At 35.0% G+C, this 144,179-nt stretch overlaps 1 protein-coding gene across 1 annotated transcript; it reads left to right on the top strand.

The window, feature by feature from the left end:
- Positions 1-81,823: 81,823 nt before the first annotated feature.
- On the top strand, positions 81,824-137,944 carry LOC149575933 (methyltransferase). The gene is made up of 10 exons (XM_089816011.1): positions 81,824-82,060; positions 82,157-82,248; positions 88,073-88,195; positions 104,765-104,869; positions 105,070-105,174; positions 135,840-135,978; positions 136,192-136,307; positions 136,507-136,563; positions 137,016-137,143; positions 137,342-137,944. Exons 1-9 carry the CDS (start codon positions 81,913-81,915, stop codon positions 137,139-137,141), a joined length of 1,011 nt encoding a protein of 336 aa, XP_089672137.1. The 5' UTR covers positions 81,824-81,912; the 3' UTR covers positions 137,142-137,143; positions 137,342-137,944.
- The last annotated feature ends 6,235 nt before the right edge of the window (positions 137,945-144,179 follow it).

The following is a 144,179-nucleotide window of genomic DNA, read 5'->3' as shown; positions in this document are numbered from 1 at the left end:
TCATGAGAAAGTGATGACTTCCAAATGATGTCACTTGTATTTTTAGAAGTTATTGTAAGGTAATGATCTTACAATAACTTGTAGCATGAGATCTAAATTTTAGTAAATGGTGAATGTCTTGCATCTCAACATTCTGGGAGGCCATTACTAAAAGAGTATTTGGTGAATATCACTGATATTTTGGAAGGCCAATATTCTTGATATCAAATGTGATATCCCAACACTCTTTATATCATATGTGATATCAAACCTTATTTGGGTACTATGTATTTGAAAATGAGGCCTCGATTCTTTCACCTACACTTCAACATGGTCATTGTATGTGGATTCATCCTAGAATAAACATGGAAGGGTTCATCCAAGAGGTCCCACAATGCAACCTGTTTCCTTCTAACTAGAAGGATTTTTCCTATGTGCTCTCAAAATGAGATGCAGGCAACTAGACCTTGCTAGAATGAAGGATTTATGCAAAGTATGAATATGCAGGTAATCTATATGATATGTAATCTATTCTAGTAAACAATAAAGGAAACCAAGCTAGATGTATGCATTGTTAAGCTAAATTATATTAAGATATTAAGAAAAAGAACATGTAAGAACTATGAAAGTGAGTATTCAATTCGACAAAAATTCAACAGCATCAAAATCCAACCTTCATAATGAGGGATTGGGAGCCCCTTAAATAGAATCCAAGAATGGATCAACGGTCAAGATCAATCTTGATGAACGGTTAAGATTAGATAGAAGATTCGGTTAAGATGGAAAGTTCCTTGTGTAGGTGAAGTTAACTATTTCAGATCTGAGTGTGAAAAGTAGTTAACTAAACTTTTCATAAGTTAACTAGATTGATTCTAATTTCAAGAGGTAGTTCACTCAAAGTTTCCATTTTAGAACTGAAGAGAGGATTTTAAAGATATTATTTAATTTAATAAAGTGAGACATGACCTCATAAATGCCTTTTCCATTTAATTGAATAATCTCATTCAATTAATTAAAGTGGGCATAATTATTAAATTAAATATTTTAATTCCTTAGTATCTTAGTCTTAGGACATATTTTAATTTAATTAAAGTATAAATACTTCAAATTAAATTAAATCTCAATCAAATAGGCTTAATGTGACTAATTCAAGTCAAAGCTTAGGAATTAAATAGATAGTCTAATTAATGCAAATTTAGGGTTTTCTGTATTTGACACTTAGGTCAAGTTACGAAAATCAAAACTAGAATTGCCTAGTGACATAGGACTTTAGAATTAATCAGAATAGAGTAGAATTGGTGATCATGGCAATGAGCCAATTTTGGGGTATTACAAGTACTTGATGAATATCATTGATATTCTAGGAGGCCAATACTCATGATATCAGATGTGATATCAAAACATTTTGAGCACTTGGTGGATATCAAATATTGATATTCTACGAGGCCAAGACTCATGATATCAAATGTGATATCAAAATAATGAATATCTTGTGATCAAAGATATCTTTAAATTTGGCATACCTAATATTACTAATGGTGTAATATATGTCTTGTGTTTATCCTCCATAGCTAAGAGGGAGTGTTAATGTTTGATAGCTTTAGTCAGATAAGCCTATAAATATATAAATTTATATCAAAGATATAATTTATATTTTTTATTTTGTTGAGATATGATTTTATTATTATGTGTTATATATATACATATATATACATACATACATATACATATATATATATATATATATATATATATATATATATATATGTATGTATATATATGTATATATATATATATATATGTATATGTATATATATGTATGTATATATATGTATATATATGTATGTATATATATGTATATATATATATGTATGTATATATATGTATATATATATGTATGTATGTATATATATGTATATATATATATATATGTATATGTATGTATGTATATATATGTATATATATGTATGTATATATATGTATATATATGTATGTATATGTATGTATATATATATATATATACATATACATATATATATATACATATACATATATATATATATACATATACATATATATATATATATATACATATACATATATATATATATATACATATATATACATACATATATATACATATATATATATATAGATACATATATATACATACATATATATACATATGTATGTACATATATATACATATGTATATATGTATATATACATATGTATATAAGTATATATACATATATGTATATATGTATATATATATATACATATATACATATATATATGTATGTATGTATATATACATACATACATATATATGTATATATGTATGTATATATACATACATATGTATGTATATATGTATATATGTATATATACATATATACATATATATGTATATATGTATATATACATACATATATATATATATACATATATACATATATATATATATAATGTGAGAAATTATATATTGTTATTATATTAGAGAATTTTATTAATGATATATATAATAATTATTATAGTAATGAATGGGCATGTGCCTTCATGGGACATGTTGAGTCTTGATCCTTTCTCTATTATAAATATAAGATCATTGTCTTTGAAAAGAATATACCAAGAAGGCAATTCAATTGCATCTGCAATGATCTATTAAACTTAATGAAAACAAAATCATAATCATGAAATTTTGGAGATTGCATATGTCCTAATCTATTAGAGTTTGATGAAATAAAGGAATGCAACACTGAAAAGACGATGTGGAAAAAGTTGGCAAAGATCCATGGAAGAGATAAGAATGTACTAAGAGTCAAATTAGAAAGCTTGAGAGGATATTTTGATGATATGGAGATGGTAGAAGGTGAGAAAAATGCTCAATATGTTGGAAGAATAAAAGTTGTGAATGTTATCAGAGGATTTCATGGAAAGATTAGCAATGAGACTGTGATCAACAAGGTATTGAGAACCTTACTTCATATTTATGCTATTATAGTTTCTATAGTATAAGAATGGAGATGTGCCCCTAGTAATGATCTAACCTTAGATAGTCTGGTTGGTAGACTTGTTACTTTTGAATTGTCAAATTTTGATAATTTTGCTACCCCTGGTATTGAATCTGCTTTCAAGTCACAATTGGTTTTACATAAGTCTAAGAAGAAGAAAGGAAATTATGAGGTTAGTGAGAGTGAATCTTTTGGTGATGATCTTGAGGATCTTGAAGCATTAATTTCTAGGAGACTACCAAGAGGTAAAGGAAACTTCAAAGGTAAAATTCCCATAATCTATTTTTCATGCAATAAAGTTGGTCATATTGTTGCAAGATTTCATGACAAGGCAAACAAGGATGAAAGGAAAGGAAAAAAGTTCAAAGGAAGAAGAGATGGAAGAGACAACAAAGGATAGAAAGACTATAAGGAAAAAGGTAAGAAGTCTTGTTAAATTTTTTAAGAAGAGACTAATTATGATTATAATAGTCATGATGAAGAAGTTGTCTAAGTTTCTATGAAAGATGATTCTGATGAAGATGAGAAAATTGCACTTATTTCATATGTGAGTAAAGGTGATGGATGGATAACTTGGTTGCTCACATCACATGATTGGTGATAAAAGTAAGTTTGAAACCTTAGAACAATATAAAGGAGGTAGTGTTAAGTGTGGTAACAATGCACAATGTCTTTTGAAAGGTAAAGGATCAATAATTTTGGCTTATAAGATCATATGTGATAATGCTTATTGGGTTGAAGGGCTTAATTACAATTTTTTGAGTGTGGAATAGTTGAATAGTTCAAGTTGCAAAGTTAAATTTTAGCATAAGAAAGCTAAGATCTACAATGGTTTTGGTGAATTGATTAGAAATGGAGACTGAACAAGAGGTGACTTATTTTATCTAGACCTATCTGATGATACATGCTTGTTTTCACAATGTGATGATAGATGGTTATAGCATAAGAGGCTATGTCAAGTGAATTTTGATAATTTGGTGAGCATTAGCGAGATGAAGAAAGTAAGAGGATTACCAAGATTGAAGAAACCTAATAATATGATGTGTAAACAATGTCAATTGGGGAAAATGTCAAAGTCTAGTTACAAGAGATATCCCTATACTTCTGATGTTATTTTAGATTTGGTCCATACTATCCTTTGTGGACCTATTGGAGTACAACACTACTGTGGTGATAAATACTTTATTCTATTTTTTGATGACTACTCTAGAATGATGATGCGATGTTTCTTAAAGAAAAAAACTGATGCATTTCAAATGTTTAAGTGGTATTTGGCTAGAGTTGAAAAGGAAATAGGTAAAATCTTGAAGTGTCTAAGATATGATAAAAGAGGTGAATTCATATATGAGGAATTCAACACATCTTGCAATGATAGAGGAATCAAGAGACATATGTATGCATCGAGGACCCCTTCACAAAATGGTATAGCTGAAAGGAGGAATAGATCAATATCATGGACTTTGATAGGACATTAATGATGGAGAATAATGTTGCACCTAAGTATTGGAGAGAAGCTATAAGTACAATAGGTTATACCTTGAACATAGTAAAAATAAAAAAAGTTGCAAATATCACACCTTTTGAGTTATGGTATGGATATGTACCTAATGTGAAATATTTCAAAGTTTTTGGAAGAAAATGTTATATACTAAAAGAAATTAGACATGGAAAACTTGATGCAAAGAGTGAAGAAGTTATAATCCTAGGATATTCCACTAAGAGAAAAGCATACAAGTGTTTGAACTCTAAAACTAACAAAGTTGTGGAAAGTGCAAATGTGAAAATTGATGAATATGTGATCCATGTGGATCTAGAAAACCTAAAATTTTCATTATCGTAGAATCTCTCAAATTCAACATCATTCCAAAGATCTCAGAAAAATTAGGCCCAAACATAACTTGGACAGGGTCAAAAGAATCTCATATGTAAAAGTTATGCTAAGTCAAAGGTTTGGTGAAATTGACAAATCAGAGGGCTCAAAAAAAGGTTAAAAAATAAATTCATCAAAAAGGGTCAATATCAGTATCATTGTGAAGAGTTTTTTAATAGCTTTCCAACAGTGTCTATTTCGTCAAAATCTGAGATAAAATGTGGAAGATATTGCAAAATTACTTTTACCTCAAAAAAAGGAGCTCCATATTTTCAAGCACCCCTATTTTTGTGGGTCTATATTTCCTCAAAAATTAGTCACAAACTTCTTCTTTTTTTAAATGTTGCTTACCATCCCTAGTTTAAAGGGTTGGATTATGAACCCCTATAAAATAGCAAGCTCTATTCTCCGCTATAATTAAGGAGACAAATCCTTAAAATATTAAAGCTATTTCTAAGGGGAGACAAACAAATATTTAAATGATTTATAAAAAAATTAGATAAATTTTGAGAAGGATTTTAGGATCAACTTATAAATCACTCATTCCTTGGAAAGTATATTTTTTTGTAAGATATTATTTTAATGGAGAGATTATTATATAAAAATGGGAGATTTGTAACTATTATGGTTTTCACCATAATAGGAAAATAAACTTGTATAAAAGGGGGATTATTTTCCCTTAGAAGGGAAATTAGTTTGTGGCAAGAAATTAGACTTTGGGAATTAGTCCTTGGGAAAAATAATAGTCTTGGAAAAATTCTGGAGAGAGCATTTTTATAAAGGAATAACTTTTCCTTTTGAGAGGATTTGTAAGCACGAAGGAATTGTGTTTTTTCTTCAAGTGTTTAGGAGAGACTATGAAGGCTGGAAGCTTGGATTTTATAATAAAGTGTTTTGCTTAGTAGAATTATTAAAGTGGTCCCCTGATTGAGAAGCAGACCCAAAGACATAGTCCTGCCCAAACGAACTATGTATCAAATTGTTTGTGTCTCCTTATTCTCTTTCTTATTCTCTCATCCATTATTGTTCTCTTTTATATGCATTAAAAACATAGCCATGCAATTACTGCCTAGATTGGGAATTAAATCTATAATTTGGATTAAGTTGTAAAATTATAAATCCTAGTTTATAAATCAATATGCAGAAAAGAATGAAGTTTAATGTTAGAAGGAACCTAAAGGTTATATAAATTTCACATAAATTGATTAAGTTGAGCCCAACACCTTACCCAAACTTGAGAAGAAAGTTATCGAGCAGTATCACTTAGTACATACCAAGTTACAACAGTAGTGTGTCGAGCATCAAGTAATTGTGCCAAGCATTAGAAAGAACATGTTGAGCATTAGCAACTAATTGCTGAACAACTAGATGAACAAGTTGAGATGCATGAAGTTCTATTTGAAGATAATCTACAAGATGAACCTGAAGAAGAAGTGAGAAGACCTTAGCCTATACTACAAAAATATGCGAGAAGACATCATACACCTAATCAAATCATTGGAGACAAAGATTTATGAGTTATAACAAGAAAAAGACTAAGAAGTGATACATGCTTACTATGTGGATTTTGTTAGAGTAAATAATTAATTACTAATTATTTATTCTATTGCTTAAGCTTACTTAGGTCATGCATTTATTTAATATTTTATATTTAATGCATGTAGTGGTTAGTTGGTGACAACACGGGAGTTTGTTCCCTTCTAGTTGTCACACTTATCTTCCAGCTTGTTCTACAAGCTTCCAAGAGCTCTTTATATTCGGGCTCTCTCTCATTGTAACATGGAACATCATCATAATAACATCATTTCTTATTGTAAATACATTTCTGCTTGTGTTTGCATTATGATGGCTCTCATGTCCGTTTAGGGTTTTTGCCCGTGCTCCATGCTCCTCCCCTTCTATGGCTTCTCTTTGACAGGTTCGCATGCAGGTGATCTTGGCGTCTTCGGAGTTGGCTTTCCTCAACTCCAACATGGTATCAGAGCCTTCCTGCTGCAGCTTCGTTGAAGAAATTTTGAAGCCGTGATTTGAAGTCACAAACCCTAGTTTGTTTGTGCAATTTTTCTTCAAATTAGGGGATCAGCATATTTTCAGAGCACTTTCAGCCCAAACGGACATCACCATTGGATCCGAAAGGCCGTTTGCAGTCAGGATTCATATAAAGCTTTTCGTTTTCGGAGACAGGGCATTTTTAGCGATTTTTTGAGGCCTCTAGGAGTCTGCCATACGGTCGTACGGACGCAGCGCGGATTTTTTTTTTAAAAAAAATACATTTCCGACAGCGCCGCCACCGCCGGGCCACTGCCACGCCACCTGCGCGCCGCCCGCAGCAGCCGCAGCAGGCAGCGCCGCCCGCTCCCCGGCCTCCTCCCGGCCGCCGCCTGTCCGCCGCCCTCCGCCGGTGGCTCCTCTGCCTCCGCCGCCCCTGCGGCCACCTCCACCGGCTCCGCCGCCCTTGCGGCCGCCTCCGCCCGCCTCTGCTCCGCTCAGACAACTCTGCAACACCATCAGCCGAGTCAGCCACTGCGGGGGTGACACGTGGCATGGGCACCACGTGGCACATTGCCACTTGGACCTGCCACGTCACCCCTGCCACGTCAGCTGCCACGTGGCACTCTTTTTTTGCTGCGACGGCCATCAAACCATCAAATTTAATCGCATGACTTGCTGACGTCAGCGCGATGTCATCAACCTGCCTTGCACCTCTCCTGATTCACTTTTGGACCTACTTGTGGTTTTTTGGCCATAACTTTTGCATACGGAGGTATTTTTCCAATCTGAAAGAAGCACCGAAAAGCTGGTTCCGAGACGGAGATTTTGGTGTAGGTATTTTTAGATTTTGATGCATTTTTATTGTCTGTTTTTTCTGTTGAAGTCCGAAGTCCTATTTTTGACTCCGGCATGCATATCTTTTGCGTCCCGTGTCTATTTTTGGAAAACTTTATATTTCTGGAAAGCTGGTTCTGTGTACTTTTCAGAACTGTCATCTTTTTTCTTCTTTTTTGGCCTCTTCTCTTTCTATCATAGTTTTGGCATTTTTGCGGCTATGATGGATATTTTGAGTGTTTTAGGCCCGAGGATCGTTTTCCTGGCATGGTTTGCTTTCTTTTCGGCTGTACTTTCTTTTGGTTTAGCTCTTTTTCAGTTCTGATCATTGTAGCTATCCTTTTGAAGAACTTTTCTATTTCTCACTGAGATAAATTGTCACTTTTGTATTTCGGGGATCATGAACGTTGTTTTCAGTCAGGTGTACTTGCACTATTTCATAAAGCACCATGGGGGGGATTATTTGTTTGCTATTTTAGGCATTATCCCTTTGTCAAGTGAGTGTCCCTTCCACGACATTAGCCCCATGCAGAGTCAGTTAGACCGTGTCTTTATCGGTGTCTATACCTCTTTCCTTCTCTCCTCGTTCTTGGTTCGTTTGCAGGAGATTTTGGCTCACCTTCTCAGTTGCCTGTCATCACACCCCGTCTGCATTAAGGGGGGGTTATGCTGTGTTCTAATGCATCCGTGGTTTGATGGTTCGATAGTGTGAACTATGTATTTAGTGGTTGATCCTATATACAAGGCGATTGCAGTGGCTGGCTACCTATGCATTTCGGTGAGATGGATCATCTACCATATAGACATGCTCAGCTCGTGCCTTCTTCTTCCATGGAGGTTTCTTCAGATCAGCAGTTTGGCAGATTTGCGACTTCTTCATGCTTCAGTGATGCTGCTTCTTCATGATCACTTATTGTTCCTGTTTTAGGGGACATTTTCCCTAGTTGGAGACTTCTTCAGCTCTTCACTGGGTTCTTACCTCTTTTTGGGGGAGGGTTTTTCCCATGTGGTTTTCTCTCTTTCCTCGCTTACAGGGGTTGCATTCTTCTTGCATTGTACTTGGGTACCTAACATGGCCTCGTTGCCGGGACCCATTATGCATTTCATCTTAGTTTTGTGAGCTTAAGGCATTTCCCTAAGTTGCACTTAAGGGGGGGTGTTAGAGTAAATAATTAATTACTAATTATTTATTCTATTGCTTAAGCTTACTTAGGTCATGCATTTATTTAATATTTTATATTTAATGCATGTAGTGGTTAGTTGGTGACAACACGGGAGTTTGTTCCCTTCTAGTTGTCACACTTATCTTCCAGCTTGTTCTACAAGCTTCCAAGAGCTCTTTATATTCGGGCTCTCTCTCATTGTAACATGGAACATCATCATAATAACATCATTTCTTATTGTAAATACATTTCTGCTTGTGTTTGCATTATGATGGCTCTCATGTCCGTTTAGGGTTTTTGCCCGTGCTCCATGCTCCTCCCCTTCTATGGCTTCTCTTTGACAGGTTCGCATGCAGGTGATCTTTGACAGTAGTGTGTCGAGCATCAAGTAATTGTGCCAAGCATTAGAAAGAACATGTTGAGCATTAGCAACTAATTGCTGAACAACTAGATGAACAAGTTGAGATGCATGAAGTTCTATTTGAAGATAATCTACAAGATGAACCTGAAGAAGAAGTGAGAAGACCTTAGCCTATACTACAAAAATATGCGAGAAGACATCATACACCTAATCAAATCATTGGAGACAAAGATTTATGAGTTATAACAAGAAAAAGACTAAGAAGTGATACATGCTTACTATGTGGATTTGAGCTCAAATTAGTAAAGGATGCCTTGGATAATGAACACTAGATTCAACCCATAAATGAAGAGATTGAGAAGATAGAAAAGAACAAAACTTGGGTACTGGTACCTAGACCAAAATTCAAGAATGTTATTGGTACAAAGTGGGTATTTCGAAACAAGTTGAATGAGAAAGGTGAAGTCACAAGAAACAAAAAAAGACTAGTTTATAGGGGATATGCACAAGAAGAAGGTTTTGACTATGGAGAGACATTTTCCCATGCTGCAATATTAAGAGTGAGAACTCTACTTGCATGTTCTGCTTATAAAGGATTCAAAGTGTACCGAATGGTTGTCAAGTTTGCATTTTTTAATAGAATTCTAGAAGAGGGGGTCTATGTTGAATAACATGAAGAATTTGTTGAACCAAGAAAAAGAGATATGGTTGTAAATTGCACAAAGCATTGTATGGATTAAAACAAGCCCTTAGAGTATGGTATGAAAGGTTGCACACTTATTTGGTGAAACTTGATTTTCTAAAGACAAATGATAATGGAAAATTATAGTTGAAGACTGAATCTAAGAAAGGAATGTTGCTAGCAGAGACATTTGTGGATAATATCATATTTGGAGGAAAAGATGCACTGTGTAAGTCATTTGTAGATGAAATGAGCCAATATTTTGAGATGTCTATGTTTGGAGCTATCAAATTCTTTATTGTCATGCAAGTGTATCAAATGAAGAAAGGTATCTATATTACACAATCAAAGTATATCAAAGAGATTCTCAAAACTTTTGGAATGAAAGACTCAAGACCAATTGGAACACCCATGGCTATTGGACATAAACTTTTAGAGAATGATGACTTTGATAATGTGAATCAAACCTTATACAAATCAATGATTGGAAAATTGTAATATGTTGTTCATAGAAGACCACATATTGCATTACCAGTTGGGATATTTGCTAGATTTTCTACAAATCCTAAGGAGAATTATATGATGGTTGAGAAAAGAATACTAAGATGTCTAAAAGGACCAAAGGATTATGGATTGTATTAAAAAAAGAATGACAAGTTTGAATTGAGAGTCTATACTGATGCAGATTAGGTAGTAAATGTTGATGACAGAAAGAGAACAAGTGCTAGAGATTTCTTTCTAGGAAAGAGACTAGTTTCATGGAAAAGAAAGAAGCACAATTTCATCTCCTAATCTACAGTTGAATTTGAATATGGTTTAGTATCATGAATAGTTAATTTCTCTAACATAGTATGGATCAAACAATTGTTAAAAGGAATAAAGGAAGAGATCATTGAACCTACTATTGTATTCTGTGATAAGACAAGTGTTATAAACATATCTAAAAATATTTTGATCTATACCAAGACCAAGCATATTTCTATCATGTATCATTACTTGAGAGAGTTGGTACAAGACAAAGAAGTGAGACTGGAATATATGAATACAAATGAATTGATAGTTGATATTTTCACAAAATCTTTACCTAAGGATGCTCATGAATATCCAAGAGGTAAATTGGGAGTGATTCCCCTAACTGAGGCTACTTAAGCTAAGATGGAGCTTTGCATCAAATTTTTTTATCAGAATCTTACAAATTTATGCTAAAGGTCACACTTTAGGACCTACCTAAAGTTGTGAAGGGAGAAGCATAAGATGTTGAATCAATCTTAAGCAAGATGACAGAGGGAGAATCTAGTTCATAGAAATGAAAAAGAGGTATCTACATGTTGAAGATGTATCAGATAGATTTAACTTATTATGTTGAAGTATATTTGGCATTGTTGACAAAGAGGGGGAGTTTATACAATTATCATGAGAAGCATGAGTAAAGATGAGAAGAGTCATACATGAAAGAGGGAGAGTATGTTAGTAATGAGGAAGAGTATGTACAGTTAGCTTACAACATGAAGGAGATTGTGTATTCAATCACCAAGCAAGTAGTTAAAGAGTGAGAGATTATAGATGGGAGAAGCCATACAACATTAAGGAGATCATGAAGCAATTATCATATAAGAGTGAGAAGTTGCATATCAGACTTGCATGAAATGAGAATCATAATGAAACTAAAAAGATGAGATCAAAGATATTGTTAGACACTGAAATGAGAATCAAAATGAAACTAAGGATATTAATAAATATTTTTAATTGAACATATAGGGAGTTAATTAAGAAACACAAGAGCTTTGGATTGCATGGTAACTTGAAATGAGATGTTTCCATCAATGCCAAAGAGGGAGATTGTTGGAAACCACAATTGAAACAATTATTATGTTGTCATTGATGTCAAACCTTATTGGTGAGATAATTCCTACCTAAGTAGAGTGCCATATCATTTGATTGATGAAGAGGATTTGAGAAGAAGAGATAACAAGAAGGCCTAGTTGAAAGGTTGAGTTATGTGGAACTACAATGGGCACTTGATCAATTGGACTTTGATAAGATTATGTGTTGTTTAATCATAACACTAAGTGGAGAAGATAGTTTAGGTGAATCCTAGAAGATATTCCATGATCAATGAAGGACCAAATGAATAGGTTAAACTAAGCATCAAAGCAGAAGATCAAGGAACTTATAGTTGAAGTCGAGTTGTGCTAATATTGACCAAGTAAATAGTAGAAGCCAAGAAAATATAGTGTTGACCAAGCACTAGTAAAGACTAAGTATCCAAAAAGTTGGACTAAGTGAAGATAGTGTAAGTCAAGAAAGACAACTAATGGTGACCAAGTTATCTAGTGATGACCGAGGCTAAGGAACACAGCATTGGCTGAGTGTCAGTATTTGTTATTTTATGAAGGAATTGAGATGCCTAGCTGACACAGTTGAAATTTTAGATTGGTCAAAGTATGTGAAGGATAAGTATTGATGAGTTGGAGCATTTAATGCAAGAGAAATCATGTTTGAGAATTTCTCGGTATGGATTCAAAGAGAAGTTTTGAGAAGTATCTAGAAGAAGAAGGGAGAAACAAAATGATGGGAGGATTTGATGAATTTGACCTAACCCTAAGGTCAACGGTTATGTTTAAGTGGAAAAAGATAAAAGTTACCTATTTAAGGAGACATTGGGTTTAACCTAAAGGGTTACTACTAGATAATTTTGTTGACTAGAAACCTTGAGCAATAGGTTGTCAAGATGGAGTAGAGAAGAGGTGAATAGTGATTGCTTGAATTATTTTCCATGTAGACCAGAGATAGTAATGGAGACATGAATGGAGTTTAGTCAATGACTTAGAAAATGAGGTACATTGTGATCTATATTTTCAAAGTGAGTTGTACTTATTAGATCAACCTATTGTTACTTTCTAACCATTGTATCAGTTAAAATCCTTCAATCAAGGTTGACTTAACAATCATTTATATAAATCCTTTAATGGTGACATTCTAATGGAATGTTCTTAAGTCCTCTAACAAGGCCACTCCTAATAGGGTGATTAAATCTTTTAATAGGATTACACCTAATAGTGTGTATTGTAACCTTTAACAAGGTTGGCTCCTAGCAGAGCTCACTTCATAAGAGTGAAAAATTAGTAGCATGTTACTAGTATTTTTTCTCAAGTTGGTTTTCCATGTTAAATCCTGGTGTATTACTTGTGTCGATGTTATTTGAGATGTTTTACTATTTAATGTTTAACATTCTGCAAGTTAGTTATTATTGGGATAGTGGACTACAAGTTTATGTTACTGATAAGTTATTATAGAGACTAGGATACTTAATTAATATATCTAAGTTGTTTAGAGTATTCAAAAGTTGAATTGGTACATCTAGACCTGAGGATAACTAATTCAACCCCCCTCCCCTCTCAATTATTATAAATCATTCTAACTATTTATGCTTCTCCCTTTCCCTAGTAGTAAAACTATTAAAATAACTCCAAAACCCTAAAAAAATAACATAATAAGATAACATTCTGCTTCTAATATCTAATTTGTACAATTGCACTAAGGTTTACCTTCATCAAAGAAGGGGTGTAAGGAACATCCCTTCCTATGTCATGTGATGGATTCATGTTGTCCTATGAAAAAGATTAAATATAAAGACATCAGTGAAATTAAAGAAATAGACTTAACAAAAAAAATTATTAATAAAATGGTATATGGTACATTGGAGTCATTAATTGAAGGTTGGTTTAAATGTTATATAGTACTTACTAGTAGCATGATAGTATCTTTGTGTTTATCTATGTGATTCAAATTGTAATCTATTAGCAACTCTTCCCCTGTACTTATTGTTTTTTCACATACAAAAATACAATTGCTATCACGCGCCTTGAATATGCAATTAGGTCACCTAGTTGACCCAAGTCGCATACTATTTATAAAACCTACAATATTCCCTATTTCTTTTGGTCGTCCATCAATGTACATAGTGAGTCTTTTACTTTGATTACTTTCTTTCCATTGTATATAATTTGTTGTTAGTGCATACCTACAAATACTTTTTTTATATTAAACAATCTACATCCAATTATTGTAATTGTGGCAAGGTCCTACATACTCCATCAATTCAAAAACTTTTTATAATTTACCTTTATATCATCCATGGAAAATAGGCACAAACCATTTAATGATGATGAGCTATGTGATATATCCTCTTGTTACCACAAAAATTAGTGTTAATTAGAGGCAGTTCCTTGGGTACCCAGTCTTTGTGAAGATGTGTGTACCTCAAGGGAACCCTGATGCTTCCTTTGGTCTCATCATTATAAGAACATGACCCCCTTCAACAAGGATAACTTTCATGCATTTATTGAATTTTATTCTAATGTTTTGACCTTTAGTTGATCTCCCTATTTTAGACATACTACATGTCTCACTTTCATCTTCTATTCCTATATTTCTCTCATTTGAGAAAGACAAATATGAAAAATACCTATTTGGTAGTACCTACAATCCATCAAATGAGAGACATAGTTGGAAAGGAGTGATATATTTTGCTAAATGAGGGTAATGTTGATGAAGTTGGCCTAAAGTTGATGTTGAGGGTGGTACTGCTAATGATGAAGAAGTTAATATGTTATTATTAAACCACTTAATGAAGATGCACATAAAGAGAAAGCAAGTAAATAATAAACTATTTCTATAGTGTATTGACTTATACTTGTTGATCCATGTCAATGTGGCACATGATCCTTGTGAAAGGGGTTAAATTTACTACATATGTAAATCATTTATCTTAAGTTAGCTAAAAGTTACATGATACATATGCTACAGATTACATAGAAGACAACATGAATGATAGGTATTCATCATAATCATTGTGTATTTTTTAATTTGTTACCTCTACTTTATGGGTGCTAGCTATTCAAGATCGTCAACTAAAGGGGTGACAATGTTTGTAGTCATTTGTATGTTTCCACAAAAGGTGACAATCACACAAAATATATACTGCATGTAATCAACACCAACAACTGAGCATCATAACCAATACATTGGTAATTTGTTAAATAATATATACATTAAATATACAAGTAATATTTGAAACATGTGTATCATAAATCACCTATGGTGTAATAATTAGAATTGAACATAATGGATTGATTATTCCATGTCATTAGAGTTCAATTCACATAACAAATTAATTATGAAAATATATAAGTCAAAAAATAATCTATGAATAAATCAATATTAAATATATTTAAATATACTAATTACATAACTCATACATTTCATTCATGTAATTGATTATCTTCTTCATCCATCTTTGATCTGTAAACTAGGATTTAAAAGTTTTTAACTTAATCCAAATTACAGATTTAATTCCCGATCTAGGCAGTAATTATGTGGCTATGTTTTAACCATTGAAATTACAAGAATATTTATGCTTGTAAGAATTTTCTTAAGGTAAAAATTCACCCAGGAACTAAGAACTCAAACACAAGCATGCAGTAGACCAAAGAGAGAGAGAGAGTTTGATCAAAATGACAATTTATTCAATATGTCATGATTAAGAGTACACTAGGAGTGCCTGTATATAAAGGCCTCTCAGGAAGCACCTAAAATGTCTCTAGAAACAACCAGAAGATAGGACAACTAAGCACCTTATCCAACATTCTAGATGAATGGATAAGAATGGAAAAGTGTCATATGTGTGTAGAAGATTCCTGTGTTGTAGGCAACATGTGCTTAAAAGAGGTGTGGACCCCAATGATGTCATCAAGACAACTCACAAGACTGCACAAACTCCTAAGTGTCTCACAAATAAAATAATGCAAAATAATTAAATAATGCATAAACCTAAGTAAACTTAAGTAAGTGTAATAAGTAAATACTTATTTACACCAACAATGCTTAAAGCACTTAATTAAATAATGTGTTTAATGCATATAAAAGAGAACAATAATGGATGAGAGAATAAGAAAGGGAATAAAGAAACACAAACAATTTGATACGAAGTTCGTCTGGGTAAGACTACGTCTCCAGGTTCGTTTCTCAATCGAGGGACCGTTCTATTAAATCTGCCAAACAAAATTGCTTTCTTACAAATTCCAAGCTCCAAGCCTTCACAATCTCTTTCTTCTTTTACAATTTTTGGGGTAGAATAACACCTTGTAAAACCTCTCTTAAGAATTCAATAATTCCCTCCTATTAATCTCTCACAACATTTTTTTTCTCCCAAGGACTAATTTCCCACAAGAAGTTCTTCTCCCAAGTCTAATTGCCCTTACAAAAGAAAATAACCCCTTTTATACAAAAATATTTTCCTTATTTAATTCAAAACCAAATAACCAAATAATAATTACATAACCTCCAAAATAACTCCTTTAACAAATTTTATAACAAAATATCCTTTAAGAATTTGGAGTATTTGTTTCCACATATTACAGTAAAGGTTTGTTTTATAAATATAAACCTTATTATAAACAAACCACTCGACTCAATAATCTTTTAACCAACCTTTATCTTTTTACTAATTTGCACATATCCTTAACCCAAAATTTGTGGGTGACTTTATGAATGAGTGGATTATAAGGGGATATGGCAAATGTTTGTTGTTTTGGAGGATGGTAAGGGATGTTATTATTAAATAACATGTTTCCCAATATAATCTTAAGTTAGGTGCTTGGGTTGTTGGTGGCACAATTGAATGGTATTAAGGAGGTTTAGTGTTCAAACCTCTTTACACTAGTCTTTTGTTTTTTCAAAATGCCATCACATGTGCCATGTGTCACTTTTCAATTTTTTGAACATGTGTTAATGTGTAATTGGTATAAAAATGCTGATAGGTTGCTTAGTCATCATGCTGGCATCATAATTATTACCTTTTGCCTCTAAAGTTCAAATTGTCATAACTTCTTCATACGAGCTTCGTTTTTAATGAAACGAACATCATTGGAAAGCTTTCATCAGGCTCTTCATTTTGAAATCCATTGTTGACCACTTTCAAGATGGTCTAAATTTTCCCCTTATCTAGTCCTCTAGTCTACCTGTTGACCTAAACTTTGACCGAGTGTAACTTTTGCATATGAGCTCCTTTTTAACTCGTTCAAGTTGCATCAGGTTCCATTCTCTGAGCTCTTTGCAGTGATGTTGAATTTGAGAGATTATGAGACTGTTGAATTTTTGGCCTTCTAGATCCACCTAGATCAATCTTATCATCATGACCAACATCATCATCGTTGTCATTACCTTTTTTTTGTCGTCGTCATTATTGTCATCAGCATCATCATCACCACCACCACCACCACCACCGTCACCGTCACCACCATCATCACCAGCATCACCAACATGATCATAATCTTCTTCTTCTTCATCATCATTGAAAAACTACCATTCATGACCATCATCTACTTCATTTGTACTTCTTTGGTATCTTCTTCTTCTATCTCGTTATACTTTACCAACCTTCCTCTTGGTTCATGTCTAATCACAAATGACCAACCCAATTTGTGTGAAAAGTCAAAGTAAAACACTTTCTCACATTGGCTTGGAAAAACATAGGGGTCATCTCAAACTAGCTCAAATGACCTTATATTAATCATTATAAATTTATTTTTATGTTCAATAATAGTTCTATCAAGCTCATTTTGATTTAGTTGTAGCTTGTACCATTTGATGAAGAAGACCACTAATTTGAAGGAATTAAAGTCATACTCAAATATATTTTCCAAAATGCCAGAATATCAATTTTTAGATTGTTGAGCATGTATTCCATTTCCAGATGAAATATTAGTGACCTAGCAGAGTGTTGTTGTCCTAGAATCACAAGTGTTCTTTGTGTCATCCAATTGTTTTATGCAAAATTTATGGCCATGGCAGTACATAGATATGTGGTGTTTGAGCTGCAACTTTTCAAACATGTGAAACTTATTTGTATCATGAGTTGGTATTAAACATATGGGTCATGAGAGATCAATTACCATTGGTGTAACATTGGAATCTCCATTACGATGAGCTTCTTTAACCAATGAAGCAATACCTTCCCATATTATGTAAGAATGTTTAGAATAACTAAGAGGGGGGTATATCAGTTATTCAAGGTCTAGATGTACCTATTTCATGAGCAAACAAACACTTCAACTACTTCAAATCTTAACATCCATTAGCTTGGCCTCTATTGCAAACCTTCAATAAAATAAACTACTAGTCCACTTTCCTAAATATAACATACTTTTAGATTGTAAATATTAATAGTAAATCATCACAAATAAATATTAATAGTAAATCATCACAAATAACATTGACACAATTTTGACACTAGGATTTAATATGGAAACCCAATTTGGGAAAAACTACCAACAACATGTCACCAATCTTTTCACTCTTCTAAAGTGAGTTTTGTTAGAAACCAACCCTATTAAAGGTTACAAAACACACTGTTAAATATGACCTTGTTAAAGGATTTAATCACCCTATTAGGAGTGGCCTTGTTAGAGGACTTTAGAACATTCCATTAGAATGCCACCTTCATTAAAGGATTTTAATACTAATACAATGTTTAGAAAGTAACAACAGGTTTTGATCTGAATAAGTACAACTCACTTTGCAAATGCAGATCACAATTCTATTCATAAGTTGATCCACTAACTGGGCTTCATGTTGATCTCTATCTTTAATTCACTTGTCAATCCTTCAAGCAATAACTCTTCACAACTTTTTTCAGCCTCTTGCTTAAGTTCACCAATCAACAACATCAACAACCACTCCAACCTTGCTAGTTATTCACACCCACTTGGACACACATGATCTTGGCTCTTATACCTCATTAAATAGGTAATTTTGATCTTTTTCTTCTTAAACACCACTGTAGATTTTAGGGTTTGGTCAAATTCGTTGAATCTTTCTAATATTTCATTTCCTCCTTTATGTTCTAGAAACTTCTCCAAACTTGTTTGTGAATCCTTGCATAGAAATGTGGAAACACATTTTTCCTTGATTTAAATGTTCTAGGTCATCCATCCTTATCTTCAACAGACTTTACATATTCTAAGAAATCAACTCTATCACCTGGAAACCATAATTTTCTCATAAACTATCAAAATTTTGTCTCTTGGCCAACACTATGTTTTGACACTTGGTCATCACTTTATTTCTTGGTTGCTACCAATATTTTGTTTCACACATATACTGACACTCAGCCAATACTGATACTCAATCAACACTACTTCTACTCGGCACATATTGTGGCTTGGTCAATACTAGTATCACTTAGTATTTATTGTAAGTTCATTAATCTTCTTCTCTTTTGTTCAGTCAAGCCTATGCATTTAGTCAATCTTTGATCACTTCTACAAGGCTTGAGTATAATTATCTTCTTCACTTGTAGTATGATTAAACAATTATTTTATCTTTTCAAAGTTTAACTAATCAAGTGTCCATTTTAGTTTCTTCTCATGCTTTAACCTTTCCACTAGGTGCTTTTGTTATGACCAACTTGTTGGAATTACAATAGGAAAGGTAAACTCTTGGGGGAGGGGGGAGGGAATCAGTGCTTCAAAATTTTATCAAAAATATTCACCATACATCCATCTCTTGATTTAACAAGTAAATTAAAATACCATATAAAGCATATACATCTAAAGTATGTAAACAATTAAGCATTCACACATGTGTGACACAAGATATGATTACTTAAAAACCCTCCAATGAGAATGTAAAACTGGGGTGGGGATGACACCCACAAATCTTCACTACTATAGTAATAAAGTGTATCCAATAAAGGTTACAATGTTTGATCATGAAACATGATCTACCCTATGAAAGGTATGCCCTATTAAAAGCTTTCACAGATAGTTAGGTCTTACCCTACTAAAGGGTTTCAACACCCTATTAGAAGTGTGTCTAGTAAAAGGACTTCAACTCACAATTAAGTAAGCACCTTGTTAAAGGATTTTGATACAACCTATTAGGACTACTATGTTGCTTGATGTCAGATCACCTCTATACTGATGTGTACTTGATCTTTTCTAATCAAATTTCTCTTTTTTGTCCATTGTTTCCTTCCTCTATTATCCTTTTAATTGATTTTGCAATGTAGCTCAAATCATAATACCTTGGTCACCATGAATGTCTTATTTCCACATGCAAACTCCTTCAATTCTCCTTGATCATTCATAAAAAAATTTCTAGTTTTTCCTCCTTAAGAAGACTTAGGTGACTTAGGGTTAGGCATGAATCAATGGTTGTGATTCACCCATATTGCTACTTAAACCTTCTATTTTCATAATTGGATGCATGTAATACATAGGGATTCCCACATAAGATTCATCCTTAACAAACAAAAGATCATAAATTAATCCTTAAGTAGGCTCAAAAATAGTTTACATAGTAGTTTGTGCCAATACAAACAACTATGTCAAAACTATGTTACTGAGCATCTGAAGTCCCTAGTGCTCGGCACTAACTATGACTTCAATATTGTCACTCGACATCTGAATGACTTAGCATGCACTGCTGCCTTGGCTCCTAAATCACTCAGCGCTGTTGGAATATTCAAATGGGAATAATGCTTCTAAGAGAGGGGTGAATCAGAAGTATTACACTTTAACCATTAAAACTTTTAACTGAAAGTAAATTGCATGCATGTAAACATATCAAACAAGCATGAAGTAAACACATGTATCAAAACACATAACACTAGAACTTGGTAACCCAAAAACCCTCCAAGGATAAGAAGGTAAAACTGGGGTGGGGATGATACTCACAAAATCACTACAGCAATAATGTTTAACCACTTCTGATGGTCTGCCATGTTAAAGGCTTTACACTGTGTCAATAGTAGCCTAGTTAAAGGATTTACAAACACTTTACATGAAATGTTACCCTGTTAAAGGATTTAATCACCTTTTCAAAGGATAAAATAGTTGTTAAGCTAACCTATCAACATAGGGTTTCCTTTTTAATACAATGGCTAGAGAGTATTAGGTATAATAAACCTAATAGCTTATAATCCTTGATTGTTGAATACAGGCACTTGATCTATTTTCTCTGATCTTGATCCTCTGAGTTCTGATATTTGTTCATATCCCTTGCTTTGTTCTGATCAACTGAATGTCTAACTGTTGCTCTCTTCCTCTAAGTCTTTTTAATCTTCACTCTGAACTCCACTATAGTTTCCCCATACACTCCTTCATCCATTCATAATACAATGAGATTTTGTCTTCCTTATAAAGACATTCGAAGACTTAGGGTTAGGTGTGGATCTACAATCCATATTGAATCTCTATTTCTCGCTCATTCCTTGCACTTTTCTTATTGGTTGCATGCCTTCTTCATTTTTTTTAATTGGCTGCATGTAGTTTGCATAGGAAAAATAAAAGATTCGATCTTATCTGTTTGATCCTTCTAGATCCTTCAATGTCGGCCATAAAAATGGTTTACATCTGAATTAGTGACATTAAAAACTCATATGTGCATTCAGTGTTACTCGGCACTTACTAATTTTTTATACTCGACACATGTAACAAAACTATCTCACTCAGCTCCTGTTGCGTTTCTATTTTGCTTGGCATCATCTTGACTCGGCACTTAAATATCACTTGGCTTCTATATCATGCTCGAAACCTAAAGTCACTCAGCACTTGATCTTCACTTAGCATCTAAAGATCACTCGACACCTATTGGATTTTCTGACTCGGCACATGTTGTGGCTTGGTATGCATAGTGTGCTTGGCTTCAATGTAGAAAGTGGTTAAGTGTGTTGGCACTCAAATGTCAAAACCATTATGAGACTAACAATCTCCCCCTTTGACATGAGTGTCAAAAACACTTAACTAAGCATTATCTATTTGACCTTATGAGTACATTCACTAATCTTCTCGGTATATATACAGAAGTTCAAAAAACTTGATCAAAATTTTGTAAGAAACAATATATACTGCAAAATTATTGTAACTCCCCTTGAGTTGATTGTGCCATTATCTGTTCTATCTTGGTAACCAAAAAAAATTTGTGTTGAATATGTTTCATGTTGAATGCTTATATAACATTATATCTCCCCCTTTATCTCATCTCCCCCATTCTCTTTAGCTCCCCCTTTTTCGACACTTATGTCAAAAGGTTCTAAGGGTTAAGACCATATTTTGCCAAAAATCTACTATTTACCTCCATAATCATCCTGAGAGAAGCATCCCAATTACTCAAAGCAATTTCAAGAGATTTGTACTGGGTGGCAGTCTCTGCAGCAAGATGAACAAGACCATCTAAAGTAGACAAATTAAGGTCTTTCTTTAGAACATTTTTTGCATAAGCTTGTTCCTTATGGAGGATTTCCAAGTGTGGGGTGATGGAAGATTGAAGCTGTAGCAATTTGGCTTTGATGGTGCTCTCTTATGTTGTCAATTTAGTCAATTCCTTCTGAGTACGAAGCGTTTGAGAAAAATGCTTCTCACTTTGAGCTGGATCCTTAGGTAGTTGCATGCTTGAAATATTCAGATTCCTCTCCAAGCTCATTATCCTCTAGCTGGTCTCTTGTGTGAAATATGAGAAGTCACACAACTTTTTGTACAATGAGAATATATTCTCAAGTACCTATTTGACCTTTTCAATTTTTTTGGCTAGTTCAACTTGTGATAGTTCTATTTCACTTGCAATTTTCTTGTTTACTTTCCCTTGAAATTTCTTTTCAGACCATTCCATTAGTTTTGCATTGGTCTCTTGGTCTTCATTTTGTACCTGGTCCACTATATTGGCTAGTTACTCCATTATGGGCTTTGTTTCATCAGGTACCTGTAAATTAAAAAGCATCTAAAAATATATCCTTAATTTATACTAATGCTTGCCTCTGTTTGTATTCATTCCTAAGTATCTCTTGCTTCTTCTTCCTTTCAAGTGCCTCTTTCACTTTAGTCATTTGGTCAATGTTCATGGTGTCAAAGTCATACCTGGGAATGACTATCTCTTCATCAAGAGTAGGGTCTCCATAGTGAAGTACCCTTGCAACCTTGGTAGAACTTGAGCCTGGTACAGATATCTGTAATGGTACTACAAAGCTCGACTATTGTGAAGTTTCAGTGGGAGTCCCTATTCTAGGAAAGTTGGCCAATGTTTGAATTGCCTACTGTTCCTTCTCCTTAGGGCTCTCCCCTTCCTTGTCCTATTCTTTTCTACCTTGATCAATGACAGTTATCTTAGGCAATGCACCTTGTGTTTGTGTTGTAGATATAGAGGCATCTTTCCATCTAGTTTTCTCTTTTGTTGTCTCCCCTGCAGGTGTACTTACTAAAGTGTCAACCTTAGCAGTTGTATCTTTGACTTCTTGCTCTTTAGGTTGAGTACTAGTAGTTGTAGGAAGTTGTGAAGGTGGTTCTTGTGGATTCACCTTTTCCTTGGTAATTTCAACTACTGCCCTCTGCAATTCCTCTACACTCACCAAAACAGGGCTAGTGCACAACTGTGATTGCAATGTTGTTTGGTAAAGAATCTTCTTGAGATCCTCTGTAGTGAGTGGATTGATGTTCTAACAAGAGGTGTCAGGAACATCCTTTATTGTTATAGATTCTGCAGGTGTAGTTGCAATATGTGGAGGACTAGGTGGTGGCAATTGGGTGTCTTGGACACTCTGTTCTTGTTGTTGCTCCTCAATTGTTTCCTGTTCACCTTCTTGGGCATCTTTTTCCACATCTTCCTTTTTTGCACTTTCATCAATATCTTCTTCTTCATTTCTCCCTTCAAAAGGGTCCTCTTCTCCCTCCTTTCTTATAGTCAATCCATAGATTACCTTCCATATTTGTGTTCACTTTTTTACAACATCTTCAATTTGATTCTACAGGATACTAAAGGCACATGTATCAAAACACATAACACTAGAACTTGGTAACCCAGAAACCATCCAAGGATAAGAAGGTAAAACTGGGGTGGGGATGATACTCACAAAATCATTGCAGCAATAATGTTTAACCACTTCTAATGGTTTTCCCTGTTAAAGACTTTACACTGTGTCAATAGTGACCTAGTTAAAGGATTTACAAACACTTTACATGAAATGTTACCCTGTTAAAGGATTTAATCACCTTTTCAAAGGATATACAAAATAGCTATTAAGCTAACCTATCAACATAAGGTTTCCTTTCTAATACAATGGCTAGAGAGTATTAGGTATAATAAACCTGATAGCTTATAATCCTTGATTTTTGAATACAGGCACTTGATCTACTTTCTTTGATCTTGATCCTTTGAGATCTGATATGTGTTCGTATCCCTTGCTTCGTTCTGATCAACTGAATGTCTAACTGCTACTCTCTTCCTCTAAGTATTTTTACTCTTCACTATGAACTCCACTATAGTTTCCCTATACACTCCTTCATCCATTCATAATACAATGAGATTTTGTCTTCCTTATAAAGATATTCGAAGACTTAGGGTTAGGTGTGGATCTATGATCCATATTGAATCTCTATTTCCCACTCATTCCTTTCACTTTTGTTATTGGTTGCATGCTTTCTTCATTTTTTTTTAATTGGCTACATGTAGTTTGCATAGGAAAAATAAAAGATTCGATCTTATCTATTTGATCCTTCTAGATCCTTCAATGTTGGCCATAAAAATGGTTTACATCTGAATCAGTGATGTTACAAACTCATATGTGCATTCTGTGTTACTTGGCACATACTAATTTCTTATGCTCGACAGATGTAATGAAACTATCTCACTCGGCTCCTATTGCATTTTGTTTTGCTTGGCATCGTCTATGACTCAGCACTTAAATATCACTCAGCTCCTATATCATGCTCGGCACCTGAAGTCACTCGACACTTGATCTTCACTCGGCACCTGAAGATCACTCGGCACCTGTTGGATTTTTTGACTCAGCACATGTTGTGGCTTGGCATCAATAGTGTGCTCGGCTTCAATGTAGAAAGTGGTTAAGTGTGTTGGCACTCAAATGTCAAAACCATTCTGAGACTAACATGCACATACTATCTAGTTGGCACTTGAATGACTTGGCACATGAGTGACTCGACACTCACTATTTACTCAGTATGCTCTAACTTACATGTTGTGCTTGGCATATGTTACTTTTTTAGCATGAACTAAGTAAATGAATTAAGTGTATAGACACTCACTTGTCAAAACCAATCTAAGATTAACAATCATCCCCTTTGACATGAGTATAAAAAACACTTGGTCATGCATTAATGATCTTATCATTACGATCATAACATAGATATTTATTCAACTTCTATACAAATTTTCAAATTTTCAAAATTTTGCAATACATGACTTATACATCAAATTTCATAACTCCCCCTAAGTTGAATGTTTAGGTTTGTTTTGTATGTTGTATCAACTAATACTCTTTCTCTATTCCTGTCTAAACTAATGTTTTCATTTTGTTTTTCTCTTACTCCTCCTTGAGTATACATATCTTCTTTGCTTAGCTTGCTTGCTCCCCCATTGCTCTTACTCCCCCTTTTTGACATTGATTTTAATGGGTTTATACACTAATAGTGTATTTGTCCAAAAAAGATTTATGGACCTCAAGTATAATCTTAAGAGTGGCATCCCAATCACCACAAAGCTACCTTCAAAGACTTGATTTGGATGGTCAGCTTGGCAGCAAGGTGTACTAGGTCGTCCAATGTAGAAAGATTTGGGTCTTTCTTCATAAGTGTTTCTGTATAACCTAGTTCCTTGTGTAAGATCTCCATGTGAGGAGTTAGTGTCAACTAGATGTTGATTAGTTTAGCCCTTAAATTGGCTTCATCTACTTGTAATTATGCTAATTTACTTTGGGATTACAATAGGTATCTAAAATGTTTCTCACTTTGAGCTAGAGACTTGGGCAAAGTAACACCGGAGGACTGCATATGGATCTCCAAACTCATAATGTGATTCCTTACTTCTTGTGTGAAGAGTGTAAGAATACATAATTTGGTGTACAAAGAGTAAATATTCTCTAGTACCTTCTTTACACTATCTATCTTGATTGCTAGCTCAACCTATGTCAGTGAAATATCACTTGATATCTTCTCATTTACCTTATTCTGAAACTTCCTTTTAGACCATTCTAGTAATTTGACATTAGTATCTAGGTATGTGTCACTGACCCTTTCCACTATATTGGTTAATTGTTCAATGATGGGCTTGGTTTCATCTAGAGTTGATAAATTGAATGCATCTACCTAAAAATCTCTTTGATATTAATCAAAGCTTGCTTCTGCCTATGCTTCCTTCTAAGTAGTTCTTGATTTTTCTTCTTTTCTAGGGCCTCTTGTAATATGCCCATCTACTCAATTATGATTGATGCATAATCAAAGTTAGGCAATACAATCTATTCATTTAGGCTAACATCTCAACAAGTAGTTACCTCTTCTACCTTAGATGAGCTAGGAATTAGCTTTGAGAATTGCAATGGTGTAGCATATGTGCTTGGCCTCTGAAGAGCTTGATTGGAAGGAGTATCGTATTCTAGTAATGTCACCAGTGCTTGAATAGCTAGTAGCTCCTTTGGCTTGGGTGTCAAACTTGTCTATTCAGTCTTGTCCTTTTTTGCCTCTGTAGTTCCAATTGCACCTTGATCTTGTGTTGGAGGTGTAGGTGTATCTACCTGACCTGTTTGGCCTTGAGTTCCATCATTTTCAGGTGTTTCTATCTTGTCTTCTCCAACTATCTCATCCTTTTCTTTTTCAATTTTTGGTACATTCACTAAGATTGGAGTGTCTTGCATAAGTATACTAATAGTGAAACTTGTTGTCTCCTTCCTTTGGTATACCACTAAAGGTTGTAAAGGTTGCACACTTGTGACTTGAGGAGTGATTATAGATGTTTCTTATGTTTTCACTTCCTCCTCTGTAGTTATTGTTTCTTTCTCCTGAATTTCATTTACTCACACTAGTACAGAGTTGTCACATAGTTTGTGATGTAATGCAAGGTAGGAGAAAACCCAAAGGAGATGTCCTAGCCCCCAAAAAATAGCCAAACAATGGAAGATAAAAAAAATGCAAGATTTGAAGCCAAGTCATAAAAATGTATTCATAGATATAACGAATTACATGCAATGTGTTAGGTTGTAAGGCCTTCTCGATTATGGCCAAATACAAAACAAGTAATAGTTCTACAAGATCTCTCAAGATCCAATCCAAACCCTAGCTAGTCTAGATATGCACTCTAGTAGAAACCTCCAAGGAAGATCCAATGGGTACTCACAAACCCACAAAGCAATCTCCTTGTTTCCCAAGCCTCAACTACTAGCCTTCTCAAAAAAATTCTCCTCTACCACCTCCTCTTCTCTAAGATGGATGAATAATGATTAAAGACTTCACCACAACCCCTACTTATACCAATCTAAGCCACAAGTCAACCTCCAATAGAAATTAAATGTCAAATGCCTTTAAAGGTTTACAATACTTATTAAATACATCAAAATTAACCACCCAAGACCCAAATAGGTCCACTCAATCCTACTATATCCCTTAATAATGAAGGATAGCCCAACTACCCAAGGATGATCATGCATCAAACTCCCTAAGTGTGAAAAAAATGTTCTTAGTAGTTGGAAGAACATCTTCTAGGATTCAACACACAAATCCCAAATTGGTTCTTCACATACATGTCCTCAAAGTCTTCAATTTGTACACTCTTTTCCTTTCCCTTCTTCTATTTCTTCACCTCCATCCTTGATGTTCCATAAGTTTTCTATCTACGGTGATCACTAACCCTTTCAAAACTTTCCAACTTAACTCGACTACCAATACTCAGGTTCCTTCTACCAACCTCTTCATTTTATAAAGGAATCAAGGAATTCTTCATGCCACCTTTCTCACTAGTAAACGCATTCTTGACACAATCATGCACAATCTTGCAATCATACTTCCAAGTTCTACCAAGAAACACATGACAGTTGTTCATGTCCATAATATCACATAACACTTGATCCTTATACTGCCCAATCTAGAAATCAATAAGGCACTGCTCCTCACTTCCAAAGCATGCTCATCTCGCAACCAGCCAATCCTATAAGGATAAGGATGTCTCACTCTCTTCAAACCAAATTTCTAAACCATCTCCTCAGCAACAAGGTTATCAATACTACCACCATCCACAATCACATTGCAAACTTTACCACCAGGCTTACAATGAGTCTTGAACAAACTAGTCCTCTAACAAGAATCTAGTGTCCTCTAACCAACCAATACTTGTTGAGCCAGTAAGCTCTCCCCTTGCTTAGGTTCATGGTCTTCAACCTCATTCGCAACAATAGTTCTTTTGTCACCAGCCTTCTATGAACATTCATAAGATCTATGTCCTTCTTCATGACATCTAAAACAAGTACCCTTAAACTCATCTCTACCTATCCCTCTCTTCTGATCAATAGGTTTTGGTTCATCTTCTATACTCGGTTTAGCCTTTGTCGAGTAGTCCTTCTTTTCCTTCCCTTAAGAACTTCCTTGATTCTTCCTCTTCAACTTCTCCTCTACTCTCATAGCATACTAATAAGCATCCTCAACTAAATAAATATTTAGCATACCAACCTCATCCTCAATATTGAATATTGAACCATTAATGTACCGTGCTATGTTCTCCTTTGACAATTCTCTATGCCCAGACTAAATAGTCAACTTGTAGAACTCCTCAGTATTATCTTTCATAGTCATATCCTTCTACTTCAGATTCTACAACCTCTTAAACAACTCAAGTTCATAATCAGTAGGAATGAACTTAGCCTTCAACTTAGTCACCATCAATCTCCATATAGTGATCCTTATTTCACCTTCCTTATCTCTATCTCTTTGCAATTCTTTCCACCAAAAAGAAGAATGTCCCTTAATATTAGTTTGTGCCAACCTTACTCTGAGTGGATCCTTAATATCCTCAAGCTCAAAGTAGTCTTCCAACTCACCAATCCAATCAATCAAGTCTTCAGGATTCAAAGTACCTAAGAAATTAGAAACCTCTATCTTATGCTTCAACTTCAAATGAGATCTAGGTCTAGCAAACTGACCAACCCTATTTCCCATAGGTCTCTCCACATGATCAATTCTAGTCTCACCACTCGATCTAGAAAATTCAACATCTTCAACAGGTTTCTCATAACCATCTTTAGTACTCATATATTGAGGTACACCACCTATAGCACTTATGATCTCAGTGATCATATCACTCTTCACCAACACCATCTCAAATCTAAAAGTGGCTTTAACCTCCTCTATTTCATATCTAAAACCTACCTTAACCCTCTCTAAGATCCTTTATTCCATAACATCACTAAGATCATCAATCGCCCTAGGGTCCAATATTCATGGAGGTATCTTCCAATATTTTTGCAAATTCTAATAAATCCACTTCAAAAAACCCTGGTGCAAACTACCTCAACTTCGGCACTCAGTCTACACACTCAGGGTCAACCTTCACTCTAATACCACTTGATACAATGCAAGGTAGGAGAATCCCTAAATGAGATTTCCTACCCCCTAGTAAATAACCACACAATGGAAGATAAACAAAAATGCAAGATTTGAAGCCAAGTCATAAAAATATATTCATAGATATAACTGATTACATGTAATGTGTCAGGTTGTAAGGCCTTCTCAGTTATGACCAAATACAAAACAAGTAATAATTCTATAAGATCCATCAATATTTAATCCAAACCCTAGCTAGTCCATATCCACACTCTGGTAGAAACCTCCAAGAAAGATCCAATGGGTATTCACAAACCCACCAAGCAATCTCCTTGTTTCCCAAGCCTTAGCTACTAGCCTTCTCAAAAAAATTCTCCTCTACCACCTCCTCTTCTCCAAGATGGATGAATAATGACTAAATACTTCACCACAACCCCTAATTATACCAATATAAGCCACAAGTTGGCCCAGAATGCTAAAAACTAAATAAACCTAACATTAAATACTTGAAGAGCCACAAATCGGCCTCCAATAGAAATTAAATGGCAAATGCCTTTAAAGGCTTATAATACTTATTAAATACATCAAAATTAACTACCCAAGAGCCAAATAGGTCCACTCAATCCTACTAAATCCCTTAATCATGTAGGATAGCCAACTACCCCAAGATGCTTTTGCATCAGTTTGGCTTGGAAAGTGGACTAGACAAGTATCCCTTTCAAATCATCCTATATAAGGGGATTGATGTTCTGAGCAATAGTCTCATAAAAATCATTTACTTTGATAATTTTATTATTTACACTTGTCTCCTATGGAGGGCTGGCGCTCAGCATTTGTGTAGCTAGCACTCAGCATTTGTGTATCTTGTACACTCTATTTTGTTTATTGTTCTTCCTCAGCTACTGCCTAATTGTCTATATTCATATTTGTGTCTCCCTCAACTATGCCTTGTTTATTATTATCTTCTTCATCCTCTCCTACCTCAATAAGTGTCTGGTTAGCTTCTCTTTATGTTGACAATCCATATGTTAACTTCCACATTTGTTTGGACTTCTTTGTCCACTTCTTCTACAAATAATATTGTGATTGTTGCAAATGCCTCATCAACATTTATTTCATATCCTAATGGCCTTAGCCATCTCACCTTGGGAATTGTTGCTTGTACATATGTGAAATTAGTATCAACTAGGAAGTAAACATCATTAAAATGTTTCTCCACTAGTGAGACTATTATCTTTAATCTTTTCTTCATTATTTGTTTGAAATATTCAAAATAACATGTCATTATACATTCAAAGTTATCACCTAATTGCTCAATAAATTCACCTATTTGAACTGAAATAGGTCTATTCACCTTCCATGCAACCTTACCAAATGTAGGAAATGTATTCTGCACATAAAAGAAAATACATACAATAGATCTGAATTTACGTTGTGCACTCTTGGTCTTCCTTATAGTTCCAAAATCCTTAATCAATTGTTGCAACTGCAACTTGGCAAGATCATAAGTATGATCCTTTTTCACAATTTTGTAACCCATATCAACTGCAATGTAGGGTACATTGTTTTATTTTCTAGATTGATAAAAATTGTGTGTTATAACCCTTACTTCAAAAGCTATCAAAGGATCTGTGATTGTATCAATTTTAATTCCTCTTTTATTCCACACAGCTCCTGTTCTCTGTTCAATTATTTCCTTTGATTCACTTCTCATGGTCTTTGACCGATCTAGGGTTGGATACCCTATTACTTTGTGAACAATCTTCTTAGTGATTTTTACTAGCCCATTTTTTAACCATACAAAGTTATCATGAACTCTACTGAAAAATAATTTTAATCCACTCTCTCTTGAATACTTTGGGGAAACCTAGGGCATGAGTTAACCCTTTCTTCTCAACAACTTTAAAATCTTCCTTCAATGCTCTATTTTTACATAGTTTTTCATATGTTTCCCTGAGTTCCATATCACCTATGCTTGCAATTTTTCATGTGTAACAATTCCAAACATCTTGAACCATTAAAATTTGCAGTGGTATCATGGATAATCCACCGAAGGGATCCTATTTATAAGTTATATCTAGGATACCCCTAAAAGCAGGTTGTTTGATTTCATTACTTATTAATTAAACATTTAAAACCTCTTTTCCTTCTATGCCTATGGTTACTGAAGAACTAGACGCCATTACGTGAAACTAGGGCTTGTAAAATTCAAAACTGTGTAGCTCGGCACATGATAAATAACTGGTGAATCTTGTTGGAATGATTTTGAATAGCCTTTTAAATCTCCTACAAACACTCAGACCATATTATTCAAATCACCTTTAGCTCTTCGTGCTCTTCTTCAAATTTGAATGATGTTAAATGAGCAAAAATTGATCAAATAGCCCTTAAAACATTGTATTTAATGCTAACCGCTTACACAGTTGTAAGCTTGGCTTCAATTGAATTTTTGGCTCACTCAAAATCCATGTATTTTCCACATGCTCAAAAACCACTACAAGCTTGACCTTTACTAACGAATTTTTTTAGCTCAACATCTACTAACATTTCACTCGGCAACCATATGAAACTTATCACGCTCAACATTAACATGAAAACTAACAAAACTTAAAGATTTATTCTTGATTCCTAACAACACCTTGCATATTTCTTCATGCATAAGTAGTCTTTTCAAAACTAAATTCTTTGGAATTAATGTATGGTATATCCTTTTAAATATTAGTCCCACATACCTCTTGATTGCTTAATTTGATGAGGTGTGATAACCTGACCCATTGGGTGAAGTGATCTCATCTACACTTGGTGTGTTTCAATCTTCCTTTATTTTTCATTTCTTGTTCATCTCATCTCTGACATTCTCAACATTTGCCTTGCCTTTATTGAACTCACAACTTGGTGCCTTTGACCTTGTTGGACAACATTTGCTTATGTGACTAGTCTTTAAACAACTAAAATATGTGGTTTGACTCAACCACCTTTTGTAATCACTTCTGAAATGAGTTCTAATACAATTTTCAAGAACATGTCCATATTCTTGATAGTAGTGACAACTATACCTTGTATTATAATCCTAGTCATAAGAGTTTTCATTGTTCTTTACCTTTGTTTACTTGTTTGATGACCACTTGGGTTTGGATTTACATTCAAAAGCTCTATGTCCATACTTTTGACAGTTATAATAGTATCCTTCAAATCTTTGAGTATGCATGGTCTTGGTTCTACATTCATGTGCCTGATGACCTTGTTTGTTGCACTTATGGTAGTGACCCATGTTCTTCTTCTTAACATTTTGATTTATAGTCTTGCTCCTGCAAATATTAGTAGTATGTCCTTTCTTACCACAATTATGACAAGTAGGTTGGGATTTCTTACCTTTGTTACTTCTTTCTTTAGCACTTTTGGATGATTCTCCTTCTCCAATACTAGTGTATCCCAATCTAAATGTATCATTGTTAGATCTATGGGATCGCATCAATTTTTCAAACTACTTGATGGATTCACTAGGTTTATCGAAACTTTTAGAAAACTCCTTTTCCCTTTTCAGATTATTGCTCATCAACTATTGATTCTATAACTTTAGTGTTGTGATCTCAATGTCTTTACTATTTATTTCATGATTAGCAATCATGACTTGATTCATTATTTCCAATTGCATGTGAGTAATCCTATTTATTTTTGATGATTTCTCTTCCAGTCTATTGGTTAAAACTCTTTTTTCATCTTCAATCATGAATTTTTCTTCCATAGCTTTCTTTTATTTTTTGGTCACCTCACATAGTAATATGACTTGTGATTCTTGCTCTATATTAAGAATTCTAATCTCTTCAACTAGGGTTTTATTCATTTCCATTAGATTTGCAACTGTTGCATCAAATTCATCGGAGTTTCCATTTTAAAATAGCTTAGTAGTGTCCACCTCTTTGTATTGTGTGGCATTCTCCTCAATAGCAATTTCCTTCCTTTTTCTCAATGATTTCTTTAGATCTTCTCTTGCTTCATTCAACTGATGTAGAATGAGTTGCATTTCAATCTCTTGGTTCTCAATGATCTTTCCCAACTTGTAGACTTTAATTTTCAAGATCTTTCCTCAAAGTTGTGATGATTTACTTTCAGAGGACAAAGCTCTAATACCAATTATTGGAATTACAATAGGAAAGGTAAACTCTGAGAGGGGGGTGTGAATCAACGCTTCAAAATTTTATTAAAAAAATTCACAATACATCCATCTCTTGATTTAACAAGTAAACTGAAATACCATATAAAGCATATACATCTAAAGTATGTAAACAAGTAAGCATTCACACATGTATGACACAAGATATGATTACCCAAAAACCCTCTAATGAGAAGGTAAATATGGGGTGGGGATGACACCCACAAATCTTCACTATTCTAATAATAAAGTATATACAATGAAGGTTACAATGTTTGATCATGAAACATGATCTACCTTATGAAAGGTTTTCCCTATTAAAATCTTACAAAGACTGTTAGGTCTTACCCTATTAAAGATTTTAACACCCTGTTAGAAGTGTGCCTGGTAAAAGGACTTCAACTCACAATTAATTAAGAATCTTGTTAGAGGATTCCAGTACAACCTATTAGGACTACTCTTTAAGAGATTTAATTGATTCACCTATCAAAATGTCTTAGCAATGATCATGTGATTAGAACTCTATTTATTGATGTCAGATCACATCTATACTAATGTGTACTTGATCCTTTCTGATCAGATTTCTCTCTGTTGTACATTGTTTCCTTCCTCTATTCTCCTTTTATAAATTCTACAATGTAGCTCAAATTTGAATACATTGGTCACCGTGAATATCATGTTTGCGTATGCAAAGTCCTTCAATTCATCTTGATCATTCATAAAAAGTTTAGGTTTTTTCCTCCTTAAGAAGACTTACGTGACTTAGGTTTAGGTATGAATCAATGGCTATGATTCACCCATATTGTCACTTAAACCTTCCCTTTCCCTGATAGGATGCATGTAATACATAGGTATTCTCATTTAAGATTCATCCTTAACAAATAAAAGATCGTAAGTCAATCCTTAAGTTGGCTCAAAAATGGTTTACATAGTAGTTTTTGCCAATACAAACAACTATGTCAAAATTGTTGGTGAAGGGTGCTCCCCTTAATACCATAAACTCATAACAGAAACAAAGAAACAATAGCAAATGCGAGGAAAAAAATATGGACTTCATATTTGCACCACAAATGTAGAATTACAAAATTCATAAGCACAATATGCTAACCCACATGGGCATTTTCATTACAATAATTTGCAAGACAAGCTGTGAACTATCACCTCAAGTTGTCCTAGACAATGTTTGGGCTTTTCTTAAATAGGAAATTCTATGTCACTCGGGAAGGTTCTAGATGCTCAAACTTAATACCTAGGGCTGACAAACCCTAACAATACGTATAGAGTCATCCAAATAGATATTTGACATTTATTTTAGATATTTCAAGTAGCCCAACTTCGGAAGGCCATAACTCTCAAACCATTGCTCTGATTAGCTATTATAACCACTTTTTGGAAATACCAACTCTTGAGCTACAAACTTAGAATGGCACAAATGCCCTTCTGTCAAGTTTTTGGACCTCATCTAACACTCTAAGGCCTCCAACAATGAGCCTAAATATTCTTTTACAAATTTTTCCACCGAAAATTTGTAGTAACTTCTCTGATACTTAAGCTAGAGAAATGCAATTTTTATGTTAAGCTTATAACTCTAAAATGAACCTTCTCGTAGAAAATGAAAATATTTTGAGCTCGTATGAAAAAGTTACTAAAAATAGCAAGCTCCCATAAATAGGAACCACCCTATCTACTAGTCCTTATTAAAAAAGAAAATATTTTTGGGTGATGCAAGATTGCTCTTACACCCATGATGCTCCTGCATCAGACCCCCGGGGTAATTTGAGAAGTGACTTTGTCATGTCTTAGGTGTTCAGAGGAAAACCAAGATAGTTAACCTCCTCCCTTGCTAGCCATGATGAATCCTCTATTGGCCTCCCTATCCATTTGACTAGGTATTCCTCATAAGTTATGTTCCTTGTGCTTTTACCAACACGACTGTCCAGTATCTCCTTAATCTCCTTTGTAGCCAAATTAGTTGCTGGAATAATCCACTGTGCTTCTACAACTTCATCTCCATCACCTCCTTCATAATACTCTACCAAATCTAAAATGTTAAATATTGGTGAAATATTCAATTTAGTAGGCCACTCCACTTCATAAGCATTTCCAAAACCATGCCTTTTCACTATCTTGCATGGTTCAAACTTCTTCATCTTCAGCTTGTTATATGTAGCCACTGGAAAATGCTCATTTCTCAAATGAACCATGACTTTGTCTCTAATATTAAATTCCTTATACCTCTTTTTCACATATTCCTTAGCCTTATACTATGTATTCATCTTCATGATGTGCTTCCTCACCTTCTCATAGATGTTTTTCAAATGTTCAACAAAATATTCTACTTTAGCTCTACTTATCTCTCCTTTATCCAACTACCTCAATTCAGAAGCATTTTTGGGAGTACTCCCATATACAATCTGGAATGGTGATTTACCAGTACTCATATTGATAGAATTATTATATGCAAATTCTACCTTTGGTAAAATCATATCCCATCCTTTTGGCTTGTCTCCAACCATATCTCAGCAAGTTTCCCAAACTATGATTCGTATCTTTTGTCTGTCCATCAGTTTGTAGATGATGTGATGAACTAAAGTTCAAATTTGTCTTCAACTGCTTCCATAATGTATGCCAAAAATACCAAACAAATTTTTTATCTTGATCTAAAACTATACTTTTTGGCAGACCATGTAGTCTCACCACTTCTTTGAAAAACAACTCTGCCACATGAACATCATCACTAGTCTTCTTGCAAGGAATAAAATGTGTCATCTTTGAAAACTTGTCAACCGCCACAAAAAGAGAATCATGCCCATGTTGCATCCTCAATAATCCAAGAACAAAATCCATGCTAACATCCTCCCACAGCTTATCTGTCATAAGTAATCACTGATACAACCCTGCATTCTACTTTAGTCCTTTCACCATCTGACATACTCTGCAACTCTATACACACTTTTTCACATCTTGCTATAACTATGGCCAATAATAATTCTTAGCAACCAAAGCAGTGGTCTTATCTCTACCAAAATGTTCAACCAATCCTCCACTATGCTTCTCCTTGATTATATTCTCTCTCATTGAACTTCTAGGAATGGACAACTGGCTTTCTTTGAACAACATACTATCCTGGATTATAAAATCCAATCACTTTGTCTTGTCAAGTGTAACAAGTTTTGTACAAGCCTTCCACACTTCACTAAAATTAGGATCATCTCAATACAAAGTACTGAATTCATTGAACCCAACCACCTCTATCGATATTTCTATCAGCAAAAGTTGTCTTCTACTAAGAGCATCTGCAACTCAGTTAGACTTCCCACTCTTATATTTCAAAACAAATGTATAACTCTGCAAAAACTCAACCCACTTCAAATGTCTTTGGTTCAATTTTCCTTGACTATTCAAATATTGCAATGCTTGATAATTAGTATACAAAACAAACTCCTTAGGAAGAATATGGTGTCTCCGCTTCTTCAATGGTTGAACTATGGAATAAAATTCATGATCATAAATAAAATATTTTCTTTTTGCATCATTCAATTTCTCACTAAAATAAGCAACATGTCTACCTCCTTAGCTCAAAATAGCTCCTATTGCAGTACCACTAGCATCACAGTCTACTTGAAACACCTTGTTAAAATCAAGAAACTCTAAAATAGGTTGCTCAATAACTTTATGTTTTAACAAATTAAAACTCTTATCTTCTCCCACAGTCCATTTAAATTTTTTCCTATCCTCTCTAATTGTTTCAATCAGGGGTCCACAGATACTACTAAAACCTCTTATGAACTTTTTGTAAAAACTAGCCATCCCATGAAAAGATCAAAAATAGTGAAAAGAAAATATTTTTGGGTGATGCAAGATTGCTCTTACACCCAGGATATTGTGTTACTTAGCATCTAAAGTCCTTGGTACTTAGCACTAACTATGACTTCAATACTATCACTCAACATCTGAATGACTTGGCATGCACTACTTGCTCAGCTCCTAAATCAATCAACACATACTATTTGCTCAGCACTTGAATGACTTGGTACTTGTTGTTTACTCAGCATGCTCTAACTTACATGTTGTGCTCAACATATGTTACTTGTTCAGCATGAACTAAGTAAATGACTTAAGTGTATAGACACTCACTTGTCAAAATCAATATTAGATTAATACAACTTCTCAAATCATCTTCATCAATCATATAGATATGACACTCAAATCAAATAAAAAACTGTCTTACCAATAAGGTTTGACATTAATGATAACATAACAATTATTCCAATTATAGTTTCCAACAATATCCCTCTTTGACATTGACAGAAACACCTCTAGTTACCATGCAATCCAAAAAATGTACTGCATTGAGAAAACTCCCTCTATGAATAGTATCAAAAACTTCAATAATATCCTTAGTTTCATTCTGATTCTCATCCATGCAACTCTAATATGTAATATGTATGATCCTTCTATCATATCAGCTAATGAAAGTAATTAGATTATTTTGTATTGTTGGTAGCACCTCTTATAAGTTAAATGAACTCTCTCTTGGTGATCACTGCATAGGTAATTGCTTCAATATTCTCTCTCTTCTTAATTTCGAGCCATGGTAATTGAATTGCATCTTCTCCCTCTTTAACAAAAATGCCAAAGACACTTTTTCTATCTCATGCATCTTGATCATGTAGATATCTTCATGTTAGTACTAAATTTTCCTCTATCATTTGTGTATGACTGTTACAACACTCTTTCCTTCTTCCTTCATTACTACTTTAGTCAACTCCTAAAGTAGGAATGTCTGCATCAATTTGTAAAATGTTTTGATCAACAAATTTGATGTAGAGCTCTATCTAGGCTTAAGTAGCCTTGTCTAGGGGAATCACTATTGGAAATATAGAGAGGGGTAACTGAGAGGGGAGGGGTGAACCAGTTACTACAAAAATAAATCCCAGATCCCTTAGATGCCAATACAAATCAAAACTCTGATTAAATTGTATTATGTTGTAACTCAGCAAACACACATGCACTCAATTTAGACTAGCTAATACTATAACTTGGCAATAACTTAATATATTGATCTTAATGAGATTAACCTTAAGTTTAAATTAGTTGCATATACATATAAGAAATAGCATAAATACAAGTGACACCAAGATTTAACGTGGAAACCCAATTTGGGATAAACCACCAATTGCAACTAGTTATTGATTTTCACTCTTTTGAAGTGAGCCCTCTTAGGAGCCAACCCTGTTAAAGGTTACAAAATACACGGTTAGGTGTGACCTTGTTAAAGGATTTAATCACCCTTTTAGGAGTGACCTTGTTAAAGGTCTTTAGACACTTCAATCTAGAAATGCCACCTTGTTAGAGGATTTACAAATAGTTGTTAAGCCACATCTATTAAGAGATTTTGATCACTACTATAATGGTTAGAGAGTAAAAATGAAATGATCTAATTTCTAATACAATTGAATTGCGAATTACAGATTTCAATTATGGCTTGTATACTTGATCCTTCTTGATCGAATGAATCTTTGCAGCTCAACAAGGATATTCTACTTATCCTTCTAATTCGCTTTCTATAAGCATCATCAAATATTTTGTTATGTTTCACACCTTTGATCCTCAAATTGACCTTATATTTGTATCTTACACATTGTCAAGTCAGCTTGAATACAACTTATAATACTTAATATTCATCTCCTCAATCAGCTAGAACTAACAATTAAATCAATTAAACTCAAAATGCCAATACAAGAAAATCCTTCGTTAGTTGACCCTTCTCGGTAGACACCAACTCATAAATAATTTTCCTATGTTGCAAGTGAACTCAGTTCACACTGAATATTCATAAAGTTCCTTTGGTAATCAAGTGAGTTTGGTTAACACTGGTTCCATCCAACATTTTCTTCATTAACCAATTGAGCTTAGTTAGCACTCAACTTCTACAAACTTTCCTTTGACAACCGAGTGAACTCAATAGATACTATCATTTGAACTTGGCAAACTTTAGAATGCTTAGTAGACATAGGAAACTATCTTCATTGCCTAAGTGAGCTCAACATACACTAACTAGCAATGATATGACATTTTGTGTAACATCAAAGACAATGCACAATTAATCAATTATTTTCAACAATCCCCCTCTTTAGCATCAATGACAACACAACATTTCATAATACATGAAATTTTAGAGCAAGAATAAAGTAAGAAAAATATCCTTAGTTTCATTATGATTCCCATCCATGAGAACTCCCTCTATCAGTATGAACTCCCTCTGCCTTTAGTTTCTCCCTCTATCTTCAACATCTTCTTCTGATAGCAAACTTTCCTTTTTTGATATTAGACCAAGTTCTCCTTTTCTTGACTTCGCAAGAAGTAATCAAATTTCTATGAGATATGAAAGAAAACTTCTCCCTCTTTAACATCTTATGCCAAAGACAATACTCATTGAATATAAATGTACCTCATGTACTGATTTAGTTGCAATGTGCCTTGTCAATACTACATCGGTTGTCTGATCTTCAACATGCTCTGGTTGATGCATCACTAAATTGCATTTAGTGAGCTTTAAATAGGGGAATGACCCCTAACTTGCCTCTTAGATACAAAAATGCATCCTTAGGTAATGGCTTAGTGATATATATGTGATTTTCTCTTTTGTTTCCACATATTCCAATGTTACCACTTTATCTTGTACCAATTCTCTCAAAAATTGATATTTTATAGCAATGTGTTGGGTTTTGATATGCATCATAGGATTCTTTGATATATTAATTGCACTATTATTATCATAGAAGATAACTATTGGCTCCTTGATCTTTATCTTCATACCTGCCAACAGTTGCTTGAACCAAACAACATTAGAACAATTAACTACTACTACCACATATTCTACTTTTGTTGTGGACTGAGAAATACAATTTTGCTTCTTGCTTGTCCAAGATACTAGTCTTTTACCAAAAAATAATTCTTCACCACTTGTGCCCTTTCTGTCATCAACACTTCCTACCCAATCAACATTTGTGAATGCTTTCAAACCCAAATTGCCTCCCCTTTTATACCATAATCCATAATGTTCAATACCTTTCAGATATCTCATGATTCTTTTGATTGCCATCATGTGATTTTCTTTGGGATTTACTAAGAATCTTTCCACCATACCAACTTCTAATGTAATATCAAGCTTTGTGTGCACTACATACTGCAATTTTTCTATTATTGATATGTATGTGATTGATCTACCTCTTTGAAATCATCATTGTTGGAAAGCTTATGTCCATTAGATATAGGTGTTCCAACTGGTCTTGAATCTTCCATTCCAAACTTCTTTAGTATCTCCTTCATATATTTGGATTGAGTAATACAGATACCATCTTTCTTGTGTTGGATCTGCAATCCAACAAATAATTTTATCTCTCCAAACATGGACATCTCAAATTCTTTACCATCTCTTCTAAAAATGCCTTGCATAAGTTATCATTTCCTATAAATAAAGTGTCATCCACAAAGATTTCTGCCAACACAATCTTCTTGTCTGGTCCTTCTTTGATATATAGATTGTTGTTATCATTTATTCTTTGAAAACTAATATTTATCAAGTAGTTATGAAGTCTTTCATACCAAGCTCTGTTAGCTTTCTCGAGACTATATAATGCTTTGTGCAATTTGTAAACCATTTAATGCTTTGTGCAATTGAGACCATATAATGCTTTGTGTAATTTGCTAGGATCCACAAAACCTTCAAGTTGTTCTATGTGGACTTCCTCATCAAGAATTCCATTCAAGAATGCAGATTTTGCATCCATTTGATAAACTTTAAATCCTTTGTGTGTTGCAGATGCTAGTAAAGTTCTAACACCTTCTAATCTTGCAATAGGAAAATTTTTTTTCCCATAATCAATACCTTCTTCTTGAGAATAACTTTTACAAACTAACCTTGCTTTGTTTCTTGAAACTTTTCCATCTTCATTTAGCTTATTTCTAAATACCCACTTTACTCCAATTACATTTTATGCTTGGGTTTAGGAACAAGAGTCCAAGTCTTATTCTTCTCTATCTATTTTATTTCTTCATTTATAGCCTCAATCCAACTTTTTTTATCCAAACTATCTTTAACATTTCTAGGTTTAAATTCAACAAGCAAACATGTACCTTTCAATTTGTTTCTTGTCATTGTTCCATCTGATTTGCCTCCAATGATCTAATCAAGTGCATGGTGCCTTTTGACATATCTTTCTAACATAGGTACTTTTGATTTGGAATATGTTCTACTAACCTCTTCGTGATCCTCTATATCAAGCTTAGGTCCCACTATTTGTGACTCGGGTCCATTTGACTCCATTTGTTTTGGTACTAGCTTGATAGCTTATGACTGTGACTCAGGTCCTTCAAATTGTGACTCGGGTTGCACTAGTTGCAACTCAATAGCTTTTGGAGATTTTAGGGACTTAGGAGGTGAGGCCTCCTGACTTCCAAATAGATTTGGCAATGTATCAGGTTCATAATAAACAAACCTTCTATGATCCTCAGGTTGTTTATTTCTTTCCTCTTCACTATTTTTTTGCCAACTCATCTATTCCTACATGTGCACTTTCTATGATGAGTTGTTAGATTCAAACACTTGTATTCTTTACTTCTATAGGAGTGTGCTAGGAATATGCCTTCATCACCTTTGACATCAAATTTACCTTTCCTAGATTCTTTCAAGATATAACATTTTCTACCAAATACTTTCAAGTAACTTACATTAGGTTTGTGGCCATACCATAGTTCATAAGGAGTTTGATTTGAGTCTTTATTCAACTATATAATGTTCAAGGTATGCATTGTAGTACTAATTGCTTCCTTTTAGTATTTGATTGCAACACTCTTTTCTATCATTAAAGTTCTTACACAATCCATGATGGATTTTTTCCTTCTTTCAGCTATACCATTCTATTAAGGTGTACCAGGGGTTGATACTTGTCTCTTAATTCCTTTTTCAATGAATAATTCATTAAACTCATTGGAAATAAATTTATCACCTTTGTCTAATCTCAAACACTTCAGCTTCTTTCTAGTTTTTTTCTCTACTCTTGTCAAATACCACTTAAACTTTTGAAAAGCTTCAAATTTTTCTTTTAGATAAATTACAATCATCATTATAGAATAATAATCATCAAATAGAATAAAATACTTATCTCCATTATAGCTCTCTATTCCAATACGTCCACATAAGTTTGTATGAACTAGCTCCAAGACTTCTTATGAATGATAGTCTTTGCTTTCGAAACTTGTCTTTCCCATCTTACCAATTTCATAATTTTTGCATAGACCCGTATTTTTTTATTATCTTAAGAATATTATAAAAGTTCACATGAGACAACATTTTATGCCAAAACCAGCTTTCTTCTACTTGAACAATAAAACATGAACTTTCACTGATATCTAGATAGAATAGGTCACCTTTTGTTTGTTTGCCAGACCCAACCAAATTACCTTTTCCATCCAGTAACTTGGCCTTCCCATTCATGAATTTCACCTTGAATCAATGTTATTCAACTATGCCACACTTAGTAGATTATCCTTTAGTCCTTCAACCCAATAAGCATTGTCACATCTAAGTTCATTGGTTAGTGAGATACAATCTTTATCCTTTATGCAACAAGGTTCATTGTTTCCAAATCTCACACTAACATAAGAGACAAGTGTCATTTTATCTCCTTCATCATCAGATTCATCTTTTACAACAATATAAACCATTTCATCATCTTCACTGCTTTTTAAATCTTTAGCCATAAAAAAATATTTCTTACCTTTGTCCTTGTAATCCTTGAAGTTCTTAAAATCCTTCTTTCCTTTGTACTTGCTATGTTTCTTTTCATCTTTGTCTTCTCTATTTGGGCACCTTGCAACAATGTGTCCAACTTCTTCACAAGAGACACATATTAGAGGAATCTTACCTTTATACTTTCCTTTACCCTTGGGATACTTTCTTACAATCAATGTTTTAATGGCTTCAAGATCACTGACAAAACTGTCTTCCTCTTCACTTTTAGATTGTTTGCTTTTAGATCTTTTAGCTTTCTTCTTTAGTGATACCTTGGCTTCAAATGCTGACTCAAGATTGCTAGAACTAGGAGTATAATTGTCATAGTTATCTAGTTAAAATTTTGTCAATCTTCCCACTAGAGCATCCAAAGTTATATTGTTATTTGGATCATATCTCATCTCTTGAATAATAGAAATTCTAATGGCATAGATTGGAAGAAGATTTCTGAGTATCTTTCTTACCACTATCACATCTTCAATTATTTCTACAAAGGCTTTGATAGCATTGATGCTAGCTTTGATTCTTTCAACATATTTTGCAATGTTTTTATCCTCTCTCATTTTCATCTGATCAAACTATTCTCTAAGAATTTCTACTTTGCCTCTCCTTACATTGTCATCTCCTCCATAGATGGCTTTTAGCTTGATCCACACTTCATAAGTAGTTCCACAATCTTTGACCTCATCAAATTTGACATAGTTGAGAGATGAAGCAATATCAATCATCATGACATTATGACTCTTCTTCTCTACAATTTCCTCAATAGTCATAGTTCCAGTAGGAGCCTTGTATTTGGTGTCTACATAATTTAGCCCTAAATATCCAATAGTTGCAAAGTGTAGCCTCATGAGTTCTTTTCATGCTTTGAAGTTATATTTGCTCAACTTTGGGATCTCCCTTCTGTGAGACATCCTAATCTTTAGCTTAGGTCCTTGAAACCTTTTCTACAAGCAACAAAAGCTTTGATACCAATTGTTGGAAATATAAGAGGGGTAACTGAGAGGGGAGTTTTTAATCAATTACTACAAAAATAAATCCCAAATCCCTTAGATGTCAATACAAATCAAAACTCTAATTAAATTGTATTTTGTTGTAACTCAACAAACACACACACACACTCAATTTACACTAGCCAATACTGTAACTCAACAATAACTAAATATATTAATCTTAATTTGATTAACCTTAAGTTTAACTTAGTTTCATACACACAAAATAAATAGCATGAACACAAGACACCAAGATTTAAGGTGGAAACCCAATTTGGGAAAAACCACCAATTGCAACTAGTTACTGATTTTCACTCTTCTGAAGTGGGCCCTCTTAGGAGCCAACCCTATTAAAGGTTATAAAACACACTGTTAGGTGTGACTCTATTAGAGGATTTAATCACCCTTTTAGGAGTGGCCTTGTTAGAGGTATTTAGACAATTCAATCTAGAAATGCCACCTTGTTAGAGGATTTACAAATAGTTGTTAAGACAACTTTGTTAAGAGATTTTGATCACTACTAAAATGGTTAGAGAGTAACAATGAAATGACCCAATTTCTAATGCAACTAAATTTTTGATTACAGATCTAAATTCTGGCTTGTATACTTGATCCTTCCTAATCAAATGTATCTTTGTAACTCAACAAGGAAATTATGCTTATCCTTCTAATTCACTTCCTCTAAGCATCATGAAATGTTTTGTTATGTTCCACACATTCATTCCTCAACTTGACCTTATATTTATATCTTACACATTGTCAAGTTAGCTTGAATACAACTTAGAATACTTAATATTCAACTCCTCAGTCGGCTAGAACCAATAATTAAATCAATTGAACTCAATATGCCAAAACAAGAAAGTCTTTCATCAGTTGACCCTGCTCAATAGACACTAACTCAAAAATTATTTTCCTATGTTAACCAAGTGAACTTAGTTAATGCTACATATTCACAAAGTTCCTTTGGTAACCAAGTGAGCTCGGTTAACACTGGTTCCATCCAACATTTTCTTCATTAACCAAGTGAGCTTGGTTAACACTCAACTTCTACAAACTTTCCTTTGACAACCAAGTGAACTTGGTAAACACTATCTTTTGAACTTGGAAAACTTTGGAATGCTCGACAAACACAAGAAACTATCTTCATTACCTAAGTGAGCTCTGTATACACTAACTGGCAATGATATGACATTTTGTGTAAGATCAAAAACAATACACAATTAATCAATTGTTTTCAATAACCACCCCTAATTTGCCTATTAGATATTCATGAGCATCCTTAGATAAATATTTAGTGAAAATATCAACTATTTTTTCCTTTGTGTTCAAATACTCCAATCATACTTGTTTGTCTTGAACTAGCTCTCTCAAGTAATAATACCTTATAGCAACATGTTTAGTTTTTGTGTGTGTTATAGGATTCTTTGATATGTTTATAGCACTAATGTTATTACAATAGATAACAACTAGATCAATGATCTATTCCTTCGTTCCTTTCAATAATTTCTTGATCCATATGATATTTGAACAATTTATTGCTACTACCACATCATCAACTTCAGTTGTTGATTGAGAAATTTAATGTTTCTTCTTGCTCATCCATGAAACTAGCCTCTTTCCTAGAAAGAAAGCTCCTCCACTTTTACTTTTTCTTTCATCAAAATTTCATGCCCAATCTGAATCAATGGACACTTTTAGTTCAAACTTCCCATTCTTCTTGTAATACAATCCATAGTCTTATGTTCCTTTCAAATATCTTAGTATCCTTTTTACTACCATCATGTGATTCTCTTTAGGAGTTGCAGAAAATCTTGCAACTATCCCAACTGCTAATGCAATATTAGGTCTATTATGAACAACATATTATATTTTTCCAATCATTGATCTATAAAGTGTCTGGTTCACATCAATAGAATCATCATTCTAAGATAACTTATGTCTTGTGGCCATAGGTATACTATCTGGTCTTCAATCTTTCATTCCAAAAGTTTTCAATATCAACTTGATGTATTTGGATGAGTAATGAAGATCCCTTGCGTCATTTGATAAACTTGCAAACCAACAAAGAATTTGATCTCACCAAACATAGACATTTCAAATTCCTTCTTCATCTCATCTACAAATTATTTGTATAATGCTTCCTTTCTTCCAAAGATGATATCAACAACAAAGATTCCAAATAGCAATATCTCATTGTTATTATCAATCTTTAAGTACAAATTGTTGTTATCATTAGTTTTAGCAAAACCAATCTTTATCAAATAATTTTGTAGCATTCCATACCATGCTCTAGGGGCTTGTTTTAAACCATATTGAGTCTTGTGCAACTTACAAACCATGATCTTTTTGCTAGGGTCAACAAATCCTTCTGGTTGCTCTATGTAGACTTCTTCTTCAAGTATTCTATTCAAAAATGCAGATTTGACATCCATTTGGTATACCTTAAATCCTTTATCGATAGAATATTCAACTACTCTTCTAACTCCTTCTAATCTTTCAACATGCACAAATGTTTCCCCATAGTTAATTCCTTCTTCTTGTACATATCATTTGTGTACCAATCTTGCCTTGTTCTTTGTAACTTCACCTTTTTCATTTAGCTTGTTCTTGAATACCCAATTTGTTCTAATAACATTTTTATCCTTAGGTCTAGGTACGAATATCCATTTTTTTAATTTTCTATTTGCTTAATTTCTTCATTCATTGCTTGAATCCAGACCTCATTCTCCAAAGCATCTTTTACTAATTTGGGCTCAAAATCAAAAAGTAAACATGTCTCACTTCAGAGTCTCTTCCTTTTTATAACACCAAATTCTTTGTCTCCAATGGTTTTCTAGGTGCATGATGTCTTCTCACATATTTTGATAGTACAAGTTCTTTCCTTCTTTCTTCTTCTATAGGTTCATCTTGAAAAATGATTATAATTTCATTTTCTCTCTCTTGTTTAGGTTTTGGTTCATGTTCTCCTTCCTTAGCATTGTCTTCTTGATTTTTGGCTCCTTCTAGATTCACCTTGACATTCTTTTTCTTTTTCTCAACACCCATTGTCTATTTCTCAACAACTTCCTATTGCAACTTGATATTATTTTGTTGTTGCTTGGCACCCACAGTCTAATGTTCAATAACTTGTTGGAACTCATCATTCCTATTTTGTTTTTGATTTGTAGCTTTGTTTTCTTTTTTAGGTAGGGTGCATGGGGCACCTTCATTCACATATATGAATGTAATGTAGTCTTCAAGTTCTATCTTGCATTCAACTTCATTCTTTTGTGCATATTCCTCAACTTTCACATTTACACTTTTCACAACTTTGTTACTATTATATTTCAAACACTTATAAGATTTTCTCTTAGTGGAATCACCTAGGAATATGCCTTCATCACTTTTAGCATCAAATTTTTCATTTCTATTATTCTTAATTATAAATCATTTGCTTCCAAAAATTTTTAAATACTTTACATTAGGTTTGTATCCATACCATAATTCAAAAGGTGTAACATTTGTACCTTTCTTGACTTGCACTTTATTCAAACTATAAATAGTTGTACTTACAAATTCTCTCCAATTCTTTTGTGATAGACTCTTTTCCATCATTAGTGTTCTAGTACAATCCATGATTGATCTATTTCTCCTTTCATCTAGCCCATTTTGAGGAGGGGCCCTAGGTGTTGACATCTATTTTTTGATTCCTCTATCATTGAAAAATATATTAAATTCATTAGAAATGAATTCTCCACATCTATCAAATCTCAAGCACTTTAGACGATTTCTTGTTTCCTTTTCCACTTTGGCTAAATACCACTTAAACAACTGAAAAACATCAAATTTTTCTTTAAGAAACATCACAGTCATCATTCTAGAATAGTCATGAACAAATAGAATGAAATATTTATCTCCACAATAGCTTTGAACACCAATAGGTCCACAAAGGTCACTACGAATCAATTCTAAAATATCATCTAATGAATATGTCTTGCTTTTGAAACTAGACTTTGTCATTTTTCCCAATTGACATTGTTTACATGTAGCATTATTAGGTTTCTTCAATTTGGAAATCCTCATACTCTTTTCATCTTGCTAATGCTAACCAAATTGTCAAAGTTTATATGACATAACCTCTTGTGCCATAACCATATATGTCCATACTGTGCAAACAAGCATGTCTCATTAGATAAATCTAAATATAACAAATTACCTTTTGTTTGATCACCACTTCTAATCAATTCACCATCACTATCAAATATCTTGCCTTTTCTATGATGGAATTCAACTTTGTATCCTAATTTGTTCAACTGTGAAACACTCAACAAATTATAGTTAAGTCTTTCATGTTAGAATTAACCATAGATAGAAATAATAGTTACATGCAAATATAACCAATATCATAAAATAATAAATTACACATAAGAGAATATAAGACACCAAGATTTAACATGGTTCACCCAATCCCTAGGCTACAAGTGATTACAACCATATTATAATCCATAATCCCTTATAACTCAGTACTGCTACAAGAAATAATTATCGCATCACACCTTATGAAATCCCTAACCCTAAGTCATTTTATACAAGTATTTTTTCTGCTTTAGGGTTAAAATTAGTTATAACATGTCAGCCCAAAAATGTTGAGGAATTATGGGGTATGTACAATACTTCCCTAATCAGTCACCACAAACTAATACTTCAACCCAATTCTCATTGTCACATTTTATCTTATTAGTCAATTGTATTGATCCTTTACCCTTTATAAAACATGGCACATCATTATCAAACTTAACACAGCTACCCATGTATGCTCCAATAGTTTCAAATTTACTTTTATCAGTAGACATGTGGTTTGAACAACCACTATCAATTATCCATCCATCATTTTTGTTCACATAAGAGATTAATGCAATTTTCTCATCTTCATTAGAATCTTCTATCATAGCAACATAGACAACTTCTTCATCATTACTCTCAGATTCATTATCAATTTCTTCTTTAGAAATGTAACAAGATTTCTTACCTTTATCTTTGTAGTCATCGTTTCTCTTGTTGCCTCGATCATCTCTTCTTCCTTTGTACTTGGTTTCCCTCTTTTCATTCTTGTCTTCTCTATTAGGACATATTGTAGCAATATGACCAACTTTATTACATGAAAAATAGATTATAGGAAGTTTACCTTTGTATTTTCCTTTCCCTCTAGGAAGTCTTCTAGCTATCAATGCTTCAAGCTCATCAAGTTCATTATTAGAAACACCACTGTCACTTTTCACACATTTTCCTTTTCCTTTTTTACTAAGAACTAATTATGATTTAAATGAAGATTCAATAGTTGTGGGGGTGAAGTTATCAAAATTTTACATCTCAAAAGAAGTAAGCCTACCAATCACACCTTCTAGAGTTAGGTTATTACTAGGAGTACATCTCAATTCTTGCATTGCAAAGACCCTAATAACATAAATAAGAAGTAGAGTTCTCAATACCTTGTTGATCATAGTTTCATCGTCAATCTTTCCATTGGTTCCTCTTATAGAATTTACAACCTCTTTGATTCTTTCACAATACTAGACTATATTATCACCTTCCATCATTATCATTTCATCAAACTTACCTCTCAAGCTCTCTAATTTTGTTCTCAAGAAATTCTTGCCTCCTCCATAGAGGGTCTGTAGTGTGTCCCACATTTTATTAGTATTCTTGCAATATTTGATGTCATCAAACTCAGTATAGCTTAGGGTTGATGCAATCTCCAACATAGCTTGGTTTTGTTCTTGCTTCTCCTTGAGTTGTTGAGTTGTCAGAGGAAGAGCTATTATCTCCATATATGCATTGTCAACAAAATTTATTGCACCATCACCAATTCTAGCTAGATGTAGCCTCATCAAACTTTTCCATCCAGGGGAGTTCTCTTTGTTCAACCTTGGCACCTCCTTTTTATACATCTTGATCTTTAGCTTCAAGCACCTTCAAACTTTTCTCTACAAGAACCAAATGCTATGAGACCAATTGTTAGAATTTTTAGAATAATTGATACGAGGGGGTGTGAATCAATTATCCAAGGTCCAAATGTACCAATTGAACAAACAAACACTTCAACTACTTTAGATCTTAACATCTATTGTAAACTTTTAGTAACATAAACTAGTAGTCTACTATCCTAAATATAACAAACTTGTAGAATGTAAATATTAATAGTAAATCATCACAAATAACATCCACACAAGTTTGACACTAGGATTTAACATGGAAATCCAATTTGGGAAAAACCACCAACAACATGTCACCAATCTTTTTAGTCTTCTGAAGTAAGTTTTGTTAAGAGCCATCCCTGTTAAAGGTTACAAAAAATACTATAAATGTGCCCTTGTTAAAGGATTTAATCACCTCGTTAGGAGTGGCCTTGTTAGAGGACTTCATAACATTCCATTAGAATGCCACCTTGATTAAAGGATTTACTTATGACTATTAGGTTAACCTTGATTAAAGGATTTCAATACTGATACAATAGTTAGAAAATATTAATATGTGTTGATCTAAATAAGTACAACTAACTTTACAAATACAAATCACAATTCTATTCATAAGTTGATCCACTAATTGGTCTTCATGTCAATCTCTATCTCTAATTCACTTGGAAACCCTTCAAGCAATTACTCTTTACAACTATGTTCAACCTCTTGCTTAAATTCACCAGTCAACAGCATAAATAACTACTCCAACCTTGTTAGGTCTTAAAACCCACTCACACACACATGATCTCATCTTTTCTTCCTCCTTAAATTGGTAATTCTATTATTTTTCTACTTAAAAACCATCGTAGATTTTAGGGTTTGGTCAAGTTCATCGAATACTTCCAACATTTCATCTCCTCCTTTTTGTTCTAGAAACTTCTCAAAACTTCTTCATGAATATTTGCATAGAAATGCACAAACATGGTTTCCCTTGATTTAAATTTTCAAGGTCATCGATCCTTATCTTCAACACACTTTACATATTCCAAAAAATCAACTCTTTCAGATGGAAATCACAATTTTCTCATAAACTATCAAAATGTTTCCCTTGGCACTATGTTCTGATGCTCGGTCATCAATGCTTTTCTTAGTCAATACCAACATTCTATTTGACACATATATTGTGGAGAGATTTTGGCTTAAGTTATGGAGAGCTCGGCATGGTCTAGGAGCTCGACATGGTCTAGTAGCTCGACGTGGTCTGGGAGCTCAGCATGGTCTAGTAGCTCGGCATGGTCTATGGAGCTCAGTAATGCTTGGGAATTTACTAGTGCTCAGCTTTATTTAATTGAAACTTGGCTTGTTTTTGGTTTCTGTTGGTGTCAAGTTCTCTGTGAGCTGACTTTTGGCATTTAATTTATGTATAGGTTATTTGATTTGTGGTGAGACTGACTTGTGGCTTAACATATATTTAATGTAAGGGATTTAATTTAGTTTGTAATAATTTGGGCCGACTTGTGGCTTAGTTGGGTATAAGTAAGGGATTTTATGGAGTCTTTAGGTAGCATAGAGTAGTTGTCATCCAGCTTTGAGAAGGGGATGAAGGGTTGATGCAAAATTTAAAGAGCTAGGGCTACGACATGAGGACTAGAGGATTGCTTGGTGGACTTGAGGGTACAAGTGTGGATTCTTCTTGGTGTTCTTATCCAGTTGAGTATCTGGACTAACTGGGATTGGGTTTGTAAGTTGGATCTTGCAAGATCTTGTAGAACTAGTATTGTATTATTGTTTGTATCTGGCCCTAACCCAGAAGACCTTATAGCTAGGCATATTGCATGTAATCAGTTAGTATATGAATAAAGAGTTGTGATTGGTATAAAATCTTGCATTATTCTTGTTTTATTGTGTTGTTTCCACTATGTGATTGTTTGTTGGGGGCTTGGACATCTCCTTTGGGGATTCTCCTACCTTGCACTACGTCAGGTGGTATTAGAGTGAAGGTTGTTCCTGAGTGTGTAGACAGATTGTTGAAGCTAAGGCATTTTGCACCAAGACTTGTAGAGAAGGTTGATCTTGTGGCTGACTGATCTTCTGGATTGGTGGATTTGTTGCTTAGAGTTTGCTAAAATTTTGGAAGATGCCTCCAAGAAGATTAGACCCTAGGTGAATTGATGATCTTAGTGATGTTGTAGAAGAATCTCAAAGAAGATAAGAGAAAAGTTTAGATCTGAGATTGCATTGATGAGGAGTGACATGATTATTGAAATTTTAAGTTCTTTAGGTGGTGTACCTAGGAATGTGGGTCTTGAAGGTAGTTGTGAAGAAGTTTCCAAAGACTTTGAAGTTGCTGGATCGAGTAGTGAGGACAGAACTAATTGTGTGGAGAGACCTATTGGAATTAGGGCTAGTTAGTTTGCTCAACTTGGATCTCAATTGAAGCTAAAGCATAAGATGGAGGTTTCTAATTTCTTAGGTACTTTAACTCCTAAAGACCTAATTGATTGGATTGGTGAATTGGAAGACTACTTTAAGCTTGAGGATATTGAGGATCCACTCAGAGTGAGGTTCGCACAAACTAATTTGAAAGGACATGTCACTCTTTGGTGGAAAGGATTGCAAAGAGACAAAGAGGAAGATGGTGAAATGAAGATCTCTAGATGAAGATTGATGGTGACTAAGTTGAAGGCTAAGTTCATTCCTACTGATTATGAACTTGAGTTGTTTAAGAGGTTGCAGAATCTAAAATAGAAAGATATCTCTATGAAAGATTATACTGAGGAGTTATACAAATTGACTATTTGGTCTGGTTATGGAGTTTTGTCAAAGGAAAAGGTAGCTCCATATATTAATGGTTTGAGATTAAATATTCAGGATGAGGTTGGTATGTTGAATATTTCTTCAATTGAGGATGCTGATTAGTATGCTTTGAGAGTGTAAGAGAAGCTAAAGAGGAAGAATCAAGGTAGGTCTCAAGGGAAGGAGAAGCGGGATAGTTTGACACAAGCTAAACCAAAAGTAGAAGGTGAACCAAAACCTGTTGAATAGAAAAGAAGGATAGTGGAGGTGGGTTCAGAGGTGATTATTTCAAGGGTGGTCAAGAAGGACATAGATCTTTTGAATGTCTAATTGGGAGGACAACTAATTTTGTGAATGAGGTTGTAGTCCAAGATAGTTATCTTGAGCAAGGAGAGAGTTTTTTGGCTTGGTGAGTACTGGTTGGTGAGAGGACATTAGGTTCTTGTCAGAGGACTAGTTTGTTTAGGACTTGTTGTAAGTTTGCTGACAAAATCTACAAGGTGATTAAGGATGGTGGTAGTACTGATAGCCTTGTTGCTGAAGAGATGGTTACAAAACTTGGTTTGAAGAGAGTAAGACATCCTTATCCTTATAGGATTGGTTGGTTGCAAAGTGAACATGCTTTGGAAGTAAAAGAGCAATGTCTTGTTGATTTCTAGATTGGGCAGTATATCAAGTGTTGTGTGATATTGGACATGAATAGTTGTCATGTTTTGCTTAGTAGACCTTGGCAGTATGATAATAGGATTATGCATGATTGTGTCAATAATGTGTTTACTGTTGAGAAAGGTGGCAGGAAGTTTTCCCTAATTCCTTTGTATAATGAAGAGCTCGATAGGAGGAACTTGAGTATTAGTAGGTGAGTTGAGTTGGTAGATTTTGAGAAGGTTGGAGATCAGTGTGGAAATCAGACCTATGGAACACCTATGGTAGATGTGAAGAAGAAGAAGAAAAACAAGGGAAAGAGTGTGCAAGTTGAAGACTTGGAGGATATGTATGTAAAGAACCAATTTGGGATTTATGTGTTGAATCCAAGAAGATGTTCTTCCAGATACTAGAACATCTTTTCAAACCTAGGATGTCTGATGCAAAAGCATCCTAGTCTTGTAATGGCACTCAAAATTGTATTCCTGTTTTGAGTGTCCATTCCAAATTTTGAGTCACTTTGAGCCCTATAAACGCATTTTTTTACTTGTGCACTTGGCTATTCTCTTAAGGCCTAAAAGGTGTTTAATGATTCTAACACCTTGCATTCAACACATCTATGCATTCTATAATGATAAACTAATATTTTGAGTCATTTTGTGAAGTTTCATTTTGAGTAGTGTTCAATTTTGCATTTTTGCCTAAGTGTCAAAAAGTGACAAGAAGCCCAATTTGTCTTTGAATATCTTGTACCCAGTAATGTTTCATGATTTTCCACTTTAAGATTATTTATTATGCATATCATAGAACCTATTTTTGAGGTTTCAAGTTGTTTCAACATGTTTTGACTAGGTTTTCAATGTCTCAAAGTTGGTCAATTGCCTTTGTTCTAAATCTGCATATTGTTCATATTTCTGGGTAGCCCTGTTTGACAAGTTATAACTTTTGACCAGTTGACCCAAATAAGAAATTTCCTTTTGCATAATATTCTAGGGGTCAGAGACTTTATACGTTCCTAATTTGAGCTTATGAAAAATTCATTTGTCAATTTTCAAATGTGATTCCAAATGCAATTTATAACTTTTTACTCGTGTCATAAAATACAGAATGGTCAAGAGCCCTATTTAGGATGTCATATTTTGAGTCTTTGATTGGTGGGACCAAATAGATTGTACCACTATGTTTCATACTAAAAATACTATAAGTGTGCTAGTTTCCAAGTCTTGATAAATCCGTCTACATACTTTCCCAGGGCCATTCCATTTGCAAAAAACACTTTTCTATTGATGTTTCCAGTCCTACAATTTTGAATAGCCCACTTTGCACGCTCGCCAAACTCACCCCATTATTTTTCATGAGTCTAAATCATACAATTATATTCCCCTCATGACAATGAACTGTTCCCCTAGTTTCCAGAACCTCAAGTGCCTGTTTGCTTAGTTTTGAAGGTTAAATCCAAATCCACTTTGTGGTTTTCTAACATGTTTATCTACAGGTGATTTTAAGTATGCAACTATGGAGGTCGATATCTTTTGACCCTGATGTCGTCATGTGACAAGATTTGGCAAACCTATTAAATATGTTAGAGAGACAAGATATATAGAATTTTGGAGCTTGGCTAGGTGTTTATTTTAGTTTTTAAAGCCAGGCAACAAGCCCTATTATAAGAAAATCATAAGTTTGCAAAGAACAAGGTAAATAAGTTTTTAATGATCAATCAGTGGTCAAATTTGATTTAAATTAGTTTGAGATGATCAATTTGCAATGTAAGTTGTTCGAAAACAAAAACAAAAATTAGCCGCACTCGCTTTAGGGGTCCAACTGATTGCTTCAAATTGATATAATGTCATGGGGATTGAATTTGTCTTGCCTTGTTTATATCTTGAGGATTTGAAATAAAAAGAAATTTTTTGTTTTCTCATATCAAGATTCATAGAATGTTGGGGTTTCCATTGAATAAAAGAGGAACTCAGTATAGGCATATATTCAATAAGGCAAAATTGGAGACTTGTGGATTAAATTCAAGAAAGGCACCACCCAACCTTTTATCATGGGCTATGTGCATGAGGGAACTATATTATTATTTTTTCTTCTGGACTTGTGCACTATAGTGCAATAGCATTTTCGAGTTGAAAAGTTAAAGGATCTCCATGATTTCATTCATAAGCTAATGCTCAAAGTAATTAAATGTTTATGTGAAATATTATTCATTATATAATGTTTGATTGTTTGTATACTCTTGAGAGTGTATTGTAATGCTAAATCATTGGGCCCACTCAAAGTTTGGGAAGAGCTCCATGGCAAAAAATTTCCATCTGAGAGCACAAGGTTCATAACTTGGATCACCCATAGCAAGAATAAAAGGAGGCCCTGGCTAGAGATGGTATCATAGCTGCAACCCATGTTTTGAAATAGGGCACGAAAATAGTAGGAGTTCCATGCTAGAAAATGAGGATTTTGAATTGTAGAATGAAAATGGGCCTTCCACATGAAGAGGAGATTGTACTAGGGCAGAGCATCCCACAACAAAAAGGCACCCAAAGTGAGCAGTCCACACAAGGTGTAGGAAGGAGGAGTTGAAGCCGCAACATGAAGGATGAAAGGCCCACGTAAATCAAGAGCCTTATCTCCCTCTTTAGAAAGGAGACACCAATACAAAGAAAGCAGACCATGGAAGGGTAGAGGCTACAACCTGTGATTGTGCTTGAGCACTCACAACTACAAAAAAAACCATAGAACAACAACAATGCCCACGGCGAGAAATTATATGTTGGAAGGATATTTGAAAAAAAGGAATCATTTGTTCTTCTACATTATGGACATTTGATCCTCAAATCAACTCACCCATCTTTCCAACCTCATTCATCGGTGGTGTATCAAGGAGGCCCAAGAGGATGTATCTGCTATGGACACTTACATTTTTTTTAAAAGGGTGGTCTTGGTCCTTTATCCCACATTGGGGGCATGGAGGTAATTTTATATATTTATAGGCCCAATGATCTGATGGCATAGTGTCTTCAAAGACATGTTGGCTCAAAGACAAGTCATTGCTCATGTAGAGGGCCCTGTCATAGTTAGCTAGATGTCAAATGAAGTTTTGACTTACATCTCCAAGTGCCATGTCATGAGATCAGAGATAGGAATGAAGTGCCCTATGATATTACAATTGGCATAATGTCAAGAATGTGAAATATAAGTTTTACGATGCTATGAAAATGATAAGTTGGCATATGGTCAGGAGCCAATTTTCAATGGCCTTTGATGCTATGACGGGCCTCTTGTCATGTGATCAAGGAAGGTGACAAGTAAGGCTCACGATGATACAATTTGATTGTATCATCGTAATATCATGGATGCATAATATTTTCAAATAATGTGATGCGAGGCCTGCCCAGACATGGTTAGTGAATGGGAATGTGACACTTGGCATCAGTGGCGATGGTTAATTGGGGGAAATTGAAAATAAAATAAAAATAATAAAATTTAGAGAGGTATCAATGCATTAGTTGCAAATGATGAAAGTTTTTAATAAATTAAATGTTTATATAGATTTTACTATATAAATCATTTAAATTTTTATTTTTAATGACTGTTCATAGCCCAAGAGCTGAATTTTCAAATTGATCTCAAGGGCACAATTTTTGTCCAAAATATGCAGTGTAGTATACTGTTAGAATCAAGAAGAAATGAACTATCCATTTCTGAAATCATTTTTTGTATAGGTATTAACTGGAAGCAACTACAGGTAGATTTGTATTTCTAGGGGCTTCTTAGTGCAAATGCAAATTTGATGTTTTTAGAAGGAAAGAAGATCAAATATAGCCATAATTTCATCATATTTGACTTCATCAACAACTTTAAAGATGATTTGATTGTTTTAAATGAAGTTGGTTGTAAATGAAGTTTTTTCTTGCAAAAGCAGAAGTGACAAGCCAAAATTAGATTTCAAGCTTTAGCATAGTTTATAATGAATTCTTGATATTTCTCCATGGGATATTTTGTTGATTACTTTAAAGGGGGATATATCAAATATTTCTACATCATTTATGGTTTTAATTGTAGGCAGATGATGAAGTTCAGTTTCAACAACATCAGATTGGAGATAATTTCAGTGGAACACATGTCAATTTCAGATTCCAGATCCTGAAATATCTTCTCTTCTATATATCTTTCCTCTTAGCTCATTATATGGGTTATAATTTTTTGATATTTTTCTCATGATTGTGAGACCAGATAGGTTCTAGAGTTAGAGAATTTTCTGACTTTTGTGATACCATTCTCAGTGTTCCTCTATTATGAACAAAATTAGTGTAGTTTTCTTTTGAAGCATTCATATTATAGAGTCATTCATTTTGTATTTTTTGAGTTTTGGCATATAGATGATGTATTGGTTTCAATGAGATTAATACAAGAGCTTCATTTCTCTTAGTTTCATTCTGATTCTCATCTCCTTCCTCTGTCATCTGCAATGTTTTGTGTTTAAGAACGAAGAGCTTAAACTCAATTGCAATCCCTTAAGGTTGTATGTCTGGATAAATTTGCTATTGGAACAAAGATCCAAGTAAATGTTTGTTTACATTGACAGAGTTACAGGTTACACTAGGAGGATATTACCATAAGTATGAGAGTTTTTATGAAGATTAATGTCTATTTGCAAGTCAAGTAGATAGATCAAATGTCTAGATGTATGAGTATACTTTAGGTATCCATGTGTATGTTAAAGTTTAGTTGATGCCCAATGGATAAGGGATTGGTCAGCTTAGAGAGTGCATGTTCTCTATTGTTGCATACCTGGGTTATGTTGAGACCCAAATTATCAATCGAATATCTTTCCCTTTATGTTTAAGGAATTAAAAGAGTTTTCCCTCACTTAGTTTATGAGGTTCATGTGCTCTATTATTAGCTATTTCATGAACATGAATGCTTGCATAAACATAGAAGATTAAGAGATTTTATCTGTTATTTAGATTCAATTGTATGCCTTTGTACTAGTACCATATAAAGAATCTAAGGTCCACCTGCCTAGGTTTTGCTGAGTCTGAAGAAGAAGGAATTATCCTTATAGTTGGTCCAAGATCAACAGTCAAGTGCATCCATTATAGGAATTTGCTAGCCTTAGATGTACTAGTCTGGTTTCTTGGTTATTTTCAAATCTATTAAATAAGGAACCAACAACTTGCTTGCAATTCTACATGTTTAGAAGGATTTTGGCTTAAGTTATGGAGCTTGGCATGGTTTGGTAGCTTGGCATGGTCTAGTAGCTCAGCATGGTCTGGTAGCTTGGCATGGTCAGTGGAGCTCGACAATGCTTGGGAATTTACTGGTGCTCAACTTTTTTTTGTTGACACTCAGATTGGTCTTGGTTTCTATTGGTGTCGAATTCTCTGTAAGCCAACTTTTGGCATTTAAGTTATGTATAGGTTATTTGATTTGTGTTGAGGCCAACTTGTGGCTTAACATATATTTAATGTAAGGGATTTAATTTAGTTTATAATAAGTTGGGCCGACTTGTGGCTTAGTTGGTTATAAGTAAGGGGTTTTATGGAGTCTTTAGGTAGCATAGAGTAGTTATCATCCAACTTTGAGAAGGGGATGAAGGGTTGATGCTAAATTTAAAGAGCTAGGGATGCAACGTGAGGACGAGAGGATTGCTTGGTGGACCTGAGGGTACAACTGTGGATTCTTCTTAGTGTTCTTATCCTATTGAGTATCTGGGCTAGCTAGGATTGGGTTTGTAAGTTGGATCTTGTGAGATCTTGTAGAACTGGTATTGTAATTGTTGTTTGTATATGACCCTAACCCAGAAAGCCTTACAGCTGAGTATATTGCATGTAATCAACTATTATATGAATAAAGAGTTGTGATTGGTATCAAATGTTGCATTTATCTTGTTTTTTTGTGTTGTTTCCATTGTGTAGTTGTTTGCTAGGGGGCTTGGACATCTCCTTTGAGGATTCTCCTGCCTTGCACTGCATCATACTAACACTCAACCAATACGAATGCTTGGTCAATATTACTTCTACTCATCATATACATTGGCTCAGTTGACACTAGCATCACTCAACATATATTACAAATTCCTTAATATTTTTCTCTTTTTCTTAGTCAATTCTATGCATTTAGTCAATCTTTGATCACTTCCTCAAGAATTTAGTACAATTGTCTTCTTTACTTAAATCATGATTAAACAATCACTTTATCTTGTCAAAGTCTAACTAATCAAGTATTTGTTGTAGTTTATTCTCATAACTCAACCTTTCCTCTAAGTTCTTTTGCTATGACCCACTTCTAAAATCTTCTTCATCAATCATCTAGATATGACACTCAAATCAAATAGCAAATTATCTTCCAATAAGATTTGACGTCAATGAAAACATAACAATTGTTCCAATTGTAGTTTCCAATGTATTAATGAGCAACTATTTGTTGAAATATTTCAATCCATACTATCATCCAATCAAGATTGTTTGCAATATACAAATGTAGTGCATACCACTCTTAACCAACTCTATTAAAAAATAGATCACTTAGAAAAAAATTAATTTGAAGATTTATAATAATTAATTAAATGTAATAATATCTTATAATTACCTCTCACTTTCCTCAATCTACCTTTAACCATCAAGTACTCCCCTTTGAATTTGTTAATGGAGTTGCGATCCCAAGTGCGATCTACATGGATCTTTTCTGCAAATTTGGGAAAATATTCACTAATGTACACCATGATCTGGTATACCATATATCCCTCCACCACAAACCCCTCAAAATGTTCTCTTTGTCGAACCAATCCCTTCAAAAAAATTAAGTTTCTCTCAACCATCCACATTGATCTACAGGTCCGCACAATTCAATCTACTCAACTTGATGTATGAGGTAGTGTTCTTGTGCATTGAAAAAGGTTGAAGGTAGACACTTCTGTATTTCACACATAAGACAAGGAATTTTTCTCTTCCAATATTTTACATGTTCTTTATTTATTTCTTTAGACGACAACCACCTAGAAGAGATTCAACACGCAAAAACATATAAGCGAGACTTTACAAAAAATATACAATAAATTACATAAAAAGTAAAGCATGTCCCAAACATAATATCTATACCAAAAATCTAAGAAATAGCACTACTTGTATCACCTAATCTAGTAGTGTAATAAAGGAATACTAACTAATAAAAGCATTCACAAAACTAAATAAGCTAACACTTATGATAGGACGAGGTTATCACCAAGAAGGAAAGTAAACCAAGAATGGTAGACTCCTTATGGTATAACCTACGATGACGTAGATATGTCCTTAATGGATGGGGATGTATGCTCATGGTGTGCTCAAGCTTCCAATAGGTGGGGGTTTTTACCAAGAGTGTACATGGATGAGGGTTTCAACAATGGAGGTATGGATGGATTTTAGCATTATGATGATATTTTGGTAGTTTTTAGACTCTCAAAATAGCATTATAAGTTTGCATAAAAGTGGATTCATGTTTATGAGGTGGAAGGGCTTTATTTATAGGCCAAGGGGTAGTGAGATGGAGGGTCAAGATACAAGGATGGAAGAATGGTGAGGGAGGGCTAAGATGCTTTGAAAGGGAAGCACATGGATTGTGTTTGTTTAGAGCCAATAGGGGAGTGACGCTTGTCACAAGGAGGATGAGTGTGAGGGGATGGGATAATGGTTCGTCAAAGACAATAATGAGGGAGGATGAGTGTGTAAGAGGGATTTAAGAGACATAAAGAGGTATGTAAGAGTCATTAATGGCATGTAAGAAACATTAATGGCATGGATAGGGATGGAAGGGGATAAGGGAGACTTTTTGACTTTGACTTGGGTTAGCAAGTTTAACCCTTGCTTAAAGTTGTGCACATTTTTAAGAGGGGGATTAGACTTAGTTTAGAAAGGGGGTTAGGGGGAAAATGGCTTAGCTTTAATGGGATGGGTTAGTTAGGTGGCTAAGTGAGGTTAGTATGAGTGGATGGGTTGGATTAGGGGTAAAAGGTAGGGTTTAGGGATGTTTTAGGGGTTTGGATAATTTATTAAATGGTTTATTTAATAAATGGGGGATGTGGGATTAAATAAAATAGATTTGAAGATTTATTTAATTTAATAGAGGAATAAGGATTTAATTGATAAATTAATTTTGGGTTATCATTTAATTTTATCAATTAGACTATAGTTAATTAAATAAATAAATTAACTATGGGATGACGATTAATTAATTAAATAATACATATTTAATCAATAATGTCCTAAGAGATGACTAAATATGATTACTTAGTAATGTAATCAGATTTAGGGGTCTACACTTCTAACCTCATGAATATTCCAAGATCATATATAACTTGTTTGATACTATTGTTGAAGTGGTGTGGAAGAGATAGAGGTAGAACGTACTACAATAATTAGAAAATGATATTTTTCATATATTATAAAATAATATAATGAAAACTACACGTAGGATACAAATATATAGTGAACACAAAATAATATGAATTGCCTTAATAAAGGTATGTCAATCATTTGCTTTCATCCCTAACCCAAATTAACTTTTCTTTGATATGAGATTATTTATGTTTGTAGTTTATCTTGTGGGAAATCGGATTATTTATATGACTACTTTTATAGCATTACTTTATCGGTTTGATAATAACCAAGGAAGGACACATATATCAAATTGGTCTTGATTATTATTTGATTGAATCACATTTTTCATTGCATGATTGGATTCTTCAATGTCACTACAAACTTTAACAATTTTTTCTTTTTCATGCCTTCCATCCAATATTTTCCATAATGTCTCTATTACATTCTTTTCAATATGCATAACATGAAACAAATACACAATTGGGAGGTGCTCGTAGTACATAAACCTACTAAATTGTTTAGGATAACTTTTTAGTCCTTTTGGAAGTTGGTCATTAACACCTTGACAACCTTCATGAGCATCAATTACATCATTAGTAAAAAAGAAAAGAAAATGTCAACATATAAATTTCAAACAAAAACAATCAGATGGAATGACATTACCTCAGCAATTTATTTTATTGTATCCCAACTTCCATAGGTGAGGTGTCATTCTTTGTGGCTTTGATATTATCTCTTCTTTCCCATTGAAAAGATATTTTTTGGTAATTCAATACTTATGATTTCTGTGGAGAAAGTGCTTATACTCATCAAACACCTGCTTTCCTAAACTGGACATGCAAGATTTCCCTTTGTCTAAAGACTTACAAGATCATGTATAGTTGGATTAAATATGTTAATTTTAATATTTATAATTATCATGTACAACTTAAACATACAACAAAAATGTATTAGCACTATAACATACCAAAAATATGTGTTAACAATATAACATATTGTAGAAATGTGTTAGCCTAGGGGCATCATGTATTGTGCATACAAGCATTGCATGGAATTGAAATTGTCTTTCTTCTATTGGTCTAGAGATGTCATACATAGTGACCCCATTCCATGACTCCAAAAACTCATCAATAAGGGGCTCAATATATTGTTGGAATATTCAAATGGGAAGAATACTTCTGAGAGTTGGGGGGGGGGGGGGGTGGTGAATCAGAAGTATCGAGTTTTTATCCTTTTAAACCCTCATTAACACATAACTGAAAGTAATGTATATGCATGTAAACATATAAGCAAACATGAAATGAAACATGCATCAACACATAACACAAAAGATTTTGGTAACCCAGAAACCCTCCAGGAATAAGAAGGTAAAACTGGGGTGGGGATGACACCCACAAAAATTGCTACAGCAATAAATGTTCAACCACATCTGATGGTCTACCCTATGAAAGGTCTGCCCTGTTAAAGGCTTTACATTGTATCAATAGTGACCTAGTTAGAGGATTTACAAACACTTACATGAAGTGTCACCCTATTAAAGGATTTACAATAGGTTGTTAAACCCACCTAATACATAGGATTTTCAATCATCTTCTCCAAAGGTTCTCCTACCGAGCTATTAAGCTAACCTATCAATATAGGATTTCAACATCTAATACAATGGTGAGAAAGTATTAGAACATTTGACCTGATAGAGTGCAATCTTCAATTGTTGGGTTCAAGTATTAGATCTGTTATTCCTATTCTGATCCTTGCTTGATCTAATCTGTGTATGAGTTCCTTGTCCCTTGTGCTATTTTGATCAACTGGATATGAAATTATTGCCCTGTTCCTCTAAGTCTTTCGTTCTTCTCACTGTAATTCCACTATAATCTCCCCATACACTATTTTCATCCACACATGCAGTGGGTTTTCGACCTCCTTTTAAAGATTGTGAAGACTTAAGGTTACGTATGGATCTATGATCCACATTGAATCTCAAATTCCCGCTCATACCTTACATTTTTCTCATTGGTTGCATGCCTTCTCCATTTTTATGATTGGTTGCATGCAGATCGCATAGGGAATGTAAATGATTTGTGCTTATCCTTTTTCTCTTTTGAAATCTCTCTAAGTCGGCTCCAAAAATGGTTTACATCTTGGTTTGTGAAGGCACAAACTACTATGTTGATTATGTGTTACTCAGCACATATTATATTACTAATGCTCGGCATTTGAATGTTCCTGTATTGCTTGGCACATGTTACATTATTGGTTTGCTCGGCACCTGTTACACCCTATGTTGCTTGACACATGAACATTCCTGAATCACTCGACACATACGACACTCTGTCTTGCTTGGCACCTGAAGTCACTTGGCACCTGTTAAGATTTTGACTTGGCAGCTACTATTATTCACTCAGCATACATAGTGTACTCGGCATATATGGTGGAATTGGTTAAGTGTGTTGAAACTCGAATGTCAAGACCATTCAAAGACCAACAATCTCCCCCTTTGATATGAGTATCAAAAACACTTAACTATGCATTAATGAATTGATCTAATTGAGTACATTCTTTATTCTTGCTCAACATACATGTAAAATTTCAAAAGTTGCTCAAAATTTTGTGAGCAACAATATACCTTATGACTCCCCCTAAGTTGATTATGGCTAGTCCATTCTTCTTTACTGAAATTCTATGCTAATGTACCTAATTCTCTCTATCCTTTGTCATGTTCCTGTTCCTGATCTATTTTCCACATGCTTGTCAAGATTTTGCAGCTCCCCTTACTTTTTTCTTATTATTTGTCTCCCCCTTTATGGTTATCTACAGACTTTCCACTTTATTCTCAAAATGAATGAAAGAATGTAATCAAAATTTGGTATTTTCCATATATCTTCATATATCTCCACCTAATGTTAATATCTCCCCCTTTTTTGACACTGATGTCAAAGGGTTCTAAGGAGTAATACCATACTTAGCCAAAAATGTACTATTTACCTCCATTATTATTTTGAGAGCTACATCCCAATTCTCCAATGCAATGTCCAATGACTTGTGCTACATGGAAGTCTCTACAGAAAGATGTACAAGTCCATCAAGGGTAGAAAGATTTGGATCTTTCTTTAATACTATCTCAGCATAAACTTGTTCTTTGTGGAGGACCTCTAAGTGTGGGGTTATGGAGGACTGGATTTGCATCAATTTTGCCTTAATATTTGCCTTCTCTATTGTTAATATAGCTAATTCCCTTTGTGTGTGAAGCGTCTATGCAAAATGCTTCTCACTCTGAGCTGCATCTCTAGGTAATTGCATGCTAGAGATTTTTAAGTTCCTTTCCAAGCTCATTATTCTTTGATTGGTTGCTTGTGTGAAATTTTAAAAGCCACACAACTTCCTATACAATGAAAAAATGTTTTTAAGAACAATTTTGGCCTTATCTATTGTCTTGGCCAACTCTACCTATTCAAGTGCAATTCCACTTGATATCTTCTCATTAACCTTTCCTTGAAACTTTCTTTCTAACCATTCCATTAATTTTACATTTGTATCATGGTCTTCATTAGTCACCTGATCAACTATACCTAATAGTTATTCTACTATAGGCCTTGTTTCATCCAGTGACTGCAAGCTGAAGGCATCCATGAAGATGTCCTTTATCTCATTCAATGCTTGCCTATGCTTGTATTCTATTCTCAATACTTCTTGTCTCTTTCTCCTATCTAGTGCACCTTGTATTTCATTTATCTTTTCTATGGTGAGGGTGATGGATTCATAGGAGGGAATATGATCTCTTCATCAAGTTCAGGATCTCCATAATGAAATAACCTGGCTACCTTTCTAGAGCTTGAGCCTAGTGTTTGAACTTGCATTGATAGCATTTCAGTGCTTGGCTTCTAAAGAATCTAAGTGGGAGTACCAGTTTTTGGTAATTCAACTAGTGTTTGTATTGTAGTTTGCTCCTCATCTCTTGTCTCTTCCTTCTTTTCTTCTAATTTCCCTTTATCTTTGACAATTGTTGGGGGTGAACCTATTGACTGTTCTTCTTTTCTTGTATCTTCTCATGTTGTTGCACTTGGCATCTAAAGTGCATCACTTGCTGCTTTTGGTGGAGATGGTGGTGGAAGTAGTAGGAATTTAGTAGCAGTGTATGTAAAAGGTTGTTCCTTTGGCTTCACCCTTTCTCTTTGAGGTGCTACTACTGCTCTTTGTAATTCATCTACACTCACCAATATAGGGCTTGAACACAACTGTTCCTATAGAGTAGATTGGTGAAGGATCTTTGAGAGATCCTCTGTAGTTAAAGGATTGATGTTTTGACATGAAGTGTTAATAACATCCTTTATTTTTATGGTCTCTGCGAGTGTGATGGTGGCATAAGGAGGGCTAAGAGGTGGCATTTGTGTGTCTTGCACACTTTGTTCTTCCTACTCAATTAATGCATTTTCCTCTCCTTTAGTTGTATTCTCTTCTCCTTCCTCCTTATTTGCTTCTTCTACTCTTCCTTCCTCACCTTTCTTCTCTTCTTCATCTTTCTTCTCCTCCACTTTCTCTGCTATCTCGTTTACTTCTTTTCTCTTTGAGCTAGCCTCAGCCTTATATTCCTCATCAAATACATCATCAATTGACTTGTATATTGACTTCAACAATTTTGTGGATTTATTTACAACATCCTCTATCTTATTTTGGAGAATGCAAAATGCTCTATTTTTAGGAGAAAATTTGCTATTATGCCTCTTATTTGCCTTAGTTGTTTGACCTTTAGTTAGGTCTGGTAGTAGTGTAGCTAGGGTTGATTCTCTTATCTCATTTTCCATTTGTAGACAAAAATACCACTTATCTACAACTATCTTATATAGCTCCTTGGGCATTGTACTATCTAACTCTAGAAGTGTGTGTTTGTATTCAGCCATCATTGCATACACAAATTCCTCTATTTTATTTTGCTCTTCTTTATTGAGCTTATTAAAATCTACAATCTTTAAACCATTCAAGTTTGTTTTTCTAATATTTACACATAACTTATTAATGGCAGACTTTGTTGGATGACTTACCACTTTAAACTGGCTGATATCATCTGACTCTGTTCTTTCTTCATCTATGTCAGGTTGGGCAACATATCTCCTTCTTTTCCTTCGTTCTTCACCAGTTTGCATTGTGGATTTCTTCTTCTCTTTGGCTTCATATTTTTCCTTTTGAGTTGTAGCCCTGGTGGTAGCCCTTGTAGTTGGCTTCTTTTCTTTGACTTCAATGGGCTTTGTCCCCTTCTTTGCCTTGGGTTGAGGTGCAGGCTGAGTTTTGGCTTTCCTTTTGGTGGCTTTGGCTTTAGTGGGTGCTTCCTTGGCTTCTTCTTCCTCAACACCTTCTTCCTTGTCCTGTCCTAGGCCTTGTGTCAATTCTTCTGGCTCTTGCCCTTGCTCACCTTCTTCCTCATTGTCACCTCCTACTTCTTCTACCTCTTCTTCACCTACGTCACCTTCAATATCTACCCCAAATGTCTTCTTTATTTTTCTTACTATTTTATCTTTCTTCTTCACTACAAATGTTATCTTCAAATCTGTTACCACCCTGGATTTGACAATATCATAAGTTCCAAAATGAGGAGCATCCTTATCAATTTCTTCTACAAGTAAAGTAGTTATTGCAATTGAAGCTTGGTCTACATCAAGCTCATATTCAAGTGGCCTAAGCCATCTTACTTTAGGTATCATGGCTTGGATGTAGCTGTAATCTATGTCAATCAAGAAAAAAATGTTATTTACATGCTACTTAACCAGTGATACTAGTATCCTTATCCTTTGTTTCATGGACTTCTTGAAGTCCTCAAAGTAACTTGTCATCTGAACATCAATATTGTCTCCCATTTGCTCAATAAACTCATTGACTTGTGTGACAATTGTCTTGTTTGGATCCCATCTTATCTTTCCAACTAATGGAAATTCCTTCATGACATAGAAAAATATGTAGACCAGTAGTGATCCAAATTTGCATTCAGCTCCTTTTGATTTCCTTATGGCTCCCAAATTTTCATTGATTTGTTGTAGCATGAGTGTTGCTAGATCATTTGTGTGGTCTTTCTTTATAAGTGTATATGCAACATCTACTGCTATGCATGGTATGTTGTTCAATTTGCTTGATTGATAAAATTTATGAGATATGATTCTAACAGTGAAATCAAGTAGGGGATCAGTGATGGTATCAATGGTCATTCCCCTGTTGTTCTATTTAGCACCAGTGTTTTTCTCTATGGCCTCCTTTTTGTCACTTCTCAGGGTCTTAGGTCGATCTAGGGTTGGGAATCCAGTAACCTTGTGAACAATTTTCTTTGTGATCTTCATTGGCCATGTTTCTAACCAAAATGACCCATCATGAATTCATCTCAAAACTATACGAATCCATTCAGTCTTAAATACAATGGGGAAAAGTAGGGCTTTAGTTAAACCCTTCTTCTCAACAATTTGAAACTCATCCTTCAATATTCCTTTCTCACACAACTTATCAAAGGCATTGAAAATTTTTGAGTCACCTATGGCTCCAATCTTACAATTGTAACATTTCTTGACATCTTGGACCATTACAACTTTGTTTGGAATGATTGACAAAGCACTAGATGTGTTGTTTTTGTAGGCAACTTCAGGTATTGACCTAAATTCATGTTGTTTAACTTCATTACTAACAAGTTGAATCTCATGATCCTCCTTTCCCTTTGTGGTTTTAGACCTAGATGCCATCTTGACCGAACTAGGGTTTAATATTAAATAAACTTTCAAATACTACGTAGCTCAGCACTTGATAAAATACCTTTAAATCGAAGAGTTCGAGTTAGATTGCTGTTGAAATTGGCGCAAATCACTATTTGGTCGCCTCTTCGCTCTTCTCATTTTCACTTTGTGTTCGAATGGCTTGAAAAATGAGCGATTTTCAACTTTATTAGGTTCAAAACCTAGCATTTATTACATAGTGCTTACAGTTGTACACTCAGCTCTTGAAGGATTCATTATAACTCGGCTCCCATTGTAATTCATTTACTCAGCTTCCACTAACATATCTCATTCAACGTCAACTAGACTTTCCAGCTTCGCATATATTGGAGTTTCACTCGACATCCAAAGGTAGCTCGGTATCTTCTACAAAATTTTAATTTTAATTTTTTAAAAAAACTTGACATCTTTTCTCACAAATTTCTTCTTGGCAGCACTTATTTGTTCTTTTGGGCTAATGTATGATACATCTTTATATATATCAGCCCCCATGTACCTGTCTTGAGATTAATTGGATGAAATGTGATCACTTGACCTCTTGGGTGAAGTGATCCCTCCATTGGAAGTACTTGATCCATCTCTTCTTTGCCATGCCTTTTTCATTTCTACCCTGATTTGTTCCACATTAACTTGTTCTTTACCCTTGTTGACTTCTGGCCTGGGTGCCTTGGCCTTTGTTGGGCAATTCCTGTTGACATGTCCTATCTTCAAGCAACTAAAACATGTGATTTGGCTTAACCATCTACTGTAATTTCCTTTGAAGCGTGTTCTTATGCAGTTCTGAGGAACATGACCATATTCTGGATAGTAGTGACAACTTTTCCTAGTGTTGTAATCCTAATTGTAGTGGTGTGAATAGTTTTTTTTCCTTGCAGGCTAGTTGGTTGTCCACATATGATGGGGACACAACCCAAGCACATAATGGACATAACAGGAAAGAGAAAATTTTATTAAGTGTAAAAATATGCTAGTACACTTAGTGTAGAGAAAAAAACTCCTAAACATGCCCTATGGGCTTACAATAGCATAAATCTGGAGATAAATTCTTCTCCCAGTACCTTCTCTCAAACTCCACTCTGAACTGCCTTTTACAATGCCAAAAATGTTCTTAAATAGACCCTAGAGGGTTAAGGATTAGGAATACATTCTAGAAAGTGCTAGTTGGCATCCACCGACCAAATAGAAGGCTCTAGAAGTCGCATTCAAAGTCAACACAAAATTAGAAGAATCTAGAAATGGTAACCGAACTTTCGGAAGGCATAACTTTTGAACCGTAGCTCCGATTGACGAACCGTTTACATTTCTGAAAAGCTCTTGAAGCGTTCTATAGCCCCATTGAGAGCTTTGCTTTTCCCCCATTTTTTGGCCCTATTTGAGGTCATTTAATGCCCCTAACCTGACTTTGAAGCATTCTTAGGATGTCTCTAGAAATTGAAAAACTACGATAACTTTCAAACCGTGGGGCCTTTTGACCTGATTCTTTTTTTGGAATGCTCTAAATTAAAATGACAATCATCCAACCAATTTAAACCTTCTAGTTCACCAAAATTATGGCTCAATTACATACTCCTATTTTTCTAGCATTTACACGTATCCCAAGGTGATTAAAAACTCTAACCCATAACACTAATAGTGGAACTGTGAGAGTTGGAACCTTTATTTGACCCAAATGGGTATCCAGAAATGAAAACACATGGAATAGAAACTAAGTCTAAGTACATTTTTTTGGGTGACACAGGATTGCCCTTATACCTCTAAATGCTCCTGCATCAACATAGGCTTTGATCTACACTCAAAAGCTCTATGTCCATACTTTTTGTAGTTGTAGTAGTGACCTTAAAATCTTGGTATCCTCATGGTCTTGGTTCTGCAGTCATGTGTTGAATGTCCTTGCATGTTACACTTGTGACAATAACCTTTATTTTTGGATGTGTCATGTTGATTGGTCTTTCTACTCCTGTAAACATTAGCAATGTGCCCCTTTTTATTACAAAAATGACAAGTGGGTTTGTTGTTCTCACCTTTGTTGTTCCTTTCTGTTGTAGTCTTGGATGATTCTCCTTGTTCAGTGCTAGTGTAACCAAGTCCTGAAGTATCATTACTAGCCCTTGGTGATTTAAGTAATTATTCAAAGTACCTGATAGCCTCATTTGGTTTGTTGTAGCTTTCTTCTATCTCTTTTTCTCTCTTTAATTCATTCTACAATTGTTCATTATGCATCTACAAAGTGGAGATCTCAATGTCCTTCATGTTTAGCTCATGATGAACATTCATCATTTGGCTTAAGGTGTCTAGTTGCATGTTTGAGATCTTTTCAAACTCAATTGTCCTCTCCTCTAGTCTATTGGTGAGGTTTCTCTTATCATCTTCAAGCATGGCTCTATCCTCAAATTCTCTCTTCTTTTGTTCAGTTATTTCACATAGCATTATGGCTTGTGATTCTTGTTCCATTTTAAGAGATCTTATCTCTTCTGCTTGAGCTCTATTTTTCTCCATCAATTCTGCTATTGCTACACCAAATTCCTTGGAATCTCCATTGGCAAACACTTGTGTGGTGTCAATCTCCTCGTAGTGTATGTCATTTTCAGCTATGGCTATCTCCTTCCTTCTTTTCAAGGATTTTCTCAGTTCCTCTCTGTAGATGGACATCAATGATTTGATTGTTAATAATCTTCCCAAGTTTGAAGACTTCCATCTTCTGACCTTTTTCTCCAAGCTGTTAGGCTTCTCCTCATGAGAACCAGTGCTTTGATACCAATTGTTGGAATATTCAAATGGGAAGAGTACTTCTGAGAGGGGGGGGTGGTGAATCAGAAGTACCTAGCTTTTATCCTTTTAAACCCTCATTAACACATAACTGAAAGTAATGTACATGCATGTAAACATATAAGAAAACATGAAATGAAACATGCATCAACACATAACACAAAAGATTTTGGTAACCCAGAAACCCTCCAGGAATAAGAAGGTAAAACTGGGGTGGGGATGACACCCACAAAAATTAATTTAGCAATAAATGTTCAACCACTTCTGATGGTTTGCCCTGTGAAAGGCCTACCCTGTTAAAGGCTTTACACTGCATCAATACTGACTTGGTTAGAGGATTTACAAACACTTACATGAAGTGTCACCCTATTAAAGGATTTACAATAGGTTGTTAAACCCACCTAATACATAGGATTTTCAATCACCTTCTCCAAAGGTTCTCCTACCTAGCTGTTAAGCTAACCTATCAATATAAGATTTCAGCATCTAATACAATGGTGAGAAAGTATTAGAACATTTGACCTGATAGAGTGTAATCTTCAATTGTTGGGTTCAGGTACTAGATCTGCTCTTCTTGTTCTGATCCTTGCTTGATCTGATCTATGTATGTGTTCCTTGTCCCTTGTGTTGTTTTGATCAATTGGATATGAAATTGCTGCTCTATTCCTCTAAGTCTTTCCTTCTTCTCACTAAAATTTTGCTATAATCTCCCCATACATTGTTCTCATCCACACATGTAGTGGGTTTTCAACCTCCTTTTAAAGATTGTGAAGACTTAGGGTTAGGCGTGGATCTACGATCCACATTGAATCTCAAATTCCCGTTCATACCTTACATTTTTCTCATTGGTTGCATGCCTTCTCCATTTTTTTCATTGGTTGCATGCAGATCACATAGGGAAAGTAAATGATTTGTCCTTATCCTTTTTCTCCTTTGAAATCTCTCTATGTTGGCTCCAAAAATAGTTTACATCTTGGTTTGTGAAGGCACAAACTACTATGTTGATTCTGTGTTACTCAACACATATTATATTGCTGATGCTTGACACTTGAATGTTCATGTATTGCTCAGCACATGTTCCATTACTGGTTTTCTCGGCAACTATTACACCCTGTGTTGCTCGACACATGAACATTCCTGAATCACTGGGCACATACTATGCTCTTTCTTACTCAACATCTATTACTTTCTTGTCACCTGAAGTCACTCGGCACCTGTTAAGATTCTGACTCGGTAGCTACTATTATTCACTCTGCATACATAGTGTGCTCGACATATATGGTGGAATTGGTTAAGTGTGTTGACACTCGAATGTCAAGACCATTCTAAGACCAACATATATACATTTGTATCTTTAGCTTGGTACTTACCTAGCTGAATGAATATAAATATTATATAATTATCATTACCAATTTGATGTGGCATTAATAAATTAATTAGATGACCATTAAATGAAATACCTAATACAATCATTACCAACATTGTGTGCCATTGATCCAACAATGGTGGCCATAACGGATAATGCAAGGAAGACTGGCATGAATTTGCTTAGTAATGCTAGAAAAACATGATTGACAATTTTAGGTCAATCAAATGGATTTACCATGAGTTGGAGGACTTCAAAGAAAAATTAGGCTAGTTGGAACAGAAAAGGAAGACGCTAGATTGTGGGGATTTCAATGATCAGGGGGATCGACTTAATTTGGTCGAGAAGAGAATCCACAATTTGGAAAATTACAACGATAACCTGGCATATCAGATGCTTACCATTCTAACCTCTATCAATGATAATATCTCATCCCTTACTGGAATGTTGAAAACAAGGGGTCTTCTAGATGAAATTGAGGAGAAGGAAAAATAAAGAGCCAGGATGGAAGAGGAAGTGATTACTAACATTACCTTTAGCAGCATGGAGCAGGATACTCAAAAGAAATAGGACTAGGTGGTTGAGGAGATTAACAAAGTCTATGAAGCAGTGGAAATGATGCAAGAGCTGGAGAGAAAGACAGAGGAATAATAATGGTTTTTCTTTTCTTGTCTTTTGTAATAAAAGATTGTTGTAGTTTTTTTATCTAGTTGGTTTGTTAGTCTGTTGTACTGGCCTTTAGGTTGGCCTTCATTTTTTGGCTGGGCTTTATCTGCTTATTATCGGCCTTTGGCTTTTTGTATGAATGTTGAACTGGCCCTTTGGTTGGCCTTCTTTTACTGGCTGGGCTCTCACTGCTTATTATCAGCCTTATGATGTGTTTTAACTCTTGGGTTTTAGGATCCCTGTAAAACCTATTTTTCTTATCAAAAAAATTATGTGCTCCCTAGTTGTGGATATCCAAGGAGGAATGTCATTATTAATGACAAAAATAGGTCACATCGAGTAAACATATATCATCTCTCCAAATGGATTAACATGGTCCACTACCAATGAAAGCTTGAGATTATGAGGTTCTTCTTTAAAGTGTAACCAAGTTTCTTCTATGTCCTTAAATTCAGAACCATCTATAAGAATTCACATAATGTCATTTTGACTTCTATTGTGGCATGATAAACCATAAATTGTGTCAAGCTAGTGCACCTAAACAATTGTTGCACACGTGGAATAATGGGAATATACAAAAGAACATTGTGAGGCCCCTTTTTTATTATTTGATTTGATCAATATGTACTAATATGGAAAGCAGGGCATTCTATTGCAAATTAATGTTGTTTACAATATATAATATGATCATTGGGACATGCATGTATTGTTTGATACTCCATTCCAATATCTTTCATAATGGCAGATAATTATTGGTATGAGCTAGGTAGAATGCTAGATGGAGGCAAGAAACACTCACCTCCCAACCTACAAAAAAATAACAATTTGTTAATATAAAGAATATTAATGGTATAATAACATAGAAGATGACAAAAATTACATACCTAACATATGTGAGATTTCTACGTTAAATAAGCCATTCATAATCTTTAAGTTCACCAACAACAATACATTGAAGAGAAGAGTTTTTTGGGAGCCTTCATATAGGGGCTCACATTCCTTCTTAAGTATAGGTATGTCAAGGTTATCTTCATCATCATGATCAATTGCGCTAGTACCATGATCTTCAGTCATGTTCTCTGTCACATGATCAACTACACCAATACCATCATCTTCAATTGTGTTTTCTACCGTAGGAGCACCTTCTTCCATAGGAGCATTATCTTTTTCTTCAATATTCACACCTTCATGTTCCTCTAGTTAGAAATCCACGTTCTCTAGATTGTCATGGTCCATAGTTCATGTAACCTAAATTGGTTTACCTATATCAAAATGATAACCTTAAATTAAACATGGCCATGATCTCATCATCAATTTCCATATTATGTATAAAAATTGTTAAAATAGTATATTAAAATAATTACCAATGGACACAAAATTATACCCCCTTCAATGTGACCTGACCATGTTGCTTACAATGTTTCTCACCTATTGTGATTACAAGTCTTTGATTCTTTAAGCCCTTACAATTTTGGTAGGGTTAATAACATTTTATATCACCTTTCTTTTGAAATTAGACCATAATCTAGCAATCATCTCCTTATTTTGTTCTGGGTTCATATTGTCAGACATGGTCTTTCCGCATAAGAAAATATCTAGGCTATACGTATATCAAAAAATCATCTCCTATGCTATGAATCAAGATGTTAATGTTGTCATCCATGAAATATAAACATACAAGCATTAGTAACATCTTGTATATAATCAAAAGTAAATTATCAATTTAACTATAGTGTACCAAAAATATTTTTTAAAAAAATCAAACTTGCTCTAAATATAGTATCAAATATGCATAAAATTGACACAAGTATCATTGTCATAGGAAGACCAAACTAAAGATATAATCAATTAGAGAAATCAAGTAATACTTGGTTTTCCCATGTGTAAGGTGCTAGGATTAACCACAGGCAGAAATAACAATTACATGCAAATATAATCAATATCAAAAAATAATAAATTGCATAGAAGAGAACACAAGACATAAAGATTTAACAAGTTTCACCAAATCCCTGGGCTACCTCCACCAACAACAATCCCAATATTATTACTATCCAGTGATTACAATCTATAATCCCTTACAACTCAATACCATTGTAAGAAGCTACAATATCATCATGCATTATGAAATTCCTAACCCCAAGCCATTTTATACAAGCTTTTTCCTCTTACAAAATTAGGGCTAGAAAAATTTATCCAATAGAAAAATAGTAAGCAATACCTTTTACATTAATAAGGTCATTTTTGGCTTTGGGGGAAAACCCTCACAGGGGCATTGTCTCTTGACCCCACCTTGTATTGTGATAGGGAGCGCACTTGGGGCTCTGCCCGAGGACCCCGCAAGGGGTGCTACCCCTTAACCCTCATAGTGATAAAGTGGGGGGAAACTACACCAAATAAAGTGAGAGAAGTTAACCTTCAAGTTTGATTAGGCTCCACATCACAACACAAGGGACCTTCATCCTAATATAGAGGTCTCTACAATGGAGCTCGACTTAAGGAAATGGACACTTGAGGAGACTCAACATTGGATAAGCACTACAAAGACATGGATTAGACACAATACACTCAACAAATACTCTCGATTATGATAAGCAACCATGCTGAACCAATCTCTAAATCTGAAACACATAAATATGAAACATGCACTCAAGGATGGTTGTGAGGTTATAATGGATCACTAGTGCTCAAATGAACTATGAATTTCATGATACTTGGGAAGCTTATAAATGGTGTTAACTATGCCCATATAACATGAACAAAACATATCTTCAATTTTCATAAGCCATGTAGGCATGTTAGCTTCTTAGTGACCTGGTGTAGGAGCACCCAAGCACATGAAGAACATGAGATTCATTACCAAGAATTCAAATTGGTTTATAGTGTAATCTGATTTATTAATTCATATATAATGGTGTTCCTATAGATCAATTTGTAAGGCTTTGTAAGCCAAAGTTGTCAGAATGTCCTTATTAGGTCCTGTTTGGTCTAATTGTTAAAAAGTTGTGAAATAACCCTCAAAAGGGTAACAAGCATGTACATTGTGTTAAATAATCCATTTGGATGTGTTATATGTCTTGGGATGTGGGCATAAAGCCTAAAAATGATAAAAAGGCTAGAAAAGATGAAAATTTGTTATTTTTGAAACAATAGATTGTAACATGACTACTCTTAATTGTTTATTATACTTACTCTTATCTTTGTAATTCTATTTCTTAATAAAAACATATCTAATTTTTTTGGTATACTTAAATCTTTTCTCTTTCTTGAAGAGTTTGATCTTGCATTAAATTATGAAATGTTCCTCTACCTTATATTGTAGTTGTAACAAGAAATGTAGCTATCTTTTGTTAAATAGATAGATTCTATAAAGAAAAATCACTTTATTGTACTTTAGCTGATGACAAAATAACAACAAAACTGCAACTAGGTGTAATACATTCAAATGGTTCAACAAAATAGTTATCTATTTGATTGGATACCATAACAATCCCTACCTATAGAACAAAAAGAAAAAACTTGCAAGCCAAGATGTACTAAAGCTTGCAACTACTGTAGCAATTTTATCTCTCTTAGTCTTGCTGAGATCTAGATGATGTGTGTACAAAAAAATAAGAAATTTTAATTTAGATTATCATTCTAAAGAAAGAAAATAATATCTAATATTAGAAATTGAAATTATTGAAATTTAGAATAATGATGTTAGAGAAGCATGAAGCTTGCAAGCAAGAGCAACTGTAGAAATTTTTTGTATTAAAAAATTGAAAATGAAGAGTTAAAGGATGGTTTACTAATGAGGATTTTCCAAGTACAATATGTATTCATCATCTGAAAACTTAATGAAGAATGTCATTTCCCATTTTGAGTGTGTTTGAAATTATGTTTGTCTCCTGATATGCTTCATTTCACCCTCAGTAGTATCATTAGTAATTTAGAGAAACTAAAGAAATTGATACAGTCCCTAAAATTTGAATTCATAAATCTTCAGAGAGAATTGGTAATTGAATAAGAATGGTTATAAACAATAATGAGACAAATTCTACTCTCTTTCTTTCACATAAGTATATTTCATGAGAAATTGGGAGGTTAAGAAGAAAATAAGATATTAAATTTCAATAAAACTTGAATCAAGAAGATAGAATTCAATAAAAAAAAGTACATCGTTAAAGAATAGTAAATTGTGTCATGTGTCATATTTTAGGTCTAGATTATAATAAAAAACTAGTGCAAACACTTACCAAACCATACCCCATTTAATGTTTCATACACATCTCATTTGGAGACCAAAATATTCTACAGCCAACCACATGTAGCATTAGTACGACATTGAAAAACATAGGAAACATGCACATCCAACTACAATATTGCATGAAACATGTGCTAAAAAATTCAATCTGATTGAAAAACAAAGGAAGGACACATAGTTTCAAGTAAAACCATTAGATCACTCCACTAGAATATTGACTTTTTTTAAATGCCAACTAAATCACATTGTCAGTTGTGATCCATTAGAGAGCAATATTATATCAATATTGGTTTGAATGTAAATATTCCATGTTGGACTTTGAGGTTTAGGGATTAAATTGGACTGTTCAAAATACAAACATCGGGTGAAGTTCCATCATGAAGGGAATGAAATGTTCTCACACAAATATGGTTGAACATTGAAAGTGAACTTTATTGCCTCATTCTTGCTGCTGATTTTGTGAGATATATGTGACATTTTATTAGAATGGACTATTTTTAGGTGTAGAGATAGCAGGTTGAAAGTTAAATATTCTAGGCTACATTTATCGTTAAGTCATTCATAAATACTTTAATAATTAAATCAAGTTGCATAAGAAGCTAGTTTTCCATATTCTATTGTAGAGTAGTAAAGAGATAATTACTTAAATCTACATCAATTTCAACTTAGGTTTTGAGCGAAAGTCTCAAAATTTGGTATTTTGTAGTATACTAACCAAAATACTCCATTAAACTTTTTAATCCCCATTCTATATATTTGTTAGCAACATAAGCATAAATTGTTGGGGTATGTAAAATCCATAAAATAGATGGTAAGATTTGGAAAACAAATTACCTTTCACAATATTGACTAAACTAATTAATTCTATTTTCTTAGATAGGAAGAGCCTAAAATTTCTTGTTTGAAAAACATATATATGTTTTGCCCTTGTGATCTATGTCTCTACAATGACCTTTTCCAATGGAGAAGTAAGAAAAGGAAAAGGAAAAGGAAGGGTCTTGTCTACACAGTTTAGTACAAGTGGCTTACATGCAACCATATTAGTGGCCAGTACGAGCATCAGGAAGCTAGGTAAGTTAGTGGTAGTGGTAGTAGTAGTAATAGTACTAACTATACCATATTGTGCTATGCAAATGAAGACTATACTATGACCATAAACGATAACTAGGCCTAGGCCTATTCATACCCATCATACGATTGTGCAATAAGCAATCCAAACAATCCTTTATCGGTCTTTGCTACAACCCCAAAAACTCCATTTTGTTCCCCCATGACTTAATTTTTCATTCACTTACTTATGTCGCCACCTATTCTCTCCATTCAATCATTTATTTAGGATTCACGAGTGACTATATATTTTGTTTATTGTTGTGCCCTTATGATCTATGTCTTTGCAGTGATCTTTTTTAGTGGAGAAGGAAGAAAGGGAAAAGGAAAAGGAAGGGTCTTGTATACGACGATCATGCAACAGACAATCCAAATAATCCTTTATCGATCTTAGCTATAACCACATAAACATTGTTGATATATTCTCTTGTGAACTAATTTTGCTACATTCACTTACTTTCTACCATTAATAACAACACACATACTCACACACGCACACGCGCACGCGCACGCGCACACGCACACGCACACGTGCGCGCGTGCGCACACACACACACACACAATCTCTTTAAAATTCTACCTTTACTAACAACACCAACACACACACACACACACACACACACACACACACACACACACACACACACACACACACATACACACATTCTTTGATTTTCTAAGGATTTGACTTACCATTGGTCCATGTCATAGACACGCAACTCCTTTCCTCCCATATGTAATCAAACAAAAAGTGATAATGATTTGATTTTAACTTTTTTTATTTATATCTCGAGAATGTCAAAATTGTGACGCTTAACTTTAATGACATCACAATTTTGACCTTATCGGGGTATAAACGAAAAAAAAGGTGAAAATCACAAGCAAAAGTGCCTAGCATCATAAATGAACGTTGGGAAACAACACCAAATGTATTAGTGCCAAATTTCATTCACATATCCATAGTTTGAAACCATCTTCATCCATTTGAACCCATTCCTTACCTTTGAAGCTTTCAACATCACTTTGAGCATACATTCAACCTCATTGAACACATATACATATCAAGGAGGCTTTTTGGAGTGTTTATCTTCTTGGTTTCCACTCATTTTATGCTTTCTTTGTTTAACTGAAGTGTTGTTTTGGTATTTTTTTGTGAATTTTATCTTATGCTTAATGTTCATTTGCACTACAAAATCATAGCATACACCATGGAGAAGACTAGTGCTGATATTTAAGCCCTAAATGTCTTATAACGACCCTAGATGAGTGCTTCAATACCCTATCAAGATTTGTTGTGAAGGTGACACATGTGTCAACTACTACACTATAATTGTCCAACAGTAAAAGGATGATGAGACATTGGGTGAGGAGGACGCTAAGAAACTTTTGAGTTCAAGTTGATGATTGAGAAAAGATCTTGCTCTCGAGGTTGGGGAAGGAAAATGTAAAATGTTAGGCCTTTAATTTTTTGTGTTTTATTTATTATGTCATGGATATGCTGGGAAGACCCAACTTGAAAACTCTTGACTGCCCCTATGTGGTCTTATTTGGTTTTAAGAACTTTAAAAGTAGCTTTATGACTTATCTTTATATCACTATTTTTATGATGGACATTGGTATAAACTTAATTACAACAATGGTAGATATGTTAGATAAGTACTCGATCTGGTTATGAAGCTTTTGTGGAGATGGGTTTTTATATTATATGATGGGGCTGTAAATGTGCTGGTTATCATGTAGCTCATAGTCAGTTGTTAATGAGTTTTCCATTATTTATTTCTCAAGGGCTAGCACCTTGTTTTGGATGCTTTAATATAAAAAACACAAGACTTACACATATGAACCCTTATAGGGAAAAAAAAAAACCCATCAATAAGAGTGAGCACATTTGCATTATCTTAAAATGCAAGACTGCAATACATTCACTTTCACCATTCTTTATGTATCTCTTTGATTTGATCACTTAAGTACAAATATTTTTCTCACATATCACACATTCCCTCAAGCATTATAATTTCATGCTATATTTTCCATTAGTGAGAGATAAGGCTTAGACTATTACAAAACATGAATCTAGAAAATATATGCGAATTCATAATCCAACCATGCAGAGTTCAAATCTTCTTGTTATACTTTAACCAACAACTTCAACATGCTTGAAACACCCACCTTTGATGCCTCAAAACAATAATAAAATGAAAATAGAAACAACACAACATAACGAAAAATAAAGAGACATGAATAGTCAGCATAAGAGTGCTTTAAATTAAAGAAGATCATCTCACAACACAATATTTACATGGATAAACCCTTTTAGGGAAAAAAAAAAAAAAAAAACCATCAATAAGAGTGGATACACTTGCATTGACTTACAATGAAAGATTACAATCCATTCATTTTCACCATTCTTTATGTATCTCTTGGATTTAGGCACTTGTGTACACATAATTTTCTCACATATCAAACATTCCATAAAGTACTAGCAAACATAAGTTTCTTAATCAATTTTTTTTCTTTCTACTTATTATCATCTTAAGCACCTATTACGTGATGTTTTCATCCCACAGGTGAGATATTCAAGTTGATTTTACATCTTAACAACTCTTCTTGAAAATTTACAAACTTGTTTAACATAGAAGAACGTAAATTACAATCAAATTACAAGCTTGTTTAACTTATTTACTATTTTAAATAAATAAAAAATTACCACTTTAATAAAACAAATTATTTGATATTATGATTTTTTTTAAATCAATATTATTTAGATTATCACAACATAAATTTTGTCGTAGACCAAGTGTCTTTAGCCCTTCATTACGATTTTAGTATTAAGAAATAATTATTACTATTTTTTATCATGAAACTTTTATCTTTAAAAAAAGTTTACAAATATTACAAATGATAATTAAATATAGAAGATTTATAAGATTCATGACACTTCGAATATTTAAATAAATCAATAAATAAATAAAATCGACGAGGAATATGATACAGTTTTAGAAAATGATTGAATTCAAATAAGCATTATCCTGTCTGAAATACTGGGGAGGCGGGCAATGCGAAGCATTGGCAATGGAGCTCTCATTTTCAGCTCAAAATTCACTCATTTCCCCTTCATTTAGAGCGCCTCTTTTTTCATCAAACCCCAAAAAGTCTTGTAGAATTTGCCTGTATACTACATGTACATATGCAGAGTCAGTTATCTGTGCCGGTGCTTACAGTAAGTTCGCTTTTTTTTTTTCAGTTCCTGCTCACATTAATTCCTGTTAAAAGGACTAAAGTAACGGACATTTTTCTTGAAATAAAACTGGTGCAGAGTACAGAAGCCAACCTGCTAAAAATGTAGGACAACAAATTTATGATGAATCTGGCATTCAGACCGAGAATTTGGCTCAGCAATTTACAAAGGTTTGGAACTAAAAAACTTGAAAACTTTACTTTTCTGGAAATATCTGTTTTCCATATTGATAAAATTTATTGAGATTAAGATGAATACACATACTTAAAATTTTGGTTTGCTTGATGGATAGAGAAGGCTATTTTGTTAGTTCATGTACATTTGCTGGAATCATCTGTCTAGTATTCAAGTTCAAGGACGTTTTGGGTTAGGGTCATTAGTGTTGGAGAACGAAAGCTGATGCAATACAGGGGGTAGCACACAAAACCCCTTTCGCTTAACACAAATAAAAAACAACAGATATGCTGTGAATGTGAATTCCTGATTATTCATTCAAATTCCCAAAAGAAGCATTACAAAAATTTCTCAAGATTAAAGTTACATCAAATGCAGCCTTTAGGCTGATAAACATGAAGTCAAAACTGGTATAGTCTGATCACAGACCTACAACCATGCTGATTCTAGCAGCAGTCTTCGTTTTCACCCAAAACCCCCTTTCAAAAGTCCCCCAAAACCAGTTTCTCTACTTTCCGCAAGATAACTCCTCCCAAAACATGCGACGGATGCCAAAAAGGAAAAAATTAACTATCATTTACTCCCCTGCCGCGTTACCTCCAGCACTCTCATTGCCCATGCTAAATATAGAGTCAAAGTTGTAACACATGAGTGAGTAGGTGTTTAAAAACAAATCTGCAAGTCTCCCATCACGTGGATGGCCATGCATCAGACACCCCTGTAAGAAAGAAAAGTGACCCTGTCACTTCTCAAGAGGAAAACCAAGGCTTTCAACTTCTGACAACCAAGATGAGTCTTCAATAGGTCTGCCAATCGTTTTTTACCAAATGTTCAAAGTATTGCTTGTTTCTGGTACTATTTCTCACCTTGTTATCCAAGATTGTCTCTATTTCACACCTATTTGAAGTGGAGTCTGGAATGCTCAACTGTGCTTTTGTGACATCTCCCTGAAACTCACCTTCATAATATTTTGTTGAATTGGAAATGTTAAGAATAGGAGATATATTGAATCCATTAGGAAGCTCTACCCCATAGGCATTACCGCAGTTGTGCTTGTTTACAATCTTATACGAACCAAATTTCTTCATTTTAAACTTGTTGTAAGTACCCACAGAAAATCTTTCCATTCTTAAATGAATCATAATCTCGTCATCAATGAAATTGCTCATGTCTCCTCTTCAAATCAGACTTAGACTTATGCTGAATTGATTTTATCAATGTGCTTTCTTACCCCATCATGTATGTGTTTCATGTGTTCAGCAAATTCCTCTGCATCTGCACTTCTTTTGTCACCTCTCCTCAACTTTTGCAGATCTGGGACATCCTTGGGGTTGCTGCCACAAATGATCTGAAATGTTGATTTACCCTTTTTGTCCTTGGCAAACTAAAAACAAAATTCATACAAATTTCCTGCCACAGCCTCTCAGGTACAGGTAATGGCTGATATAAACTAGTGTTTTAGCTTTTGACTGATACCTTTTGCCACTTGACATATCTTGCTTCCTCAAACATATTATCTTACATCTTGTTGCATTTGAGGCCAATAATACTTTTCTCCAACAAGTTCTAGTCTTATCAAAACCAAAATGTCATGCAAGTCCTTCACTATGCTTTTCTTTAATCAACTTCAATTTCATTGAACTTCTATGAATGCTTAACTGGTTACATCTGAACAACATACCCTTTCATATGCTTTTGATCCAATTTCCCTTGACTATTCAAATATCGAAGTGCTTGATTACTAGTAAACAAAACAAACTCGTTAGGCAAGAGATATATTTATATTTCTTAAATGCTTGAACAACAGCGTAAACCCTTGCTCATGAGCTGAGTACTTCTTCTTAGCATCATTTAACTTCTCACTAAAATAGGCAATGGGTTTACTTGCTTGGCTTAGAACAGCCCCAGCAACATTTCCACTAGCACTACAATCAACCTAGAGTACCTCTTTGAAATCCAGGAGTGGTAATATTAGTTGCTCAGTCACTTTGGCCTTCAACAAATCAAAGGTCTTTGTTGCCCTTGTTGTCCACCTGAACTCCTTCTTATCACCCCTTAGTCTCAGTTAGTGGTGCACTTATGCTACTCAAACCCTTAATAAATTTCCTATAAAAACTTGCTAATCCATGAAATGAGCCCATCTCTATTACACTTCTAGGTGTTGTCCATTCTAAGATAGCTTTCACCTTTTCTGGGCCCATCTTGAAGCCTTATCCTGATACAACAAAGCCCAAATATACCAATTCCCTCTTCACAAAGCTGCACTTCTTGATGTTAATCAGTAACTTTTCATTTCTAAGCCTCTCAAAATAAGTCTAACATGCATCAAATGTTCTTCTAGTGTCTTATTTAAGGTCAAAATATCATCAAGACAAACAATTACAAATTTGCCCAAGAATTCTTTTAATGCCTCATTCATCAATCTCACAAATGTTCTCTAGGGGCATTTGTGAGTCTAAAAAGCATGACTAACCATTCAAACAAACCTTCTTTAGTCTTGAATGCAATCTTCCACTCATCCCCTTCTTTGATTGGAGTCCGGTGGTATCCACTATTCAAGTCTTTCTTCATAAAGTACTGTGCCCTACTCAAGTAATCCATAATGTCATTCATCCTCGGTAGTGGCAACCTGTACTTGATGATAATCTTGTCAATGGCTCTATAATCAGTGCACATCCCCCACTCTACATTCTTCTTTGGTGATAACTCTCCCTGACCGTACCTTTCTTCAACATATCTGCAACTTGTCTATTGAGTTCTTCAGTCTTTCTGGGAGTCATCCTGTGGGCTTCCTTGTTTGGCAAATTGGCTCTGGGAATCAAATCAATCTGGTGGCTAATCGTCCTCATTAGTGGAGGTCCTTTAGGCACATTGTCTGAAATAATATCTTCTTACTCCTGCAACAAATCCACAATTTCTGTGGTACGTCTTCAACAACTTCACTATTAGTTCTTGGAATTAGAGTAAAACAATTTTTTTCATGTCTCATGCTGTCCAAAAACTTTCTAGCATCAACCAAGCATACTCTTCCACAAACATGAATCAAATCTTCTCTGATAGGTTTCAATGTATGCCTAACCCCATCTTTAATCAATGAGTAAACATTAACCTATTTACTATGAATGAATAAATCTATCAAATATCCAGGACTTTCCTTATAACATATGGCATGCATCCATGGTGATTATGTTCATAAAATTTCATCATAATATCCACCTATCATAAACTTAACCAAACACTGTTCACTTACCAAAAGTTTCTTATCTTTTTGCACCCATGCTATCTTCTCTAGACTTGGGTGATTCTTCCTCTCAAGCTTCAAGTTGCTTACCATTTCTTCAGAATCAAGGTTATTTGTGCTTCTGCTATCAATCGTGACATCGCAGTTTTTTCGTTCACACTTGCACCTTGTGTTGAACAACTTCTTTTTCTGATTAGGTTCATTGTCTTCACTTATTAAGGTTCTTCTTGTTGCTAATACTTCTCCTTTCTCAGCTTCAGCTGATTGTGATGATTGGATTTCTTCTTCATTGATGTTCACTACCCTATTCTGATTTTCAGTCCTCCTTGGTTTTTCACCTTCGTGAGAGCATTCATAGGCATTGCGATCTTCTTCACCACACCTGTAACAGATTCCTCTGAAAGTTCCTCTTCCGGGATCTATCCCAATCTTCCTTCGCCTCTTGAACTTTGATCTTTTGTGCCATAATGGTCATCATTTCTTCAACTCTTGCTGCTGCCTTGGTCTTCAAATTTCTGAATTTAATGATGGCTTTCATCCTCTTTGTAAGTTCTTCCAGCTGTCCTTCCACATTGGCTTCTTTGTTTTTGTTTACTTTCAAATCGTTTATCTTTTCTTCATATTTAAAAATATATTGGAATGCATCTTCCATGTTATAAATTCTTATTACATCCAACTCTTCTTGAATGCTTGGTCTTAAGCCATTGATGTAATGAGCTACCTTCTCCTTGTTTTCTTCAGAAAGGTCTGTTTTGATTAGAATTTTGTGAAATTCCTCCACATATTCTCTCACCATCTTACCTTCTTGTTTTAGGCTTTGCATTTTCCTCAACAAATCTAACTCATAAATAGGAATAATCGGAAAGCATCTCTTCATCATTTTCACCAATTTATCTCATTTGCAAATCTTGTTTTTTCATCTTTTCCTCTTCCAATTTGAACCTCCTTCCACCAGATTTTAGCACAACCTTCTAGTTTGGTTTTAGTAAATCTCACTTTGTCTGGATCCTTTATTTCTTGAAACTCGAAGAACCCTTATCATATATCCAATCTATTAATTCTTTTGGGTCCAAGTTCCCATTGAAGAAAGAAACTTGAACCTTCAGTCTTTTCCTGATCCTCACTAATGCTATAACAAGAGGATCATTTAGAATTGCTCTTTCTGCTTCACCTTCAGATTTTCTTCTTTTCGTGAAGTTTCTTCAGTCTCATCATCTTCACTTTCATTTGCTCTCCTCTGAGCAAAGCCTCTTCTATTTTCTTGTTGTATGACTTTAAACTACCTACTCAGGGCTCTAAAGTCATCAACACAGACAACATCTGGAGGATTTCTTCCTCCAATTCAAACTTGAGCTCTAACCCAGCCACATGGAGCTCCTCTTGCATACATTTTCACCACACCCACAAGCTTGATCCTGGTGCAAACAACCTCCCTCTGACGAATCTGCCCACACATTCAGAATTAATCTGGCTTTGATACCATTGATACAATATAGGGGTAGCACATAAAACCTCTTTCACTTAACACAAACCAAAAACAACATAAATGCTATGAATAGAATTGAAAATCTGCAGAATGAATATCCGATTATTCATTCAAAATCCCAAAAGAAAAATTACAAAAAGTTCTAAAGACTGAGCTTACATCAAATGCAGCCTCTAGGCTGATAAACATGAAGTCAAAACTGATATAGTCTGATCTCAGACCTACAACTCTACTGATTTTAGCAGCAGTTCATGATTTCACCCAAAAAACCCTTTCCAAATTCTCCCATAAAACTCCCAAAAATTTCTCTCCCCCAAAACCCATTTCTCTACTTCCCCCAAGCTAACTCCTCCCAAAACATGCAATGAATGCAAAAAAGGACAAGAAAAACTATCATTTACTCCCCTGCTGCTTTTCCTCCATCATTTTTATTGCCCATGCTAAATGTAGAGTTGAAGTTGTAATGCATGAGTGAGTGGGCATTAAAAAAAACAGTTCTGTAGAGCTCCCTCCACTTGGACGCCCCTGCATCAAAACCCCTGGTTCTGTTTGAGTTTGGATTCTTCTGTTGGGGTTTCTAGAGGTGTTTAACTATCATAGTTCACGTTTAAGTGAGTTTACCCCAATCATTGGCATGGTTTGGATCTCGCTGATATGGAATTGCAGTTTATTTTGAAGGTCCCGCTTCATGATCAGGCCAACTAGGTACAGGAGACCCTCTTGTGGGAAGGAAAATACTTTCTGTCACTTTATTATATACATTATTCAAGTTTTCATATGCCATGGGTTTTTATCATAGTGGCAAAGCTAGGGAGTAATTAGGAGCTTGCCAATCTACACCAGAATTAATAATATTTAGATTCGTTTGGCAAAAATGACAGAACAACCATTTATTTTGATCTGTTTGGAGACTGTTAAGCTGTGATTAAAGTACTCATTGTTTTTTTGTCAGGTGTTAGGAAAAAACATATTTTTAGTATTTACTCACATTGTATGGCTAAAATGTTTCTGTTTGACAAATTAGATATTTGATGATTTAAGACTGAGGAACTGAACTGATATTGTGTTTTCTGTTGTTTGAAATTGAATGTAGGTGCGGAAGTTGTCAAAGAAGGAGTACAAGAGGTTTAAGGAGCAGCAGAGCCTAGAGGAAAAAAGGATGCCCACTACATCAGTTGTAAAGGAAGATCTCAGGAAAACACATAGGATTCTAAAGGTCTGACTTTTGTGGATGGATCTTGTGTATTAATAAAGTTAAATTGACATTTTCAGAAAGGTGAAGAGTTGGGATAAGGTATTGCATTTGCATACTGATTTAATTTTCAAATTAGATGCTGTAGTGCATGGGTGACTGAGAATGATCAATGTGGCTGGAAGGTAGTTAATAGTTATAGTACACAAGCATAGCCCCAAGTGCATCTCCAATACAGAGACATCCAAATGATTTAAAATAAAATAGGTGAAACAGCAATTTCGAAATGGAAAAAATCAAGAAGCAACAACGCTTGAAGGTGAGATGCCCATGAGTCCAAAGTTACGTCAATCAACTACTTTTATTGACAGTGGAGATCAAGGAGAAGTTATTGGTAGGGTTTGTGCTGATACGCATTCAGGGCTGCTTACATGTCCTTTGAATGACTTTTATGCCATATTTGGGTAGTTGGATTGTCCTTTACACCATGGGCCGTGTTGTGGGATTTTCACACTATCGCCGCATTGCAAATGGAGACCACCCCCCTTTTTTTCTCTTGGTGTCGTCCTTTTGGCTTTAGTTCTTGGTAGTCTCGAGCTTGGTCTTCTAAGGTCCCCTCTTTCAAATGAGAATTGGTAAATGGGTTAAGTTTGGAAAAGTTGTCCATGTGGCTCCCAAAATGGAAACTTTATGTTTGTCTGAGAATTGAATGGCTTGACATACTATTTTTAGCTTATCTATTTTTAGTAAGTCTATTTATAGTAAATTGCACTTCCTTCCAGATTGACCTTTGACTTTGGAACAACTTACTATTTTTCACTGCCTCTCGGATTGACCTTATTTTGACTTTGGAACAACTTACTATTTTTAGAAAGTTTATTTTTAGTAAGTCTATTTTTAGTAAATTTCACTGCCTCTCGGATTGACCTTATTTTGACTTTGGGACAACTTACTATTTCTAGAAAGTCTATTTTTGATAGGTCTAATTTGGCAACAAGTGAGCTCTGGTTGATAAAGAGCCAAAAGAGTATCTGTTTCTATATCCAAAAGAATGAGAAAGCAAGAAAGTCAATCATAAAATGGTTAAGTCCGGAATCACCCTTGAAATATCCGAAAGTGGAAAGGCAAGAAAACATAAGGAAAAATGGTTGTTGTGGAATTATTCCATCACAGACAAAATCCATGACCACTCAAAAAATCCCGCCTTGGAGAAAAATGGTTGTTGCAGAATTCTTCCATCATGGACAAAATCCATGATCACTCAAAAAGTGCCGCCTTGGAGAAAAATGGTTGTCGCGGAATTCTTCCATCATGGACAAAATTTATGATCACTTAAAAAATCCCGCCTTGGAGAAAAATGGTTGCTGTGGAATTCTTCCATCATTAACAAAATCCATGACCACTCAAAATTTCCGCCGACAAGAAAACTAGATATCTTGTAAAAAATGACTAAGTGTTGGAAAATTCCTCCTTCATGGAAGAAAAATGGTGAAGTGTTGGAAATTTTTCCTTACATGGGAAAATGAAAATGGCTAAGTTTTGGAAAACTTCTCATTCTTGGAGTAAATTGCAAGGAGTAGATAAAATTTGGCTAAATATCTTTCTAGAGAGACAGAGAATACGTAATTGGTCTATATGTTTCATTTTGATTTTTTTGCATGATTTTTATATTGCTTATTTCTATTTTGCAGGAGGAGAAAGCTCTAGTTCTAAAAATTCAAGAAAGATGCTCAAGTCCCAAATTCTAGTTCCAACATCAAAGACATCCAAATACTGAGTGATCTGGTCCTAGATATTCAAAGTTCAAATTCAAAAATAGAAGAACATGGTGATGGAAGTTCAATATAAAGAAATTCTAAAGTGACATAATCATCAGCAAGGGATTCCAATCCATTTTAGGGAGATTAATTTCCAAGCAAGTACATGGAAGACGAGAATGTTTGAGGAGAGATTTTCAGAATAGTCAATCAAAGTTGGATCTTACTTATAAAATGATGCAGTTGGAAAAGACTCGAGCTTACATGGCCTCCATCATCATTTCATGGCATCCAATTATCTTTGATGAAGAATTAAGGTCTCCAAGTCAAACTTCTATACATTGAGAGAATGGAATCAAGAATAATTTATTCAAGGAAGACTGAGCATTTATGGAGTAATGAACATGCATAGTGGATATTTATTGCACTCCACTCTCTTTCTGTGCAAGCATGCATAGTGGGAATCTATTACCCATTATGGTAGTAGATTTCTTATTATATTAATATAGATTCCTTTTCTTTGCCCTAACCCTAATTAGGGCTGATGTGGCATGATCTAGGCCATTGGTTATTGTGATCATTTAGGCCATCTGTTGTAATCGAGGACATATATAAAGGCCTCACTCATTTGTAAAAGGGGGATTTTTTGAGATTGTTGCTATGAGCTACTGAAATAATAGAGTTCTCATTGAAGCTTGGTGAATACTTGATGTGCCTTGGTGCATGCTTGTTCTCTTAAATTCCCTCACTTCGATTAAGTTTAGTTAAAGTGTTGTGATTGCAATGGAGAATATGATGGTGTATTGATGGATTCCTTTGGTTCATACTTTTGATGTTTTAGTGATTCTAAATCGTTGTGCAAAGTTAGCCTAAACCCATTTCATGCATACGTTTAGCTTCGATCATTCATATACATTGTTCTTTATGATGGTGTATGTGGTGGTTTGATTTTCTTTTGGCATAACCCTTGAAGATTGCACCAGTTCACGCGTAGTTCTAGTATAACTTGGTGAAGCGGAGCTCGGTTAATTTAGGAATTTTGTCTGCCATAGTACTATTTGTTGTCATCACTTCCCTTAGGAATAGATTAGAACCTCTAAAACCCTATCCCATTTCATTTCCGCATATTTCTTGAAAACCCAAAAAAGTACTTTAGAGAGTTCCCACATCTAGTATGTGTTGAAATGAATTTGAGTAAACACACGTAAGGCCCCTTATGGTCATCTGCAAATCACATCAACCACCAAGCTTATCCATAGTCAAGACCTGACATTGAAGGAACCTTGGAGTCATAATCAAATCTTCTAGCAATCTTAGCATACACGAGACTTTGTTCAAGAGAGGATAAGATATTTCGGTATTTTGTTCTACTGTTTGGTGGGTCATAAAACACACATCAACAGGTTGCACTTAGTATAGAAGTAGAAAGTGTCTTAACCATAACCAACAATATTGGATAGTCTTGAGTGGAGCTCTCAATATTTTCTGTTCAAGGTGAAAGTTTTCTTTAATAAACAAGGGAAAACATCTTCAATATTCATTTGGATGAAGGTAATCAACAATCATGAGAATCTCTAAATAAGCTGTCTTTTGATTGAATGAATGAATGAAGGATTTTAATAACGTACACGAGGCCAAAGCAGCGTATGGGACCTGCCTACTAACAACTAGCCTAATCCAACTGTAGTCCTTTGACTAATACTTCTCTTCTTCGGTGTATTTTCATGATCAGGTTTGCGGTCTTATTTAGCTGCTTTTCCTCGAAGAGGTGGCCCATACTATTGTTTTCTAGCATCTTCGAGCATTCGGATTTGATGTTGTTGTACCCCGGACAATCCATGACAAAGTGATGTTCTGTCTCAATTGCCCTCGTGTCATAGAATAGGCATGTCCTATCTTCCCATTTTTCTTTTGGCACTTTCCATCTACCTGTCTCGCATTTCAGTTGATGGGAGCTAGTTCTAAGCTGGGCTATAAGCATTTTGGCCCTTTACTTAATGGCCGTGCCTAGATACCCCTTTTCCTTGTGACATGCGTTGGGGTTAAATTCCTTATATAGTGAAATTTTTTTCTCCCCATGCGCCTTGTCCACATGATGTCACAAAATCTTTCGTGAACAAACTTCTTGATTTCTTCCGTAGCATTCGGGCAACTATGAAAGTTGAGGTCCCATTTTTGCATCCATTTATCATTTTTCTTTATCCACGTGTTTTTTCTCCTTTCTAACTTTTCTTCACGGATGAGCTTAGGCCAGCGATGATTTCCCATGCTCTATGTTTTCTTTAAGTAACATAATAGTCAGACCATTGCAACAACTTCTAAAGGGAAGGCACCTGCTTCAGCTAATAATATCTTGTAAGGCACCGAGGTTTTGATTTTAAGGTTGCTGATGATAAGGTGCTTTTGTATTCTTTCTACTTGTCTCCATTTCTGATCCGGTAGGCTGCTGCCCCAAATTTCGCATCCATACAAGATCACTAGTGTGACAAGTAGCCCAAATAATATTTTCTTTGTCTTCCAATCCCAGAGTTCTGCATTCGTGCAGTTATTTTGTAAAGAATACATCGCATTCCAACCTCCTTGAATCCTCTTGGATCTGCACGTTTCCCAGCTGAGTTTGTTTTGGAAGTCTATTCCGAAGTACTTCTATTCACTCACAATCTCTAAGGGCCCGTTTGGTTGTGGGAATGTAAAAATGGGAATAGGAATACCTATTCTGGAATACTTATTCTCGAATAGAGAATGGGGTTACATATTCTTGTTCTTGTTTGGTTCATCCAGAATTTGATGCCGAATACACAGACTCAAAAATTTATGTTTTCTAAAATAAAAAAAAATTGGAATAGGAATACGTATTCCTATTCCATCTATTTAGGTGGATTACCAAATCCTCATTTTTGGGCCAAAATTGGAATACGTATTCCAATTTTTTTCTTATTCCTATTCCAATTTGGTGCATCCAAACAGAGAATTAAATTTTTTCGGAATTTACATATGCCTATTCCACTTGTATTCCCGTTGCCAAACGGGCCTTAAAGAGAAAAAGTGTTTGGGGGTCTTTTGTTTCTTTTCAGTGAGAATATCATAACTTTGGTTTTGTTGGTGTTAACTTCCATACCCACCTCTTAGCAAAAGCTTTCTAATGCCTTCAAGTGCTCTCTCAAACTATTGGCTTCCTTGGCAATAATGATGAGGTCATCCGCATATAGCAATAGTTTTATTACATAACTGGCCAGCTAAACCCCCTCGCCATTGTTTCTATCTAACCATGCTTCCAACTTGTCAATGTAGACCCCAAACAAGGTTGGGGATAACGGGTACCCTTGTTTGACCCCTATGTCGCTGTCAAAGCATTCCGATAGTCCATCCGTAGTTCTGATTTTGGCCTTAACCAGCTCATATAATTTGTGTACTGCTGTCCTTAGCACCATAGGTATTCCCAGCTCTTCCATTCTTTTCCAAAGATTGTGATGAGGTACTGTGTCAAATGCTTTTTTGAAGTCCACAAAACAGCAAAAGGCCTCATCCCCTAGGGTGTCCCATATTTTCTCAACTAAGTATCTAAGAGTCGCCCCGTGATCAATAGTGGAGTGTTTTGGTCTAAAGCCCGCTTGTCCCTTTGCTCTTTTTTCCTCTGTTTCAGCCCATTTGCTGATTTTTTTGTTCTACCATGCTTCCAAATAGCTTGCTGAGAAGAGGGTTAATCATGATGGTCTAATAGTTAGAGGGTTTTTTTGTGTCTCCGCTTTTGTAGATCGGGACCACTACACTGGTTGTCTAGTTTTGGGGGAAGCCCTCCTCATTGGCGTTGCTAAAAATGCGTTTGATATGAGGTGCAAGCAAATCAGCCCCCCATTATAAATATTCAGCTTGAAGCCCATCAATGTCCATCGCTTGACCTGTTGCTAACCTCCTTATGCCTTGGATGATATCGTCAATGCTGAATAGATCTTCTGTGTGCATAGTTATTGGGCTATCATGTTCCTCTTGCTTGCGTTCATAGAGCACTTTGGCATATTCCAACCATTGTGTTCTGGTTATGTTATTCTCTAACTGCTTCTTTTTCTGTCTGAGCTCATTCCAAAACTTTTTGGGGTTGTTCTTCCCAAGCTTAATCAGCTCAAGTCTTCTTAAGATCACATATTGTTCCTTCTTCCGTCTTAGCAACTTGATATACTCCTTATTTTTTTCATTATTCTTTTGTCCTCTCATTTTGCCTTTTGCTCTCTTGCATTTCATAGTACAGAGGTCATCTTTTAGTCTCAGGCTCTTGAAGATAAAGTCTGCATGTATGTTTCTTCCATGGGAATGACATTATAACTCCATTCAAAGTTGATGGAAACACTCAGAGACATGCTGAAGAGAGTCTGAGTCATGAAGGCTCTCAGATTTGTCCGTATCACCTTCAGGTGTATTTTAACATTTTGTCACTAAACATATATTATCAGGTTTCTTTTTTGAGATGAAAGCGTCAATAGAATACTCCAACTTGGGATTCTCTGTATGATTTCTTAAGTTAGAAAAGAGAAGCAAGTCTAGCATTCTGACCAGATCTCTGTCCTTTTTTGGTGAACTGAATAAAGGATTGCTGTGATAATTATGGGTATCTGTTGCAGACTGAGTGAGAAATTTTCATACACCAAAGCATACACAACATAGTAATACCATGGAAAAGTTTTATAATGAAGAGAGGGCGAACTTCTAACAGAATCAAAATGTTGCCCAAGTATGAATTGATTGTATGTTGATGAGAATTTTGTGGTGGCATCTCTCACTTGTTTGACTTGAATGTCTTGAAATTGAACCTAGAAACGTTGTCTTTGTAGGGATGTTAATGTTGTAGAACCTTTGGTAGATCTTTCCTTATTTCTTTTTCATTTTTTTGTTGCTACAGGGTATCCCCATGACCTAGCCGAACACCCATTAACAGGTCGAGCTAAGGCGAGACTATTCCCTGGGGATGTACCAGGCAGCCTGCCAACCAGATGTGCCAGGTGATATCTGGGCTTTGGAGTTGAACCCAGTGTTCAATTTTCAAAGACCCTCCTCTTGAGGGAAATGACCCAGCCCACAAAATGATGATGCCTTTATTTAGAATTCAAAACCATTACAAAATCCTTGCTCATAATTGACGTCATTAGCTTGACAGTCAGTAAGCCTGCAATTTAACTTTCACAAATGGTTCACAATTGACATCCACGATCACAGAATTACAGAATTTCAATCACACACTGATCAGAAGTAACATGAACAACAGAATATAACGGTGTCTAAAGGCATGATACATAGAGAATACATATTACATATGATAGAATGTGGCTCATACAGAGCAGAGAAAATGCAAGGAAAGATAAAACATCGTCGATACAATGTAGCAAGGAAAAGCCCACACTTTTTGATTCAACTCCAACAACAGAAACGACACATGAAACTGAGAAGCCTCCCGTGAATACCAAAAGTCGGGAGTAACGAAACACCCATGGAAACAAAAGAAAATGAATCAATGCCTTCCATAGAGTAATTGTCGACTTTAATATGAAGCCGAATGACAGTGAGAGGAACATAATGCTGACGCAAACAATTTCCAGCAATACGAATGACGCTTATGATGCCATGTCATCACACAAAGATGTCAAATATGAACTCCTCTAGATGTGAAGGGACAATAGGAGAATCAACACTCAATATGAAGATACAAAGAATGGTAGCCAGAAGATTCTCATAGCTTGAGCCTAGCTGAGACTTAGAAGAAATCATCACAATGAATATGATGCTATTGAACCAAGTCCAAAATGGCAAAGGAGCAACGATGCAAACATGAATACAAATATCTTTCAGAGAAGCTCACGACAATCATCAGAGATTTTAATATCTCTATTGCAGCTACTAACTTCAACACTCCCTCTTAGCAAGAGAGGGATCTTCATCAAGTCATCAGATGATAAGCACACATAGCTGCAACCGAAAGGAATGTCAACGAAAAATCTCATCACATATAAAATTGTTATCTCAATATAACAACATTCACCATGGCTACTCCCAGAGGGTGAAACAAAAAAAAATAGAAAACCAAGTCATGGAATCTCACACATGACTACCCCTAGAGGGTGGAACAAGGGCTTTCACCTTAAACTTCTCTTGCATAGAAGAATGCATTAACAAGGGATTTCACCTCGAACTTTTACTGAGAAGAACCCATTAACAAGGGATTGAACCTCAAACTTCTCCCCACGGAGAGAAGAACTCATTGCCAATATGTATAAGAATTACTGCAATTGAGACTCTATCAGCAAGAGCATTATTCTCCACAATACCAAGCTTATCTCGAAAGTGACAAAACTTTACTCTAGGAACTGGCTTGGTGAGAATGTCCGCTGTTTGCTCTTCTGTAAAAATATACTAGAGCTCAATTGCTTTCCTTTGAACCATATCTCTCAAGTTATGATATTTTATTTCCACATGTTTGGTTCTGTTATGGGAAACAAGATTAATTGAAAGCTTCACACAACTTTGGTTATCACAAGGAATCATCGTAGGTTCCAAAGGCTGTCCAAAAGCAATTTGTGAAGCCACACAACTTCTCTTGCAGCCACACAAACTGCAACATACTCTGTTTCAGCTGTACTTTGAGCAACACATGATTGTTTCCTGCTGCACCAAGAAATCATAACTGAACCTAGGCTGAAATAACATCCTGAAGTGCTCTTCTTGTTAGGGACAAAAGCTTTCCAATCTGAGTTAAGAGAATCCTTGCAAGTTTAGGTCTTCACAATAAGAGTATTTTAGACCATGTCCCACTGTACCATGAACATATCTCAATCTGTGTTTGGCTGCCACAAAATGAATTTGTCTTGGTTCATACATGATGAACTGACTTAAGGTCTTAAAAACATAACATATATCAGGACTTGTATTAACCAGATACATTAAAAAACCAATTAATTGCCTATACATAGTAGGATCAACTAAGTCTGAAGTGGCTGGAACCTAATGGAACTTTTTCAGATTAGCTTCCAGCCTTCCATAGGAGTCACCATGGATTTACACTCATACACCAAATCTTTTCAAAATATCAATAACACATGTTCCATGACTCAATATAATCTCATTTGGTCTTTTGGCATAACTCAAGCCCAAGAAAGTAGTGCAAGAGATCAAGATCTTCCATATCAAATTCAGAAGCCAACTCCTCCTTACATTTAATAATGAGATCATCATCACAGTCACCAATGAGAAACAAATCATCAACATAAAGCACTAAGATTAATACTTTGACATCACTTACCTTGAAATATAAATTTGGATCAGCATCATTCTTTAGAAAGCCCAAGCTCAATGAATAATGATCAATCCTCTCATACCAAGCGTGGGGGGCTTGTTTCACACCATACAAGGCCTTTTCAACCTGCACAATTGTGACTCTTTATCATAAGTCACAAAGCCCTTTGGCTGTTCAATGTATACTTCCTTGTAAATTACCCCATTCAAGATTGCCGTCTTCACATCTATATTATGAAGTCTTCAACCTTTAACTGCTGCAACAACTATGATGCTTCTGATAGAAGTGTAACGTGTTAAAGGTGCAAAAGTCTCTTCACGGTCCATGCCTTCCTTTTGAGAAAACTCTCTAGCTACAAATCTATCTTTATATTTTCCTACACTCTCATCAGCTGTGTGTTTAATTTTGAACAGCCACTTAGAAGAAACAACAGATTTACCTTTGGGCCTAGGAACAATGTTTTTAGTTTCTGTTCAGGTAGTTGCATCAACTTGTCATTGCTCTTGCCTTTATAAGCAAGGTTATTGTACATTATTTTGTATCCCAATATCAGTTATCTTTTTGGTGCATATTATTCTCTTGTGAAAGTGAAATTGTTGTCTGTGTTCTTGGAATTGGAGTCAACACTTCTACAATATCTTTATTGTATCTTGGTATGTTTCTAGCAGCCCTCCTCAAACTTTCATACTTGAAGAAAATTTCATTTACTGAATTATAAAGAGGTGGAACAAAGGATTTTAGCAATCGTTTTGTAAGAATTGGTTGTTGGTAAACAGATTGTTCTTTTTGATTCCGACTCTTAAGTGCCCAAACTATGAACAATATCTGATTACAAACAGTTGAAAAGTTGCTTCTGAAAAGGCTAACTTTTCTTTGAAGTAATAGGTACAGCTCCCTATTGCGAATTTGCAATGAATTATGTTTTGTTCCTAAAACTTATATGGGGTGTGTTCTTGACCCGAGAACAGGAGAGGTAAAATCGAGCCAGGCCTAAACAGGATCTAACTCAGGCAAGAAGTGATTTCGGAAGAATTGATTAAGTTCATGAACCCACACATCTTATGAACTCACAAAGCTTATGACTCGAAATGGCATAACAACTAATACTAAACTGATTCAGCTAGAATTTAAGCTACAGAGAAAAAAAGATTAACTGAAGGGAAAAACATCTACTTCGAAACAGGGAATGAAACTCTGTTCATTCCTTGCTTCAATTTAGATAAAAGAGAAAACATGTAATTAAGAACTAACAGAATTGGAACAAAAAATAATTGATACGAAATACCATTCAATTGACTTTGCAACATCAAGTACTTCACACCAAAATTTGCTGACCTTTTATTAATCTTTCAATTTCATACATATAGGATTCTGAGATGACCGTTACAATAGAAGTTCAATCGGCTCATCTCCTCAAAAGAATGACAAATGGAAAGAAACCAATTTGTCATATTACAATGATTACATCAGAAAATGAAAGGGGTGGAATATGAATCACTTTGCCTTCTTTCCCTTTTCTACTTTTTCCCTATAGGCCTTAGCAGCAACAATGATTGGGATTAGCTCTTCATGCCTAGGCACATGTATGTTGGTGTATCTCAAGAGCCACTTAGAATACTCCCTGGCCAAATCCTTCACAGCATTCAATCGATCTTGCAATTCCTCCGTGGCCACATGTATGCATCTGCTGAGTTTCTGGATTTCCGCAACTCTGTTTTGATTACTGGAGGATACATCCATCAGACTATCTATGAATTTGGAGAAATTCTCCTGCATGACAATTATTCCAATGATTCCTTTTCCCTTGGCTGCTAGTCTGCGAATCTGTATGCAGTCCCCTCATGAGCTCAAAATCTCTGTCTTGGTCCTTCTTTACTTTATCCTTTGCCTCCTTAAGTCCCTTCTCTACAAACGAGATCATTTCTGATTTGAACTGCATGCTTTGAAGCCATTCAAACAAAGGTTCATCTCCCTCGGGCAAGATCTTTGCTTCGACAACTTCCTTTGCCTTCATTTGAATAATCATCTTTAGAAGAGAGATACAATCATCACTCTTCACTCTTTCTCCGACCAAAGTATTTCTATTTGCTGAGATGTTATCCTTCTCTACTTCTAATCTTAAGATGACATTGCCAATTTGTTCTATAATAGAGACTCCCTCCAATTTGAGCTTCCTAGTCCAGTCCTTACCAATTTGGCCAAAGTGCTTATCTTCTTGGAGCTGAGATCTAAGTGCTTGAACATTTGCAACAGTAGGATTAGTAGTCATAGGTCTCCCAGAGATGCTTGCCAACGGAGTAACCAATTGTCTGATAAATCCATTCAATTCTTGAATCTTCGCCTTCATCCTAACCTTTGACAACTTGAGGCTCTCTAGTTGTCCTTCAATTACTTCGTTGGTTGACTTCCACAAGCCAACCTTGGTGTCATGTCTGGCCTCTCCAAGATCCACGGAGTGCAGAGTGAAATCATTTGCAGACATATCTTCAATTCGTCCATCATTGGTGGGTTTTGCAATTTCCATTGTCAGGTGCCCTGTTTCTAGATCTTGTGCCAGAATAGACAAGGTCTTCTTCTTCTTAACCTTACTCAATGTAGATCCAGAACGAACTGCAAGAGATAAGGTATCCTTACCATCCTTCCTCTTTCTCTTCTTCTCCAAAGTGTCGTCTAACCAGGAATCCGTGCCTATCAACTTGGAGGCTGTCCCAAGTGAGTCTATGCTAAACATCTTCTTCTTTACTGGAGTGATTGCCACTGCAGTCGAGGAGAAGGGGTTCTTCAGGGTTTGAGAAATGAGCTTGGAAGAGCTCTGGTCTTTCTCCGCCTCTGAGGTTTTCTTAGCTACCTTATCAGATTCAGTGGATTCACTGCTACTGCTCCCTCCATCTCCCAAATCCACTATCTGCACTGGAGAGCTACTTGGTTGTAGAAGTGTAGCACTTGTGGAACTGGGTTATTATGAGGTGAGGGAACTAGGGTGACATGAGGAGAGGAGATTGGGGTAATATGAGGAGAGGAGACTGGGGTAATAGCACTATCTTTTGGCTTCTCCCTCTTCTCCTTCTCAGCATCAGTTTGGGTTCCAATAACCAGGAGGGAGCCATCTTGACAAGTCTTAGCCATAGGGATATTCTTGTCTGGAGGTTGATCACCTCCCCCTGATGGTTGAGCTGGTCCTTGAGTGATGGCCAAGGTTACACCTATTGTGCCACCTTGAGAGGAGGAAGGAGTTGCAGTTGTTGGAGAAGGTTGAGCTGGTGTGCGTTACTTCTACTCCTCCTTGCAGTAGTCCACTCGACCCACTTTCTAGTTCTTTTGATGATTCGGGCCATAATATCTAGGTCTTCCTCAGCATCCTCGTAAGGCTCCGAACTGATAGGAGTGCCTCTTAACTTAGTCAGATATGTATTACTATACATATGTTGCCCATCATCCTCTAATCCTTCAACATCAAGATTGATCTTATATGTTTTTATTTGCTCCATTGCGAGCCTGGCAAAAGCACGATCTTGACTTCCAAATTCATTTTTACAATTTGCCCAATAATCTTCAACAGTGGTAATGTGTTTGATCATACTCTCAATCTGCAACACCTCCCTAGCATATCCGTTCAGATCAAACATAGGTCTTAGGACCTCATACATCTCCAATTTGTTCTTCATCGCGAACACCTTAAGCATATTCTTTGCATCAGATCGGGACTCGCAACTGAAAGCTCCTACTTTCATAGGGAACTCATATCCCTTCTTCAAGCTCCCACTCAACACGTTCACTTGGGTCGCCTGCCTCACAATCTCGATCAACACAATCATGTCGCTCGGATATTTGGGTAGCTTCAAGGGGAATCCATCGAAAGCTACAAGGCACAAATACGAGAAAGATGAGAATTGGATAAAATAGCTGCCATTGCTTTCAGGCTAAATATCCTCTCTGGGCATCCCTGGAGCTCCCTACAAATTCTCATAGTGAATGCATCATTAACTTTGACATACTCTGCATAACTATTTTGCAATTGTAAACAAGGGTAGAACTTATAAGACTTCACATCATCAGGAAACTCTTCTACTCTTGGGAGTCCTGGCCATAATTGTAGAGAAGCTAACATATAAATGAGAAAGGAGGACATCTAGAAGGTGTTGTAGAATTTCACAGCGTGGAGAGCATTGGACAGAGTCTCACTTACCTCGTGAGCCCAATCAATATACTGAGTAATAGAGCATATAACTTGCACTAAAAAGAAGTATTGCTCAATAAAGTTTAAAGCCTCTACTTCACCTCTCGCTCTGTGCAATAGGACCAGGATGTCCACAATCTCATGTTTAAGATCAGTACCAAATAGTTTTGGGGACCTTACTCTTGGCGCTCCATGGCTTTTGAAATCAGGACCGCATAATCTCCTTCCTCTAGACCATCTTCTTAGCGGAGAACTCGAAAATTGCTCCTCCCACTGTCAAATCCGAAAACTCCTCCCGTTTTGGAACTCGAAGGCAATTCACCACAGTTTGCCTATCAATGGAGATCAACACTATCTTCTAGCAACACAATCTGTCTGGTGTCCGAGTTGTAATGCTTTATGCATTCGTAGATCAATTCCAGAGCTTGGATTGCCACTGGGAAACCAGTTGCCTCAACTAGGCCACATCCTCAGAGCTTCTCAGTTATGGGATGAATTGGCTCCGATTTCACTCTCTTCTGAAAGTCTTGCATATCATAAAAGCGAAGAGAGGTATTAGTGAGATTCTGCAGGGCGGACTTAATTCCATTTAGCCCATCAAAACTCGCAAACCTGGTTGCCATTTTGTCTGAAAATGAAATGAATTGAATTTCGAATCTAGTAGGAGAACAGGATATCGAATTCACAAACACAGGCTATTTTAAAAAGTTATGCAATTTAACAGAATAATCATTCAAGAAAAAGCGATAGTTTGAATAATTGTTATGTTTCCATCTATATAGGAATCTCAATTCACCTGTTGATCTTCAGGATTCGCGCCACACAAATGAATTAAAGTATAAATCCGTTGAAACAGTAAATGTGGAGGCTCTAACGGATATTTCGGTTCTTTTCACTGTTTCCATTGGCCCAACGGTAACTTTCTATTCTTTCATACTTACTTTCCCGTTTCCCATTAAGTTTTGGGAAGTTATGAACAGAGTACTCTGTAAGAAAATATCTGCCAAATCGAATTTTGCTTAGTATATCTTTCTCACAATGGTTAGATTGTTTCCATTATCATCTTAAGATGTTTTGTGTACGATTCGTGGGTCCAACCTACTTACAAAGTTGATTTTCTTCAAAATGCGGAAAATTGTCCTCATGGGTTGAAAACCTGCTGAGGAGAAGACAATTTTCATTTATCTGCCTAGTCTTTCTTTTAACGTTATCTTTTGAGTTAATACTTCTTTTGGGTTCGGAGAAGTTCAAAAGGAATGTGAAAGTCAAAAGGGACCCACTCCTTGTTTCTTTTCCTATACAATTGCCGTTGGTGGAAAACGGACTTCATGGGTTGAAAACTCGCCGAGGAGAAGTTAGTTTTGAGTTTTCCGCTTGAGATGATTTTGAGCGTTGTGATGAATCCTGAATGTTTCCCAAGGTAGTATATCGTAGTGAAAACAGGAATTTACCATAAGGTATCTCATTATCTTCTTACATGGACCTGTACGCATCGTTTGGTGCTCTTCACGGGAAATCACCTTCATGGGTTGAAAACCCGCTGGGGAGAAGACGAAGTCCGGATTTCCACAAGTTGTTATTCTCATAAAGAAAATGATGGGCCGCAAGTAGAATTTAACTCTTGAAAATGATCTCTGCATGTTTCGTGAATCTTAATCGGATTGGGTACTAATCTACCCACAAAAATCCTTCAACTCAAAGGGAGAAAACCACCCGGCTGTGGAATGCGGAGAATAGGAAAATGGAAAATCCAATGAAGACTCCCTCTCCCTAAGGGGGCTCAGACCTAAACTATAACATGCCTAGGACCTCACAAAACCACAAATCCACTTTGATAATTGGTTAGCGGTAGAAAAGTGGGGCAACACTGGTATCACATCTTAATGCTACATGTAATAATTTTTTTTAATCTCACCCTTTTCATCGGAACATGTTGCTATAACAAGTGGACTTCATTTCATTATGCACATTTTAATGTTTCTTAAATCTGTTTTGTTATTTAATATGTCGATCCTGATTTCCTTTGATATAGGTTTTGGTTTCTGTATTATTTTGAAAAAACTTAAAATAGGATGTTTCAAACAATAGAAACATCTTCATTGTGTCTTTGATTTTCTTTAATATAGGTTTTGGTTTCTGTATTACCTTGAAAAATCTAAAAATAGGACGTTTCAAACAATAGAAACATCTTCATTGTGTCTTTGATTTTCTTTGATATAGGTTTTTGTTTCTGTATCACCTTGAAAAAAGAAACAGGACTTCTCAAACATCAAAGACATCTTCATTGTGTCTTTGCTATGGAATATACCTGGTACTATTGTATCATTCAGTTTCTCAAAATTGAGGGATGCATTGGATGCAACGGGTCCTGGTTGATTAGGAAAAACAGTGCAGGGCAGTTTTAGAATCAATTAATCCTCTCATATACATGTGAGGAAATGAATAGATTGTTTCTACAATACAACGTTAATTATTCTTTTTCATTTGAGAATCATAATATTATCAAATTTCATATATATAGTCGGTTTTATTTTATATTTGTATATCAAAGTCACCCAGAGATGTAGGGTTATTACTACTTGTACGGGATGATGATACCAATTGAAGTAGGGTTTGCAAGTAGATGAATAAGCAAATAGTATATTTATTATAAATGTAGTCAACAGAAAGTGGGAGTACATGGATGGATATCTAGTCTACAATTTCTCGTAACGATTCTGTGTATATATTTGGAAGAAATACTTTTGGGAGTCTTTTTCATGTCCTTGCCTTATTAAGTACAGCTCCCAATGAATAGATTTAGGCTGTATGTTTAGATGCTTTCATTTTTTATTATCGATTTGGATGGCAGAGATTGACAAATTTAGATGGGGAAAGATGCTATCCGCACATCTAGATTTAGAAGGCTATGGCATGATGACCTTTTTCACCATCTTTGTTCTCTTCTAATTTTATATTTAGTCTTTTGAAATTTGATATCTCTCAGTGTCTTCTACATATATTTTTAGAAATATAGGCATGTTAGTTTACTTATTACATTTTTCATGATCATAATGAAGCACATCTGCTCTTCAATTAATTAATTAACGATAAATATTTGTTGTTTAAACTTCATTAGTCTGACAATTAGTTACCTGGCAAATGTTTCCTGCATGTGTTTTTTATATTGATTTATCCTACAGCCTTGTGGGCATTTCTATTGCAATCTATCGTTCTAGTGGAAGTTGTTTTTTCATGTTAATTAGACAGGTAAAATTGCATCTTGTAGAAGTTTGTTTAAAATATAAATTCTTACCTTTATTCATAGTGGGTTGTCTTAAAAGATAAGGATGTTCAATTTACAACTTTTTGAAACCATAGTTTACGTTATCTTTGTTAAGGTTATAAGAGGAAAGGCACGCGGGAGAAAATTACTCTCTCCAGCAGGCATGGATGTTCGACCCATGATGGAAGTTGTGCGGCGTGCTTCATTTGATATGATACAGGTAATATATATATATAAATATATTATTACCTGAGAAATAACTTCTTTACATCCACACCAAATGGGTTCTCTTGAATAAAGATAGTTTTTCATTCTTGAATTGGAAAGTAAGCTGAAATTGAACTAAATATTGAGCCCTCTCTAAGGCTAATAAATTTGAGTGCACACATGGTTTAAATGTTGCCATCATTATTTGGTTAGGTGTCTTGTGGCTGTCCTACATCATTACTCCCAGGACGATGGCTAGACTTATATAGTGGCACTGGCTCAGTTGGGATTGAAGCTATTAGTCGAGGTTGCTCAGAGGTATTTTTTGTATTGACCCAAAATTTCATTTCGTAGGTGCTAACTCATGATGAATTGACACATATGATAAACACATTGTAGTACAAAATCATCACATGACATGGAGGACAAAACATATATGAATCAATTCTTCATTGATAAGATTCATGATGTACAATACTCAAACCCAGGGAAGTCCAACGTGACTTCATCACGTCCTTTATAAACATGCACCGTGAGTAATTAGAGGTTGGAACAACTATAATCAAGAACTACCAAGAACAACTCACAAGTACATGATTACTATGCAGCACAATTGTTATCAATTTAACCTTATTTCATTTTTTATCTATTATTAACTACATAGATATCTTGAAATGTTCCAAATGAAAGTATACAGAGATCATGCCAGGAAATGCTAACAAAATGAATATTTTGTTTATTTCTTTACATTATGTCATGTCCCTTTTCTGAAATAGTCTGAGAAAGTTCTGTAATAATGTTTTAGTTCTTGCTCACTACTATATTCACATTATAAGTGGACAACTTAAATAATTAGATGAAAGGGGTTTGCCTAAATGGAGAAATATAAGGTCTATATTATTGCAGCTTAGTGGTGAAGGTGTTACTGACTATTTTAAATTAGGGAAATTGACAAATCTTGAGCGGGCAATAATAATAATATTATATATTTCAGAAAAAAGGGCCTCAAGGTTGGGTTTCCAAGCTGCGCCCATTGGGATGTATAGAAGGAGGAGCTGCTCAAGGAAATGCATTGATGAAAACAAACCTCTCTTTATCAATAGATTGGAATTTAACTATTAATCCAAGGATGAAAACATATGAGATTATCGAATTGGAGGACAAAAACTTAGTGTTATCATGGGCTTCCTAGATGCGGATGGGGGGATGAGCTTCTCGGATGACAATTTGTTTTGCCAAGTTTGGGGATGACAAGGGGACAACTATATAAAAAACAAGTGAATTTTAAAAATATATAGGGAAATTTGCAATTATAGATAACATTCATATAAAATATGGATAATACATACCATTTGAACATCATAGAACCTTAACGTACAAGTTTACAACATTTCATTGTTTCTGTTGATGTTTGGTAGCTTCAGTTGGATATTACACTATAAAATGATTCATGAAAATTATATATATATAAAATTAAGATTGTTATTACATTAATTACCAAATAGCGCCCATTGGGATTGTTAAAGTATCAGACTGAAAACTTATATTATTTAGAATAACTGCTCAAGGCAAAGATATAATATAATACTGAAGATGGGCCGGCCCTGAAGATGATTAAGTAATCTGAGATTCTGCAATATATATACAGAAGATATCCGCTGCTCTGTAATGTATACTTGAAGACTTATATTACTTATGTGTTCGCTGTATGTTACAAAGTCAGCGGTTTACAATATCTTATATGTCCACGGCTTTGTTTAGGAGTCATGACCGATAGCCGTGACTCAGAGTCATGACCCATAGCCGTGACTCATATTTGAGTCACAACCGATAGCCGTGACTCATATTTGAGTCACGTCTATCGGACATGACTTCACGTAAACTAATGTTTGACAAATGTTGAGACACATAACTAATGTGATAATGCCAACACCCGAATTCATCGATGAAGGAGATTATAATATAACGATGAGAGGTGATTATATTATTCGCAACTTGTTTATGTATTCATATATATATATATATATATATAGAATAACATAAATCAATATAAGAGTTATTAATAACTCTTCAACTAATCTATACATTAACACTCCCTCTTAGATTAGTAGGTTATACATGTATAAGAGATCTTTGATCAGAAGACTTCTTTTATCCAATGTCAAATATAAAACATTGTAACACGTGAGAGTTTGGCCTACAAGAATATCAATTTCATGATATTCACCAATCTCTCAAAAGCAATGGCCTATCAGAAACATCAACTTAATGATGATCACCAAATGCTCAGTGTGGTAATGGCCTATCAAAATATCAGGGCATGATATACACCAAGTATTGAAAATATATCAATACAAACAACTTGTAGATAATCAAATTAATGATATCAACCGCCTAGTTGTTTGATTTACAAGATAAAGCCCTTACATGAAACACTTTCACAAAAAATGAATCATGCTACAAGTTATTGTAAGGACGTCATATTACAACAACTTCTCCTGATACAAGTGAAAAACCCTTTGAAGTTGTCACTTCTTAAGAATTTAACACAAGTTTTATTTATAATATATAAAAAAAAATGTACAATAATCAATTTCTCTGAGACATGTCCTCAGATTTTACAATCATACCAAGTTCTTTACAAAAAAGCTCCACCTTCGTCTTAGCAAGTGGTTTGGTAAGAATGTCTGCAATTTGATCCTCTGTACTGATATAGTCCAGCTTGATTACATCTTTCTCAACCATGTCTCGCACATAATGGTAAGGTATCTCGATGTGTTTTGACCTGTTATGAAACACAGGATTAAGAGATAGCTTAATGCAGCTCTGGTTGTCATAATAAATAGTAGTAGGTGGAAGAGGCTTCCCAAATAATCCAAATAGAAGTTTCCGCAACCATATAGCTTCTCTTGCTCTCATAGATGCAGCTATGTACTCGGCTTCTGTAGAACTCTGTGCTACTGAAGACTGCTTCCGACTTAACCAAGATATCATTGCTGAGCCCAATGTGAAACAACATCCTGAAGTGCTTTTACGATTCTCTAAATTTCCTGCCCAATCGAAATCTGTATATCCCTTCAAATTTAATTCAGTTTTAGAGTATTTGAGATCATATCCAATAGTACCACTGAGATATTTGAGAATGTGCCTTGCTGCCACCAAATGAGTTTGTTTAGGTTTGCACATGAACTGACTGAGAACATTTATAGCATAACAAATGTCAGGTCTTGTGTTCACCAAATACATTAAAGAACCAATTCTCTGTCGATATAAAGTAGGATCAACACTTTCAGAATCTTCAGTTGCTTCTTTTAGTTTCAGGAGATTTGTTTCCATAGGAGTTTTCATTGCCTTGCTATCCAACATGCCAAATTTTTTAAGTAGATCCAGAGTGTACTTGCCTTGATTTAGAAAGATCCCTTCAGAATGCTGCCATACTTCTAGTCCTAAGAAGTAGTGTAGTATTCCTAGATCTTTCATTTCAAATTCAGATATGAGAGCTTGTTTACATTTTTCAATTAAATGATCTTCTCCTGTAATCAAAAGATCATCAACATATAAAACCATAATTAACATATCCCCCTATATTACTTTGTAATATAAATTTGGATCTGCAATGTTTTTAGAGAAGTCAAGTTTGGTTAGATGCTGATCTATCCGTTCATACCAAGCTCGGGGAGCTTGTTTCAATCCATATAATGCCTTTTTCAATTTGCATACATGAGTTTGTTTATTGTGCACTTCAAATCGTTCTGGTTGTTCAAGATAAACTTCCTCTTCTATAGCACTATTCAAAAATGCAGTTTTTACATCCATTTGATGAATTTTCCATCCCTTGGATGCAGCAATGGCTAAAACAGTTCTGACTAAGGTATATCTGGCTACTGGAGCAAAAGTTTCATCATAGTCTATTCCTTCCTTTTGGGAGAATCCTCTAGCAACAAACCTAGCTTTGTATTTGTCAATACTTCCATCTGCAACATGTTTTATTTTGAATAGCCATTTGGAGGAAACAATTGATTTATTTTTCGGTCTAGGAACAATATCCCAAACATCATTCTTAAGCATAGAGTTATATTCTTCTGTCATGGCATCTTTCCAGTGTTGATGTTTTATGGCTTCTTTTACATCAGATGGTTCAGATTTGGAAATTTCACTCATTAATGCAATGTAACTTGAGTATATATTAGGATGTTTCCTCTCCCTAATGAAATCTGAAGGAATGGAATTATTTTCTTCAATTAGCTTTCTGGCCCATAAAGGTCTTTTCCTTTCCTCAGAGGTGTGAGTAATGTCCATAGGTTCAAATTGTTTATCTTCCTCCATTAGAGATTCCCTCTCATTATCAAGGTTTTGTTCTTCTAGAGTTTCTTCTGAATTTGATTCATCTTTAGATCTTTTGTAGGCCAAATCTTCATCAAATATTACATCTCGACTTAGTTCAATATTCCTTTGTCCAGGGATATAGATGCGATATGCGTTTGAGGTTTCACTATAACCTACAAAGATTCCTTTCTTTCCCGAGGGCTCTAATTTGGTTCTCTTTTCTTTAGGAATATGTACATAGACAGGACAACCAAAAATTCTTAGGTGCTTAAGATCAGGTTTCTTCCCGGTAAATACTTCTTTAGGAGTTTTAAATTCAAGATAAGAGTGGGGACATCTATTTTGAAGGTAAACAGCAATATTTGAAGCTTCACCCCAGAGAAAAGTCTCAAGACTTTGATCATGAAGCATTGCTTTGGCAGAATGAACTATAGATCTATTTTTTCTCTCAGCTATTCCATTTTGTTGTGGATTGTAAGGAACAAAACACTCCCTCTTGATCCCAACAGTTTTACAATAGTCTATAAAGATATCAGAAATGTACTCTTTACCATTGTCTGTTCTTAATACTTTTATTTTCTTTCCAGAAAGGTTTTCTACAATGGCTTTGAACTCTTTAAATTTAGAAAGGATTTCCTTAGATTCTTTACTTTTAAGAAAATAGATCCATGTCTTCCTAGAGAAATCACCCACAAATATAATGTAGTATAGAGACCCTCCTAGAGATGGAACTGACATATGACCACATAAGTCTGAATGAATAAGTTCTAGAATTTCTTTGGATTTGGTTTGACTATTATGGAATGTAGTTTTGACATTCTTCCCTAGAGCACAACCTTTACAAGTTCCTTCATGATATGGATTAAGCTTAGATATACTTGTTACCATTTTTCCTATAGAAGATAGTCCTCGAAAATGAAGGTGACCTAATCTCTTTTGCCAGATTTCATTTTCTTTGAAGGAATCATGAATTAGAGCTGAATGAGAGATAGAGTTAACCTGATAAAGACATCCATGTCTTGAGCCAATTTTGTATGCATTTTTAATGTTAGAGTTCTTAGGCCAAGCTAAGACCTTTCCTTCCATAAATGTAATCCTTAGTCCTTCATCTTCAAGAGCAGAGATAGAAAGCAAGTTTCTTTTTATGCCGGGTACATATAGTACCTTAGTAAGGTAAATTGTTTTCCTTGATTTCAGATGAATGGTACATGTTTCTATTCCCATTACGGGGTAGCTTGAATCATCTCCAATGGTTACTTCATCAACATAGTCTTCTAGTAGAGTCTAATTGCCCTTTAAAACCTGTGATATGTCGAGAGGCTCCACTATCAATTACCCAAGTGCTTGATCTGGTTGATGCTTCACTGGAGAGTGCTGAATAGAAGGCATTATGTTCAGAATTCCCGTTAGAGATTTGAGTGGTTGCAAATGAAGCTTGAGTCTGAACTCTATCAGGACATCTAGATGCTGGATGTCCAAATTTATCACACCTATAACATTGCATTTTGGACAAGTCAGTGTGCTTTTTCCTTCCTTTGAATTTTCTTTTCTTCTTATTTACTTGAGTATATAGAGCATGTACTTCTTCTTTTGAGGAGGAAACATTTTGACCTCGAGCTACTTACATACACTCTTCTTGTATACAGTCAACTTTTAGTCTTTCAAATTTAGGTAACTTAGACCGAGAGCATACTCTTTGTCTAAAGGTATCCCATGATGATGGAAGACTTTTTAGAGCCATTATTGTTAACTCCTTTCCATCACATATATGTCCTACGGAAGAAAGTTGATTTCGAAGATCGGTTATTCTCATGAAGTAAGAGGAAATTTTCTCTCCTTTATTCATTTTAATATTTGACATTCTATCCTTTAATGTAATGATCCGAACAGTATTGTTTATCTCAAACATATTTTTAAGAGCATTGTACATCTCATGTGCAGTGTCTAGTTCTGAGATTACAGGAAGTAGATGAGTTTTAATACCGTCCACAATAATTTTCATAGCTTTATTGTTATCACTTTCCCATTTTTCTATTTCATCATTTTCTTTAGGTGACGGGTTAGATTTTTCAATAAACTTATTTAAACCATGTTCTTTAAGTATAAGTTTCAGACGTAGCTTCCAGCCTGCAAAATCTAAATCACCTTCTAGCCTATCTTCAAGTCTCATGCCGTTCACCATTTTATTAACAATATCTGATGCTTCTATAACCTAGAAAATTTTATAGTTTGATATTAGGATACTTCTTTTAAGCCTGCTCTGATACCATGTTAAAGTATCAGACTGAAAAGTTATATTATTTAGAATTACTGCTCAAGGCAAAGATATAATATAATATTGAAGATGGGCCGGCTTTGAAGATGATTAAGTAATCTAAGATTTTGCAATATATATACTAAAGATATCTGCTGCTCTGTAATGTATACTTGAAGACTTATATTACTTATGTGTTCGCAGTATGTTAGAAAGTCAGCGGTTTACAATTTCTTATATGTCCACGGCTTTGTTTAGGAGTCACGATCGATAGCCGTGACTCATATTTGAGTCACGTCTATCGGACATGACTTCACGTAAACTAATGTTTGACAAACGTCGAGACACATAACTAATGTGATAATGCCAACACTCGAATTCATCGATGAAGGAGATTATAATATAACGATGAGAGGTGATTACATTATTCGCAACTTGTATATATATATATATATATATATATATATAAAATTATATTAAATATCTCAACTATATAGATAACATAAATCAATATAAGAGTTATTAATAACTCTTCAACTAATCTATACATTAACAGGGATGTATAGAAGGAGGAGCTGCTCAAGGAAATGCATTGATGAAAACAAACCTCTCTTTATCAATAGATTGGCATTTAACTATTAATCCAAGGATGAAAACATATGAGATTATTGAATTGGAGGACAAAAACTTAGTGTTATCATGGGCTTCCTAGATGCAGATGGGGGGATGAGCTTCTAGGATGACAATTTGTTTTGCCAAGTTTGGGGACGACAAGGGAACAACTATATAAAATACAAGTGAATTTTAAAAATATATAGGGAAATTTGCAATCATAGATAACATTCATATAAAATATGGATTACACATACCATATGAACATCATAGAACCTTAATGTACAAGTTTACAATATTTCATTTTTTCTGTTGATGTTTGGTAGCTTTAGTCGGATAAAACTATGAGACTATATATAATGATTCATGAAAATTATATATATATATAACACATACCATTTGAACATTATAGAACCTTAGCGTACAAGTTTACAACATTTCATTGTTTCTGTTGATGTTTGGTAGCTTCAGTCAGATAAACCTATGAGACTATATATAATGATTCATGAAAATTATATATATATATATATAAGATTGTTTTTTGATTAGATAAACAGGTTTTATAGGGATCCTGAAACCCAATAGTTAATACATAAAAGGCTGATAATAAGTGTGAAAGCCCAGCCAAAAAAGTATAAGTTCATAGGCTGATAATAAGCATAAAGCCCAGCCAAAAGGAAGAGTTCTGAAAAAATACCAGGAAAAAAGACAAGCAAAACCACGGCCTAAAGCTAGAACAAAAAGCCAAAAGACAACGAGAAACAAAAGAACAGGCGAGAGTTATTCCTCGTTCTTTCGCTCCAACTCTTGCATAACCTGAGCAGCCTCGGAGGCCAGTCGATTCTCCTCCGCTTCCAGCTGTTGCGCCCTTTGGTTCCCTTGGTCCTGATCAGGAATGGTGATGTCCTTTGCAGAGTCATCCTCCGTTCTGGCTTCATCCCTGTCTTTTCCTTCCTCATCATCCTGCATTTCTCTGTCTTTGATCCAGCCCATAAGAGAAATGATGTTGTTGTTAATGGAGCTTAACAAAGAGAACATCTGATTCGCAAGGTTGTTATTAAGATTGTTATTATGTTAATTACCAAATATTATAGATAACATTCATATAAAATATGGATAACACATACCATTTGAACATCATAGAACCTTAACGTACAAGTTTACAACATTTGATTGTTTCTGTTGATGTTTGGTAGCTTTAGTTGGATAAACCTATGAGACTATATATAATGATTCATGAAAATTATATATTTCAGAAAAAAAGACCTCAAGGTTGGGTTTCCAAGCTGCGCCCATTGGGATGTATAGGAGGAGCTGCTCAAGGAAATGCATTGATGAAAACAAACCTCTCTTTATCAATAGATTGGCATTTAACTATTAATCCAAGGATGAAAACATTTGAGATTATCGAATTGGAGGACAAAAACTGCTTGTTATCATGGGCTTCCTAGATGCGGATGGGGGGACGAGCTTCTAGGATGACAATTTGTTTTGCCAAGTTTGGGGACAACAAGGGGACAACTATATAAAATACAAGTGAATTTTAAAAATATATAAGGAAATTTGCAGTTATAGATAACATTCATATAAAATATGGATAACACATACCATTTGAACATCATGAAACCTTAATGTACAAGTTTACAACATTTCATTGTTTCTATTGATGTTTGGAAGCTTCAGTCGGATAAACCTATGAGACTATATATAATGATTCATGAAAATTATATATATATATATATATATATATATATATATATATATATATATATATATATATATATATATATATATATATATATATATAAAACTATAATTAAGATTGTTATTATATTAATTACCAAATAAATGATAGACATGTCCCTTCTATTACAATAATAGATAAATCGTCTATTATTAGTTAATGGTTATCTATTGTAAATATCTAGTTAGCTTTAGTTAGTTTTCAACTTTTTAGCTTTATCTATTAGAATAGAATATTTCTATTTTTTTTATAGTTTCCTAAGGAAACATGGCTTTATTCTTTTGTATAAATTGACCTTTCAATCTCTGTTAATAACAAGCAAGTATTTAGCAATTACTTCCGTAATATGGTATTAGAGCCTAGACTTCAAATTTTTTTGAATTTTTTTTGAAATTATCTGCTCCAAAATATAAAATTGAAATTCTTTCTGAAGTCTTTTACATGCTTTGTAATACCTAGTCACGGCTAGGGTTTCAAAGACAAAAATCTGCGAATTCGTTTGAAAAAAAAGGCGTAGTTTCTTGGGTGTTTTTTCTGAAAATCGCAATCTGCAAATTAGTGATTTCTTGGGCGTTATTTTTTCTTGGGTGTTTTGGTCTATGCTGTCCCTGCAAAAACAACTTTGTTCTGGAACAAATCAAGCATCTTTTTGCCTAAAAACGTCTTTTTTTTTGCCAATTTTTACCTCCATGGCTGCCGACTGTATTTTTTTTGAAACCCTAATTTTTGAGCTTGAAAAATATTTTGATTTAAAATTCTTGGTGGGTTTTTCGAGAGCTCAGTTGGGTTGTCGTTTGTTTTTTTCTAGTGCCTCGATTTTTGACCCAACAAATCCAAAAAACGATAGCATATTCCTACTGGGTTTTTGAACTCTCTTCTGGGTCCCTCTGATTTTTCTGGGTGTTCTGTTTTTTTGCCTTGAAGACCATGACTTCACAGATTTTCATTGAAAAACGTGCCATGGCATCTCTGACAAACATTGTACTCGAGCGTAACTCTCAATTCAATGGTCAAAATTATGGCACCTGGAAGCAGCGGATCATTGCAATTTTTGAATATCGGAACACCGATCAACTTGTTTTGGGTGTTACGAAGCATTCGACTTCTCCGGGTCTTGATCAAGATACATGAGATTTGAATAATCGAGAGGCAGTGATGCTTCTCAAATTATTCGTGGCTGATGATCAACTTTCTCAGATTTCATCCGGCAAGACAGCTACCGAGATCTAGAGACATCTCAAAGGTCTTCATGAGACTTTTGACAAAAGTAGAGCCTTCTTTTTGAAAAACACATTGTTTTCTATTGTCATGGATGAGCGCACCTCGCTCCAGGCACACCTGAATTGGATTCGGGAAATCCGTGATAAGTTACTTGCCATCGGTCGCAAGATGGAGGAAGAGGATATTATGGTTATCACTCTTCCGAGTTTACCAAAATCCTATGAGCATTTTATCGAGACTCTCAACATCACATCTTCTAGTGTTGTTTTGAAGTTCATTGATCTCTGCACACTGCTACTTCAGAAAGATCGTGGAAACAACAGTTCGGTAGCAGTTCCAGTTCCACCTCCACAGAGCAAGCCTTTCTTGCAAAATCCTTTCAGAAGGATAAAAGGAAGTTTTAGCAGCCATCTCAGTAGAAGTCTTCTGCTCTAGCATCAGATGGTTCTTGAAAGAAGAACATTCAATGCAAGTACTGCCAGAAGTTTGGACACATGAAAGTTGAATATCGGAAACGCTTAGTTGCACAGTTTAAGCAATTAGGTTCGCAGTCCAAAGTGAACAGTGCAGAGCACACTGAGCAGGCGGGATTTGCCTTCTACGCCTTCATGGCTAAAAGACCTGTAGATCATGTGAAGTCGTTTGCCTGGTACATTGATTCAAGTGCCTCTCGTCATTTTACTCACCACAAAGACTAGTTTACTGACTACCAACCTTATTCAGACTCTTATTTTTGGTGGTGGAGAAGAGTACACGGTTGTTGGTAAAGGCAATATTTAGATTCAGTCTGTTGGGAGGAATCTCATATTCTTTGCTGTGTACTACGTTCTAGGGTTGGAACTAAATCTTCTCTCGGTTAGTCAGTTGCTGTGACATTCTCCACACTTGGTAGTCACCTTCAGTTTACATCAGTGCACCATCACTAATCGAGCAACTAAGTCTGCTGTTGCACTGATTCTTGAGGATCATGGTCTTTTTAGACTTACTGATTCTGGTGATTCTCAGGACTTAGCTATGGCTACTCGAAGGTCTTTTGTTAGCACACTTTGGCATCAACGATATGGACAGTTAAATGTGCATTATCTCTCACAGCTTGCTCGGGATGAGCTTGTTCTTGGATTGCAAGAGATTCAGATTCAACAACTTGGAGTTTGTGACATATGCCAGGTTGGGAAACAACATCGCACACCTTTTACCAGTGGCGACTCGTGGTGAGCTTCTCAAGTACTTCAGCTTGTACATGCCAATATCTGCGGTCCTATGGCCACTCCTATTCTTGGGTCCAGGTATTTTTTGTTGTTTGTTGATGATTCAGTAGAAAAATGTGGATGTATTTCATTAAAAAGAAATTAGATGCATTTCCTGTATTTCAGAAGTTTAAACCTTTAGTTAAAAAAGAGTCTGGGAAATCTATTATTACTCTTAGCTCAGACAATGGTGGGGAATTTTGTCCTACTGTTTTCTCCAACTTCTTGGATACACATGGCATCAAATGCCAGTTAACCACACCCTACACACCACAACAGAACAGTGTAGTTGAACATCGGAACAGGACAATCATTGAGATGGCTTGATTCATGCTCGAACACAGACATGGTCTGAAGCAGTTTTGGGCAGAAGCAGTTAACACTGCAGTTTATCTATTGAACCGGTCATCCACAGTGGCGGTCAAAGGTAAAACTTCAAAAGAGGCCTGGTCAAGTCACAAGCCTAGAATCAGTCCCCTGAAGGTTTTAGGCTCCCTTGCTTTTGTTTGGATCCTTGATGCTTCACGCACCAACTTAGATGCCAAGAGTCAGAAACTCATGCTTGTTGGATATAACAATCTTCATAAAGCCTACCGCCTGATCGATGTTGAGACATCTCGTCTCATCTACAGTCGTGATGTAGTCTTTGATGAGCAGCGAGGACCTTTCATGCCTGTTTCTTCTGTTCTTGATCTAGCATACCAGCTTATGCAGGCTCATGATTTGGGAGTTCAGCTTCCATTAGGTCCACCTGATGGGAGGGCTCCAGTAGCTCCTGTAGCTCCAGTTATACCAGTGATACCTGTATAGACACCTCCGGCTTCTCCTATAAGATCACCTCGCTTTGTAGATGCTTCATTTGAGTTTGATCTAGATTCTTTTGATGAGGATCATGCTGATCAAGCATCTTCTAGTACTAATGTTGGTCATTCTCCTATCCGACTTAAGTGGTGGGCTAAGACACTTGCTGATCTTTGTGATGATGAGCTCATTGATGTGAGAATTGCTCGGAAAAAGAGCAAAACTACAGATTCTGTTAACTTTTCTCTCATGGCCAACATTCACACTGTGTTTGAACTTCAAACATATTCTGAGGCTAAAGGAATTCCAGAGTGGGAACAGGCCATGGCATCTGAACACCAGAGCCTGTTGAAGAACAACACCTGGGTCCTTTCTGATCTTCCACCAGGGAAGAAAGCCATTGGCTGCAAATGGGTCTACAAAATCAAATACAAATTGGATGGTACTTTGGAAATATACAAAGCTCGTTTAGTGGCAAAGGGCTTTTCTCAGCTTCAGGGCATTGATTATAATGATGAGCACCATTAGATTAGTCCTAGCCATGGCAACACAGTTTGGTTGGAAGGTCCATCATTTGGACGCCAAGAGTGCTTTCCTGAATGGTGATCTCCGTGAAGAGGTTTACATGATGCAACCTCTTAGTTTCAAGGTTGTTGGTAAAGACCATCAGGTTCTCAGATTGGTAAAAGCTCTCTATGGCTTGAAGCAGGCCCCTCGAGCATGGTATATAAAAATTGATAAGTAGCTCAGTGATCAAGGCTTCAAAAGGAGTTCTTCAGACTCAAATATGTACATCAAGACTATTGACAGTGACATCATCCTTTTGGTTATTTATGTGGATGATCTGATCGTCACTGGCAGTTCAACATTTCTGATTCAGGGAATCAAATAGAATTTATGCTAGTCTTTTGATATGACTAACCTTGAGCTCATGCATTATGGCCTAGGTGTTGAAGTTTGGCAACAGTCTTCTAGTATAGTCATCTCTCAGTCCAAATATGCTAGGGCCCTGTTAGATAAATTCCGTATGTAGGATTGCAAACTTGCATCTATACTTATGGAGAAAGGTCTCAAGTTATCAACAAAGTCTGATTCTCCTTCCGTTGATGACACTACATACAAGCAACTAGTAGGCAGCTTCATCTACCTCTCTGCTACTAGGCCTGATATCAGCTTCACAATCAACTATATTTCACGCTTTATGACAGCTCCTAAGGCTGATCATTGGATGACAACAAAGCGTGTGCTTTGTTATGTGAAGGGCACTTCAAATTATGGACTTTTGTACTCTTGAAGTTCTAATCCTAAACTCAGTGGGTTCATAGATTCAGATTGGGCAGGCTCTGTTGATGATAAAAAGTCAACCTGTGGATATGTGTTCAGTTTGGGATCCGATGCAATCACATGACCAGTAAGAAGCAGTAGGCAGTTTCTCTCTCCTTTACAAAGGCCAAATATAGAGGGACTATTAAGGTAGGATGTGAAGCTGTTTGGCTTCATCGGATGCTTGGGGATATGTAGATGTCACCGGTAGGACCGACTACACAGTTTGTTGATAACGAAGGCGTTATCAAGTTAGCACAAAATCCAATCTTCCATGAACGAACCTAGCATGTGGATGTTCACTGTCATTACATACAACAGTTGGTTGAAGATGGGACTATAGATTTGCAACATGTGCCTACCATAGATCAGACTGCAGACATTCTCACCAAGCCTCTTGGTCTTGATAAGTTTGTCAAATTCAGAGGACAACTTGGTGTTCTAGATAGATTAACCATTAAGGGAGGGTATTACAATAAAAGATAAGTCATTTATTATTAGTTAATGGTTATCTATTGTAAATATCTAGTTAGCTTTCACTTTTTTAGCTTTATCTGTTAGAATAGAATATTTCTATTCTTTTTTATAGTTTTCTAAGGAAACATTGCTTTATTCTTTTGTATAAATTGACCTTTCAGTCTCTGTTAATAACAAGCAAGTATTTACCAATTACTTCCGTAATATCTTCATGGGACATGTCTTTTCTTGGCTTATGCTTATTAAAATACAATGGTTGCTGCCTTTGTAACACAAATACCAAAAAAATAGGTAGTGCTATTACATTTGTATCAATCTTGAAATTTAACATGGTATTAGAGTGAGGTTGTAAACATAGAAAACGAGATGAAAATGATAGAGATTATAATTTTTTGGGCAGTCTTAAGAAATTCGTTTTTCACCTACAAAGTATCCCGTGCATAGGAAAGCTTAGCCATTAGACTTGATGAAATGAGTGGCAAGCATAGGCAGATACAAGAGTCAAACAGGAAACAACAGAAGATAAATATAGCAAAGACTTGTCTTCATAGTGTTTAGTGGTAATACAACCATCACATTTGCACAATTGTGACTTGATGGAAATAGAGACCTAAGATGTAATAGGTCTTGAACAGGATTTCATAAATTACAGACTAAAGAACCATGTTTAAGCAGCAATCATATACATATATGCTTCACTATGTGAAGATTAAGAGAAATCTACAAAGCAATAGTTCGGTAGTTACCAGTAATGAAGTGGATTGACTATTATGAAGAACATACTGAGAGCGGCAAGTTTATACAACAAATATATTTCGTATGGATGAAATAGGAAGCAAAATTAAAGATTTTGTTTGAAAGAAACAACGTAGAATGGATGTCGATTCCAGTGAGAGTATAAATATGACGATTGTGTTTGAAATGGAAGTGCAGTGATAAAAAAATGATTAATGTCTTAGAGTGATAGCGATTTGAATCTTGTAAGCAGTAGTCACTTTTACTGGTCAACAACGACAATACCAATTATGGTAGTAGTTGTTGATACAGAGATATAAATAAGAAGATGAGGTCCGATATTGAAATTGAGCGGTTAGTACAAAGACAGTCATCGTCCGATATAGATAACAGAGAATAGGAGACAAGTCAACCATCGATGTTTATAGAAAGACAAGGAGCCCGACAAGATAGGTACACAGAGTCAATACTGGCAACGCAAATAAAGGAAAATAAATTTGCAAGTATGTGATCAAAAGACACATAGTATTACCGACAAGGATAACAATGTGGATAAAGAAAACCCGACACTTTTCAGCCGCAAATACAAGAATTGGAGACATAGAGGAATTAGCGACATTAAATAAAGACTATCATAGGACTGGTCATTATATGTGACAATCCATTATTCTGATAAAATTAAATTTTTAGAATTAAGAAGAAAGCACTAAGGACAAATCATGGGTATAAGCCAGTTGGGAATTAATAATAGTACAAGCGAATAAAGGTTGGCTGATTACATAGTGCTCAATTGATCAAATTAAAAGGGAATAATGAAAAGGTATAAGGAATGCAAAACTAGGTCGGTACATACCATGTCAGTAATATGCCTGCTCGTAGTCATTCACATGCTAGGAGGGAAAGAGGGTCCCGATTCCCAACACATACAAAGCAAGAATCAAAATGAACCAGGTATAATAGAAACATCGGGCCCCACATATGATATAGAGTTAGTAGGTTGGAATGAATACTAATTCAAAGTAGCTTAGTTTGGTATAATAACTAATCAATGATTATAGATGTATAATCAATATTATAAGGTTAGTGGTTATATCATTACAACCAATAAATATGCAATGGAGAGGGGAATCCTTGGCAATGGTGACTTATTTGGAAACAATGACTTAATAGAAGTTGTTTGGAGGGTATTATCCTTTGACTACATGAGATAAGTATTTTTTCTAAATATTGTATTCCTAATATAGTTCATCTCTTATTTGTATTTCTATACATATTTTAAGAGCTATTACATACTATAAGAGCTATTTGCCTTGATCTTTTCCTTTCTCTTCGACTATGTTCTTGCAAATAAAGGGAGATTGATATTAGATGCAAAGGGAGTTTGACACTTCTTCAAAGGCGACATTGGATGAGGAGCTAAGAAGATTGATATTTAGAAGAAGTCTGAAAATCCATGTGTGTTGTATTCCCCTCCCATATGTTGCTTTTTTGCTCAGGTTGCCAAACTCTTTTAGGCCTATTTCATGCATTTGTTAGTTTTAGAGATATTTGATTTATAGTTATATGATATTTTTACATAACTTGGATTACATATATATTAGTGATGAATTATGTAGTTGATTATATTTCATGTATTATTTGATGATTATGATTACTTGCACATTAATGATGCTTTAATAATTCTGAGTTAGTAAATTTGATTGCCCTCATGATGATGTCATATGATAAGTCTCCAAATGATGATTATTTTGTATTCATAGTAATGCAATGTTATATCCAAGCATTTGAGGATTTGACTCCTGATTTATTATAGTACTTACCCCATAGTTATATGTGTATGGTGTGAGTGTGTTTTACTTTTCTGTCTGACGTGTTTGATGTGGTTAAGAGAGTCGTAGTCACCTACTAGTGAATATCTACACGATGTACCATTCCCTGCCATTGCCTGTCTAGCTTAGACATATATATGTATATGTACATGCTCATCTCTTATACAAGTTGCAGGTATCGGGCATTGACTTCCTTGAATTGCTAGGATGAGCATGCCCTATCGAAATAACTCAATAGTAAGAATGAGAAGTTAATGATCAGATCCAATCTCAACCATAATCTAAATACTTGTCTTGCAAAGAGGATTCGTATTTGACTTTTAATCATTTTAAAACGACGAGTCTTTCTGTGCGTATGTTGTTTTACTTTTGCTTTGGTTGGTTTTCCTTACACATCTCATGTGGTTTGACTTTGTGATTTGTTTGGTAGAATGCTTATTTATGATCTTTGGATTAATTATTGATATTTGAATTATTAAATATTTTTCAATTAATAAGGAAAAAAATATTAAAATAAGATAATATTTCATTTGTTGGAATCATTGGAATATTTGGCTAAATTAAAAGATTTAACTCTAAGTCCTAATTTAGAAAACAAAATTAAAATAATTTAATATTAAATAATAAATAATAAATGTTGTCTTAGTATAAATATTTAATTAATATAGATTTAATTAGAGTTGCATTTAAAGAATGCACTTTAATTACCTTTATTGATTAAAATAATAAATAATTGTTTTTAATGTGCTTGCATTAAATAATAAAGTGAGAAGTAAAATACAATAATATTTTAAACTAAAGAGTGGGTAAATATGCATGGAAAGATTAATTAAACAAAATAGTTATATTTTAGGGCTTTTAGAGACAGAAACCCTAAAGGGAGTTAGGGCTCTATATTAGAGGTTTTTGGATCACTATTTCACACACAGGTTTTGGGGAGCAATTTTCCGAATTTGGAGCAAAAGGAATTCTGAAAGCTTGAAAGGGTTTTGGTAAGCAAGGGTTTCACCAAGTTGCTTGATTGTTAGCATCAACATGACGTAGGGTTTGGAACTCGTAATATCATTTTTCATTTGAAAAGATCTATATGCTTTGTGTCTTCTGGGTGTTTGAAACTTGATTATTATTCTGTTTTTTTTTGCTCGGATCTAAGCGAACAATATGAATCTTTTATTTGTTTTTGTCTACAACAATTTTTTTTGATAAGAAGACGATTTAGATGGGTAGGGTTTGATGGAGAATTGCATAAGATTAAATATACAATTTATTTATTTTTTCCCTCATTTGTTATTAAAAAAAAAGATTTCGTTGGAAAAAGCTGCGCGCTAGATCTGTACTTGCACAGGGTTAAAAAATATACAAATTAAAATTATTTTAAAAAAATATTAAATTTTAAAAAAAAAATATGGAAAGGGGGTCATAGATCCCCTCCCTCCTTGTGGCACACTGCTTAGCAGTGAGTGCAACCTTCCCTTTCCTTGGGAAGGCCGCGTGAGCCCACAAGGGCTATGATCGTGGGTTTAAAAAATAAATAGTTTATTTTATTTTTGTTAAATGTTTTAAAAAAATCAGTTTAAATTATTAATTTTAAATTTAGTTTTAAAATAAAATTTGGTAAATTTAATTTAATTAAATACAGTATAGGATATAACTATTTCATAAGTACTTATGTCTATTTAAAATATGTTTTGATAAAACTTAATCTTAGATGGTTATATTTAAATGTTTTATAAAATTAGTTATGTGAGTTAAAGAATATATATATATATATATATATAAAGATTAGTTTATAATTTAATTATAAACATGCTTAAATTAGGACATTTATATTTAGAGATTATTAAAATTCAAATGTAGTTGTGACATTTAAATATACTTGTTTTTTTATTACAATGACAATAGGGAATTTAGAACCTTGACAATGCTTGATTGATTAAATGTAAATAATTAGTCATGAAGACATCATATCAAAGTTGAAAATACATGTATATCACAATGTTTAGAAAATGTCCAAATGGTCAAACTAGTCTTTTGAAACAAAGGAATTCAACTATGTACTTAAGAACCTATGCTTTCCTTGCAATCTCATTTGAAGTTATTTGATGTTCTTTCTTCGTGATGGTTTCCCTGTGAGTGTTTAGTTGTCCAACTAGGATGTACACCAGAGGTTTTCTTTTCGTGATTTCTTCTATGATGTTTATCCGTTTCAGATATTATGATGAGCCTTGTGTTTTAAACTAGAGAAGTTGCATTTATGAGATTTTCTTTGTGGTGCATTTTTGTTTACTTGGGTTGGGAGAACCAACTTATTTTTCGGGTTGCATGTTAAGGAACCGAGTTTGATTATTATGGGTGTTGTGGTATGGGACACAACTGTGTTTGTATGCTTAGGAGAGGTTGACTAGGTGCATGTCTTTGGTAGTGGCTTGCAATAGGGGTCCAAGACCCAAAGTGGTCAGTACTAGGGTTACCTATTGTAAGTTATGTATTAAGTGATAATCTAGTAATTAATATTTGAGAAACAGACTAAAAAAGATAGGTTAGAGATATTGCCTCGCCCATACCTTGACTGTTTGTATAGGCTAAGGATGGGAATGGGATGATACCTAGTAAAAGGTATGACTAGTTTTCCTCATCTTCATGAGAGGGTATTCTGGTTTTGCATGTGTCACATTGAGGGTCTGAGGTCTAGAGTGACCAGTCTAGGGTAACTCAACGTTTGAGGGTCCGGGGTCTAATGAGAGACTAGTCCAGGGTAACTCAAGTAGTGTGACCATGTGATGACACTCCTTAGCATGTAGCTCGAGTCTTCTCCATAGATTCTGTATTTTCCTTTGGTGGTGTTTTATTGTTGGATGTACTTATTGTGGATGATTTACTTTCATTGGTGGTTTTTGATGTTCGGTTGGTTATTATACTTTGACATGTGGCTTTTGACTTGGAGTGGATATCTTTCATTGTCTTATCTCTTGATTTGATACTCATTTTGTACATGGTATCTGTATGTTGATTTGGTACATGGTGTTGGTATTGGTATGAGTGTCTTTTCGATTTTGTTATCTCTTCTTTATTAGTAGTTTGTTACCCTTGAGGTAGATTTGTCTAATAGGACTCCTTGCCTAGGATTGTTTTATGTTTGATTAGCTGTATGTGGACCGTTCATTATCTTCCCAGTACGGTGAGAGTGGAAGCCTAACTAGGTAACCATGCGATCGAGAGGTAGTGACTTCTAACCATTTGGGTCCCCTTTAGATTGACAGTTATTGAATGTTCGTTGATGCAGTTGTTCCTTTATCATTCTTATTCTTGTCTTGGAGACTTCTATTTAGTTGATGTATATCTTTTATCATGTATCCTGTATTTTGATGTACTTGTATCTACTCTTGCATACCCTGTGACATGTGCAGTGGATGCTATTTATTCGATGTATTTCATTGTACTAGTTGTGTATATGATTTTACTTATGAGACAATGTATCTGTTATTTCCTTGCGATCATGACATTGTACTTGAGATTTAAACTAATTAATAAAACTCCTTAAATGTGACTCAACATGAAGGAACCCTTGAGGAATGGAAACTGTATTTGTAATTGCTCATGTGTATGTGTATATTGCTTCCACATTGTTATCTTATGTTGTACAATCTTAAAATTTGTTTTAGTTTAGTAAACATTGAAACATGTTAGGTTATGTCTCTTGGGTTCCCAAGTGGGGCATTAGATGTGTGACTACATGATTTTAATGGGCCTACCCCCTTAGTATATCATGAGGAATTGATGACTTCCAAATGATTATCACTTGTATTTGTAGAAGTTATTGAAAGACGATGATCTTTCAATAAATTAATTTTCTATTGTGATAGACATTTTATGATGTGTGAAACATATCATTATAAATTATATCTTGCATGGTGGGTTAAGTTCCTTAAACATGCCATGAATGTTCCTATGGTAAGTATCATTGAGGATACGTGTGCACATACCTTATGAACATTTATGAGTACTTGGTGAATGTTATGCAACTTGATGTTCAGAAGGCCAATGATTAAGAGTACTTGGTGAATATCATGCGATTTGATGTTCAGGAGGTTATTACTCAAGAGTACTTGGTGAATATCTTGCAACTCGACATTTAAGAGGTATTTACTTAGAGTACTTGGTGAGTGTCATGTGACTTGACATTCAAGAGGCCATTACTCTTAATATCATTTCCCAGAGTACTTGGTGGATGCCGTGTAACTTGACATTCAAGAGTCCATTACTCTTGACATCATGAGATGATATCTAAATAATGGATATCTTCTGATAAAAGATATCCTTAATCTTGCTAACATGATATTACATTGAGGTAATACCTAATGATGTGTTTATCCTCCCTAGCTAAGAGGGAGTGTTGATGTTTGGTAGCTTCAGTTGGATAAACCTATGATACTATTAAAGAGAAATTAATATATAATAATTCATGAAAATTATATATATATAATAATCTAGTCAAGGTAGATTGCAAATGGAAACTTCCTCCAATAGGTTGGGCAAAACTTAATTTTGATGGAGCCTCTAGAGGGAATCCGGAGCCCATTGGATTAGGATGTATTATACATTTTGACAAAGGTACTTGGATTATTAAACGTGCCAAGCCTGTAGGCGTTATCTCTAATAATCTAGCAGAATTAGAGGCCTTGATCGAAGGTCTAAAATTTAGTTTGGAAATGGACATTAGAAAGTTAGTCATTGAAGGGGCACAAATTATTCTAAACACATTAAGGAAAATAAATACTCCTGATTGGATATTAAACTCTAAACTTGAATATGTGTTAAAGATAGTCGGTCAATTTTAAGAAAATAGTGTTAAACATATATATCGAGAAGGAAATAAAAAAGTAGATATATTAGCCAATAAAGGAGCAGATGGTGAGGATTCTGTCTTAAAAAATAATGAAGTCATCCTAAATTTATAACCATAAAATTATAATTAAAGATACCTTTACTAATAAGTTCAAAAATCTACTATCTAGCTCAAGAATATATTCATTGGTAACTCTTCCTAAAATAACCACCAAATTAACACATTAATCAAGGATAGGTCATACACACCAAGATATAATTAAGGACAGCAAAAATGTTTTAATCTTAACTATTATATGGTCTTGATTTCTTGTTAAACTTCTTTATCTAATAATTCAAGGGCGACCTTATTCAATTAAATTTATCAAATTGGTTAATCTAACAATGGTCTTGGTGAAGAAGTAATGTTTGCAGGCCATTTTACAAAGATAGGCAAGGAAATATGCAGCAATAAAGGGAAGACATAACCATAAAAAGCATATGCCAAAGTTACAAAGGCCATTATCAAATCAAGAATGCAACCTGGGAATTCTTAATGATGCAAATAGGGAAATGCCGCTAAATTATTCATGAACTATGTAAATGGATTAAGTAATTAATATATATATAATTACTTAATAAATGAATAGACATGTCCTGTAAAGGGACATGTCTCTTTTTGGCTTATGCTTATTATAAATACAAGGGGTTGCTGCCTTTGGAACACACATACCAAATAGAAGGCAATGCTATTACATTTGCAGCGATCTTGAATTTAATAGTTTCAATGCTCAATATGTATTCATAATTTGGAAATCGGAATTCATTGTCAATATCATATATGCATGCAACAACAAAAAAATATTTAAATAAGTTTAACATACAAAATGCCCAAAGGCTAAAGTGCTGCCATATAGTTTCATGTTTAATATAATAATCAAAATACATAAAAACAAAGCACACTGCTGCTTCTACTTTACTTCTACCACCATTGCATCACAATTAGATTTATCTGAATCATCATTGTCATGCTACACTACAAGTGCACCTTCATCTAATGGAACTCCAATTAATTTGATTGGTATTTCCTCCTCGTCAACATCCCATTGTAAAGTTGGAGTCTGCCTATACTCTAGACTCTAATGATCCTGAAGTGGGAGGGCACTGTGCATGACCATTAGCTTCTCTGCCTGTCTAGAGGTAAGTCTATTCCTCTTGAGGGAGTGGGTAAATCCATATGTAGACCAATTTATCTCTGCAACAGAGGAACTAGCAACTTGTGCATGGAGGCGAGTGACAAGCACCTTCAACCATGATGTATCTCTCCCATGCCATGTCCACCACCCATTAGGATCTTTTTGTGCCAATATGACTCTGTCCTACCTCAGCTATGGTTTATCTAATGTCGGGCCACAAAGATTTGTGAAGTCATGGAATTGCATGGAAGTATGGAGGCCTCCTGCTATGAAAACATCTTGTAGGCTAGTAATAAGTAAATGGTGAATAATAGTAGACTTGTTATGAAATAAGATGTACCGAAGAGTCATGACGATTGGCATTCTTAACCAATTGGAATACTATAGGTAGGGGTTGTTCGAAACAATGAGGGATATGTTGGTATGGTTTGGTAATGTAATACTTTAGTACATTCAATAAAGTAGCATTTTGCCATTGTTGTGTGTTTCTTATGATAATGTTATTTATGCTATTATTTTGTTAATCATAGACTAGTTGCTTTAGTACGTAGTCTTTGTGTTAAGATTACTTTTGTATTTGGCACATAACATTTGTGGCATTGTTGCCTAGTACGAACCTAGAGGTCTTGAGGTGACAAGTGAAAGGATTGAGGTCTAATGGGTTGTCCTTTCAATCGACAAGTATTAATATTAGATAATGATGTCAAGGAGGAGGAGGTGACCTGAGAGGATCAACTGACAAGACCTTGTTCAAGCTTGGGATTTAGCAGTTGACTAGTACGTATGGCGGGAGGCAGAGTGGAGGGCTCTCCCATTGGTTTTGTATGGCCCGAACTCATGGTGTACAAAGTAGTGTATGATCTCTTGGGGAGCCTTTTGAGGTTACTAGGATGTGGCTAGTGAAAGAGAAGGAGAGTGAGAGACTATACAAAGAGAACAATCAAGGAAACAAACACCCCAATAGTACCAGGAAAGGAACCGATAGGAAGAGGAACCTTGTGACACAAACAGGTGCTACACATATGGTAACTTCAACAATTAATGCGCCTCCTATTGAATAAGGACAGGAGGTGCCATAAGGAGACACAATCGGAGGCAAATAAAGCCGGAGTGAGATGATCACTATGATTTCAGCAACAAATAGAGAGACGATGAAGGTTACAACGCCTTGCCAAAGGGTTCCATAGCCTTCAAAAACCCTGTGAGAACCATACAGAGGGGTTGTGATGCAGAGGAAAGGACGATGGACCTTGTACACAAGATAAGTTGCACAAATTTGCTTACAAACCCTCAACTTCCTAAAGTGCTCAAATGGCTTTAAAGAGACTCAACCCAGTGAAGGTTACTCTAGACACAAACCAATGATATATTTGATGTACTTAGGATATATAAAGATGAATTAAATTGGTTTCAAGGTTTCTTGACCTATCCTTTTCTCACAGTGACAAAAAGACTCCAAACTAGCCTAATGAGGCATAGAAATCAGCATTTAGCTCTTTTGTCTTCAAACACAAAACTTTCCCAAAACACATGGAAAACTAAAACCGTATTCAGATATCCTTTTGGCCATTCTATAACATACCTTAAGCTTAGGTATTGGTCTTTTGGACGAAGTAAGAGTATTCAGCCTGTACCCTGCAAATACACTCAAAAGTTGGTGATTTTACAAAGCAACTACCATTTAAACATATCCCCAAGGTCTCAAATCTTGGACAGTATCAAGAAATGTTCCAAAACCTTCAAATATAAAAGGAATTAGATTCAAAACACATAGAACACCAAAAACCCCAATTTGGTTGCTTCAAACCCTTGTTTTTGAGGGTTTCTCCAATCTCACTCTTCCAAATCTTTACAATATCAATTGGTGATTGATTCACCATTAAATCCACCAATAAACTATTCCAATCATAAAAAGACCATGTCATTCAGCCCAAAATCCTGCTGCTACACTTGTGCTATCAACTTTCAATGGAACATGCCCTGCTACAACCTGTGATCACACTTTGCATTTAATCTCCTGTAAGTTTAAAGTTAGATTCATATGGTACAAGGTTAGAAATCATCATTCCATGATTCTAGGCCTCTGAGTCCATGGAATGGTTATTAGTTACAAGAAAACTTCTAAACAAATAAAGGAAAGCTTGGAAAATCAGTCTAATATGCTGGAAGTGTAAGTACAGTCATGTAAAATGACTCAAACCCTTCAAAGCGTGTAACACAGCCTTAAAATATCGTATTGAAACTTCCAGCACTATTCTATTGTTAGATCTCAATCAAAACAAGATGTATCAATGATAAAACAATGAATTTTCTGATCCACATGTCTTTCATTGAATCGCAAAGCTGTCTGTACACTCCAGGCTTCCTTGCCCATACAATGGAGTTCCAAATACAAATAACAATCAAACTTAACTTCCCCAACCTCTTCCAACCTGTTTGAGGGATTAGTTAAGTGGTTAAACCATAAAAACTCCATTTCCCTCCTAAATGGCATATTCGAACTTTTAAACCATGAAAATGAACTAAAACTTATTAAATTTAACTCCCTATGACTCCTAACTAAGGATTTTGTCCTTTTAGGACCCCAATAGCATTTCAAAACGCCTAAATTCACGTATAGACTTAACCTTCTAGGCCTATTATGCCATGTTTTGGCAATTACATTCACTATGTGCACCAAGTGCATTATTACAAGTTATTCCATCTATCATGGATCAAGTCATTACATCCAATGGCCTAATAGCCATATTAAAATATTGAAAAGACCTTATAGGTCTTGTATCACCTTCAAACTCACTAGTCATCTAAGTGACCCTTCTTGTCTTCAAGAGGTGCCTTGCACTAGGTTGCCACTTGGTAGTACTGCTAGTACTTGGTACTGCCTCGATTGGAGTAAACATAGATTGTTGGGGAAGTGATTTGGGTGGAATAAAGCCATCTATATGTGTGCTTGGCAGGCACCAATGATGAAGCAAGAAGTTTGGAAGGAGAGGTAGAAGACTTATTCGAGACTAAAATATGCCGAATAAAAGGGTGGGCCATCTCCTACAAAGTAAGAATAAGGCAAACAAAGCTGGAGACCCCAGGAAGGAGGTAGTATCGGTACTACCAAGGTATATACAAAACGGTGGGAGAAGAGAAGACTTACAACCTTGTGATATGAATGAAGTACCATGGGGACACAGAGGAACAACTAGACCACCTAATTTCCAGAATATAGGGGGTATCAATTAGGGGAGAAAATGTCAAACTTTCTAGACAAAAAAAAACTTGCCAAGTTCAATGGTGATGCGTTAGAGGACCGAGCGTAGCATTGTAAGACATGTGTGACCATTTGGGAGGCAACTAGACAAGAGGATGAAGATTATTGGATGAAGGTCTTTTTGGCCACCCTACGAGGTATAGCCATTTATTGGTACACTGACCTTCTAGCCACCTAGAAGACAACTTGGAACAATCTGAAGAAAGCCTTTAAAGCAGAATTTAGGTTGTTATAGGATGATGAAGAGGTAGTAGTGGAAATATATAACACACCAAGGAAAGAGCAAGACTATTCGGACCTGCCATCATAGGCTGAAGGAGCTCACAGGCAAGTTAGAGAATAAATCAATTGATGGACTAAAAAGAGGTGGTTATCAATTTTAGATCTCCACAATCCATATCAATGCATTCTTTCTTCTGGGTATGATTGTGTATTAGTTTTTTATCATCAACCTTTTGGATCACACTACATGATCCATCATCATCAGGATGCAAGAGAGTCAAAGAGGTGGTTCATAGAGGTTCTAACTCCATTCATTCAAAAGAAAATGAAGGTGGTGTCCCCCTCCACATACAAGGAGGCTTGTGATCGGGAAATGGATGTTGAAAGTGGGAATAAAACTTCAAGAAATAAGAAGAAAGCAAGGGATGACAATAGTGACTAGGACAGTGATGGAGAGTCCTAAACAATCCATGCATTGCGCAAAGACATGATGCGGATGATGAAGAAAATGAAGGGGAAAAAGAAGCCAAAGAGGATAAATAACAATGGTGCACAAAATGTAGAAATCAAGGGCATACAAGAGCCAACTGTCCAAAAAAATCTTTTTGCAACATCTGTCATATGATGGGACACTCCCTAAAAGAGTGCCAATATGATCTAAAGGTAAGAAGTATGCAAGTACTCCTGACCACGAAACAAGCAACCCCACCTATCACATCGCCAAGAACCACAACTACCAATGCCTCCCTAGGAGGTTATTTGAAATAATAGATGTGCAAGCAATACTAACAACAATAAAAAAATGCCACAAAGCTGCATCTAGTATGATGCAAAAGGGTGCCCGATGAAAAAATACAAGAGTGCAGGGAGTGGAGCCACTTCGTGTGAGAATGTCAAAGCTAACAAAATGGTGGAAGTATGATGTGCAGGTAGTGTGGGCTGGGAAACCTTGAAGATATTGATTGCCTGAAAGGTAAGGCTATGAAAATGATGGAAATGACAAAACGAAGGAGGGAGTGATGGCAATTACCAGACTCTAAGCAAAGAAAGCCCCATATCTGGACCCCCAAACTGAAAATGAAAGATTGAAGGAAGCATAGTTGGCAATGGAAGAAGAGCAATGGCGATTGCTAGACTCTAAGCAAAGAAAGCCACATACCTAGATCCCCAAACTGAAAATGAAAGATTGAAGGAAGCATAGTTGGCAATGGAAGAAGAGCAGAGACAAAGGTCTTGAGGCAACAAATATCTCGGTATAGTCAACATTAGAGGCCAACATCATAATAAGGGTAACAATCTCCAGCATGGAGGGGAATAATAACAGTACAAAGAAAGACAAGGGCATGAAAGGAGAAGCCGAAAGAACGCTTACTACACGAAGGGACTTGCCACCTCCAGATTTTATGTTGTTCACGGTTAGGATAGGAAGGACCCGTGCCATAGTGGAAATGGAGATCATGGGTCATAAACTCACCGATGTCATTATGGATGGAGGCTTCGGAGTAAATGTACTCCTAGAAGAGACATGGAAGGCTTTGGGCAAACCAACCTTGTGGTTGCCAACCTTCCATTTGGTAGGAGAAAACCAACATGGTGTAAACCACTTGGCACACTCATGGCCCAGAAAGTAACCACTAGAACACAACAATTTTCCTTGCATTTTGTGGTCATCACCCTGGAAAAGAAGGGATACGATGCTCTACTTGGGAGAGGATGGCTGATCACAGCAAATGCCAACCATAACCAGATAATAAGCCAAAAGTTGGCATCAGACTCGAACTCGAAGGAAGGAGAGTACGACGAAGAAGGAATGATAGAACCAGATGAAGAAGGCGTACTAAGACTTGGTAGCTAGTTTGAGGACGAAACAAGCTCCCTTACTGGATTATTCCACTGGCAGATGGAGGATTACGAGATATTCCAATTGAGTTGCCACATGTTGGAAATAACAAAGATGGAGGATGAAGATATGTAGCTGACATAATACAAGGGGTATAAGGAAGGGGTAGTGAGGGTGGATGACACTCATGCCCATCAATTTAGGAAAGATGAAGTAAAGTAGAAAGAACCAAATTTAAAAAAAAAGATGGGTGAAGAGGAAGACCCAAGGTGATCCTAGTGGGGGACGATTGTGACCCCGTACTAAAATCAGCTGCATTCAAAATCTTGTTCGAATACAAAGATGTATTTGCCTGGACGTACAAAGATTTGAAGGGGGTGCCACCGGAATTTCATGTGCTGATATGGTGAGGCAAGAAGGCATCTAATTTCATGAGTTAATGTAACCTTTAATGTTAATGTTAAGCTAGATCAAGCCACTAAGTATGACTTAAGCCTAGGTGAGGGTTAGGAAAACCCTTTAACTGGAAGTTTAATTTGTTTGCATGTAGCAATTTTTTTTTCAATATTTGAAAGTTAAGGTACGACTATTAGCATATGACACATGTATTTAGAGGAAAAATATAGTAACATAGTTATTTTAATTTATGGAGACCCCTCAATGAAATCTTGTAAAATGTGCATATTTATATGTTCCTTCTATAATTTTAGGTTTAATAATCTCATGGAACTTCCCCCTCATAATTTGAAGAGTGTTTCTTTACTAGGCACTGCTCCATTTGGTGTTGTCTCACAAGAGATAAACTCAAATGCCAAAATGAGCAATCAAACAAGGCTTCATTTCTGTGAATTCAATATTATTCATGGTTATCATGTTGGGAGATCTCTAAAATATGAATTTGCCTTGTTCCATCCTACTTTCACTCTTTCAAACTTGGGCTGCCTTGGGGTGATGAACTAGATATAAATCCATTGTTGGTCAAATTCTTGATCTCATTATTCTTGATCAAGAATTATATAACAATTTTTACTTGATTGCAAACCTGGAATAAGTTCAATCAAAAGATTAATGTGGCAATAAAGTGAAACTTCAATTGGTGCCTCCATAATTTGCTTGTATCTATATTGTGCTGGAATGGTTATGACTGTTACTTGCATTCGGGGCAACAGAGATTTCCTAGCACAACATTTTCCATTAAGATGATTGCTGGAATTGTGAATGATTCACTGCTTGCTAGTTTTTTAATTGATTCTCTTGCTCATAAGGAGCGTCTTACTTGTTTTGACATTAGATATCCTTGTTTGACGGGGGGTCCTTTTTTATTTCATCAGCCTTATGACCAGACTTGTTCTTTGTTTCTCTAGGCCATATTTGACTTAAAATTATGATTCTTGGCTACGTAGTTTAATCTTTCTTTGATATTTACAGCATACTTGTAGGTGTCACTCAAGGATAAGATACGAAAAGGAAATCCATCTCAATTTTAGTTTAATGCCACAAGCTTTCCTATATTGTAGTGTTTGATTTTTCTTCGTGTCTAAGATACTCAGCTCTTCCTATCAAATTATTTAGGGTACATGTTTACAATTTTAATATTTTGATCATGATATTGACACAGCTGCATACAAGCTACCATTTTCCCCTTATAGCCCCAACAAGAATCATCCATATCTCTATTGGTATGTTTTCTTACAGCATCAAGAAGTGTAGGCCCCTGAATTTTCACTCTCAATGTGACTTTTAACAAAGTAAATTAATGGTCTGAGAGAGCACTGAGAAAATAGTAGGGCTCAATTGATTTAACCATTTGTCGATAACATGCACATTATCTTGCTTCTAAATTTATAGATGTACAACCTTAATTCAACCTTAAAACTTGATCTCAAAATATATTCTTGGATGTGGATAACAATGTCGTTACCCAGGGAAGTGATTGGATAAAAACATAAAATGATCTATCTCTTTAGCTTCTCACAAAAGTTTTTGCCAAGTCACCTTGTTGCCTTTGAATCTTTTGATACCGAAATGAAACTTTCATTTCTGGTGTATCTTTGCCTTCTATTTGGTCCATTTGAAAGGGTAGTAGTCACAGGGCAGGCAATGTCAAGGTCACAAGTTTTGGGTTCTAACTTCCTGAAGCCAAATCTCATTCAACCAGACATACAGGGAAGAGCAATTTTTTGCATTGATATCATTCATATCCCAGTGTTTTTTAGAGCATAGCAAACTGGAATATGCAGACTCCAGTGTGTTTTGGGTGGAAAGAATTTGAAATTCTATTTTAAATAGCTTTCAAAATGCATGTACTGCAAGAAAAAACAAAAATTCAGTAGTAATAAATGAGTTCATTCATCCTTAGTGACACAAGAAATTGAACTACGTCTAAATCATATTTTCTGCTTAGATCAGTAGAAATATGTGATGGTGCAAAATGAATCACTCAACTTCTGTAATTGGAATCTGCATCCCCTTGGAGTTGTATTATTGATCTGGATTTACAAACAGTAATCAGAGTACCATGGCAAAGAGAACAGAGGAACACTCTGAACAAGACAAAAGATAGAACAGCACATTAAAGCTGTGATAGAAAATTATATTAATTTTTAAATCTGCAATTTCTGTGGATAACCTTGGAGGACAGATGCATGATTCAATTGAAGTGTAAAACTAATCTTATAATCAGATGCATGATTCAATTGAAGATTCCTGACCATAACTCTCTTACCCATTGTTTTTCTGGGTTAAATATTGATTAATTGAAAAAAATTATATTTTATTTTACCAAGTTGTTTCCCAGGTGTTTTTGCTTCTATAGACTCTGATGTATGTCCAAACCTAAACAGCTTTGGAAATAGAACTTGAAGCTGAACAGTTGCAAGAAGAGTGACTTCTGGTCTTCTCTCAGTTAATTTACTAGCGTCAGTTATTTATGGCAAAAATTAAAATCAATTTTCAAGGATAAAATCAAAACAGATGTCAGTGTCTGACAATATTTTTCTTGAGCGGAGTAGTCACAAGTGTATTTTGACCTCCATTTCCACATTTAGCTCATAGTTACATTTATGTGTAGGTGCATTTTGTTGAAATGGACCCATGGGTTGTGGAGAAAGTCTTGCGACCAAATTTGATACATACAGGTTTTGAGGAACAATCAGTTATACATATGGTCCGAGTTGAGGCATTTCTGAAAGAGTCTGAGAAGACAGTTAGTATGTTCCTAACTTGTACTGGCATAATAGCCACAATGCTCACTCATTATAAGCCTATATTTTTGCATTGCAATTTGATTATTTTTTTTCATTTGGTTAGTATGGATTAAATTATTTCCTTCTTACTTGGAGTTGTTTATGTGGTTTACAGTCATTTTTAGATTATTATCGGATTTGGCAAGTTCTTACATTATTACTAGTTGCATTTTGTAGGTAAATATGGGTCATTTGATTATATCAGTGTCACACCTCCCTATCAATTAGTAGACTACACTGTTTTGATGGATCAGCTTTCAAGCTCGCCTTTAGTTGGAAAAGATTCATTCATTGTAAGGCTTCCAGATTGTAGAATGCTAATTACATTTTTTCAGTTTACTCAGCCAGAGCTGTAAATTTATTATTACTCCATTTCTAATTCACAAGGAAAATAATGCAATTGAGGTTGATAAAATAAAGTAAGATTAATATTTTTCAATTATCTATATATTATTGGTAAGGCTTAATCTTCCTGGTCATGCTGATGAATAGTTGGTGGAGTACCCAAAGAAGACTCTAATGCATGATTTCTGTGGGCCTCTTATTAAGGTACTCCTCTCTTTCTCTCTGTATTTTCCATCTACAAACTAATTTAAGTTGGAAGGAACCGAGCACTATTTGAGTAATCAAGAGAACCATATATTCATCAATACATTGTAAAAAACATATATTGCCATTTTCTAGTAAAATCCTAAATGAGTGATATTAATGACTAGTAACGACCCAAGCATTGGAAGCAATCTGCATAATTCCAAAGGATACTTTTTGTGTATAAGATGAAAACATATAATGTAAATACTTTGATGGTATAGTTGTATTTTTTTTCCTTAAAATTTTAAGTTTTCAAGACAGCAATTCAACATTGGAATTCCTATGAAAACTATTATAAGCTACCAAAATTAAAAAGAATATGAGAGCGTTTTGGCTCTTATTGTAACTGCATTATTGAAAATTTTAATTCTTCCCTAATCAATATAGTAAATGCTGGCTATTCCTGGCAGATAGCAGACAGGCGGTATGGACGAACTTATTTAGCTATCTATGGCCCTGAATGGTCTAGAAGAAAGCGGCAAACAGAAACGGCATCTGAATCAGAAAAATCTTGGTCAGAAAAAGAAGACATTTAGAGGTAGGATAAGCTTTATTCTCTTCTTAGGGAAGGTTCTATATTTTTTTTTCTTCGATTGGCAGTTTGTAAAATATCCAATTTAGACATTTCTGGACCAATTTCTTTCAGGATTAATTTTATTTATAAAGCATGAATACATAGCATTGGATTTCAGTTTGTAGGAGAATTTGACTGGATTTTTTTTGTGTTTATATGCAGCAAAAACATTTGTCTGTCTTACATGGTTCAGATCATTGTAAAGAGACCCACACACTCATTAACTCTCTTGGTACCTTTGGCAAGAGAACATTTTCTCTCCTATTAGAACTCTTGGGAAAAACTTTGCCCACTCTTGATAATCTACGTTGTGTTTCTCCTGTAATAGTACACCCTTTGGGAGCTCCTCAATTGTACACTTCTCTTTATAATTATTTCCAAACTCTCACACAAGCTACATATGGAACCTTGAACATCTTATGGCCATGACAGCTTTTTATTGCCTTTTTTTTAACACTTGCTTTTGGTGTAAGTATCTCTTGGATAAGCCTTTGAAAGAATAAGAAGGGAGACCTAATGCTTACCCTTTAACAAGCTCCAGCTTTTATTTAATATTATGGCCTGTCTAGTGTTATGTGTCTCTAATGTAGAGTGACACAAGGCATGGAAAATAATAATGCTGTAGCCTGTCCATTGAGGTTTTCAATGCCATAAGAATCCAAAACCAATCACGGCATGCTTATTGGCCCTGGAGGTCATCCATAAGAATCATAGTTGGTACAACACCATGTTTCATGATTAAAAGATATAATTATTTGTGCTAAACATGATGTGTGTATCGTACTGGCACCCATTACCATACACCTTATTTGAATTTTTTGCTCACCTTGCATATGGATATTTTTTGCACAGCTCCACAATTTCCTAACCAGGAGAGATGCAGGGGGCCAAGGGCCTAAATCTAGATACAGCAGGGGGATGGTAGCAGGAATGGGGCAGTTCTGTATACATATAGGACTTGAAAAAATGTTATGAAAATGTGGAAGTATAAGATTTACAAATAACGCTTTCAAAAATTAGTAAAACACTAAACTTAAATACTACTAAACTTTGAAGTGAATTTTGAATATAATGTTGAAGTTGAACAATGAAAATGTTGAATTCAAATTCATATTATTTTCTAGATTTGATAATGATGATTACAATGAATACAATGCGTTGGTGTTTTAAAACGTTCAGGTTTCAAAAACCCAATGATGAGAATAGAATACATCTAGGGGCAGCTACTTCCCATCCACAACATACCCATTTAGACACCGGAGCCAACTATAAGGCTATACTCCTACTTCAGGCTCTGTAAGAATTAGGCGGATGAACCTCAGATTCTTCATATGGTACCAATACCAAAACATACAACTGAATCTATAAAGCAGAGAATACCCCTAAATCTTCTATGTTTATGCAAACAACATAGACACAAAATAGCTAGAATCATGACATATGAACTAGAATAGTTAAGTGAGGGCAACTCTTTTTAGCTCTTCAACATAAAAAGGAAAATACTTTGATTAATGATGTTGATTATCAGCAAAGCCCAGGTATGAACAACAATAAACATGCAATCTCCAAGCCGATCAGTCCCTTATCCATTGGGCATTAAATAAGTTAGAACGTACACAAGGATACCCAATGTATACTCATATACCCATATATCAGATTTATCCATTCACCTTGCAAACATACATCTATCTTCAAAATGAAACTCATACTTATCAAGTCCTTCCATTATCTTTGCAATTTAGTCAATGCATATCAAGCAATTTACTCAAGTTCTTGACCCAACAACAAAATACACAATGACATACAACTTCAAAGCCAAGTTGCAACTGGACAATATGCACCTTGTACATATATAACAGAAAATTACAAACCCATAAAGAGGAGACAAAGTTTAGATTGAAACTTTCAACAAAGCTTTATATTCATTTCCTTGAAACCAATACATCAAATGTATGCAACAACTCAGAAAATACATAATAGACGACTGTATTATCTAATTGCTCAAAATAAATTACAATGCTATTCATAACAAAGAAAAATGTTGAAATTGGTGTTATCTTAGTAATAAAATTGGAATCATCTTTGTGATATCACAGTAGTAAAGACTAACCAACATGTGGTATCACAACAATTGAAACAATTTTTAACAAAGACCAGAACCATCCTTGTGGTATCATGGTTATAAAAAGTATCAAAAAACTAGAATATAGCAAGTGCCTGACCTCTAGAATGCAATGCAAAAGGAATTTTCTCATTAGGGTCAATTGGGTCAAAGATACAATTGGTCAAACAGGGCCTCTCGGAATTCTGAGAAATGTGCATCAGCATGACAACAGTAAACAACCAACTTTGAAGGATCCAAAACCTATTCAAAACATATTGAAACAACTCGAAATTTGAAACATAGGTTCACTGATATGCATACAAAACACTCCCAAAGTGGCGAGTCATGAAACATAGCCAGGTGCAAGATATTCAAATGCAAACTAGGCTTCTTGTTGCTATATGACACTCGAGCAAAAATGCAGATTTGAACATTGCTCAAAATGAAACTTCACGGAATGACTCAGAATGACAATTTAACATTATGGGACACACAGATATACTAAATGCAAGGTGTTAGAAACATAAAACATCTCTTTGGCCTCAAAACTACAACTGGGTATAGATGCATCAAATGCGCTTATTGGGGCTCAAACTGACTCAAAAGTTTACAATAGTACTCAAATCGAAGATGCAATTTTGAGTCCCATCATAATGATGTCGAACTAAAAAATTAATTGAGACCTCTAAGGTTGAAGTTGAACAATGAAAATGTTGAATTCAAATTCATATTATTTTCTAGATTTGATAATGATGATTATTGTTGGGTGGATATTTTGCAATCGACAATTTTGTGAAAATCCAGTCACAAAATAGATAGACCAGCCACAATGTGTGAGACAAAGTCTCTCCTATATTAAAGGGAAGGCTTCCTTCTCACCGTTTCTTGGATCAACTCAAGGCATGCAAGAAGGTGAGAGATTTGTGAGGGGTGTTACCAATATTCTTTCCACTTAACTTTCAGGAAAGAATCCACTTACTTGCGTAGTGAGTAATGGGCAAGATGAAATCTCTAACTACACTTTTATCTAATAGCTGTAAATGGTATTAAACGGTGATACTGATAAACCACCAACTCAAAGGCTAAGAAAAAGTGTACCAGTTTGGCTCTAAGTCATGTTTTAACCTATTTTATAAGAATAACCTCTACCATTGAGGCATAAAGACTTTGAGAAGTAGGGAACTCCAACTATTTTTCGTGAATTTGAGATGGTAATACAAGCTACAATCAAAGCTCATAGTTTATGTATCACCACAATTACTCCCAGTCAAAGCTTCAGCTCTGATTGCTTCTCAACTCACTATGCTCTATTATTGAATACACAATATAGCATGAATAAAGATAATATGCTCAAATTATAGTCAAAGCTTTTAATTTTTTTTTATCACAATTGCTTCCAATCAAAGCTTCAAATCCAATTGTTTCTTTCACTCACTTTTCTCTCAAATTCATACTACACAATCAAAGTTATGCTTACACAAGTTTGGTAGAGCTTTCTTGTATACAACAAAAGATGATTTTAACAATGAGGGGACACTTCTTTATATAGGCAAAGGAGTTGAGAAAAAGATGGAGGAAAAAGTGGGAGTAACTCAATCAACTTTGACTCGGTCAAATTAACAAGAGAAATTATTGGATTACATGTCATTAGACATGTAAATCATATTATATGTAATTACACATTTTCATGTAATACATCATCTTCAATTACAAGCATGAAAGAAGAAGAAGAAAGACATGAGAGAACTAAAACAATCCTAGAAATTGTTTTGAATGACCTTGTAGTCAATGATGCTATCCTGGATGATGACATGATCGAAAATTCCTGTATTTTGTGTTATTGCATTCACCTTGATAATCATGGTGTACATGATGTGAACGTGTATTCATGAAACTTTAATGTAGAATGCAGATAGATTGACAACGAGCTAGACTAGACCCAAGAAATCATTATCAAAATGTAAATTCTACGAGCATCTCATGTTTCCCTAACTACAACTGCTAAAATAGCTTTTAGACTAGCATCTTAGTGACAATTCTAGAATGAGAGTATGCTTAGAATGCAGATCTACGAGAATACATGCAAGATCTATGACTATAATGCAGTTTATATGAAGATAACAACTCTTAAAATGTTATGACAATGGCCATAAAATGATCTAACATGTAATAAATGATGCTAAATGACATAAAAACAATGCTAAAATGCTATGAATTTGCTAGAATGATATTGCTAAAATGATGAATCAAAATGTGCCTATAGTGCAGATGCCTAAAACTTGGGTCCTTTGGCTTTTGGATTTCCCTTCTATTTATAGGATTTCAAAAAGGGTTGGGGTAAGAATCGAGATTTTCACCTTTGACTGATGGGTGAAAATGAAATTGAAAATATCTCATAAGAGACTAGGAGGAAGAGTCCAATAGACTTGGTTTTGAGGATAATTGAGGATATTTCTAATTCTTTTAAAATGAAAAAGTGAGATTTTCAATTTTGTGAGGATAATTGATTTAATAAATGTTTATTTATTTCCAACAATTTGTCTTTTTCTTCCTCCCTTTTTAAATTTCATTTGATGAATTTGAATTATTTTTCTCCTCTTGTAAAGTTGATTTAGGTCTTGTTGATTTGATAAATAATTAATGACTTGATGTGATGTTTGATTTGAAAGTTTGCTATGTTTCATCTGATTTTCTCTTTAATTTGCATTGATTGATCGGAATTGTGTGATTTAGGTCTTTGCCAATTTTTGGGTGTCTACAAATGCCCCCCTTTGAGCTAATATGTGAAGCATATTAGTCAAAGACTTATCTTGATTTTCTGATTTTAGGTCGACTTCTGATGATTGGATGTCTATTCGATGATATTTTGACATTTCACTGTTGTCGTGGTGTTTGCTTGTTGATGATTTGATGTCCAATCATTGATGATTTGATGATTCGATTGCGGTGTTGATTTGGTGTTGTGATATTTTTGCTTGGATGCCCTGGTTTGGTAGACTTGATGTTTGAAATTTTTGGTTGGGGCCGGACATTTTTGTTTTTGTTTTTGTTTTTTTTCAAAAATTTTGATGCCCCAGTTTGAATGTCTTGGTTTGATATGGATATATTGCACCCTCAAAAATGAAACTAGAAGAAAATATGGAAGTGCAAAAGTTAAGTAGGTTCCAATTTTATTTCTGAAAGTTGGATAGTTGACAGAAAAAGATGATTAGGTTGGTTTGATACAATACCCAATTCGTGAAAGGGAGCAAAAGGATTCCAAGGGTGGGTAAAAAGGGTGAAAAGTGATATAAATGCCCTTTAGGAGGGTTAAATAGGTCAAAAGACTTTTTACCCTTGTCATTTTCACTCTCCTTTTGCATTTGGTGATTTGGAGCTTTGAATCAGCGAGGATGGTGGTCCTTTTACAAGAGCACAGATTCGAGAGGGGTCGTCGGTATGAGCGTACAACAGACTATGGTGCCTCGGTAAGTCTTCGAGATCCGCCATTTTTGAGATTTTGCATTTTTACTTGTGTTTTTTTTGATTTGAAATTTCAGGCAATTTTTTGTGAAAATGTGATAGTTTAGGTATTTTAGCACATTTATCTCTTTTTTTAGCGCATTTGGTTTTTTGTAGCGCATACGTGCAATCATTTAGCGCATTCAAAGGCCGAATTAGTGCATTTAGAAACCTAGGTTTTATATGGATTAGTGCATACAGTAAAATAGTAGTGCATATAGGGTATTAATGACACATTTAGAAGTTTTAGCGCATCTGAGTGATCTTATAGCACATACGTTTAGTTTTTGAAAGCTTTTGAATTAAATAACGGTTATGCCTTATTAAATAGCACATATGAATAGTTAAATAACGCTTAAGATGTAGGAAATATTGCTTTTGAATGTTATAATAGCGCATTCTCTTGTGTTAATGCATTTAATTGATTTGGTAGCACATATGTCCTAGGAAATAGCGCAAATGATTATTGAAGTGTGAAAATCGGGTGTAAGGCCTCTGTTGAGCATAAGATAACGCAAAAGGCTAGATTCTAAGTCTGGCGATCAGGGATCTGTCATAATGAGGGAACCCTAAGGATCAGGTATTCACGAAGTAATGTTGTAGGATCAGTCTTGATGATAGATAGGTAAAGAGTGATGCCCCAACTCAAGATACAAAGTAGGGAAAATAAACTGGTCTGACTCAGGACGGGGAGGGACGAGTAACAGGTCCAAGATAGTACCAGTAGTTGAGTAGCTAGATATAGATGGTAGACTGATGTGTGATGATCACTGGGGATGAAAACTGACGTTATTGTTTGTTTGATGAAGAACAGGTTCGTGGGTGAAAGCTCATGGTACGGGGACTATATTTGTGGCCTTTAGAGGCCGCGGGCTATTTATCGGACACAGACCGTCAGATGATAGACAGATGTGGGTTCACATATTTGTTACAAATGCCGCAGTTCTGAGTGAATTGGGGGCTATTGATAGTTGTGGTCGAGCAATGGCACTTGAACCACAACCTCTCATTTGCTAATGGGGGAGATGACAGTGACTTCCAAGGATGTATACAGGATATTGCGGATCCTGACAGTAGGGGATTTGGTGTATTATTATCAGACTGCCAATGGCACCGCTTTTAGAGATGTGTTAGAAGATGATAGTGTTGGGGATGACAGTGTATCCTGGTTCTGGATGCTACAGTATGAACCACTGCCGACAGTTTTGGCGGGGTTGATAGGAGGGTTTTTGTTGCTAGATCGACGGGGGTGGGGATGTCCAGTTGGATGGGCCTGATTGATATAGGATATGATTGATCAACCAGGAGATTTGCATGGGGTAGTTGCATTTTGGCCCACTTATATCATGATTTACATCGAGTTGTGTATTCTGACGCATCATCATTATTAGGAGG

The sequence above is a fragment of the Cupressus sempervirens genome, chromosome 1, assembly GCF_028749045.1.
Source record: "Cupressus sempervirens isolate cs-2001-9-10 chromosome 1, ASM2874904v1, whole genome shotgun sequence".
Taxonomy (NCBI): domain Eukaryota; kingdom Viridiplantae; phylum Streptophyta; class Pinopsida; order Cupressales; family Cupressaceae; genus Cupressus; species Cupressus sempervirens.
Note: the sequence above shows the minus strand (reverse complement) of the source record. Positions and strands in the feature narration are given on the sequence as shown.

Bases quoted from the DNA above. Each gene is read 5' to 3' on its own strand.
- LOC149575933 (XM_089816011.1), top strand. From the start codon at position 81,913: ATGGAGCTCTCATTTTCAGCTCAAAATTCACTCATTTCCCCTTCATTT. The intron at 82,061-82,156 runs GTAAGTTCGCTT...AAACTGGTGCAG, and splicing joins TATCTGTGCCGGTGCTTACA to AGTACAGAAGCCAACCTGCT. The intron at 104,870-105,069 runs GTAATATATATA...TTATTTGGTTAG, and splicing joins CTTCATTTGATATGATACAG to GTGTCTTGTGGCTGTCCTAC.